The sequence below is a fragment of the Colius striatus genome, chromosome 1 (assembly GCF_028858725.1).
Source record: "Colius striatus isolate bColStr4 chromosome 1, bColStr4.1.hap1, whole genome shotgun sequence".
NCBI classification, from domain to species: Eukaryota; Metazoa; Chordata; class Aves; order Coliiformes; family Coliidae; genus Colius; species Colius striatus.
Genome location: NC_084759.1, coordinates 147,776,517 through 147,911,539, shown reverse-complemented (window position 1 = coordinate 147,911,539; position 135,023 = coordinate 147,776,517). Strand labels below are relative to the sequence as shown.

Genomic DNA, 135,023 nt, shown 5'->3' with positions numbered 1-135,023 from the left:
ATCATCCTTGTGTGATTTCTTGTAGTACAGTTTACACCATTTTTAAGGGGCATGGGAGATCCTTCCCCAGTGAGAGCTGAACTGTTCATAATGAACGCCTCAGAGTGTTGATTTCTCTATACAACTTCCTAACGGAGGTGTTCAAATTACTATTTGAAAAGAAATACTTTTGCTTGCTAAGAGGATCCTTTGATCTTCAGGATCCAGTTCACCTACTTTTAAAGTAGAGTAGAAGTAGGGAGGGGGACGGACAGAGAAATGAGGAGTGTCTTTTTCTCTGTTGTTTCGTCGTTTGTTTTTCTCCTCGGTGCAGTGCTTTTAGGGAACTACAAAGAGCAGAGATTTTTTTTCCAAGAAAACTTGAACAACATTGTCTTATTTGCTTAGCATGATGCCTGGCATCATCAAAAGCAAAGGGTGAAATGGATGGCAGCCAGTATTTTTGTAAAAATGGATTAGGTGAAAAGTGGTTCAAAATGCTTCATCAAGTGTTTGGTGTGGTTTAGGGAACTAATGTCAAAAGCTTGCCTGCCTGCACCAAAGCATATATCAAGAAGACAATTTCAAAGCAGCTGAATACAGTTAAAATATCACAGGCACGGGGTGATTATTAGTATTTTTCTTACTGTAACTTCTCTTTGCCTCTGACTTGGCTTTCCTATCTCCCTTCTCTTCTATTGTAAATGTTAGGCATTGTTATTGTTCTTCCAGCCTCCTGGCATCCTTGCTCTTCAAATATTGTTGAGTTGACCTATTACCATATCTTAAAACCATGCAAGTCATTCTTTTGAGCTCTTCCTTTTTATAAGATGACTCTATGATAGCTTCTGCATAGTGTTGTATTTGTGGAAAGTATTTCAGCCCATTTTACTGTGGAAACACCTTCACTTTGTACATATGTTTGCCTCACTTTTTCTTGACTTTCAGAACCTATTGGCTAGTTTAAGTTACATTTTGTTAGGGGAAAGAGGAAGCCATCTCAAAGATTGGAGTCCCTATGGGTTTGATGAAAATAAGTAACTGGGTAAAAAGAAAAGAAAAAGTAATAGCATTTAAACTGAGGAAAAGCTGCATCCCTGGCTGAAAACTTCTTAGATCCCAAGTGGTCAGTGCCAGAAAGAGCTGTTATAAAGTACTTGTGTATGTTTTTCCCCTAAATTTAGGCCCATTCAACATCCAGAAGCCTTTAGACCTCTCTAGTTGCAGCCCTAACTCAATTCTGGGGTTGTCTCCTGGATTTTCTTTATTCAAGAAACGTGTTAATCAGCAAAACAGCACAACACTGGTACGCTGCCAGTGAGATTGTAACCAATGGCAATTATAATCTGAGGTTCACCAAGCAGTATTTCCATTGTCTCCAACAGATTTTTATGAGTGTATGGCCATGGTCTGTGTCCTTGCTATAGGAAATGTGTATATAGGGCTTGCATCTTAGATACCAAAGCCGGTAAGGCGTGTGCTCCCTAGGAAATCGAGTTTGGTTCATTTCCCTGAACTTCTTGCTGTCAGTATACAGTTACCAGAAAACATTTCAAAACGTGACCAGCTTGGATGAAGAGATGCCATGCTTTTGTGGTGACTGAAGCATTGGCAGGGAAGGCAGGAACCATAGGACAACTCTCTTTGGGAATTATTTATAGTGTGTTTGCAAGAGGGCCATGCTGTGCTAGTGTTGTGTAAGGTAGTCCTCAGAAAATCAGGTGGCACTACAAACTTTCCTTTCTCTGTACAAACAGGGTGGGTTGCATAATCAAACTTGTCTTGCTCCTGGATGTTTTTTCCATTTCAATTATCATGACTATAGAATCATACATATCAGCACATACTGCACTAGCTGCTTTTTCCAGGACCTGGATCTCCTAGGCATCTATCCCTTTGCTTCATGACATGCTATTGCCCTCCATAGGATTTCCAGGCCTTAAAATGAGTCAGCCACTGGCAGCACAGACTACAGTTACCCACCATCAGGCCCCATCTGGCTGCTGCAGTTGCTAATTCACCTCTCCTGGAGACCGAATTGCTCAATCTTGCCCAAGTATTTGACACTGGATTATTTCATCAGATGCCTTCACTAGGGCAGTGTGATAAGTAATGGACATACTGTCAGTAGTGGGGGTTGCCAAAGTATATATAATGGGGCTCTGATGACCCAACAACCTCGCTTCAGGAATTATGAACCTTACCTTTTCTTGAGAGCGCTTCTTTTTCCCTTTATAGAAAGAGGTTATGCTATTTAGTATCAGCTTTGTCACTATTGGGCATCTTAACTACCATTTTATTTGCACATTGAGCACACAGTGCTTGTTAAACAGCCAGCTGAACATGAGCCAGCAGTGTGCCCAGGTGGCCAAGAAGGCCATTGGCATCCTGGCTTGGGTCAGAAATAACGTGAGCAGCAGGACCAGGGAAGTGACTGTCCCCCTGTACTCAGCGCTGGTGAGGCTGCACCTTGAATACTGTGTTCAGTTTTGAACCCTTCACTACAAGAAGGACATTGAGGTGCTGGACCATGTCCAGAGAGAGGCAATGAAGCTGGTGAAGGGTCTGGAGCACAAGTCTGATGAGGAGCAGCTGGGGGAACTGGGTATTTAGTCTGGAGAAGAGGAGGCTGAGGGGAGACCTTATCACTCTCTACAACTACCTGAAAGAAGATTGTGGTAAGGTGGGGCTTGATCTCCCAAGTAACAAGTTGATAGGACAAAAGGAAATAGCCTCAAGTTGCAGCAGGGAAGGTTTAGATTGGAGATTAGGAAGACTAATCTAGGTACTGGGTTGCTGAGGGACATGGTTTAGTGGTGGGCTTGGCAGTGTTATTGATTGGACTAAAGCTTAAAAGTGTTTTCCAACCAAAACAATTCTGTGATTCTATACAATCAAGCTATAGCCACAATTAACATCACATAATCAGTTCAGGTACTAGCCATGCAACTTTGCATGCAATACTTTGGCCGTTTTTCAGTATGCCTCCTTATTCTGTGAAATTCCTTATCACACAGGAATCGCCAACCAAGAGTCTCACCCTGCCATCACAGAGAAATTTATCAGCAGTCATTTTGTTCATCCCTTCAAGGTTTTGCATTTCTCAGTTGGAAGAAACTGCCCACTGATACAGTTTATGTCCTTTCTCCAATAACACCAGCACTTCATACTTAGCTAGAAGATAGACAGTATTTCTGGTTTTAGGTTTGCGTAGCAGGTTCACTTAATAGTTTTACTTGATCTCTTTTTCTCTAGCCTGCATATGAAAACACAGTGGACTGGGGAGAAAAAAACCATATTTGTTGATGGTTAACTTGATTATGGGCAGAGTTGTTTTCTTTAGATTTTGAAAGTTTTCAATATATAAACTCCACCAGTTCAACAAAATGCATCCACACATACACATTCTCAAATACACACTCCTAACATCCCAACATGTTCACATTTTTAGTTCCAATTTGCAACTGTCCCCGAGCAGTGCACAGTCTCTATTTATGTCCAAGACCCAAGCAAAGAAAATTCCTTCAAACATCTTTCTGAACTAGAAGAGAGATGACAGTGAAAAAAAAGCAAAACATTTAAATTATCTCCCACTTAAATGAAAATTGTACTGAGGCGTGTTTTGTTACATAGTGTTACAGTGAAAACAGATGATAGTTGAAACTTGGCTTTGACGCAAGCCTCCCTTCAGCCTCCACAGGCAACCAGACGTTCCTCCTCTGCACATCACTTCCAACAGCTCTTTAGTGCAAAATATTTCTGTGTTTATTCTCCAGACAAATTACAATTGCTGATCTTAAGTAATTTGTGTGTTAAGAAAATGACGTATTATCAATCCCAAATCCCACTCTTCTTTATAAATTCTTTCTTTTATAAAGAAGAAAATGAAGCAAAGAGAGAACTCATTGCATTTCTTTTCTTTTTTAAAAAATATTAGGATGGCTTCAGTGGAATCAAATCATCAGTGGAAAGTGCAGTGAGCAGCATATACAATTAACCTATAGAGCTTGACCGGAGAGTGCTCTGGTAGCTTGCATAATGCCTGGGCAGAGGGAGCTGAGGTTCAGCAGTACTGCTGACACTAGAACAGCAGATGTTGGATATACCTCCCCTAATCTGTGTTCTTTACAATGACTGTGAACCATTTATCAAAATGTTTAACTTGTTTTGATAGCTGGACTATATTGTAAACAAATGGTAACCACATGTTATTTATGACAGAATAATTTTGCTTTGTTTGGTTTTATGACAGCATTTACACAGTATTTTATGCAACCTTGGTGACCTACATAAGGTTTTAGTCCACAAGTTATACTCTTTTTCTTGAAAGAATCAACAAAATAGATGATGACAGGATTTCTTTTTAACTATAGCAGCTGGTAATTTGACGGAAAAAAATCCAGTAAAACTTCAGTGTTTTCAGAGATCAGAAATTTTCTTTTCAGCAGTCCCAAGCATCTTTAAATGATAAGCTTGTTGTTGAAGCTCATTAAGTCATGGAGTGAGAGCAATACACTTTACCATCCCTAATTTCAACTAAGTTCCCCTAATTCCTGCCATCACAAACCATTTCCTGGCTTCTCCTCACCTTGCTCTGAAGTGTTTTTGCTTTGGTTTATGGTTTTTTTGTTACTCAAGATTTGAGAAGAAGGGGAAACATTGTGATGAAACCTCCTGTAAAATCACTGAAACCATTACACCATAGTTGCAGCTCTGGTCTATTTGCCTTTAGGCACAAGCCAAGATCAGATGGTTCTAGATCAGTAAAGAAGAAATGAGGAAGGGAAAGCCACATAAAAGCTTTTCTTCTCCCTAGTACTTCCATTCAAGAGTCCTAGGGGGAAATCACAAACACATTAGGTCAGCCTCACAAAAATCATTCTTTAGCAAAACACAAATGAGAATAAAAAAACCATTTAAAACCCAAAATACTCGGGCATGTAATATCTGAATTATATCATAGTAATTTTGGGAAACCAGTAGCTGAATAATCTTTGTGGCTTGATTGTTGTTTTCAAGGCAGTTTTGCAAAGTTACATGAGAGGGAAAAGAAGCCTCTTGGTTAGGATTTGTAAACAGAAAACATCCTAAGTCTGCTGTCCCTGGATCATCACTCTCAGGAAGCCACCTGTAATTCACTTTGTAGATGGTTTGTGCTGCGTATGAAAGAAGGAAGGAAGAAAGGGGAAAAGAAACCAACAAAAACAAACAAAAAAAACCACCCCAATTTTTGCTGAACAGAGCATAGAAAAGTATTTCTGCAAAAGTTTCATTTTCCAGGAGGGATGTCTCCAGGTTTTGGTTCTCTGGTGCATGGAGAGGGGAATGTTACAGCTCCTTTAAGCACTATCAGCTCCATTTTACTGCCAAGATGGCATACATGTGAACTGAAAATAGAAGAAACACCAGAGTTAGTATTTCTCAGCATTGCTCTATGGTTTTTCTACATTATATGTACAAGATTTTTCTGTGGAAGGCAAAACATGAAACAATTAACAAAAACTTTCTTTTCCCCACAGTTATATCAATCACTAGACTTAAGCAAAGACTAAAACTTAAGCAGCCTAATTTAAAAATCCCCTTCACTTCTATTCAGTTTAGTGACTTGACTTACAGGCTGTCATATTTTTCATTCCTTTCGAACCCTTTTTCTATCACATTCATTTGCATAAACAATCTCATGCCAACAGCAGGAAGAATATTTTGTTCCTAGAGTGTTCATCCCTATTTCCCCAAAGTACATCAGCTCTGAGTGGCCATTTGAAACTTCTGCCTGCCTTCTCACACTGGGATGGTGAATCTGAGGTGGTTACAGCAGCTTGAGTCCAGTTTCTTTCATAGGAATGATTGGAGCTCCCTCAGATGAAAGGCTGACCTTCTGCTCCTTTTGCTTCCTCTAGCTCCTTCATGATGCCTTGCTGACTTGTCCAGGCACCTCTTTCTATGATTCTTCTCATTCCTTGCATCCATTCTTGCAAAATGGCATGGAAGTACTTAGAAAATTTTAGATTAGCTTAGGGCAGATTTTTAGACCTGCCACATCTCAACCAAAATCTTCCATGCTGACCATCCTTCTTGGCATGATTTGTTTCTGAAAAGTTTCATTCAAAATGTCTTCTTGTGAAAGATAGGAGGAAAAAATCAGTTGCTTTTTTCTGTATTTTTAGAAAATAACAGTTTTTATAAGCTTCAGTATCCTCATGTTTACATCAGAGGGCAGACCTTTGTCAGGGGCAGACTCCTTTCCCCTGAGGGAGGGCAAAATGGGAGCTGAGGCTTGTGGCAAGGCAGGAGCAGGGCACAAAGCTGGCCACCACAGGCAGAGTCCCAGAACTCCAGGGTGAGGTGAGCAGAGAGGGTCTGGTTATAAGACCCAAGTTTGACCAGGGCTCCAGATCATCAGGCAAGTCCATAGTGATAAGACAGGTTTGAGGTCAGGTTGAGTTTGCAACCTGATCAAGACCAGAGATGAACACCCTGGCCATTACACAGTCTGATGATCACCAAGCATGTTCATAGTGTGGAAGAAAGTCTGAAGTCAAACTAGAAAAATTAGATCTGAGGGTTTTCCCCAAACTGCTCCAAGACCAGTGATTGGCCAACTTGATCATCTCTCTCCTCCCAGTGTGGTCTATACCACCATAATTTTACAACCTTTATGCAAATCTTTGCTAGCTGATTTCTCCCTAGTGCTGAGTGGGGACAGAACCTGTGGTAGCATTCAGCCTGTTACCACACAACACACTGGAGCAGGAGGGATTCAAGATGTATGCAGCAGCCAGCAGCAGGGATTGCCCTGCCCAATTCTGCCAAGTTGTCTGTGGAGCTCCCCTCGACTTAAAAATACTAGGTGCAAAAATCATGAAAGTAATGGCTGCCTCACACTGCTGTCCAGGAAAGAGAATGAAATGGGAGGCACCTTACAGAGCAGAACTGCAAAATTAAAGCATACATGGCAGTAGACTTGCAGAGGAGTCTCAGATTGTACTGTTGCACAGGTAGCATTAAAAGTGGTAATTTACAGCTTGCATGTTTGTGGGGAAAAAAAAATGCATGATGGCTGCAAAGCTCAGTTTTGGCTTGAAACTTTAATACATACAAGGAGCAGAGACTAAGAGAAAAGGGTTGACTCATTCTTCGTGTGTGGAGAGGGATAGTGTGGAAAAGATACCAAATAACACCTAATAAAAAATAGGCAGTGATGCATATAAAATAGATGTTGGGAAGAGGTCTGGTAAAACTTTCTTTTTTTGGCACTAGTAGCACACACCAAAAGGATCTCTGAATATTGGAGGGCTTTCTTGAAAGAAAACTGAAAACTCACATTGTAATAAAAGGAAATAGTTTTCTGACAGAGTAGTAAAAAGGTGCAACAACAGATGCCCTGATAAACATACCCAGTTGCCACAGCCACCTATAAGCATCCTCTAAACACGCTTTTTTTGGCTGGTGATGTGGAAAAATGGGCAAATCTAGGATTAAAGAAAATTGCATCCCACTTCGAATGTCTGGAGAATGCCTGAATGGTATAAATTGTGTATCTTGGCCATTCCCAAATATATAGGCAGGCACTTGAGGAAATGAACTGCATCTCCTCAGAGTCAAAACTCAGTTGCAGCCTTCAGTAAGCTTGTATTTTTCCATCTAATATGGTTAGTGACTTGGATTCCTCATGAGAAAGAAAGATAGTAGCAAATAATAGGACACAGAAGTGGTGAAGTATGTCCCATACGATAGTAGATTTTCTCTAATTGGTTAGGTGGAACCACAGAGATGCTAAAAGTTAGTTTTTCCCTACAAACAAAACACACAAACAAGCAGTAAAACAACAACCAGTATGACTGCATCATTTATTTGAGCTCTAGAGGAGCCAGTAGCTTAAATTCCACAAATGCAAAAATGTGTATCGGTGTTTGGGTAGATATTTTGTGTTCAGTGAGTTCAATTTATCTGACAAAGTGAATGCTTGAAAGATTTAATGAAAAGATATGGAAAGAACATTTTTTAACTAGTTGTCTGATTTTTTAAAGACTTCAGAGTACTTGGAAGGAGGTGTAATTGATTTGTATGAAACTGTAAAACTTATTTTTGTCACATTCCCTTTGGAGTATTACAAATCTTTATGGTCAATCAGAAATATTTGTGCAAAACTGCTAAGATTGACTTATATATATATGAATATATAATGCTTTCTATTCTTTCTATGTTGCACTGTGAGATATTTTAGCTTTCTTTTTTGTCCCAATCCTGGTTTAAATTAAAAAATAGAATGGAGAGACTCTTATTTATTCTAAGCTTTATAGATTCATTCAGACTTAATGCAGTAGTGCTTTGTTACCAAAGAGGAACTGAATGATCAAGAGAGTCCACACTTTCTCTCACACTTAAAACACACAATGGGAAATGTCCCATTACATGATCTTGCCTATTTGAAAAGTCTTTCCAGTCTTTATTAACATCATCAGCATCAGATCTGTACCATCTATTTGTTAACTTCCCTAGAATTATTGCAATAAAAAGCCCTGTATTTGCAAGAGGATGGATCGGATCACAGGTTAGAAGTCATTTGTGATTGACAGAGTCCCACTGATCATTCCTTTTCTTGTCTATGTAAAAGATGATTTGTACATATGGGAGAGAAACCCCCCCCCCAAAAAAGCAGGACTATGTAACAACAGTGTGTTGCAGATATGAATTTTTAGGGCTTTGACATCTCTTACTCTGATCATATGCTTGTCATGGCAAGACAGAAAAGGGAGAGAGCAACTAAGACCAGCAAGATAAATGTTCTTTAAAGTCCCAAACATGTATGGGTAGAGCAGAAAGTATGAGCTGCTGGTAAGCAAACGTTTGTCCCACATCAGCATGTGTGAATGTGTGGCCAAAGGGTGCTCCAAATATTTGCTTGGCATCACCTGTCTCAAAATAGTAGGTACAATAATGTTCAAACTGTTGCAAAAGTGCAGAACATGCTATCTAAATGGAAATTATCACATCTGACTGCTTCAAGACAGTTAGACAAATATATGACAGAATGTGGAATTCTAAATATCACAAGAGGCAGGAGCTTTTCTGCCATCAGATCATTGTCAGGAACTCTGAAAAGATTTAAAGTTAAATTTTCAGTCTTGTTTTCCTTAGATGTCCTGTCTTGGCAGCATTCAGTTCCAAAACTGTCTGGTTTTGGTACAAATGACTCATAAATAAAAACTTACTGTAGAAGATTTTAAGCTGGCGCATAGTTTTCCACAAAGCAAAATCATAAGGAACTTATTCTCGAAGTGGTAATACAAATCCTAGAGTAAAAACACAGCAACTGGGGGGAACGGGATGGAAGAGAGTTAATCACCTTAGTGCAGAAAGCTACACTTAAAAGATGGGCTTTTGTTTCCCTTTGTTTTTTGATTCTTTATAGTTTCTTTTTAAAGGCAAACAGTCCAAAAGCGCTTGAAAAATCACATTCAATACAAGTTAATTCAATATTTAAAATATTTGCATTCCTTCACGACTGAATCACAGATACAAACCTTGGATCAAGGACACCTGTGGTGAGAGGTGGCAACAGAAATGTGGCAGATTGGTCAGTAAGAAAGCTTTAGTTATAGGAAGGGAACCAGATTTTGCTGCTTTATGATAATGAGGACTGAAAACAAGCCTTTGTGTAATTTCAGATTTTCCACATTTCAGACCTTTCCAGGCAGTTTATGGTTCCTGCACTGTGCTTTCTGCTAAAAATAACAATAATTGCCTCCCACTGATTTTGATTCACCAAAGGCAGGAAAAGTTGGAGTCCTCCTGCAGGAAGGCTGCAGGGAGTTGCCAGAGTTTTAGCTTCCATTTGGTCTAACTTGCAGAGAATAGAGCTGTACCTGAGATTTGTAGTGGAGTCCTGCTACTTAACCAAGCTAAGCGTTGCCAGCTAGACACCAAAAACTGAGCAAGAAGGAACAAGAATGGGAGGCTATAGGAGAAACAGTCTCTTGCATGCCGATATTACTGTAGTGATAAACTGAAGTTAAGATGAAGTTATGATGGCCCACATTTGGGATTTCACTCCCCTTGTGCTCAGCTTTCACAAACAGCACAAACTGACAGCTGGGATCCTGCAGGCATCCGTCCCTGTCACCATTTCATAGGAGCCCACTGGAGATAAACCCACATAGCAATCTGTCTCTATCACAATGGGCTGCCTTCTTCTCTAGTTCTCATCAGCCGTTGCTGCCGTCCACTCGTGTTCTCTGCTTCTTTAAAACCGCAGCTGAATCCTTGTTTTGATGAACTAAGATAAAGTAAATGTAGCGTGATTCCATCCTTCCTGCCACTGCTAGGCTGGCCAGACATGGAAACACCTGTCCTCCTTCATGTGCTGGCAGAAAATCCTCCCTCCAACTAGAGGAAAGCAAGTATTCAGAAAACAAATTCTCTTTCCAGTCAAATGAAGCGAATTACTCAAATCCTCATTTGATTTCAGCTTTTATATTTACTGATCTGTCAGCATATTAACATTTTAGAAATACACTTTGTAAACTTTCACCCATTTTTAAAAAGAAATTACCTAGATAGTGCAAAATAAAGCCTGGTTTCTCCAGGTAAAGCAGTAGTCACCTAAATTTCCCGCAGGTAATTTGCAACAGCAGATGATGTGGTAAGGACAAAAAAAAATTGACACTTCCTGAACTACATGCTGTAGGCCAAACTTGGTGTGACACCTCAATGACTGCTGAAAGAATTTGTTTTTCTGAAAAAGAATTGAGATGAAGATTGTTCCAAGTGAGTAATAATTTTAAAAGTTAAAACAATGAACTATTATTAACCTTCAGATTTTATCTGCCAGGATCACAGAGCATGGGTGGTTCTCAGAATTATTATGGATGACCAGTGGTCCACAAACTCTACTTGGGAGTCATTTTTATAAACAGCAACTGAAATTATCACAGTTTATAACTCCAATTTGGCTTCTATATGAAAAACAGATGCACAACATCACTGCGCAGTTATTCACATGTTGTTTGGTTTGTTTGCCTTTTTTTTTTGTGTCCAAGGACAACTGTTTTTTTCTCTGATGAAGGACTGTGAATGAGTGTAGTGTCTGCAGCTAAGGCTAGGTATCAGTTTACTTGGATATGGAAATACCGGTGGACTTGACTTTCCTTTGAAACTCGAAGAATGCGAAGTCAGCGTTGTGACAGCTGTGCCTCTGCTCACGTTTTGAACAAACTTTGTTTTGGATTCCGGGGCCTGACTGCTTCTTAAGTGCTATATTTGTTTTATGCTTTAAGGTTCATGTTACAAGATAGGTGCTCCTGCCTCCTCTTTCTCCATTTTGTTATAAATAAACAAAACTCAGCATCATGCAAAGTTCATGGAGTTTACAGTTTTATTTTCTTCATTTGGTGGGCCTGCCTCCAGAAAACAAATAAATACTTTTCTAAAGTACTTTGGTTTAGGTGAATCCTTTCAGAATGAATGGTCTTTCCTGCCCAGACTGTTGCCATTTGTCCTTCAAGTAAAGCTCAAAGTAATTCCTGTAAAGACGGCTTTCCTCTTTCATCTCATGAGGTGTTAGCCTGCTGTATGGATAGTTAAGGAGAACGGTATTGCCCCAAACTCCCTCATTCCCAGGAAAGAATTTCCTTGGCTTCAATGATTAGTAAGAATACTAATGCAGCACTTTTCTATTCTAGTCGAACTGAATTCTGGTGACTGAGGGTGCAGATTTTAATTTCAAAAGTTTGTCATTCATCTTTGCTTGCTTCTTTGTGAATTGCTGCAAGAACAAATGATTTAGTATTGAAAGGTATTAGGTTGTGTGCAACATAGCCAGGGAGAATTTCTTCATTGCTACTTCCACCTTTGTGCAGAAAGACCGGAAGATCTGTTTTTCTGAATGAAACTGTTAGTCACTCCTTTCACAGGTGATACCCTGTGCTTCATGAACCTGCAGAGCAAACGTGCTCCCTTCTGAGACAGCAAGAAAGCTTATGTACTGATTAAGAGAAAAATGCAGCTGTACTTTTTGGGATGCCCTCCTAAATAAAGGCAAGCTCTTTGCAGCCTACGTGCTTAGCAGCCTTCAAGGGCTTCAGGGAGGTTGGACTAGATGATCTTTTGAGGTCTCTTCCAACCCTTAAGGTTCTGTGATTCTGTGATCCACTTGAATATTGAAGCCTTGCTGCCTTGAATAGATACAGAGGACAGGATCTAGCAGCTTTGGTCCAGATTTTATAGTTTTAGGGAAAAAAAGATTTTCCCCTAATCTAATATAATCACAGCATAAACCTGGGGAGTTTGTTTTTGCCATCATATCTGATGAACGCTTGTTTTTTTAACTATCTGTTCTCTATTTTTCTGCCACCATTTAGCACAGAGTATTTTAAAATACAGGACCAAAGTAAAGCCCTCCCCCCCCCCAAAAAAAAAAAGAGAGAGAACAACCATTTGGAGACCACTTGATGGAAACCAAGACAAATATCTACTGGTAAGGCTACATCAGATGGAGGAGTATCAGACATTCAAAGGATATCCTTGAAAGGATACCTTTGAAACTTTCCATCCTGCAGTCCTTCCTGTTGGATCTGGATACACAATCCAGATCATATTTAGACAGTGCTGATTGCTACCTAATGAGGTAAGATATGTTTTTTTGACACTATCCCAACAGTCAGGTCAAAGATAAGGTCACATGTGCCTACTGGACTGATGAAGACAACTGTCCAAGACTTCTACGCCTGCAGCCTTATGAATACTAAAAATTAGCCTGCCAAGACTGCTGGGCATTTCAACACTGTTGCCATAAAGGCATCAGCAAGCTCTTTTTTGAAGCCTGTAGCTTTTGGCAGAGTGTAAATGAGTACAATACGTATGTTAGCTTTGGCCCTGGGTTCTCTTGCAAGTGAATATGTTTTTATCAGCCTTGCTTTACGTGAAGCACCATTTCTGTGTATGAGCTTGAAAATGGTGATACACGGAGTGCCAGTTGTGTCAAAGGTAGGTAGCCCAGGGCACATGGTACCATCCAGCCTGAGCTCTGTGATACACTTAATGTCATGTCACTTTAGAGTAACTATTTTCATATAGATTTTAAATTCTTTTCAGGAGAACCTAATTTTTATTTGCTTTTTCACAGGAGTGCACAGAATTCATGGCCAATCATTCAAACATACTTGGGCTCAACTGTATGCACGTATGTATTTGCAGAACTGAGGACAAAATTTGGTTCATTCACACAACTCCTGGATGGGTGACAACAGGAAAGAGCAACTATGCAGATGAGACCCACCAGTAACATGGGTACAGTGAGTATTTCCATAGTCAGTAGACAAAAGTGATATGGGTAACCACTCCTGTTAATCTGCCTCTTAAGTTATTGACAACCAAAAACAGTATGCAGGGTTGGGGTTTTTCTCTGCAAGTGGCTCTTGAAGGCCATTTCAAGGTTGTTGACATTGATCAGGTTAAGTGTGACAGCAGCAGAATGTTATGTAAATCTAATCAGAGTGAAAAGATTCTATGGATTTCGATGGCATTGAGTCCTCTTGTAAACAGCCTTCTTAACACTAGAGCTACCATGTAGTATGGTTAGATCTCTTTGCCTCCTGAGGCCAAATTTTAAGGACCCTCAGTCTCTTCTCTTCATCTCCAGAGATTCTGAAAAGAGTGACTGCTGCACAGGCCACTTCTCAGTCTGGTTCTCCATCTCTCATACTTGCACCATTACCACCCATAAGGAATCCATTAATATGGAAGAGGTTTTGAAACCAAAACCTCTCTTTTCAGAGCCCTAATCTAGGAATGCTTTAAGGGTATATGCCAGCTCAAGAATCAGACTCATTTTGGTTCTGGGAATCAAACCACAGCCTTTGAAAAACAATGGAATTCATGGCTCATTCCAGAAAGTTAAGCAACAACCTCAGCTTTTTGCTAAAAGAAGGTTACTAAGGTTTGATGTAACATCAGAAGAACTCATTCAGATCTAATAACAATACTTGTTTTCTGAACACTTTAGCCTCAACACAAGCAATTTCTCACTTCATAATTTTCCTTCCTAGGGCCTTCTTTTGGAATATCCTACAGGCAGATGTTTTACTTAACAGGAGACCCCCATTTTCTGCCAATTTCCAGACATATTTAAGTATTTACTGATTGAGAACACTTCACTCATTAGGCAAAGACTCCTCTCTTTCTGTGTGGCGTGCCAGATATTAGCTGGGGTATGATCTGCAGAAACACATGCTGTCTGAAAGCTACCTGGACAGCAGTTTGGTGGGCTCAATCATTCCTGCCTTATTAGAAACAGCACTGTCTCTATTTAGATGTTGGGAAATAATGAACTGCATACAAAGCAGCAAGGACTAGATAATCTCTAAAGATCCCCTCCAAACCCTACCATTCTATGATTCTATGTTATGTCCAGCGTTGAGTGGCGGAGGAAAGCTAGTACTTCTGCACCAGCAGAAGAGTTGCCATGAAAAACATGGAGAATCAAAAGCAGCAGCGAACACGAAATAAGCTCAAGGGAATAGACATTTCAGAATGTGAGTAGATTTGTATTTCAAGTTGAAAAGGATTCATTAAAAAAAAAACATTTGCTGCCATTGTTGTAAATGTAGATACAAGAAGCAGCCTGCTACACTGACCTTTATAAGCACTCAGAAAATAAGTCTAGGATCTTAAATAGCACTTCTGACAAGGGCTGGTAGATAAGCAGGTGGGGGAAAGAGAACACCAATTAGTATCCTTTAAAAAGAAGCAGGTTTAAAATAAACTAAAAATATACTGGGGGGGGGGAGGGGGGGGGGAGTGACAAAAAAGGCTAGATTTCCTGCAAGACACTTGCTTTAGAATTCATGTCCTGTTTACAATATTTACTGTAAACTTCAGCCTCTATAGCTTCCTGCAGAGTTCTGGTGTAGCTGTACATGGCTGAGAGAAAGATAGCTCTGCGTGCCTGTTCACGCATAGTGTTGGAAAGAACACTATGAATGAGTTTTGTGATTATACTTTAACTGCTATTGAATCAGATAGTCCCTGTTCAAACTTGTACAAATCTGAGAGGAACAAGTTGGTTAAAAAAATATTTTAAAATCCTAGAAATTTAAAGGCACTGAAGTGGCCATAAATAAATGTTAAAGAGTAAAACTAGATGTTGAAAAACAGACTCCCCAGATATGTTGGACAAGAGCCTATAAAAGCCTTCAAAAGAATTTTCTTCAAAACACTATGAAAGTTAACAGGAAACTCTCTATAGGAGGCTTCATGATAATTATAAAGATGTTGTTTGGCACTTTCTGAATAATGTGTTCCCTTGTCTAAAGAAAAAGATACTGACAGCTCACAATAACCCCAAAATAAATGATCAGGGCAGCCACAAATGTACGCTGAGGACTGAGTTCAGATTAACAATATTTCATATTAAGCAGTGGTTTATCAGTAGACTAACAGAACTACCCCCTGTGCAGGATATTTAGGAGATGAAAAATAATTCCATAGATTTGGTTGGATGAAGCATGAGAGCACATTGGATTGCTCCTAATGTAGCCCAGTATAAAGACAGATAAGAAAAGCCATTTCTGGCCTTTTCTGCTGGACTCTCTATCCTCCTTCTGATTGTCAACAGATGTTTTAAGACCTCATCACATATTATATAATGGGTGGTAATTTACCTTGTGGCTCTTCCAGTTGCATCAGCACAGTTCTCTTCCCTCTCATCCTCCCAGATTAGTACTAGTCCATTAGATTTACCAGAAGTTTGTAGCTCTCTGTTTTATTTCCAATGACACTGTTTTGGGTTTTTTTTTTAAAATTTTTTGTAAGTTTTTGGTTAGTTTGTTTTTTTATTTTTCAGTAATGAGCACAGGACTTGTGACAGGTTTCTGTTTTCCCATCTTGTGAAGGGTTCTTGGGCATTGACTGCTTGAGATGTATTTCAGCTGCCAGGAGTGGAGAACCCATCACAATCAAGAAAACCCTCTTTGCACCTGCAGTGACACCCTTTTCAGAGTCTCCCACATGGCACTGGAGACAGGAGATGAGCCTAAATACCTTTTCTGCGTAGCTCATTCCTCAAGTGCTTCATTTCAGAGTCTGTTCCTCTCGTTCTGGCATTTTGCTGGCAAAGAACTCTTCCGTGTTCCCTATGGCACTGCCAAACAAACTGGTGTCTTCCCATCAGAAGCTACATGAGGACCTTTACAATCAAGCATGATCTCCTGCAATCCTAAATTCTGTGCTGAAAATCCACAGATGGGAGAAATCCTCCTGGCTCTGCCAGATCCGCTTCAATCTGTGAGCAAGTGCCTCTTCTCCAGGTCCTGTGACTGAAGTTATAACAGAACTTTGCTCCAAAGAAACCTACCAAGGCATTGATCCTTAGTATCTGGAAAATGGAGAAAAAGTGCTTCCTGCTCCCTCCATATAATGTGCTGTCATTTAGTGTAACTGATTGTGTATAGGATAATAAAGAGTTCTTTGTCTCTTTCTTTATGTCCCCTGAGGTCAGAGACAAGTGTCATGTCCAATTCCATAGGCTTTGAGGCAAACTCCTGTAGTCCTACCTTTTCCTTTTCCCCATTTCGTATATGGGGACTCTCCTCTTTCTTCCCTGTTCTCTTAGCTTGTAAACTTTGGATCTGAGTCTTCATGTTTTAAGAGTAACTGACAAACTGAGACAAATGCTGGGGAGTTTCTGAGTCTCTCATAAGGTTACATCGTCCAGTGTTCCAGATGATGACCCATCTCCATCCTCCCTTGAAGAAAACTGAATCACTAATTCCCATTTCACCAAACCATTTAACTGCTACCATGATTTATGGGGTGCTTTCAATAACTCATCCATTATATTGTTACAATTTTTGGTTTTGAGATATTCTATTTACCAAAACCTAGAGGCATGTGCAAAGGCAATGTTTCTATACTTTCTAGAAAGCTAGGAGAGACTTCTGTATCTCCAGTCCTGAGCTGAATGCTTGATGCACAGTGCTTTCCACTCACAGAATTTAACTGGGCAATTTGAGAGTTAACTCCCTTTCATCCTCAAGAAAAAACAGTGATCTGAAGGGCTGCATTTTTACTCCAGAATTTGGGTTTTATTTGTCTGCTTGTGCATCTTTCCATATTGAATTTTTATCTGACGGTGCAATGAACAGTTTCCAACCCCGTCTTTCTTTAGTTTCCTCTCACTCCTCTTTAGTCCTAACATTGTTAAATATTTTTGCAACCAGAAGGCATTTTTGGAGTGAGTATACTTCCATGACTCGCTGTTTTCAATGGCAACGCTCAGTTCTGGCTGCCATGAGCAGACACAAGATGCCATGTAAAACTGCAAGTTGCTTTTAAAAAAAATCTGATTATATAATGTTTTACCATTCCTTTTGGTTGAAATTCCAGGAAAGTAGCAACAAGGATTTTGTGTTGCCTACACTAAACAGTAAGCATGTTTTAAATTCAGTTCAAGGCTAAAAAGCTGTGGTAACACAATAATAATATTCAAATTTTAAAGCTGTTTGGCACATAGGGGTACTGAAAAAAAATGTCACCCTTTGACAGCACTGGCAATCACCCTTTGAAATTTGCTCTAATACTATAATTACCCCAAATATTTTGTTTAAACACTTTTAAGCTAACCAGGAATGCCAACTGTAGGCAGGATCTCAGTTAAGAGTTGATTTTTCTGCTCAGATAGGTCAGAAAGCACCCATCACTTACTACCTGCATACATTTAAGTTCCCCAGAGGTCAGATCGATACCACAAAATGGAGCAAAGTAAGGCTCATTTGTTGACCGCCATGAAGAAAGATGACTTCTGGAACTGAATCATAGAAACCACATCCTAATACTAACATACTAGGAGAGCTGTTTGCCAACACAATTTGCGTGAATTGAGTATTAGGTAATGCAGAAGGACAGAGGGCAAAGGGAATAAGAAATGACACCAACTCCTCACCCCCAAAACCTAGAGGAACTCATGCCAACAGACAGCTTCCACATTCCTGAGAAAAGGAGTGCTTGCTGAGGCCTGGTTCCATGGTTGCTTCTAAGATTGTTATGGCTACTGGGGGACTTCTCAGGTCTTGCCGCAGTGCCATGATCTTTACACACAATAGCTTTTGCACCGAATTTAAAATGAAATCTCGTTAAAGGCTTAATCAAAACTACAGCCTCTTGTAATCCTTGGAATTGGTTCTGATACCTCAAATTTAAACACTTTGCTTTGAACACTCTATTTCTGTTTCTGAGTTGGGTTTCAGAAGAAAGAGCAGAACAAGCAGAGGGTCTTAGAGACTGATACCCTCTAACTGTGTACAGAGAAATAACTTATTTTCCAGATTCATCCTGGAGGTTTTTCTACTGATTCCAGAAGCTATCCAGGAAACATCCCCAGGCCCTATGAACAACATATGCACTTGCTGAGCAGAGCAAGAAATACTAAACTCAGTAAAAGGCTTACAATCTGATTTTAGTTGATTAAAGGTAAGATCACTTTTATTTCAAGTGAAGGTTCTTACTTCCTATTGAATTTGGATCTTAAAAAACAAATAGTTGTCTATAAGAACAGAGTGATATTTCATCAAAAGGAACTTTTGAACATTACATTTTTGCCTTAAGATCAAGAGTGAAAGGTCAAAATCATTTCCAAGCAGTAAAGACAAGATTTTACATGTAATCCTTGTGAAAGTCCAAATTGGTACAAATTTAAGGAAAAAAAGTCCACAAAATGTTTTACTACGAAAAACTGTCCTGGGGAAGAGACTAATAATCATATAAAACAGTATTTATGATAACCTCAAAATGATAGTTTTTTTTACTTTCCCAGGTCATCTATATGGATTAAGTCTCTCATAGATTACTAGAAAAAACAGTCTAGAAATGCTGGGATATGACAAAGCCTAGCTGCACAAGATTTTGTTTCAGATCATTTAACTGGAGCATAGTCAGCATTTTTTAACTACCCACGTGCTGGAGGTATAAAGGGGAAGCTGGTTGATTTGAACAACAAACAAATTTCCTTTGAATTGTAGTATTGCGCAAGAATTACATTACTGAGACACTCATAGGCAGACAGAAAAGAAATAGTTTCAGACTACTTAAAATGAACAAAGATTTTAAAAGAGCCCTTATGCACAAAGGTAAAAGCTAAAAGTGCTTACTGTGTCTCATTATCAGTATTATTTCCCTCTTTCCTGGTTAGAATTTCCCTAGTCCTCCATAAAATCTTTGAAATTAACTTTAAGCTATTGAATTTTTGCATGGATTCTACCTTTGCCACACGAAACAACACAAAACCTGTTACAGATGATCTCAAACTGACTTGTCTCTGAATGTGACTTGTACAATTGAGTGCTGTGATCTCCTTAATGAGCTGATGTTAACCTCTGCTGCTGCTACTCTCCTTCTTCCCATTGCCCCAGAAAAATACTCTTGAATAATTCAAACCAAAACAAAAAGTCCATGAAAACCATCTAATTTGTTTCAACCATTTGATGAAGAGGAAGGGAAGATACCTCTCTGCAGAGAGATCCATCAACTGCTAAGATCTCTAATAAAACTAGAGCTACAGAGAGACTAATCCTGCAGATCTCATGAAGAAAGTCTAGATGTCCATCAGAGAAACCTCTGAAACGTACCCTCCACTTACAATGACTCTTATGTGTCTGTTGGGAGAAGAGGCCTGTTGTGGAGTAAGAAGCTTCTTGCATGTTAAAGATGTCATAGAATCACAGAATCTTAGATTAGAAGGGACCTTGCTAGTTCAACCCCCCTGCAAGAGCACGATCACCTAGAGTAGGTCATATAGGAACTCGTCCAGGTGGGTTTTGAATGTCTCCAGAGAAGGAGACTCCACAACCCATCTGGGCAGCCAGTTCCAGTGCTCTGTCATCGTCCATCAAAAACAAAGTATTTATACTTTGTTAACACATCTTCTATATTTGTTTTTTAAAATGCATACAACTTCTGATGAGAGTTTTTAGAGGGTTTTTTACGCTTAGAGTGGCTCATTTGAAACTGAGAATGCTTAATGTGAATAATCCTGGATAAAATAATAGATGTTCAGAGGCCTGGATTATTGCTGCACTTCACAGAAGACATGAAAAAAAATGCTATCCAAGTGTTCAGCGAGGCAAGGAGATAACTGAAAATAGACTTATTACATGAAAACAAAAGTGGATTTTAAACAGATACAGCATCTGCCACTGATTTTTTTTTATAACCTGACATGTTACTGTTTCTGGCTGCACAATGGCTGCCATTTTGAAATGTTAAAATCTGGAGGGTGTGTGGGGGGTTGGGAGGTTGTATTGTTATCTCATGAAAATAAAATCTAGAGTGTCTTCTGATCCTCCACTGAAAACTGACAGAGGTCTGCTGAAGCTACTGAGCAAAATGTGCCTTCTTTGTAATAGCGTAGGAAAAACCTCCCAAAGGAAGTGGCTTCATAATGACCGCTGAATTGCGGCTTGCGCCAGTGCTAACTATGGCAAGTGGCTCCTTTGATTTAGACAAATTAATTTGAATATTGAAGTTGCTATGAAACATGTTGCAGTAGCAAAACATATTTAGTTAGATTAAGGCAGGATGTGATGGCAAGGAAACTTAGATCTGACTTGTTTTCCACAAAGGCGTAATAAAAAAATCATTTAAGTAGGTCTCTAGATGACTATTAAAACCAGTTAAAGCTACCTATTGTGCTTGCTAGCAGCAATAATAATTTTTCCCTGAATGTGGAAAATAAACTCTGGTCTACTAGTGCCATCTATTGTGTACAGGGAAAAATACACATATCAAAGGTAGAAGTTGCCTAGTTCCTCTTTAAAATGTGAGAAATGCTTTTTTGGCATCAACATACCAATTAAAAAACATAGACAAAATTCATTAAATCTATTTTTTAATCAAATACAGCAATTATTCTCATATGTATTACAGCCACATGCAGAACTCTAACCTGTCAAGCTATATGTGTGTACAGACCACATGGGCACATCCCCACAAATGCAGTGAAAGACGGACCCAGCTGTGAGAGTTTTAGCCAAAGAGACATTACTCTTATAAACTACAACCTACCACAACTCCTTTATGTGATATCTCTCCCAAATCCAAGAAAACAAACACTGGACCTTCTTAAAATCCAAGCAACATGCTGCCTTTGGCCATTTTTTGGAGAACAATTCTTCCAGCTCAGTGTCATGAGGACAGATTATTTGTAGTGGACATTGTAAACCCCTAGGAACAGCTAACCATCCCCAAACACTCTGAAGACTTTGAGAAGACCTTCCAAAATCTCAAGGCTTGTGAAAATGTGGTGTCAATATTGAGACAAAGAATCTGTATTTACAGAGCAGTTTAAAATACCAAGCTCTTAGACGTCTTTACAAACCTCATACTAGTATGTCCAACGCTTACTGACGTATGTTACTATAATCCCCCTAGATTGCTCGAAACTTTTACAACCAGTACTACTGCCAAATAATAAATCCCCTGCCATCAAACTTTGCTTAGCTACAAGCAAACATATGCTGCTGTCAGAGATAAGGCAGTACACAAACAGAGCAGATCAGAGAATCATAGAATGATAGGGGTTGGGAGGGACCTCTAAAGATCATCTAGTCCAATCCCTCCACTCAGGCAGGTCCAGCTAGATCAAGTCACTCAGGAAGATGTCCAGGCAGGTTTTGAAGACCTCCAGAGAAAGAAACTCCACAACCTACCTGGGAAGCTTGTTTAAAAATTTATATTTAAAATACCTTTTGACAAAAAACAATGGTACAAAATATGGTTGTCACTGGCTGAGCACACATGAGAGAAAAGCAGAAAGAGTTACAGTGTCCAAAGACAAAGTGGGTTTTAAGGTTTTTGAGTTGGTTGAGTTTCACCCTTCCATGATTTGCAACTGTGGTAGAGACTGCCATGGTAGTATTTCATCAGTAGATCAAGCTGCACAACCTAGAAAAATGAGGCTTTGCACTTTCGGAAGGGGTGGAGGAATGATTTAGCATAATCACTAAAAATAATTGTCATGTGATTTACTCTAGTTATGCATACGAAGTTTCCCAATCACTCACGATGGGATGACAAATCGAAAACATCAAGCAAACAGAGTAGATGGAAAATATTTCCAGCCTAGCTCCCAAGAAAAAAATAGCTGCTTCTTGTTGCTAAGAAATATGAAAATATGGGAAAAAATGGCATATTGCAAAGCAACATTAAGTATACTGTGATATCATCTTTGCTAATCTGTGGAGATCAGTTGGTTGTAAAAAATTAAACAGCATTACTTCACAAAAGTCATTCACAACTAAAATGAAACACATTTCTAGAATGTTTTTTTTCTTCAATTGCTTTCAACTTGTCAAGTGAAAAACCATCCAGAGACAGAGAACAAGCAAAGTGTCTTCAATAGTTGTTCACTGCACAAATGAAAAGGTAATAATCTATTGTCTCCATCTACATGCTGATGGATGTCAGTGTTTCAGGGCCTGACAAATCAAATAAACTCCAAAGTGATGGTGATACATTCTTTTGGTCATGAATGTAACTCATATGAAATCGTATCATAATAAAGCTCAGAAAAATAAGAAGGATTTAATTCAGGCATTCTTCAGTACTTGAATTAACATGTTGATTTGAGCAAATAGATTATCTAGATTCAGACATTTTCTTTTTTTTTCTTTCTCTTTACGAGACTTTAAGCACTGTAAAGATTGGCAGGGTAGGTGTGATTCTTTTGACAAGTACAGAGTACTAAGAGATTAAATAAGTGTGAATTTGTTTCAGGAGCTTTGTATTGGGACATGATTTAGTGTTTACTAAGTGTTCTCTTGCCTTGAATCTGGTGAAATTTATTGTGGTGATTTACTGCCCATATCAGAACCGTACAAATAATTCTTTTATTGTTTGTGTACCTGAGTTCATTCTAAAAACACAGTAATATTAGTTAAGGCCAAACTTCAAACTTGCCAGTGAAAAAAAAAAGGTTAATATTTCTATTTGGAAGAAGAAAACGTGGACCTTTACGTTGTGAAACATCTGAATTTAATACAGTTTAAAATACATATTAAAGGAAATATCAACAGATAACTAGTTTTAAGACATCACTGTCCAAAACACACAGTTGTTTTATCTGGAAGAAAACTAGCAACTGAAAATCATCAATATTTCTGTATAAACTGTGATAGACCATGGCAAATGTAATTTTCAGAGAGCTTGATTAATATCCAAGTGATTAACATACTAAATGGAGGTAGTGAATCAGTCCACGAAAGACACTTTTGCCCCCAGATACTTCTGACATCTGACTTCTCAATTAGTTCCTTTCCAAGTCTTTCATTACAGAAGTAAGTTTATAGCAGCAAATATGCTGTATCTTCAGCACTCCCAACAACTTTTAGGAGGCCCTCTTTCATCCAGCACTATAGGTTAAAACACAGGCTGTAAAACTTCTGCTTTGCATTAACCAAATTGCTTTAAGTTTTCTCTTCAGTAGATCGTGCATAAATGTAAATTTACTTTTTATTTCCACTTCAGTTGAAAACGTCCTACGACCAGCAGTGCATAAAGCAGAAAAAGGGGTAGGCTTTTACAGCATACATTGCAGTGATGATTAAAAAACATTTTTCAAGCAATATGGTTTAAACTTCTCCTAGGAATTATATTTGTATATAGTGTCCACTGTCAGAAGCATGTAGCATAGTGTTGCCATCTACTAATGGCAAATTTCTGGTCTTGAAACATTTCAAGACACCCAATTCTGCTCATGCTTTTCTCCACAGCCCTTGCAACTTAATCTTGAGTTGGAATTCAGCCTTAGTGTTTTCCATTCCCTTTAGACTTTCCTAAATATTTGCAAAATTTTGTTTCTCAAGTTTAAAGTTGTTACTAAATGCAATATAACAAATGAAAAAATATGGATACCTCCAGAAGGAAGAACTGAGGAGATCAAAAGTCTTAGAATGACTTTCAAGTGCTCCTACGGATTGTTTCTATTACAGTATTTTTAATGTATCAACCAGTATAAAAAGTACAAAATACTGCAAAATGTTAGCAAGAACATTACTGTGAGTCATGGCATGGCTTCTTTATACAATTTTATAAGTCCTTGTCCATCTGCAACATTCTTTGTAAGTAGAAAGAAATCTAAAATACTCTAGAATATTAAAAAAAAAACTTTTTTCCCCCCACTATCAGGAGTCTTCATGTATTTCTGTTGATATCCTTAAAGAAACTCTCTAGAAGAAAAATAAAACAAGATCAGCTTCAAACAAATTAATTTTACAGTCCTGTGATATAAAGTACAAGGAGATAAAACAACACCAACAAAAAAATGTATTTAAGTGAAATACATACTGTGATTTTATTTTTAAAAGGATTATTTTTCTTAGGGTCTTGCAGTTGCTTTTTCTGAAGTAACAGTTTTTCTTTCTGTGAGCAGTGGTTAGGATAAAAAGAGGATAGAATCTAGAACTTTTTTCTGTCATTGTCAAACACTAACACTGAATTTCGTGCTGTTTCACAGTCTGTACTTTGAGATGTTTACACTTCTATTCATTTGAATTCTATCCCTTTCTCTTCCTTTTTATGTTCACAGTATTTATATATAGTACCAACTGGCTAATGTATGTGATCTCAATTATTACCTCTGCACTTACGCAAGTGCTTGGATCTGGATTTTTACTTTCTGGGACTTGTGTGAGGCAATGGTATATATAAAAGACTTACATATGGTATATGACATCTACAGCGATAAATACTGAGTTCATCTTTGTAACTTTGGCATAAAGCAGCAGTTCTCATTTTTTATTACCTTAGGCTCTCTACTCCAGTCTTGCAAATATCTGACTACTTTACAGGGAAAACAAACATCCAAAAGTCTGAGAAGGATAAGGAAGCCATGATCCTTCTAGCATCTATAATAACATCCAGGAGTTTTTGTCCTCAAATGTCCACAGGGAACTTATGAACAATGGGTTTTTTTAATTCTTTTTAAAAATTCTTTTACCAAAGTTAAGCCTCACACATTGGTATTTTCAGCATTTTGTAACACTGAAACACTGCAGCTAGAACATGCTGTGTAAACAATAAGAGTTGGTAAGACAAAGCTGGGGAAAGTAAGTTCAAGGCATGCCTTTCACAAATTGTTAAATGTTTTCTTTTTTTAAATAATCTGATATTTTCTCTACCTTAAAGTCAGGCTTGATACATAACCAGATACATTTATCCAGACCAGAAGGTTTTTATGTCAATGTTTTAAAGAAAGTATTTAATACTCTTTGCATTGTGAGGGAACATATATAAAAATTTTTAAAAAGCCAGGAAACATTTGCAATTGAGATACATTGGATTATTATATAAAATCCCTTAAGTACAAAAAGATGCAGTTTTAGTTGCATCATTTAGTTTGGTATTATGTCACCTTTAGAGGTCTTTCTTCTACAAATAAGTAAAAGATATTCATTTACTGAAAAATTGTCAAGACCAGTCACCTATTAAACTCATTTCTAAAAAAGATTTTTATGTTGTAAAACTCAGGGGAAAAATATTCATTAGGCAGACAAAATTAGTACTGTGACTGATTAAGTTTGTTTCTGTGTAGCTTTTGTATTTCTAGGTACACTAAAGGATGGTAATTTCCTATTGCAGTTGTTGTTATACAATTCATAGCATTTCTGAGTCACTGATAAAATATGTAGATACCAACCTGAAAATCTCTAATGAACGTCAAAAAGAAGAAGATAAAGCCAAAGGCCACTGTCCATTCACAGATTGCACTCACAAGATGGTAAGTGTAATCCTGATGGAATGAGACATAAAATAAATTTTCACATAAACCAGCTAAACAAAATAACTGTGGAATGCTATAAAAATAGACATTTCCTTCTGTAAATTCAACGAATATTATAAGACTTATGACTTCTTATCCCAATACTCTATTCAGATTTAGTTTTTACAGAATGGTAAGTGTATTTATCAAGGTTGTACATGTTCCATTAAGCAATGTCTTGTGCACTACTGTAAGAAATAATACTAAAAAACTACAATTAGCACAAGATCAAAACACAGATTGAATATAATTTGCAACTGAAAAAAAAAAATTGTTCTCATGCAAAGAATACCTAAACACCCATGTTCAGAACTTTTACTCAGAGACATTCAGATCAGTAGTACTCTCCCTTACAGTAAGTTCTCACAGTGTTTTCAAATGCAGATCTACCCTTGTATGACAGTTCCTAACAAGACCTCTATTTTTAAGTAGATCATCACAGAAAACCTATATAATATGACACAAGCAAAATGTAAAACGTTTTTTAACATGCTATCAGCAGATCTGCCAGCAAAAACATTTTCTCATCCTCGCATCTCAAATAAAAAAAATAACCCTGAAGAGGTACTTACTACTAAGAGTATCTGATTTGTGAAAATTTATCCCACAGGTGGCTTGCCACTCTTTGGTTAAAGTATGTTTGACAATCATAGAATCACAAAATGGTAGAAGTTGGAAAGAACCTCTAGAGATCATCTAGTCCAAACCCCCTGCTAAAGCAGGTCCATCTAGATCAGGTCATACAGGAGGTTTTCTTTTATTAAGCTCTTCAAGCAGGATACACTCTCTGTATTATTCAACCTGCTTTTCTAATACCCACTTGTAGCAAAGTTTGTCCAAAAAGAGAACTTATTTTTCACAGTTATCATTCTGAGAACACTGGAATTGGTTCAAATACCCAATACTGACTTTTGTGTGCTTCAGTTCAGGTCCCCAATAGTTATCATAATAGTAAAGACTATTTAATAAAGAATGATGAAAAAGATGAGAAAAACAATGTTGGGAAAAAACCCTCAAAAACCTCAGAATTATATTGGTTCACTTTTGTTCATGTGTGAAGTTCATTTTCCAGAAATGTGAATAAAAACGGAAGTAGAACAGCTCTTAACTTCTTTTTTTTTTCCCCAGTTTGTTCTACAGGCAAGTCTCAAATGCTTGGTTAAAATGAAAGTCTAACTCTCTAAAAATGGACCCATTTGTGACAAGTTTTCTTATCCAAGATGTAGACAGTTTTCTGCTGAAGAATAACTAGGAACCAGCACTGCACTAATCAGTGAGATTTCACAAATCTGTTAATGATAATGTACTATTTAAAGCCTCTGAAGTGCTATATGCTTTTAGATAAACATAAGAGCACCCGTTAATATGATAGAGGGTAGGCTGGCTATCTAATGAGACTTTACCTTTTCATCTGGAGTCCAATCAATTTTTGTCATGGAAATTTGTGAAGCAAACACAATCACTGGAAAAAACACAATGTAAAGGAAACTATAAAAGCAATGGTGAAAATGTCTGCTTGCAAGAAAAGACCCTATTTCCTCCTTTTGTAACACAAGATTTCCCGTACAAGCAGAATATCAAATCGAAGTGTTAATAGGTCAAATAAATGAAACGCATTATTGACAGGTTGGAAGCAATCAAAACAATTTTGCACAAATAAAGGTTTCTGCTGTTTTTTCCATGCTACAGAGGGTAAGGGGACACACTCCTGAACTTAGATCACGTTCGTGATTGAGAACTGTGTAGTAGAGTCCGGCATTGTTGGAAGGGGAACCATGTTGGTTTCCATTGGTCCACAAAAGGTGCACTGATATTTCTGTATAACTTTGAGGACTGGGGTCCCCTTTCATAGTTGCTGAAACCAAAAACAGGCTGTAGGGTAGCTGGCTGATGGGATGATCTCCTGTGACTACTTCTCAACACTGGCACATCACCTGAAGACCCATACAATCAACAGGAAGACTCTAATTTCAGCAGGCTGTGGGAAAGGCCAGTTAAGTGTGTGGAGTGTGTCTCTAGAAGGGCATCTAAAGGAAGACAAGCACCAATCAACATGATCAAAAGCATCTGCTTAGGCTTGAAGGAAATCTTGTGTATGAAAACTGTATTTTATATGTCTATGTTTTTTCAGCATCAGTGTCTCCCTTTTGCAGACCTTTCTCTGTACCCCCCTTCAAATGAAGGAGGCCGGAAAGTTATCTACGAGGAACACTGGGGCATTAGATTTACACTGAAACAAGATAGACATCTTTTTAGAAGCCACTGGAAGTCATTGTTATGCTATTAATGGTGTCACAACATGCTACATGCATTACTACAGCAGAAATATGAGGCCTAAGTAAAGACTGTAACTTAATTTTCATCCTTTATCAGTAACGGTTTAAGTTAAAAGGAAAATAGTTGAACGCATAAAGGGAAAACCATGGGATACAACACAAAGGATACTGGGAATGAAAGCAATGCATGATACTACAGATATGGCCATCCTTAGGTGACACACCAAGTAAGTGTTCCACTGTGGACAGGACTTGTAAGAGATTATAGACTGAAGTGTGATGTACACAACACCGGAGCCGAACGCCACCAAAGCTCCTATGTCATGAACACTGGGAACAGACAGCTCCTAGAAAGAGAATCAGTACAATGGTTAGCTGTTATTACTTAGACATTGGTAGGGATCAATGAGCCCTGAGAAGATGGTAACTGCATTATGCTGACCGTGTACAAGCAGTGGGAAACAAACAGACCCTTCTCCCAACAGTCTACTCAGAGAAGATAAAAGAAAATGGAAAAAGAGTAGATCTGAGAGGTAAACTAATCATGTCCAAAGCCACTAGGTCAAAGTCCTTTCCCATGTTCACATAGAAATGGAGATCAATTTTAATGCTGTTCTACATTTGGTCTATTATCAGTTAATGTTTCCACAAACAGGAGCTGGCTTGAGTTTTCCTAATGAGGTTCCTATACCTCCTTTTTCCCTTTCCCATGCCAAAGATTTTCATCCCTTTGTGCTGAAAGACTAGTCTACATTAATACAGCCATACTCTAATGGCAAAATTTAATGGGAGCTGTTCTAAGTAGCAACTGCAACAGCTTCATCCCCCACCCTCCAGTGGCCAGCCACAAAGCTCCAGGAAATAAGTCACCAGAAAACTAGTTATATATTTAAAAAAAAAGTGTTACCTAAAAGAAGCTCTTCATTTGAAGGTTCTACACTGTCAGTGTCTTGAATTCATCCACCCTCTTTACTTTTCCCCACATCATCGTCAACTTTTATTCAAGTTCTGCAACAGCTTGAAGTGTGCATAATATTCCACTATCACTATTTGTGGCCTATATTTTTTTAGCACTCTCGTTATGGTAGATTCTCTCCTTTAAAACAAAATCAAGTAGAATATCCAGTAACAAAACAGATGCAGATTCCAGAGAAATTATTGTATTTCAAATGTTTAAAAAAATTACAAAGCTATGCCATCTTGGAACCCAGTACCAGACTAGGTAAGTTAGCTTTAAAGCTCCTTTCTGTGACCAGAGCATAGCAAAATATGTGCCACGATCTGACCTATTTCAGTGATTCAAGAAAACACATCTATATAGTTTCATTACAAATGTTAACATCTTTCAAGCCCAGAGGCCATTGTTTTCTTTTTCTTGTAATGGTTATTACGTGTACAATCTTTTAAAAAAGAAAAATCCCCATGCTTTTCTTTCAACTGATTCCCTTCTATTTCTCTGCGACACATTAAGTTCTGTCAGATTTTAAAGCATCCTCCTCACAGAGGTATTTAAGTGGCATCTCATTTATACATTTTCTTCTCCCCTGTCTCACTTTCTGTTTTCATATATAAAGCATTAAGCAAGTGCAACTCTTAGCTTTTGCATTTACATACACAATCTACAGAGCTCTTCTAATGTGGCACTCATGATTGCTCTTATCAAATTGCCAAGGCTTCCCTAAAAAGCCCATCATTCGCAACCCCTACAGGACCTGGGAAACGTTGCTACACCTCCTGTGGAAGGGGGAGACACTGAGTGATGTCATTTGTCTTCCCAAGGTAACCATAACATGCCATAGAGCCCTGCTCTCCTGGAGATGGCTCACTGATGGGAAGGGGTGAATCAATTCCTTGTTTTGCTTTGCTTGCATGCACAGCTTCTGCTTTACCTATTACACTGTCTTTATCCCAACCTACAGGTTTTCTCAGTTTTACTCTTGTGATTTTCTCCCCCATCCCACCTGGGGTGAGTGAGTGAGCAGCTGTAGGGTGCTTGGTTGCTGTCTGGGGTTAAAAAATGACAGCCTTCTAAGCTTTCTAGTCAAAACCAGAAAAATCTCTCTTCTGTAACATCTAACAGTCAAAAGCAGACCTGCTAAGACCTGGGGTTTCACTTTGCCTTGCTCATGAAGGGTTACGTGAGTTTTCCTTCCATATTCAATGATCTTTTTAAAGCTAACCGTCCATCATCTTTCATTTCTGTATTTCAAGCACTATGTTATTTAAAACAGAAAACAAACATCTTATTCATGATCTTTACTTACTTTCCCAGAAACTCTTTTGCTTTTAGAGGTCACGCTCCTAGTTTTTTCTCTCATCTCTGAATGCTAAAGTAAAAACTTTTAATTACAGTTTTGCTTTCGTCTCCTTACTTGAAACAATCACCTGACCTTGAGCAAATCTCACAGCCTCTTGTCTCAGTTATTCTACCAGTAAATGGGGATAAGTGTACTGTTCACTGGTTCTACAGTATAGAGGTAAAAGACTGAAGATTTGCAAGCCACTGTTTCCATTTTCCCAGGGAATCGAGCCAGCTCAAAAATCTGCTTGATCAGATCCTTAGCTAGATTATATACTTGCTGTGTTCTGAACCCTCCCTACAAACTGTATTTAAGATGGAAAGTAAGGTCAAAGCAGAGGAAAGAAAAATTAGGTGAGGAGGGAGTTTATGAACAGGCAATAAAAGGCAATCAAGATTAGGTAAGAATCCATATTACAACTATCAAAGGGCCCCTTTGGAAACTTTCAGATCGAAGTTTCTGCTTTTCTGACTCTCCCAAATTGTTTTGCTTTCCTGATTTTTCTTCTCCTATTGATTCTGAGTTTTTCTATTTCACTCAAGCAGCACTGTGCCCACCATCTAATTTCTTTTGTTGTGTGTGTGTCACATATAACACTAACCAATAAGAACACAGATATTCAAAAGTAGAATAGCACACTTAGAACAGAGGTAAAAATACAAGTGCTTTTGCTATTCTGAATTATTCCACCTTACCTGACTGTAAGCAAATTAAACTGCAAATAACAAAGCTCTCTTGCAGTGAAATTTTCATAGAAAAATTTTACATCTATATCAAGTTTTCTAGTACAGATATATTATGAAACAAGTACACATAATCCCCCTTACTCATGTTAACTGTACAAGGAAAACGTCCAGGATACTAGGAGAAGGCAAATCTGTCTTTTTAAAGCTAATGAAAAAAGGCAGGAGCAAGAACATTATTACTCCATTTGCCAAGTATCCACAATATGATAAACTACTCTTATCTATTTGATTTGTTTACTTGTAAAACCACTTCAGTTTCATTTATGATACAAAATACACATCCATACCTGAAAAGTTGCAACTATGCCCATTCCAATACAGCCCATCAATCCAATACATAAGGAAAACATGTTGCACGAAGACCTAACAAAATGCGATGACTCATTTTGCTTCTCTATCAATAAATACCTGATGCACATTGTAATTATACCTGAAAAAAACACCCAAAATGTATTTTGTTCAATGATCATATATAGCTTACATTTTAACAGCTTAGTCCTGAAACATATTAGAAAACAGAAAGAAACTGTAAGCATAATACAATAAATAATACTGCCTTTAACTCTACTGGAGTGAAGATGAATGGTGGTTAATTTCAGATGTGTTTCTTTAAGATAGCACTGTCTTAACATTCTCTGAGCCTTAACATCATATATTAATGCCATCTAGAAATAACTGCACATCATTTTAAGAAAAGCATGAATTTAAATCCTGTTCTCCCATGTGTTTCAGGCACAGAGGCACTGGCATTCCACATAAGGAATAGGCATCGTGGGGGCATGAACCATAAACTGGAAGTGAGAGAACTTCTTTTGTTCTGATATTCAGTCTTGTCCCAGAACTACATCTCCTTATAATGGATGTCCTGAAGAATTAATACATTTTTGTAGAAAAACTGTGTATCCGGAAAATACTTTCAAAGCTTTTGGGACAATTCTATTTACTCTTTAGTATGACAACATCCTCAAACCACTACACACAGGTTTTATTTCAGTCTACAAGACCTCAATATGCAATTCACTCCAGAAAAACACCTCTACTGAACTAGAAGTTCATGGCTCATCAGGATATAATAAGCTGTAGACTGGATTCCACAGTTCAATAACACACAATACAGTTTCATCCTATCTACAGTCAGTAAAATAAATCAGGCAACTTTGTCCAGGCACTGTGAAGTTGCACAAAACACACCAAGACAGTGTGATTGAATAAGGGTCTTAGAAAAGATTTTTACTTTGCATGAAGGCCATCATGGACTACATGTATATAGAGGTACACAGGTCTTCATCCCTCACCCCCTAGAAGTGAATAAGAAATACCAAACAACCCCATGTACTGGCTAACAACTAGGGGCTGGCCTGCTGCAGAGCAGCTCTATGTAGAGAGATCTGGGATTTCTGGTGGACAGTAAACCAAACATGAGCCAGAAATGCGTCCTCGTGGCCAAGAAGGCCAATGGCATCCTCAGGTGCCAAGGGAAGTTATCTTCCCCTGCTCTGCCCTGATGAGGCCTTATCTGGAGTCCTGTGTCCAGTTCTGGGCTCCCCAGCTCAAGAGAGACAAAGAACTTCTGGAGAGTCCAGTGCAGGCCCCCAAGGTGATCAGAGAATTGGAACATGTCTCTTGTGAGAAGAGGTTGTGGTACCCGAGGCTGTTTAGCCTAGAGATGACTGAGGGGGGACCTTATCAATGCTTATACACACCTAAAGGGTGGGTGTCAAGAGGATGAGGTGAGGGTTTTTTTGCTGTAGTGCACAGTGATAGGACTAGAGGTAATGGCCACAAGCTGGAACTTCCATTTCACTTGAACACAAGGAGAAACCTCTTTCCTGTGAGGGTGAGGAGCCCTGGCACAGGCTGCCCAGAGTGTGCAGTCTCCTCTGGAGGTTTTCAAAATCCACCTGGATGCATTCCTGTGGAACGTGATCTAGGTGAAGCTGTTTTAGCAGAGGGGTTGGAGCAGATGATCTCTACAGGTCTCTTCCAACCCCTACCATTCTGGAATTTTGTTATTCAAGGCCAGTAGACATGTAGTAGACAAGCAGACATCTTGTAGAGGAAACCAGCTGTTGCTTCAATACTGTTCTTCCCCTTGCTATGGCATCCTAGAACCTAATGTCTCCCTATACTAAAGATGCAGTTTTTGCAAAGTAATGATGCCTTCTTCCATTTTTTATTTCTAGCTTCAGTGACTACTTTGCACTGATGAGGTGCTCTTGAGTCAAAAGTGCCTCTAAGCCTGCACTGAATGTGCCTTAGGACCTGGCCCTCTAGATATCACTTTCATCTATCTGATTTGGACTCCACCATTTGACAGTGGAGTACTTTTGTTCTGCAGAATATTGCATGGACTGCAATGGAAGCACACATCTTTCGCTAGTTTTCATATCTTTTCTGTGTTCAAACAAGGTACTTTATACATACCTAAAAGTGCTGAAATGTTAATCATAAACCCAAAGACACCACTCTCTGGAGGTTTAGTTCCAGTGTCACTAAAGCAGGAGGACAAAGAAAATAAAAGTTAATTAAGATCTGTGAAACATAACTGAGATGAAATCCCACGCATGAAATCTGGAGAGAAAGGTAACTTGTGTGAACTGCTATGTGCATAACACATTTCACCGTATAAACTGGAATGTGATCTGCGGCACACTTAAGCTCCAATTGTAGCACTGAACCTTTCTTTTTAGAAATAAATTTTTAGAGCATACTATTTGAATTGTATTTCTTCATTTTCTGTATGCAATATGCAGAGAAGTGACAGAGCAACACTTTGCTCATGAATAACATAAAGATATTTTAGAAATGACATTTATTTTATCTGCTACATTAACATCATAACACAGAAAAACACATCTAATGGCATTCAGTATCCTAAGATGTGGGAGAATTTGTCTTAATTTCCCCTTTACCCCACAAGAGCAATTGCTTACCAATGCCTGGGAATGCTGCTAGGCACTACTTACTAATGCTGATACAGCTTACGAGTACTCCGGGCCCAAAATGTTGGAAGTTGCTTCTGCTGAAGCAATTCAGCTTTATAAGGAATAATTAGAAGTGCACTGGGACAGATGGAGCATGAGTTTGAGAATATCAATAGAATTGATACATATGTACATAAAAAATGGAATAACTTCATCATAGAATCCTTTTCCCTTTTTTCCCTACATATGTGCAAATGCTCACTTCCAGAGAATGTGCTTTCCTCAAAGGAAGGAAGGACATATTCGTGGGAGTATACAGATTTAAGCTGAAAGAATACTGTGATGCTGTCACCTCTTTACATTATTTTTTCTTGTCTAATATACAACCAGTTGATATTTCTTTGGCCAGGATCTATTGGTCACGCCAACAGAAAACACGTAGCTCATAAATCTTTACGTAATTTGGATGTGAGTTTTGGCTGGCTGTTCAGTTACCGAGAAGTACTAGGAGGCACAATGGCGTATCAACAGAGGCACCCCAAGGAACTCTACTGTCAAAAAGGTAAACACGAAATGATTTCAGCTCATGTCAAAGTTCATTGAAAACTGAGCAAAGATGCTGAGAAAAAACTTTCTCTTAGGTGTATGATGGGACAAGTAGGTACTAGCTAGAGATGGTTTTTTTTTAATGTGATTCATCCTCACAGTGAGGTTGGATTAGTTTTCAGTGCTAAACTTCTGAACCTATGACCGAGCACAGCCAAAATGACAGGTGCTCAGCATGAATGCCTGTGCTCCTAACACCCAAAAAAGGAAGCACTCTCTACACAAGCAATTATTCTTAGAGATTTTGACAAAATTGTTAAGTTTTGGGCCAGACGAGTATCAATATATAAAAACATTTATATTTTAACAAATTAATATTTTCTGTCAAATCCCTTCTACATTACAGAAGCATCTATGTAATCAGTTCCTAAAATGATTTAACAAGAATGAGAGGAAACTTGGGATGAAGGGAGAATCCTTTTCTGTGAAGAGCTGATGCAAAACATAGATAAATATCTTGTATTTCTTTTGACCAAAATGGTTCCAAATTCTCAGACAGCAAAAGCTTGACCAGTCCTCTAGACAAGTTTTTACAATTTCTCAGGCATTAACAATCCCTATTAACTTCTATTTTCTTGCTGTAAATGCTTTCTGAAGACTTGCTCCAGCTTGTACTCTGTCTGGTTTCTCTTTGTGGAATTGATGAAAACTGACACAGTAGATCTTTTTTTTTTTGTTTTGTTTAACACTTCTGAAAACAATCTTAACCCTTCATTTAGCCTGTTTTTTAACCTTGAACTTCACATCTTTTCTTCATGTTTTTGGAATGTTTTCATTACTACGACAAAGGACTCCACTTAGAAAGTGGGGTACTTGTGACAATCTTGAAGGACTTTTGCAAATCAGAAACCGCTCTATGCTAAGTACAGGACTGTGATCACTTCAAAGTTTTGAAGGACTTCAGGTGAGAAGCGAATGGACTCTGCACATGCAAAGAAAGCCAACTGAAGTTCTTGGAACACTTCACATCATAAGAGCAATCCAAATAACCTCAAATTGCAATGAACTCCATTATTCTTTTAATGAAAGCTTTTCTTGAGCTAAAGCTTTATAGGCAAATTTTGCTATTGCTGATTTTTATACTCAGTAATCTTAGATGCGTGCTTTCAAGGAATTCCATGCTGAGAATAACACATATCTACAATGTATTTATGAAGTACTGCACTGGAGTTTCAAGGACACAATCTCTTTGATTAAATATTCTCTACTAAAAAATCCCTAAAGCTAAATGAAGACTTAGGTACATTTTTATGTATGTATGGTCTTCTGCTTTGAGGGGGGAGGGGAGGGAAAGGATTTGTGACAGAAACTTTCTTTTTGTAAAAAAGCAAAAAGCAAATAGCATTTGTGAAACAAAAACCCATGTGGTCATTTATTTGCAATGCTGAACAGGTGAGCACAACCACCATGGAAAAGATATGGAAAAGACAAGGAATCCTACATGACAATGACAGCACTTATGTCACCATCTCATGTAAAAGAATTCTACTAACAGTCTTCTAAAGAGTGGAAAGATAAGAAGATAAAGGAAGGCATGGAATAAATATTTCAGGGCCAAAAGACTCATCACTATCAAACTTCTTTCACAGTCATTGTAAACTGTATCTCTACAAACTAAAGTCCCAATTTTTTAAAATAGGAAGATTATATTCTGCCTACAATGATTGTGATTGATGCAGAGGTACTAACTGGCAGCAAATACCTTAAGACTCCCTTCACCCTTTCACTGAGAAGTCAAATCACAAAACAGCCACCCCAACACATCCAAATCAGTTTGAACTGAGTAGTATGAGCAAAAGAACTGATGTGTAGTGTGAGCAAAAATGCTCACAACCTGAGCATTTTTTTAGGCTCAGGTGAAGCCTAAACACAAAATTACACTCATTTTTATCTACCTAGAAATATATTTATATGGTTTACTTGATGAGCCATTAGTATAGCTTCAATTGTAACTTTAGATGTGGTCTTTCTCTCACTGTGATGGCTGTTCATGGTAAACAAAGAAAATTAACAAGTTGCCTCAAGACATATACAGGGTATTTGAGGAATGTAAATAAGAATTACAGAAATATTTAACTACAGTTTGTCAATATTATTCTCCTTCGTGTAACTGAAATTTCCCCATACAATCTCTACTTAATTTTTCTAGTTCAAGATATTGCACAACCTAAATGTTGCAACGTTCTTCCTCTTTCACTAAATCACATTCCTAATCCTATGATTCAGCCTCTTAGGCTAAAGCAATGACCTGCAAAATAAGAATATGAACTACAGCATGACTACTGGCCAGAGTACTTAGAAGGAATCACTGTATTACAGCCAAAGGCACCTTCTAAAAAGACCATGTGCTTAGACTATACACCCTTAGAGTTGTTAAGAGTGTTCACCAGCAGTCAGTGTGTACCCTTATACCAAATGTCATGTTGAAAGGCTGCAAAATAAAAAAGACATCTAAAATCTTTACTAGCAAATGAGAGGGCCTGAAATGTGTGTGGGTTCTTTTTTTTTTAAATTATTGACACAGCCTGGTGGGTCTTGGGTTTTTTTAGGGTATGTGGACATTTAATTGCAATTCCTCACTTAAAGGATAAGAATTACTTTTTTCAGTGAGATGTTCATTTAGATTGATGTAGCTATGGAGGCTGTGATATATTCATCAGTTATACAGTTTTGACTTGTAGGTTTGGTCTACCTCTTCAAAAAGAATGACACAATTGAGATATCTGGGCTGTCAAATACTTGACTGTGAACAAAATTACACAGAAAAAAAACAACCCAAAACACCTTGTTCTGTCATATATTTTATTCAAGGACATGGCTTCAACATAAGAAATGTAATTTTTCAAATTTCTTACTACAAGGCTTGAAAATCCTTCTGAGCACAAACCATGTACTGAACATCGGCTCAGTTACAGCAAATGGTTTATTTTTTGTTGATTAATAGTATGAGATCTGATCTAGGTGAACCTGCTTCTGCAGGGGGGTTGGACTAGATTATCTCTAAAGGTCTCTTCCAACCCCTAACATTTTATGATTCTATGATAAGTCGAACTAGTTATGAGCGCTTTTGTGTCAATAAAACTATACATGCAAACACAGAAGAACATGTCTATAACCACAATTGTTAAGGCAGTAGGTATTTGTGCATGCACAAGAACAAGGCTTTCCAAGAGCTGAATCCATATCTGGGCAGATAATCTTAAAAAGTTTGCTAACACAAGCCTGTAGCCCAACTTTCTTTGTATTTGAATGAAGCTCAACTTCCTTGTGGGCTGCGATGTCATTTGCACTGTCTCACTTGTTTATGGTGCTGGATCGTATTTTTCCATTAAATTTAGATGTATGTACAAATCAGGTTAGCAGTCTTGTGAAATTACCTACAGGACTTGTGAAAGTTCTTCAAGGAATTAGGTCTAGATGTGTCTTGAAAGATGCATTTGAAATTCTTTTTCAGGTCTTCTCTGTATCAGAGGCCATCCTTGGATTTCTGGTTTACCTTTAATCTAGTACTACCTTTACCTTTAATCTAATACTAGTAATTTCGCAGCACAGATTTAAATGTGAACACAAACAATATCTAAAGAATTATTTATACAGAATTGCACTAAAATGACTACGGTTATAGAGACGAGATGCTAGTCTCTCAGGGAGCCTTTTATACTCATGGTTATATGATGAAAGTTTAAAATGGTGTGTTTGTGGGTGTGCGTCCCACAAAAGCTATTGCAGGACTTCAAGTCCAGTCATCATTTGATGCGCTTTGGCCCAGATCTAGGGTTATATAAACAAAACTACGTTTCCATCACCCACGCTTTAAGCACGTTTTGACTCCAACGGAATCTTGTTTCAGGTCCTTTCTACCATGTCTCTCAGTATTCGGGTGCTGCGGCTCTCAGAGAGGCCTGGGTGCTAGAGGTGATAGGTGACTGGGTCCCCGCTCCGCCTGCCCTTCCGCTGCACATTCTCCTCCTCCGGGGAGCCCCACGTCTCCCGCCGCGGGGCCAGCACTGAGGGAGCCCGTCAGACCCTCACAGCCTGGCCGGCATCCCCAGCGCCCCGCTGGCATCCCAGCCGCTCCCTTCGCCTCCCCCGCCTCACCTGATGTAGGGGACGAGAGGCTCGACGTGTCCCGCCAGGACAGCGATCACGTAAGAGATGATGAAGGCAGCGGAGGACCAGACGACGAGCAAAGCGGGGACGAAAGCCACGCCGGGCATGCAGCACAGCATCGCCGGCGGCTGCCCTGCCCGGAGCATCAGCGGCTGGGGCGGGAGCGGCCGGCCACTTGGCCAGCTCCGCAGCGGCTCGCCAAAGTCAGGGTCCGTGCCCGCGGGCTTGCCGGCAGTACGCGCACCCACACGCTTGCTGGCGGGTTCTCTCCCTTCTGCTCGCCCGCCCGCCCCGCGCGTGTGCACCCCCGCCAGGCAGCGGCGCTGCCGCCTCCCGTAGCCCCGGGGAATCCCCCGCCGCCCGCCGCGCTCCTCTTCGCTTTCGATTTTCCTCAGCGCTCCCTCTGGGGGCCGGGGCCAGCGCCCGCCCCGCCTGCCGCGGCCAACGGCCGCTAACGGGCCGCGGCCCAGCCGGCCCGGCGGGCTGCCCAGGGCGGAGGGGAGCGAGGGGGCCAGCCGAGGGGGTGCCGTTCGCCTTTCACCCTTGGCGGCACCTCGAAGGGCTTCGGAGAGTCTCTGATCGACGACAGAGCGTCTCCCCACAGCCTCGGTCCCGGCTGCGGGCGGGCTGAGTTGCTGCCGGCCCTCGAGCCAAGGTCTGCGGGGAACGCATTCACTGTTATCTGTGAAAGGAAAAGGGCTAAAAATGTGGTCCAGCCTTTGCGCTTGTCTCTATGGGCTTTTCAGAGTGAGCTGTGCCACGCTGGTGATAAGACCTCAGAGATCTCAACGTGTTGCCAAGGCCACTTCTCCCGGGGGTCATGGCACACAAGGTAGAAACTGTTTCAGGAGCACAGGGAGTTGAAAGTCTCGCTGTGGAGCTTGCGTGGTACAAACCTCATCCCTCCTGGATCGTCATTTCAAGTACATCATGTAGACTTGGCTTGCAGCTTCTTGGGAGGATGAGCTTTTTCATTTGTGTAGAGGGAAACCACAGCTCAAAGCCGTGCTGTGTTCAACATTTTCACGTTGGTTTAACCTGAAGCCATGGTCAAGGTTGTTTCTATTTCCTTTGACTGTTCATATTTAGGTGGCTTTCAAACTAACATCCAAATGCATAGTCATTATTCTGAAATGAAGACATGAGTATTCCACCTCCTTTTTTTCATCTCCTTTAAAATTTTTTATGAGTCTTGTCTTGCCACCTTCAGTACACATTATTTGTGGGGAAAGTGTAGTCAGTTTGCAGGTGAGTACTTTGCATGCTTTGAAGATACTGGGAAGTGAGACATTCAATAAAGGAAGTTGGGACAGTGTGGTGAAAATACAGAAAAGAAATCACACAAATTATTCCACCACTAAGACTGGAGGTACTCTATGCCCTATGCGTTTTGGCAGTAGCACATTGCTCATGTTCCTAATGTGCAACTTGAGTCTCGTATTTCATGTGTATATTCAGTCACTTTAAAATAATAATTTAAAAGTCCATATATTTTTGTATTGGCTAATGCTTCTACACTAGTCTGAAAAACAGATATTTTAGGAGTAGAGAAAGAAAGGATTTGAGGGGAAAAAAACCCCACAAAACAAACCACAAGTTAATCTAGGTAATCTGTTTCCCAGTAATTTTGAGAGGCAGAATTTCTGGCTGAAAGAAAGTGTTTATTTCTTTGTAAGTTAGAGATGCAAAAATAATAGGATTACATTATATTTTAGCTATCTTAATATATACTGATTTAAAACTCTGGGGTTTCTGTTTAAACATAAAATGGAAAGAAATACTGTACAAGCACTATATCTAAGTCTCTTTGGACAATAAATGGAATGCAGAAATGTATTGAGGTTCACCAGATTTACTAAAGTAGGATTTGATATATTTGTGTGTCAATAATGTAGTATTCTGTTTTGATTCCTTGAAGAAAGATAATAGGATTCACTTTATTTTACTGTATCAACATTTAAGTCACATTGTTGAAAAAATGTTTCATCAACTGTTCTGAAAAATCTCATGACATTAACTATAGTTTTGGAAGTAGTAAATAACACACTCTTAAGTGAGAGTTGACTATTTAAATTCTTCACATGACTTTTTTGCAGTGCCTGGGTATTATTTGGCATGAAAGAAAGATACGTCTTTGGCTCAAGCAGCTGGTAGTTTGCTGTTTGGCAATCCCTAGCAAAGGCTCTTTGTTGCTATGTAAACATTTTTTACAGCTCACGTGATGTTTCTTTATACTTTTACTGGAGGAAGTAGTCAGTAACAACATATAATTTAAGCAGTGATCCTTAATTTGTCCTTGTAAGCAGCATTAGTACATTGTTCTTCAGAAGATCATTAGGAGGCACAAGGAGTAGCAAATCCAGGTCATTGACAAACTTTAGTGGAGTAATTTTATTTACTGGTCTTGAGAACAGTGTGATATTTCAAAGAAGGTCTATGTGTCTTGATTTATTGTGTAAAGCAAGGTTAAGGGAGGTAAATTTTGCACCTTTGCTTCACTTTGGTGAGACCCCCACCTGCAGTGCTGCGTCCAGCTCTGGGGTCCCCTGTAAAACACAGACATGGACCTGCTAGAGCAGGTCCAGAGGAGGACCATGAAAATGGTCAGGGCTGAAAGGTCTCTCTTGTAAAGAAAGGCTGAAAGGGTTGCGATTGTTCAGCCTGGAGAAAGAGGAGGGTCCAGAGAGACCATATTGGATTTTCCAATATTTAAAAAGACAAAGAGAAAAATTATATATATTATTATTTAGTTAGTTAAATAACTATTGAATTATATCTATTTGTTTATTTATATTATTTCTTTTATTTTAGTCAAAAAAAGAGGAGACTGAGGGGAGATCTTATTAATATTTACAAATATCTAAATGATAGGTGTCAGCAGGTTGGGGCATCCCTTTTTTGGTGGTATTTAGCAACAGGACAAGGGGTAATAGGATGAAGCTGGAACACAAAAAGTTTCATTTAAATGTAAGAAAAGCTATTTTACTGTGAGGGTGACAGAGCACTTGGCCAGGCTACCCAGGGAGGGTGTGGAGTGTCCTTCCTTGGAGGTCTTCAAGACCTGCCTGGACATGTTCCTCTGCAACCTGATCTAGGTGGACCTGCTTCTGCAGGGGGGTTGGACTAGATGATCTCTATAAAGATCCCTTCCAACCCCTACCATTCCATGATTCTATGATTATATATATTATAAGAAAGACTAAGAGGGACTTTTTTTTTTTTTTTTACCAAGATCTGTAGTGACAGGACAAGGAATAACGGTTTTAAACTGAAAGAGGGTAGATTTAGATTAAATATAAGGAAGAGATTTTTCACTGTGATGTCGGTGAAACATTGAAACAGGTTGTTCAGAGAAGTTGTGGATGCCCCATTCCTGGCGGTGTTGAAGGCTAGGTTGGATGGGGCTTTAAGCAGCCTGAGCTAGTGGAAGATTCCCCTGCCTGTGGCAGAAGGGTTGGAATCATCTTTAATGGTCCCTTCAAACCCAAAGTGATTATGTGTTTTAACAAAGTGATCAGAACACTTCCTATATGTTTAAAACATAGGTAGAATTTTGGGGCTGGCAATTCAATATAATTAAAATTATTAGAAAAATAGCTATGCCAAGATGTGCAAATAATAACATCCATGCCAGTGATTTGAAAACGTATGAAGATAAACAAAATAGTCATGGAAGAGACCTGAAATAGGCTATGATTGTGTTACTTGTATCACCACTTCTATTTCATCTATTTTCTTTATCACATTACATACTGAGGAAAAGCACATCATTTCAGTTAGCTGAGATGCATGAAGAGACTTCTGTGCCAAATCTCTGGTAAGAAACTCATTGTTTTGTTATGTCACCTACACAGCAGTCTTCAGTTTTTAAATACTATGTTCTAAAATAAATTTTGCTTTGGCATTTCCCATTTGAGAATGGTTATATACTGATTTTTAAACCCACGTTTTCCCCATTCCGCTTTTCATACTGTCTATAACTGTATTTTGATCCCAAAAAATGTACTCATTACTTGAGTGCACTCTTGCTGCCTTGTGAGTGTGCACTCCATGGACTTTTTAAACTACTCTGTGAGAAGTTTGTCATTGACAGACATTATGTTTCCAGCAGAAAACATTAGTAGCTAAAAACAATTTTGGAGGAAGGGGTGGTTTGAAGGCTCAGGGACTGAAGCAATGGTGGAGCAACCACATTTTCTAGACATTTAGACAGATCACTTGCACAATTCTCTGGTATTTTTATATGTTACATCTAGACTATTTTTCTGGTTAAACCATTCTATTTAAAAAATGATTGGGGATTTCTGGATTGGCTTGTGAATAGTCCTGGTTTCCTCTAATAGAAGCAGATGGGCACTGAAATGGTTTATCTTCTTAACAGCATGATCCTGATAGTTGTTTGCTTCAGACCTTCCCCTGTTATACTTCATGCCCTTATATTATTTATACTGCTCCGTGCCTGAGAAGTCCACAAACACAGCTTTTCTGCTCTTGCAGACAGTTCTTGAGAAAGGAGAGTCTTTTGGCAAGAAGTAGACTTCAGAATCATCTCTGGCTAGAAAGGTTTAGGTTGTGGTAGTCAGATGAGTCAAGGTAGATGGAGGTTCAGAATATATCCCATCCACCTGTTTTTCTATTGCTTATAAACAGCAATAAATTGTAAAAAAATGTGTTTACAAGAAAGCTATTAAAAAATAAGAGTATGGAGAAAGAGTATAACTTAATTTAGGCAGATTTGAGAGAGATCTAGATAAAATAAGAAAGTGCTGTCTGCAATGCATGATTCCAAACTCATTTGTTATTAAGTGATCTGAACATGTAAGACCTACTTAAAAGACTCCTCCTCCCCAAACATGTTGGTCTTTAATATCTGCATGGTGTTCAGGCAGATTTATGGTAGCTCCTACTTCTCTCTTTGATAAAGAACTTGATGGAAGATGAGAAAATGACAGTAAAATGAGCAAGAGAGAGGTTATTTAGTTCAGTTCTTGAAATCTTATATTTTGCTACACACAAGCATTAAGAAAAAAGCAGCCTTAATCTGTTTAGTTTTTGGTTTTTGATTAACATCTGCCATCCTTCAGCAAACCCTATGCAAAGCCAAGTGATTTTTGTCTTACATCATGTGTATTTTTTAATGATGAGTAAAGGGTACCTCCCAAGCTCGCTTTGACTCTCATGTTCAGGCATTCAAAACCCTAGACAAAACTGAAAAAAGTTTTATTCTAGCTGTTACTTCACTGTTGTTTTAGCACTTTTACCCATTGTTGAAACTTGAAAGTGTTTTCAGGGTAGAACAAAACTCCTAAAAGTCTGTAGGATTACATTTAGAACACAAAAACATAAAGTCTGCAGATTTTGCACTCCAAGAGTACTTGTTGGATTTATATATTTCTAAGTAGACCTAGATATGCAGGGAGTTCCACTATAATGACATATCCTTTGGAATTCACAGATTTAAGACTGCTCAGAAGTAGAACTAGATCTTCTCAGGGAATTAAGGGAGAGAGAAGAGGAAGAATGCATTGCTTGTAAAGAGAAAAGGAATGTATGGTGAAATAAGGGAAGAAGGATGTGACAGACTGGGTAAAGCTGAGGAGTGCTGTGGTAGAGATGATATTGGCTGGAACAAAAGCAGCAGTTTTCAGACATAGGTTATGCCAGAAGGACATTTACAGGAGGAATCCAAAACACTAACTTCTGGAGATTACTGTGTGAAGAGTTCAAGATGGTTTGTGGTGTCTCTTCCCTTCCTCTTTGGTCACATGCCAAACGTCTGTAATCTTGTTTCAGTAACAAAAGCAAGTATAGACAATTCTCACTTCTCATATGAAGTTCAGAATGGCAATAACAACAACTTACATTTGTGAAGTCTTGTGTTGTGAAGCATTTATGGCCTTACAGTAATATTTTTGACAAATAATGTAATTCAGTTGTAAAACAGTTGTCAGGTGTTACTGTTGAACAGAAAATATGTTTTACTTTTGCTCAGTTTGGTTTTGTTCCCTCTATAGTTAGCTAGTGTACAATATCTAACCAAATGTCTCACTAAAATATAATGTCTCAGCTGTCAAAAAAAGTGAGCAAGTAAAAAATATTGGCAAGTCCCTTAAGAATGAAGAGAGGTAACTACTGGGTTGAAAATGTGCAGTTTCCCCCCATTTTCACTTTCCAGTGATGTTTTTCAAAAGAAAGAGTTTAATGAGAGAAATCTTTGTTTCCATAATGCATGAGCTATAGACCAATGTGGACTACAAAGGGCAAGAGAGAGACTGCTTAGCTGCAGCTAAACCATTCTACAGTGGTTTTATTCTCCCTCACTCTACATGCTGAATCAGGTAGTGCGAGAGTTTGGCTCTGTCATTTTAATAATTTTGTCAGTGCATTTTTAGGGAAAAGGCAATCATTCAGTGCAAAATGTCGCCTTATCATCTAGGAAAAACTATCAAAAATATTTTTTTCTCAACATCAGCAGAGGCTAATGATGCACTATGTCCAATATAAAACCTCCAGTAAATGGAGAGTACCCAATGCTAAAAAAATCAGATCCTATTTTCATATCTTACATAGATTTCTCAGAACAATTTAGGCATGTTGGTTTGTCTGCCTTTACCACAGCACCACAATGGCCTATATTGCTAAATACGGGTAATTTGACTATTTCTTCCTGTTTATACCATGCTTTGCACATTGCTGGATACATCACTGTGTGCTCATTTCATAAACTTTCTTCTTTTGTGTCTAGTAACAGCTGACACCAAGGTCTCACAATGCCACAGAGAGCAGCTACATGTGCTTCAGGGTAATATTACCAAATTTCTTTATATTGGAACTGCTTGTTTCAAGCTGATATAAATGTAATTTTACAAATCCTAAATATTTTGTCCAATTTTGTTTCCTCAATTTTAATAAATTGTGCTTTCCATCCCTTCTTGGCCTTTAACAATGTCCTTCATAGTTCTTCTATATCAAATACTTGTGATGTGTAGCAACTCTGAGAAGACCACAAATTATATGGAATAAAGGCAGAAGATTTGTTCTTGCTCAGTACAAGGGCAGTGAAATCAGTATCATGAGCCATAAGCAAATGCTCAACTTTGTACCCTGACCGTGAGCATTGCATTAATCTGTGACAGCAGAGTATCACTGCTTCTCATTTGTGGACTTTGGATTGAGGAAAAGCTGATGCAGCTCTGGGAGTCCCAGAGAAAAGATTGTGAGCTGTATCTAGGTCTTGCCTGTACTAGGCTATTCCACACTTGTGAATGGCAGTGGCAGACAGGTGTCAGGTTTTACAGTAGTATGACTTGTGGACTGTTGCAGCTCATTATCAGAATTCAATAGGAGATGGGAAGTGGTGCTGTAGGCAGCAGCATCCAGAATCTGGCCATTAGAGTCCACTTGTGAGGGCTGTTACGTCTCATAGGGCCATTTGCCACCACCCTGCTGGATAAAATCTTTTTGGTCCTTCTCCCTGCATAGGTGCTAAGGAGGATTCAAGGTTTAGGTTTTCTGAGGACAACAGAGTAATTCTCTGTGAGTGTAGGGTACATGAAAATAAAGGACTCATGATGAATTCTTATCATCACATTCTGCAATAAAATATAATTGATAAACAACAGGTAACAGAGATCTTGTAGTAATTATTTCCACTCTGCTCTCTTTGTAGTGTCTTTTTAGCATTTTTAGAAATAGAAAGTATATTTCCAAGCAACAAAGGAAATTGTGCATCCTAAAAAGGTACTTTTATCAATTTCATCCCTCTATCTTATGCTGTAATCCATATGAGGTGACTGAGAGCTAACTAACCACAACTAAATACTCTTCTAATGTTCTGAGTTTCTATCCTACTACTGTCATGTAAAAAGCACGTGCCACTTCATACAGCCACAAAATCATCTTGACCACTGTTTGTCACTAAAGGCAGCTCCATTTTTTTCTGCTAAGTGTTCTGCTAACTGAAGAGCACTAACTACTCTGCCCGTTCTAATCATCCAATCCATACAGTCTGTCTATGTGCTATTACAGCTTGGTAGGATCAACAAAAGAAACACATATTCCAGCCCTATTTAACAATGACATTGATGTACTAAAGGCCCTGTGTTTTCAATGTTAAAATACAAAATAATACCTTTTTACCCTTTAGAATAATCAAACATTTCAGAGAACTAAACTTTATTACAGAAAATTCTATTCTATTCTATTCTATTCTATTCTATTCTATTCTATTCTATTCTATTCTATTCTGATAGCTGGATATCAAGAATAATGAATTCTAACTGTAAATTTTCCAAAAGTATGATGAAATTTAATCTTAACAAACAAGATTATATTTTTATAATCATTTTTGGTTTGCATGGCAAGGTTTTGGTAGTGAGGGGGCTTTAAGAGCAACTTCTGTGAGAATCTGCAAAAAGGTTCCTCTATGTCCAATAAAGCCAATACCATCTTGCTCCAAGATGGTCTCACCACTGGCTAAGGCTGGGTCAGTTATCAAAGGTGGTAGCACCTCTGCAGTAACATATTTGAGAAGGGGGGAAAAAGTTACTGCCCAAGTGCAAACTACAGGTAGAAGGGAGTGGTGGGGAGAAAATGTTTTAAGATTTAGTTTTGTTTCTCATTGCCTTTCTATGTTCTGATTGGCAATAAATTAGACTAATTTTACCCAGGTCGAGTCTATTTTGCCTGTGATGGTAATTGCTGAGTGATCTTCCTGTCCTTACCTTGACCTGTGATCATTTCATTGTATTTTTTCTCCCCTGTTCAGTTTAGGAGGGAGACTGATAGAGTGGCTTTGGTAGGCACCTGGCACCTAGTCAGGGTCAAACCACCACAATAATGGATCATCTTTATATACATTATATATATATATACTAAATCATGACTTGGAGAGACTTTACAGACTCTTTCATCCACTCCATTAGGGATTTTGGAAACAGACCTACAAATATGATTTCAAGGCCACAATCTATTTAAAATATCACTGCCTGTTGCTAGGATAATTTCTTTTTAAGAAGCAATGACTTGCCATAAAACAAACAACAAGCAAAACCTAAGAACAAATGTCAGATTCTGTACCTGGGACAGTATAACACTGGGCACAAGTATAAACTGAGAAAGGACTGGCTGGAGAGCAGCCCTCAAAAAGGGATCCAGGGCTGCTGGCTGACAGTAGGCTTTGTATGAGTCAGCAGTGGCCCCTGGTAGCCAAGAGGGCAAACTGGGTTGCATCAAACACAGTGTAACCAGCCAGTCAAAGAGGTGACTATCCTGCTGTATTCAGGATTGGTGCAGCCTCACCTTGAGTACTGTGTGCAGTTCTACACCTCACAATTTAAGAAGGATGTGAAGGTACTGAAATGGGTCCAGAGAAGGAGAACAAAGCTGGTGAAAGGGCTGGAAGGCATATCCTGGGAGGAGCAGCTGAGGACTCGATGCTTGTCTAGTTTGGAGAGAAGGAGGCTGAGGGGCAACCTCCTGGCTCTGTACAGCTTCCAGAGAAGGCAAAGCGGACAGAAAGGAGCTGAGCTCTCCTCATAGGTACCCAGTGACAGGATGTTTGGGAATGGCTCAAAGCTCTACCAGGAGAGATTCAGACTTTATATTAGCATCTGCTGCAAAACTCTTCTATGATAATAGTCACTTAAAACTTGTCACAGGTAAGTCACTAGCTCTGTTTACTCTTGCTTGCCTGATTTGAGACACCTCTGAATGCTCTAAAGTTCTGAGCCGTTAGAGTACTACCAGTTAGCTCCTGTACTGTGAAAAATCCATTCTAAAGTGGAAGCAGGCATCAAATGTGCTCAATTTTGTCTTTGCCTTTGTGCTTAGTAGTATTTGCTTCATAGAGGTGCCACAAGATTAATTCCTATTTGTGAAACCGGCCATACAGTGATGAACACTGCAAGCCTATGAGGGTGTTAATTCTCTCAGCACAAGATTCATTGAGTGAGCAGTGAATAGGATTTTGGCTATCAGAGAAGCTGAAGATTCTAAGTTGATAATTTCTGGTCTTTTGCCTCAACAAAAGATAATTACAGTATTACCTCAGATATTTATCTCCTGCTCTTCTCCCTTCCCATTAAATTAGACTGCAAAAGATTTGGAAAGAGTATTACAGAATACTATAGCTGTTCTAAGGAAGCAACAGTGTGAGTGAGTGCCGTTTTCCCAGGGTATACATGAAGAAGAGTAGCAGCAACTCCTGCCTTCCTCAAGCCTTCGAACATTACAGGATCTCCGGTCCCATTTTAAAAATTAGTTATTATTAGTTACTCCTTTTAAAAGTAGCTTCTACCCCCTATTAGAAAGAAGGTCTAACTGTAGTAAGAAAAAACATCTCAAATTTAGACAGGTTTATGAGATCATGATCAGGTATGTTTATAACGACTTGACTGCTTATTTAGATTACTTCATATTCCACAGAAGGCGTGCCTTTGTTTTAAGTGTGGCTACGTGCATCTTCAAGTTAGTACAAATACAAGTACAGTTAAGTAGATTATTCCAAAAGCCCGGTGATTTACATGGTTGGTGATTTGGCAAGGCCCTTATGTATATGTGTTTGATTAGGACAGCATCTAATTTGTAGATACTCTGACACCTAGTGGAATTTATTGCTCCAAGCAGGATATCTAGGTTCATTTGCTGTACAGTGACTGGGGAGAATGAAGAAACTATTCCATTCTTGGAACAAGAAGAAGATGCTTACCTGGATAGCTACTTAAGCAATGCATTAGATCAAATGGGAATGGAGAGGGGAGAGGAGAGGAGAGGAGAGGAGAGGAGAGGAGAGGAGAGGAGAGGAGAGGAGAGGAGAGGAGAGGAGAGGAGAGGAGAGGAGAGGAGAGGAATTTGGCCCAAACCCTGCCCTTTCACAGACATGCTCACAAAGGTGGCTGCAAAGTCATGCAAAGTAGCTGATCTATTCTGGTTTTGAGCTTGGAAAGACTTTACAGTGACAATGTTTACATGGTAGCTTGGATTCTGGATTTACTGTGTGTGTACTCTGTCACTTGCAATTACTTAGTAAGTTGAGGGTAGCCTTGTTTTCATCCACTTTCATTCATGGTTTTGATGGAGTGAAAATGGCAACAGTGTATGAACTCATAGCAAAATAGTAATATAGAGGAACATATGGAGTATAGAGTCCTGTCTCTTGTCATAAGGTGGCTAAGCTGTCTCTCAAGGCTTGATGGGTATTCCTGTTTTTTTATGTATTCCACAAACTGCTTTCCTGATTTTCTCTTTTTTTTTTTCCTTTGCTTTGTTTTAACCTGGCGATAGTATTGCATTTAGTTCAAATAAACTTCTGATCTTCATTCTTATGAAGTGAATACACCAAAATTTTTCAGTATCTTCTAAGAAGGCGGGATCTGATTGTTCCTTTTCATGCAGTTTCAGTTAAAAAATATATTTCTTGAACATGAGTATTCTACAAGCAAGGATGGATATAGTCTTGTCATTATTTTTACAGTAGCTTTTTACATCTCTATATCTATTGGAATATTTTGTCTGGTACTGTATGCAACTACCTGAAAGGAGCTTGTAGTGAGGTGGGAGTCAGTCTTTTGTCCCAAGAAACAAATGATAAGACAAGAAGAAATGACCTCAAGTTGTGCTGAGAGGGGTTTAAATTGGTTATTAGGCAAAAATTCTTCACTGAGAGGTTTGTTAGACACTGGAATAGGCTGCCCAGGAATGTGGTGGAGTCACCATCCCTGGAGATTTTTTTAAAGCTATGTAGATTAGGTGCTTATGGAAAAGGTTTAGTGGTGGGCTTGGCAGTATTGAGTTAAAGGTTGGACTTGATGATCTTAAAGGTCTTTTCCAACCAAAATGATTCTGCAGTTTTATGAAAATCTTAGAAAGAGTATATGAATTTTAATAGCTTTATAAGATTGGTATTATATGGAAGTATTTATTAGTCTGTGTAGACGTATCATACCACACTTTGCACTAATGACTATTTTAGGCCTTGAAGTCATTCAGTTTTCCCTGTCTGATTTTCTGCATGTATTAGTAGAAAGCACTGGCTATGCAGAGCAGGTGATAAATGCTTTGCGGCTTCTGTGTACTGAGGTTGGAGGGCTGGGTTACTGCAAAGGGCCAAAGTAGTATAATCATGCTGATAATACACGATAAGGAGGTGAAACACAGCACTGTGTGCTAGGCTCTGAAACTCCGAAGGTAGCCCATGAAGGAAGGAAAAAGACGAAAAAGACTCTAACACCTCAAAAGTAAATAGGAGTAGGGCTGTACCAAAGAGCCACGCACTCTTGGACACTTCTTAAAGTAAGTACAGCCAGGTGTGGTCCTCTCACATCACAAATGTGTAAATATACTAGGACAAATGCCTGGAGATGGTCAGGTTTTGTTACTTTACACGGGGGAAATAAGAACATGAGGGTCATGTTTGTTACTCAGAAAAATCACTGCAGTGACTTTCAAGAAATACTGGAAAGACCTTTCAATGCAGGGATGAAGGTGACACTGTCCTTGGTCTCATAAGGGCCCATGACACCACATTATTTTGCTCTGGTAAGCAAAAGTGTCTCTGCCTGATTAAACTTTTGACAGTAGCGCTACTGCACTGACAGTAGCAGTGCCCTGTGGAAATCCCTGAACTTCACTGTGGAAAACAGACTGATGCAGATTAAGGATTTACCGAAGTCTGCTGTCAGCTAGTGACCTCTAGTTTCTTGATGTCATTAACTGTTGTGGAAGGACTCCATGAATAACCATCTTCTAGATGGGTGGCTCCACTTCAATTCTATGTGGAAATACACATAGAATGCTCAAATTAAATCTTGGCATATAGCTCTCCTGTATCCTTTTAATATCCAAGAATCATCCTAATCTCTCTTAGATAAGGAAAACGAATTTTCTTTGGAGCCTATCTGGAAGGATGAAAGTGCCGCTCTACTAGCCACACCTGAAGAGGTGATTACACGTGCAGAAAAAAATGTCTGGCAGGTCAGTAATTTTAAGATCACCTAGGACATTACACACCAGAGCTTCAGATTTTAAATTTTATGCTACAGATCACAAGAGATGAGGCCCAAGTACGATCGTGACAATGAAGTGAAATTGGCGTGGTTTTCCATTCCCGCGTACACATTCCACGTGCATCGACTCGCTGTTCCCCATGTCTGGGAAAGCGCCATCAGCGAAGCCCGGCAGACGCATAGGGCGCGGTGTATTTTGTGTCCCATCTGCTGCAAACACAGAACCTGATCCACGGTTCTTTAAAAAAGCTGCAGGGGCCGTTTGCCACCTCCGGCATGCCCCCGGACACTTGCACCAAGCGCTTAACGCCGTGAGCGACGAGCCAAAGAAGTAAAAGACCGTATCGGCCTGACCCCTTACTCCCTCCTGGTGTTGAGCCCTTCGGGGAGGCGGAGCGCCGCGGTGCCCAGCGGCATCCCGCACCAACCTGGCACCCGCAGCGCCGTGAGCGGCAGCAGCTTCCCACCCGCAGGACGCCGCGCGCACCCACCACACGGCGGCGCGGGCGCGGCGCATCCAGCGCCGTCCCGCCCCCTCCCTCTCTGTCGCTCGCTGCCGCCAGGCGGCGCCGCGGTGCTGCCGGAAGCGGGACGGGCGCTGAGGGCGGCGGGACGCGCCCGGCCGCCCGCCCCGGCGCACGGAGAGGCGGGCTGGGCGGAGACGGGCCGGGCCGCGCCGCCCCGCGCCGGGCCAGGCGGCGGGAGCGGTGGCCGCCGGCGGGCCATGCTGCTAAAGCTTCTGCAGCGACAGACCTATACCTGCCTGTCACACAGGTATGGGCCCTGCCTCTGCCTCGGGGGCCTCGTCCTCATGATCGTCTCCGCCCTGCAGTTCGGGGAGGTCAGTACGGCGGCGCGCCGGCGCGGCGTGGCTGTTCCCTTCTCTTTTCCTCCCTTCCTCTGGGGAGCCCCGGCCGTGCCGTGCCGTGCCGTGCCGTGCCGGCGGGGAAGGGCACTCGGCGCAGAACCACGCCTGCGGAGCAGGGAGGGCAAGGGTGCGCATTGGTGTGGGGATGTTTTCCTTTCGGGAGCCGGGTGCTGTCATGTGCAGCGAGCAGTCGGTTCCTTCGGCAGGCAGCTTGGACGTGCATGCTGACTCTGTGTATAGAGATACATATTTAGTGCGTAAGGGAGACAAACGTGCTTTACGATGGCAGCGCTCCCTTTTTGTTCTGGGTTGTTAACGGCCGCGGCTGCGAAACGACCCGGGGCACCGCGGGGCGCGGTGCTGGCTATAGGCCTGCGGAGCGGAATGGGCTTTGTGTCCCGCACGCTGGAAAGCGGCTGCGGGGCAGCTCCCTGTCGTCTAACTACCTTCCTTCCAATGCGCCCGCGGGCGGTGACGCGACTGTTAAAGTGTCCCCAGGGGCTTGTTCGGTGGTTCCTGACAGTCTTGCCGAGCCCTGGCTCAGGAGAGCTGCGAAAAACCTCCATGCTCCAGGAGCTCCTGTTTTCTTGTCTTATCCATTTGTTTGTTTCCACTTTCCGGGTGTTTCATTAGTGCTGTATTTTTATTTGGCTCTTTTAAAGCCTGTGCTGGATGTAATCTTCAAATGGCACCCGGGAGTGACAGAATCTCCCTTCCGGAGCTTAAGGAGTTAAATGTGGCCTCTCTCCAAGCTGCCTGTAGCTCAGCAGTCTGTTACATTGCTTGTTGCTTCTTACTCAGTTTGTCTGCTATTTTGTAAATGATGCAATATAACCTCCTCTCTCTCTCTATATATATATATATGATTTTATACAAATGTACATTTTTAAGTCTTCATTTCATATTACTCTGTTTTGGAAGTCATCAATAAAAGAATCTGGAAGGGAAAAAAAACCCCAATCTTACTTCAGTGTAGTCCTTGAGAATATAGTAAGTATTCAGGGAGTTAATGTATTTTTGTCAAAGGACAGCAGTGCTAGATGCAAACAGACTGGAATTTCCTGATTCCTAAGTTGTTCTCTTCCCCCCCCCCCCCTTTTTTTTTTCTTCTCTATTTCGTCTTGATGGTCTCTTTCAGATACAGAAAGAAGAGCCATAAAGAGTATTATCTGAAACTCTTTGAGTGTAGCAAAATCAGAACTTTATTTTGTGTATCTGTACATTTCCTTTGCATGAAGTAGTTCGTTCCTGCTGTCTTCCAGGGTTATTAAGCTCCTAAAACACTTGAGTGTCATCAGTGAATTAATTAGCTGTGTAGCACTCTCAGGCACCTGTTTGTACATGACTGTCCACTTGCATTGGTGATACCTTTTGGTGTTTTGAGTACAGTTTTTTTCAGAATGGGATCTTAAATCCAACTTTAGTATTTCTGAGAACTTTGAAAGTTTTTAAAAACATTTCAGTAGTCATACAAGCTTTTTCTGATTTTGCTGAGAACCAGTCGAAATCACTGCTCAGGAATATTTTCCTACCAAACCCTAGTTTGCTCCTTGCAACCCTTTTAGAGCAGTTTGGAAAGCTTAAATGCTGTTCAGGCAGTGAGCAAAGAACTGGCAGTATGATGTAGGAGTAAATTTTTGAAATTATATGTTAAGAAGAAGAAAAGTGACCAGTAATTTTTTTAAAGCTACAAACCAACCAAAACACCAACAAAACCACCCACCCTTTATGGAATATACAGAAATATAGATTTCTATGGATTTTTTTTATTTTAACAGTGATGGTAAATGAGCTTGGAAAGAGATATTTGGATGCGTTTTGCTTTTTACTTTTATGAAGTGCTGTGTTTTGGTAAAAAAATGGTAGTTTAAGGGTTTAGGAAAGACTAGGCTTTGGCAAACAAATACTGGAAGACCTGTTCTGACAACTAGTGGGAACAGAAAACACATTTCTTCTGCAGTACAGAGTCCACAATGCAGCAGCTGATAAAAATACATATAAGACTGTTTTGAAAATGAAATCAAGAAATCTTTTCTAGTAATTATCAGCTCAAACATTTTTAACACTGTGGGAAACTGCCAAGCAATAAAAAGCAGCATGAGGCAACTCTTATCAGACCCTAATGTCTGAGCAGAGTTTGCGGTTCTGCTTTTCCCCCCACCCACAGCGCCAGTAGGCAAAATTAGATCTGCTTGCTTAGATTCATGCTAATACCAATATTAATGCTGATGTAAAAATTAATGGCTAGGGGTAATAATTTGAGATTGGTAATGATGTCGTCACAGCCTCACACCGAAAATGAGCTGATTTGAAGAAAAAACTTGAGCTCAATGAATGAATGCATTAAGCATAATTCAGGAACATTTCTGCAGAAACCTGTAGGGTAGCCAGGTCTAAGCCAGTGCTTTAACCTAGTCATAAGATGAGCTTTTGCGTTTTAGGGCTGTTTGGTTGCAAACCCCTTTTGACTGCCCTTCCGTGGGTCACTTAGCTTTGTAAAATGTTTTATAATAGGAACATGCTAGAGCCACTGTTATTACCTGTCTGATACAATATCTCCTAATAGAGAGTGTCTCTTGCCTTTTTCTTAATGTTCCCTTAGTGGTTTTATAACATCAGTATGTAAAGTTGAAGCAAAGTGGCCTTGAGGCATTACTGCAACAAAAATAATGGGCCAGGAGGAAATTGTTACAGGAAAAAAGAAAAGTCAGGTGGAGAGCTTAACTTTTTTCCTGAATTTTTCTAAAGAGAACTGTCCTCGGTCTTTTTAACCATAAATATTTGCACAAAAGCAAAAAGTGAAGGCTTGAATGGTTAGAGTTTTTCTTCTGAAAACCTGTGTTATTAATATAGTAAATTATGTTCTTACTCAAATTCTTCTGTATTTCTTCTAGAAGCAAATCTCTGTGTGTCAGTTCATTGTTAGCAGTAGTAGCCATGTTTCTGTATGGATATCTTTCAATGTGTGCTGTATTCAACTAGTGTATTTGGCAGAAGGATATAATGAGTTGGACATGAAAAAGTGTAACTGTGTGTTTTAAAGACACTTGTGACTTAGTTATTTTAGAGGAGATTTTGTGTTCACCTGTGAAATCATGTGCCCTTTGTGGAAGGGGAATGTACAGATGTGATATTGGTTCCAAAGAGACTGCAGCATTGGCAGGAATTGTATATATGTGTCACCCAGCCACAGGATGGGTCTTCCCTGATCTTTATGCAGCTTTAATTTGCTGTAGTGGGCATAAGGGTACAGGTGTATCTTCTTAAAAAGCAGGAAAGAAGTCTTTATGTTACTGTTTTGAATGCCATCTTGGAGAGACGGTATATTTCATAGATACCATAAAGAAGAAATAAACAATAGTAAAATTTAGATCTAGGAAGAGTGGTGTAAAATAATACTTATCCTTTGTTGGTATTTTTTTCCTCTCCAGTACATATAAATACATACTTATCTAGGTAAAATACAGCACTATGCCTTCATCTCTACAACAGCACAAGATGCCACTGTAGTTTTTAAGACTGGGTTTTCACTGTAAAGGATATCATAGAAAATTTATCTCTGAGTAGAACTTAAATGTTTTATATTTTTATCTCAAATTACTTGTGCTTTTTTGCTATACTGAAGCATATTAAGCATTTTTAGTGCTGAAAAGTGTCATTTTTTTCCTGTTTAGCTACATTTAAGAACATAACATAAATTTGCAGCTTTCCAAAGTAATAATTGGCTTGTGATTGTTTTCCCATTATAGCTCATTTAGGAAAGTGCCAGGGGGAATGGGGGTGGCTAGCACAGGGCAGTAAGTGGGGTGCAGCTTGAAGTTTTTGCTAAGCAATGTTGATGACTGGATGAAGCTGGGGAAGACAACCCTACCTTAAACTGTGCGTTCCCACCATTTCTTATCTGCTTCAGCAATCGCATAGAGGAAGATTAAGTGCTCTGTTTTTGAAGGTTCATCTTTCTGTTGGTTTAGCTCTGTGACTTAGCTCACTGCAGGGTTGAGTGAACTTTTGTCAAGCTAAAAGGGGGTGTCAGAAATGCAAAGGGATGGAAGAGAGGCTACAGCCTGCAGAAACACTTTGCTGTTAGGTTAGTCTGACCGCATGGTAAGACGTCACCTCTATTGGGAAAGAGTTATTGTGTTTTAAGTTTGTGGCTAGGTCATTTTGCATAATTTGATATGCCCTGGCCTGGCTGCTTCTTTGCAAAGCTCAAATTTCAAAGGTGTGTATACTTCAATATGTCTTATATGAGAATAGAAAGGAAGACAAGCAAAATTAGGTGAGGTAGGATTCTCTTGCTTGGATTGAAGTATATTTAGTCTAGGTCTTAGTTTTAGGAAAATAGTCCTGAATTTTTAAGGACTAAGAGGCAAGGGAGAGCCAACCTAAACGAATAGCAGCTTAAAAAGTGTATGCAAAACATGAACTCTCTGCAAGAGAGCAGAGAAAACCCAAAGTTTCTTAAAATCAAGTGTGCTCTGAAGTGCTAGGTCTGATTGCTGGCTCAGTGTAATAACTTAACTTGGGTTATGGTCTAATCAGTTGTGCGTTAATGCATAGATTAATTTGAATGTAATGGATTGTGATTAAACATTTAAAGGAGAAAATTAAGTGTCTAATTTTAGAAGTTGGTAACATCAAGTGGGTTTTGTTTGGTTTTTTTTTTTTTCCTTTGCAGGTTGTCTTGGAGTGGAGCAGAGACCAGTATCATGTTATGTTTGACTCGTACAGAGACAATGTTGCTGGCAAGTCCTTTCAGAACCGGTGAGCTTTATTTGTAGTTGACAGTATTGCACATTTTACTGTTCAGTGAAATTTCAAATATTTAAATAAAATACTTCAGATGAAGTAAGATACTGTTGAGTAGGGCCTTATTATGTGGGCTCTAAATCTGCAGCAAATTTTAAACTTGGAGGTTTTTAAATTTTGAGTTAGTGCTTAATATTCTAGCTTAGAAGATGTTTGTCATTTGGAAGCTCTAACCATAGAACAGAGTTAAATGCATTTAATTAATCCAGTCTCTAACAAAACATCAGAATGGTGATAATGTTAATAAAGGGAGGATATGGCATTTTTCCATATTAAGATAGGAAAATATGACTACTGTTCCTGTGCACTTGAACTTTCAACTCTCACTGTTCTGAAAATTTATTTTTCATTTACCTTAGATTTTCTGTGACATCTCAGTAGGGATATTATTTAGTACAGAAGTTGCAAAGCTCATAAAAAAAAGTCTTCTGAATCAGAGTGCAAGGGAGGAGTCACAGCAAGTTGGAAACTGAGTCACATGGGTCATTTGTTTCAGCTGTGTTAACTGCTATAGGACTTCTTGTGGTTTCATCGTTTTTGTCTGAATAGTTGTGGGCTCTAGTTGCTCAGAAAGTCGGTGGACTGTAAATTGGTATGTGGAAGAAACTACTAAGGAGATGTCATCTGACTCTAAAGTGTTGGTAGTATTGACTGGAAACAAACCCCTGAAAGCAGATGCTTAATCTGCCTTGAGGTTTGTTGAATCACGGGACAGTTGAAAAGATCAGATTAGTTTATCAGACTTCAGCGAGATAAAAAGCACATCACGTTGTCAGTGAGTCCTGTGCACTTCTATAGTCTCATCTTACCTCCCTCCCTCATTTTCCGAAAGATGACAGATAAAAGCAGAGTGATATAGCTCATGTGGATGATTAGCTAATGTTTACATGTTTCTGCAGTACTGAAGTCAAAAGCATGGTCGTTTGTTCCTGTCAGTACTAAAATGCGTGACTTTGTGTTAAGTAGGGTGCTTTTATAAAATGTTTGGGTTTGTCCAAAACAAAATCACAGATCTAACTGTAGCGACGTACATATAGTCAATTTCTATTTCTGCAGTGTTTTCTTAGTTAATTTTGATTGTGTAAAGCACAACACCTTGGCTAGTATTAATTTCTGCGGGTTGTGAGCGAACCATCCAATGCCTGTAGAGGAGCTGTTGGCTGCCTGAGCAAAAGCTTCAAGTTATCGTGATCGATGCTTAACTTATTCCAGTTCACCCACATGCCTTTAATACTGTTAAGAGACAGTATGACAGAGGTTTGTTGTGATATTTGTGTGCAGGTACCAGCTTCCTGTAAAAATTAATACCAACAGAAAGTCTTTACGAAGACATGTTTTTAAAGCATCCAATAACTTTTAGAAGTTCCTTGTCATTGTTTCAATTTGGTTTTATTATCAAACTTGATGTATGCTATTAATGAACTCTGTCTTGCGGTATGCACTAAATCAGGAGTGATTTGATTGTGTTTTTAGTACTGATATCACTGCAACATGTAGGCTTCACATGATTTTTACATCAACTGATAATTGTGGGCTTCTAGTTTTGATCCTGTCTTGTCTGTTGATTTGAATTGGTTCTTATTTGGAGAAAAATAATCAGAATTGGAGAACAGGAAGCTCAATGGTTTGGAAATGAAGCAGATCCACTGCTTAGTGGAAAATAAAAACTGCATAACCTTTAGGGAATATTAAAGGACCTTCGACTGAATTGAAGTAGTGTTATCTTCTAGGAGCTTTGCAGGAAAACATCTCCGTTCTTGTCAAACAATGGGGTTATAAATGTTCATAAAGAAAACCTCAGTAGAAAATGTAGACAAATCTGTGCATGTGGACAAGCTCCTTATAATTATAAACTTAAAAAGCTCTTCTTTCTGAGTAACATAAAACCAGTGATGTTGCTAGCACTGTTAGCTAGACTTACTGAATGTTGTTCTCTGCCATAGCACGGAAAACTTCTTGTTTTGCCTTGAAAAGAACTAAATTTCCCTCCTGTCTTTTGTCCTTTGGCATCTTAGCCGTTGTACTTTCCAGGAAGTCACATCAGCTGCTAAACGTCCTGTTTGCATTGCCCAGGCTCTCACACAGTTTGAGACAGAGGAGTAGAAATTCCAATGCTTTTTACCAAGACACTTCATCCAAACGCATTTTTGCAGACTTAGTTTTGATAGAAAAATAAAAGAGAGAGAAGGAAACTTAAATAATGATATTGCATGCATGAGTGTTTTGGGTGAGAACTGTATTTTCTTACTCTTCACCAGAAAATTCTGTATTTTGGTGAATGCTGAACTGCAATTTTGCTATTCCAGGACATGGCAAAATCATATTCTAAACTCCAGTGTATGTATGTAAACAAAACATGAAGGAACAATCATCACCTTTTTAAATGTATAGACTGATTTCAGTATACTACAGCATGTGAGAGCCATCAGTGGTTGGGAAGACATTAATTGTTGAGCACAGTAAGGCTGATGAGAGGAAAAGACATGCAATTTAGAGACAGTGGAGCAGGAGTAGCAATGAAAGAGCTCAGTTGCCATTGGTGGGTAATTACAGAGATGTAACAGGCAGGTGGGCTGGGATGTTTAGAGTGGGGAGCTTAAGGTGATAATAGACTTATACTCTTCCGAAAGAGGCTGAGCAAGGTGTGGAAGTCACTGTGTGGTAGCTTGGGAGAGGTCCAGAGGCTGCTGTACTCCTTCAGCATCTGTGGATGTTGAGACAATGAGGCTTTGTCTTCTAGCTGCAGTCTGAGCTGTGAGGGAGTCTATGTAAACAAATATCACTGGTATGGAAAATGCTTCTTGACAGGTGCCTAGAAGAGGCAGCATCTGACAGGTCTGTCCTGCTCTGGCTTTATTTTCAAGCAGGATCCTATTGATGTTTTTAGGTTTGCAAGTAAAAAAATAGGTACATTTCTGAAAACTTAAAAAGAGTATCCAAAACAAGCCTCCAGTTAATTAATTGTCTTGGAATATCCAAAGAAGTTCCCAAGGTCCTTGTTTGCTGATACTAGAATCAGTAGCAAATGGGAACAATTACGATGTTTTGTTGAAATGTGTTACATAATTCCCATTTACTCAGCTCATCTTGAGCTTGATCTGTTTGCCAGGCTGGTGGTATTTGTGAAGATAACCAAATGTATGAATCCACATGAGGGAAAAACACAGCTACAAAATTTGAGGGAGAAAATTTTTATTCTTTTTCTGACCTTGAACATTTTGCAAAGGACTCTGCATATTAAAAATAGGAGAAGGATAATAAGTAAGTGCCTCTCCTGTTCTCTTTTAATTTTAAAGCAAAATGCCACTACATGCTTTTCAAAATATAAACTCTTAGTACTTTTTAAGAAGCTCTAAAGCCAACTGGAAAGCTTTGGCAAAGACTAAAAGGTGAAATACTAACAGTTACTGATTCTGATTGGAAGCAACAAATTAATTTGTGTATGACATCTGTTTTTTATTATGTTTGATAATCCCTACTTTCTCAATGAATGCTGTAAAACTGCATTAAGAAAATTTTATCTATTGGGACAAATTTTAAGCAATTAGAGTAGTGGATCTGCAAACAGTTCTCTTGCTTTAATAGCATTGCCACTGGTAATGAAGAATGAGCTTGCCATGCCAAGGTTAATTCAGAGTTGATATACCTGCATTTGACCACAAATGCCTTTCCTCTATGGAGTTTATTAGCACTTGGCTGTATATGACATCATTTCAGTGCTAAAAGATTCAGTGTAGCAAGTGACAGAATTATGTGCCCTGTTGCATAGAAACCCACTTTTAGGAAATGATAAATTGAGGAGAGGCCTCACGGAAGTAAAAATTGCCCTACAAAGAGGTGGAGTTGAGCCTTTTGGGTTTTTTTTTTTTTGACATTGTATGTTCTCCAGTGAAGCCTGGGTAAATAAACTCTGCACTTTGCCTGGAAGAGACTGATGGTTGGGCATTTTTGAAATCAGCTGACTTGAGTCAGATGCTTCCACCCACAGCATTTGTTCTAGCTGTAGCATTCAAGAGACTGTCAATCCAATAATTAAACTGATCATAATAAACGTAGAAAAGCTGGAAGAGCTCCCGTTGCTGAATTTTTACTCCTGCGGAAGACTTTTGAGTTCAAAACATGCCTTAAGTTGCACCTGTTAATGAAAGAGAAGCTTGTGTTGTCTCTTAAGAGATTAAATTACTGATTAGAAGGGTAGTTATAGTCAGTAAATTGGCTTTTTTTGCCAATTGAACGGGTAGCCACCTGCACAGTGTTGTATGTCAGAGGTTAGAGAGACTTTCTGGGTGATGCTGCTACAGAGGACAGTGCTTCTGAGACTTTCAAACTGTCTCAGTATGACCCTCTGTTATCCTCTAAGGGTTGTAGCTTACTTAAGAACACTAATGAATTGAGTATGAATTGTTATTGTCTTTTGTGCTGTGAGCAGCCCCATGCTGTCCTCTTACCAAATTTTGTTCCTTTGGTTTTTGAATCTCTGCCAACAGAAAATTAAGCTGGATAGAACTTGTCTGCCTGGTGTAGTTTTCAAGGGAAGGTGGAGGAGACACTTGCCTATAAGCTCTGTCTCTTTTTGAAGGATGCAATGGATGAGGAGGGAACATCTTTCCTTGGAAACCTCATAGTGTGACCCCATGGATTTTAGCATTACAGAAGTGCTCAGTGTTTTCTGGGCCACCTACAGTTTAGGAAGTTATGTAATATCTTGACACTGGAACTTTTGAAAATAATAGTTGTGGCATCCACCTTCTGTCTGGTTCTGAGAGGTTCACTTATGTCAGCAGCCTCAAGTGACTGCTGAAAAAAAGCTGTGGCCCTTGGAGGGAAGATTATAATAGAAAAGTAAAGGTACCCAAAATCCTTTTATTTCTCTTCCCTCTTAGATATGCCATAAAGTCTGTAACAACTCTAGAATGCACTTGACTGCTGTATTTCGAGTCTGAATTCATGTACACGACGTAGGTTGTTGTTTTATGAAATGTCCAGTTATTACTATCTTAAAGGCATACCAAGGATAGAGACTTGGTCCTGCTGAGATCGTATTGTCTCTTTGCAATTAAATAACAGCAAGTATGATTTAAATCTTTATACTTTGTGCTATCCTGTCTAATGTAGTTGGTAAATTGATACTGATCTGTGAAATATTTTATGGGTTCAAAGGAGCTGGGATATAGATTAATGTAAGTGAAATTCAGAGCATAAAGTTCAGATTTCCTTTAGTTACTGAACTGTTACATCTACTTTATGTCCTTTTTAATTTTATGTCTGTATTGTTTTGTCAAAGGTTTGTGTATAATTAAGGGATGAAATATATAGCTGAAGAGAAGCTTTTTGCTCTGTCTTGTTTGCATCCCAGCCAGCAAGTATTTTTGTTGTTAGACAGAAATTGCTATTGTAAGATGTCACAAACACTTGTAATATTAAATGGCTCATGTAGCTTTCATTTGAATTATGTAGACTTTGTTTACCCATGCCAATTGATGTGGTATACACCTGGGTGAATGGCACAGATGTTGAACTGATCAAAGAATTGCAACAGGTCAGAGAACAGATGGAAGAAGAACAGAAAATAATGAGGTAATAATCTAAAGTATTTTTTTCCCTTTAACTGACAGCAGTGTAATCTAGTGCAGTATTAGCCCTCTTTGTTTTCTCCCATGTTACTCAACATGAACATTCAAAGCACATTTTCTCACTTCTTCATTTGATTATTCTCAAGGTCTTGTTTCAGTTCTGTATTTAGCTGTGAAGTACTGTATAATCAGAAAGCTCTTTAAGATACAAAGCATAATAATTTCAAGTAATTAAGGCTGTTCTGTCTTGAATTTCTAAAATGCCACACAGAAAAACTCTGCTTTGTGTATGTCATTTTGTATTGATTTCTGTAACTCAGTTTGTCAATTATAATAATAAAACTATATCTCAAATGTATAACGTATTTTCATCCACTTCCTCCTTCTCACCCTTCCGTGTCAGTATTTCTTCTTATAATGAAAATCTCAATGATTATAATGAAATCTTATAATGAAATCTTAAATCTTAAGTGTATGTGTCTTAAAGGCTCTTTTATAATGTTATATTTGTAGTCTTCCAAGCACTGAAATGGAGAAAGAAGAAAATAACGTGTCCGTGTTAGAAAGGCATGAGTCAGCCTTCTAAGAAGCGAAAGACATGTATTGCTGCATTTGGTGTTACAGACTGTTACACAGTTCTGTAAAATTACTGATGGAAGGCTTCAGATACAGGCTTCTGCAGATACTGTGAGCTGTGTCTTATAACCATTGATTTAGTTCTTAATAAGCAACTCTGTTCACGTGATCTGTTTCGGATACAAAATACCTTAAACGGAAGAATGAGACTGTATTTTAAGGGTTGTAATAGTTTTAGTTCAGAATCATCTGAAATCCACAAGTGAGGTGATTGATCTGATTTTTGTGCATGTTAGATTGCACTGACAATGCAATCACGAGTGAAATGTGGGATTTTTGTTTTCCTGTCTAAACAATGACAGTATTAGTAGAACTTTAAATCCATTAAGTTTTTAAACATGTTAAACACAGAAAGTCTCCTCTGAAAAGCTTTTTAATTAATATTTTTCTTTTCCTAACACTTTGTATAGCAAATCTTAGTGGTTTTAGTTTTGTCATCACTCACACTTTGATTCCCATTTTACAAAGGGAAAAATGTGTGTTATTCTTTTCCATAACACTGATATGGAAAACTGGTGTCAAGCTATGAGTAAGACTCATGGCCATGCCACATTTCTTATCTACAGGGGCACCTGGTTCCCTCCCTTGTAGATAACATTTTTTTCATGTACTTAGAAATCAGTTAGCACTGTTATAAAAACAGCTGTTTTGTCTTCTGCAGTTATCTTGATCCCACAAAGGTGAGGATGCTATAACTCTCCTAATGTGGATATATTTTGTATTGTGTAGCAAAACTTACTAAGTTGTAACTTTCTTGTCATTATGCCTGAATTGAGCTCATTATGATCCAGGTGCTTTATTCTTAGTGGGAGAGAATGGAGAGAGATGGATAGTGGTTCTCTTTTCTTCTGGTGTGTGTAAAAGGATGCCCTTCTGACATTACAGTTGCTATTTAGCATCAACATTGCACTGCCTTTACATTCCATCCTCATTAGCTTCAATGTGTGCATGGCAAATGTGCATGATAGACTTTATCAGAATATGTCTGTTAGCCAAAACAATCAAGTCAGATGAGTTTCAGGTTGCTTCATCCTGGTTTCTTACCCTTGTTTTTCATACCAACATCAGTTTCATGAAGTAATCTAATAATAACCCCTGAAAATCCTGTTAGTGGAAAGAGTCCTGCTGCTACTGCTGTCAGCACAAGAAAGAATTTTTGAGCTCCACTGCAAGAGGGTGAGCAGTGAGGGGCACGTGGGTCAGCCTGTGCTCTTCTTGGCAAGGCCAGTGGCAAGGCCTTGACAGTTTTACAACTGAGTTGTCAACGCTTTCATAACTGACCCAGCAATCTGAATGTAGACTAAATTCCTTAGTGTTAATTCAGTGTTATTTAATGTAGTTGTTTTAACTTTATAATAGGGAAATCCTTGGAAAGAATGCAACAGAGCCAACAAAGAAAAGGTGAGTGTTTGTGATTTTGGGCATAAATTTGAATAAATGATATCTAACTCATTGTTAGCTGGAAGCTGATGACGGTTGGGGAGATTGTTTGGCTTTCTGTGGCCTATGTATGCTTGCTTTCTATGTCACTTCAAGAAGAGCTGACAGCATGATGATATATATATTGAATAAAAGTCATGTTATTGTGACTTATATTAATCACTTTCTTAAAATGTGACAATTTCTGAAGTTCAGAAAGTGTATCTTTGTCACTGGTTGTATGTACCTAGAGTTTTATAATTCAAATGCATGGAGATTTAACTTGGTCGTTCTGCTATTTAGAGATCTTTATATGATCTCCTTTGTGGGCAAACTTTGAAAATTGGGAAGCTTGAAAAAAGTTATGGGAATGAACAAAACTGTAACAGTTGGATATTTGCCTTCTGTGGCAAAATAAGCATGCTCTTCGTAATTTCCCCCCACCCTAGCAGGTGTTAGAAATAACTGATCAGATTTTACAAAAACATCTCTCATTGCATCTAACATTGATATTTTTTTTTTTGGTCTTAAATTTTCTACTGCTGGTAAATATACCTTTGGTATTTTGCTGTAGTGAGAAGCAACTGGAGTGTTTGCTGACACACTGCATCAAAGTGCCAATGCTTGTCCTGGATCCTGCGCTGCCTACCAATATCACACTGAAAGACCTGCTGTCCGTTCATCCTGCTTTACAAGCTGCTAACAATATGTTCTTTGTAGCAAAACCAAAAAATCCTTCTACCAACGTCACAGTAATTGTTTTTGATAGCCCTAAAGATGGTAAGAACTTTTTTAGTAAGCTGCTGTAAGTTGTTTGGGTTTTTTTTTTACCTTCAATACTGACTTTGTCACTGATTTTCTATTTGACTTTAGCAAGTCATTTAGTGTCTCTTGTCTTCAGTCTATTCCTCTAAGTGATGACATTAGTGATACTGTTTGCTCACCTCCCAGACAACTGATTACAAATGATTAGAGTTCCATGCTTTAAAAGGCTATTGCAAAATAGATTTGATATCTGAATATCTATGTTGCACTGATAATCTCTGAAGACTGTGGTTTAGACTGAGGAAGATTAGTTTTAGAAATCCTCTTTTAATTGCTGTCAAGTCTAGTTTGAATATTATGCAAGAAGTTTTGCCTTGCTCAAAGGATCACATACCTTTAAACCAAAATGATCCATGTGTTCAGCCTCTATAAGTAGGATCTTAGTGGGTAGTGACTTAATATTTCATTTAATGGTAGTGCTCAATGACTGTCATTCACTAGCCCAAGCAATCATGTTTATTTTGCCACTGAGAATTATTTACTCCTTATAAAGGCAACCATTTGCACCATAAATATAAAATATTTTTAATTTTCAAAAGTATATGTGAGTCACTGGAATGTACAAAAGAAATTACTTTGATCTGTATTTGTATTGTGCTTTATGTATTCTAGTTGAAGCTGCCCATTCTGGAATGTTAAAAGACAACAGCAAACAGATAGTATGGAGGGGATACTTGGTATGTACTTTTAGAATCTGTTGATTAGCTTTTATATGTGTTAAAATTTTTGCACATTTTTAGAAAGTGTTTCTGTGCTATTCTCTTTCCAGAATTCACATGTAGTAAGAAGTGAAAGCTTTTAAAAGAACCCTTACTTTAATTCTCAAGTTTGGATTAAATGACAAAATATACACTATTAAATCTGCCACCTGATGGAAGACTGACAGATAAATGTGAATTGTTCTGAGTTTTAAAAATGGCTTTATACCTTGTTTTCTGATTTTTAGACTACAGACAAAGAAGTTCCAGGTCTGGTATTAATGCAAGACTTGGCCTTCCTTAGTGGATTTCCAGCTACGTTTAAAGAAACAAACCAGCTACGAACAAAACTACCAGAGAGCCTGGCCTCTAAAGTAAAACTGGTAAGACTCTGTAGGAGAGAGTAACTTAGTTCTGTTGTTTTTTTTGAGTAGTTCACATACTTTTTTTTTCTATATGACTTGTCTTGAGTTGTGACGAGTAATTAAACAGTGACTCGAATGGTTTCCTTCAAAAGACCAATTGTCCATTCTGTGACTACAAGTTATTAGGCATTGCATTTGCTAGCTTGCAACTGATTAAAAAGTACCAGCCTTCTCAGTTCTTCTCAGATATTTGCTATAGGCTCTTGTCTTGCTAAAGTATAGTATATCACTGGCTTATTTAATGAGACAGGTTTTTTTTATGTAGCTTCTTGGCTTTTTGTTTTTCCCTCTTTGCTTTTAGAAGAATTATTTTAATAGTAACAACACTGGATTGTTTCACAGCTGAAGGCTGTATTTCTCTCTGCCAAGTACACTGTATGATCTTGAGCAAGCTGCACTTCGATTTACCCACCTGCAAGGCAATAGTAGGTCACAACTTGTGTGATTTTCCTATCCATTGGCATTTCCTGCCTTCTCTTCTCCCTTGCCATTCAGACACCTTTTCCAGTTACAGACAGGTTTAACAGATCATTAAAGTTCCAAAATTTCATGAAAATCGTTGGCTTTATTAGAGAGAGATGTAATTGGTGGTATGAAAGGCGCTGAGGCCAAGGAGTTTGTGGAGGAGAAGTGGTTAAGAAGCATAAAAAGATGTCAATCCATAAGTAATCCGTCTTTGTTAGTCTGATATCCACCTGTAGGATATGCTAATTGACTTTGTGGTTCCTTCTTGGTGCTTGAATGAGCATGATTTCCTTTCCTTGTCTGTTTTTTAAATGATGGATTAACAAATCATATGTTCTGCTATTGCAGAAACAAAATTGTGTAACGTCTTTCATAGGCTGGTCACACTTAAACCAAGCTGAATTTCTTCCTTCTTGTCTCAGCTTGTTAGAAGTCATCTTAGAGTCTTGCTAATGGTGGCATATTCTTGAACAGCTTAATAGAGAGAACTCTTAAAGTAGGCATCACCAGAACTTCTTACACAATGAAAAACACACAGTACACAGGTAACCAAGGCTGGCAGACTGTCGGAGACTTGCTGCGTGCTAGATAATGCTCGTTGCAAGGACTACTGACAACGTTTCTGTGTAACCTTGCATACTTCCACTGCTGTGTATTAGTGCTGTTCATAAAAATTGTCTCTCTAGAGGTCTGTTGTGAATCCATCGCTAGTTTGGGTGAGTGACAGCAGATGTATGTGCTCTGGTGTGGTCAAGACATCCTTCCTTCTCTTTCTTAGGGGCACATTGGTTAAATAGCAGTGGATATTAATATAGCAGTGGATATTCATATGGCCAAGCTGCCAGTCTCTGCTTGTTTTATATACTATGGGTATTTTTTTAAATCATTTTAAAGAAATGTTTCCTGTAGAGAAGTGAGACTGTTATACAACAGGAGGTGATACTTAAATTTTGCTGTCTGAGATGCTATGTTGTTCATTTCAAATTTGCATGAGGAACTTGGTTAATTAAATACTTGCTGACTTTAAGCCATGTGAAGTATCTTCTTTGAGTGCAGGTTCATCTGTTTGGGTTTGGAGCCTTTTCTAGTTCCTCAATACAGCTTAAGTTACAGATTCCTGCTAGCTTTAAAACATTTGACTTAATGGAGCTAAAGAAATCAGAATACTTTTGACTTCAATTACCAGCTCTTTTCATTTGTTAAACTCGCCCTTTAGCATACAAGAAATTTAGTAACAAGATGTTCCTTAATTACTTTTTTTCTTTTTCAGTTTAAAATTAATTAGCTTATGTTTTCTTGACGTAGGGTTATTTTCTAGGAGCAGTTCATCTGTAATGTTCTCATTAATTACCAAATTGGTATCTGAAATAATACTGCCTCTGTCACTTTAGAGGTTATTTTGTGGAAAAGAAATCTGTCTGCTTCCACCTCTGTGAATTAATTGAAGCACCGGCTTAGGCAATGTTTGTTCTCTGGTCGAACATCATAGATATAAACTCTCATAGTAGCATAATTCTGAGGAATGTTACCCCCTCAAACAATATTTGAAATTTAATTATCTGTCTATTAGCAGATGTTTCTTTATGTTCTTTCATTTTTTTCCTTTCCAGCTCTGATTCCCTATTTTGTTTATTAACACGTGGTGTTCCTTTTGTCAGTGTAACTTTCATGTGTCTTTCTTGGACCCTTCAGTAGTTTTCTGTCTTTATTCTTCTACTACTTTCTCTTCTTCCCTCTGATGTTAGATGTCATGGCTTGTACTAATATTTTTATTGATAATACATAATGTCTTTTGGTATAAGAGTACCTGTTATTATGGGAGGGCTTTTCCTGTTTTTTTTTTCCCTTCTTTCCCAGTTCTCCCCAAGTACCACTTTCTAGCTTCAATAATTGAGGTTTTTTCTCTATTTGCATTATTTGCCTGTTGTCAAATCAGTGTAAATGCTTTTTCTCCTTAATACTCCCATGTGGAATTTTACTTTTAGCACTGAGAAGTTCACAGTTCTTTCTGGGATTTCTCCTGTAAATTTGTCAAGTACAGAACTTATTCTTAGACTATCCCATTTCTCTTGTGCTATAATAGAGACTTTCTGTCTTTTATGGATACCTTGGAAGAATGACATACCCAGATTTCTCCAAATTTTGAACTATGTCTCTATTATCTTTTTGGTTTTCAGACTTTTGGAGTGATTCTGCTTGGACTTTAATTTTTTTATTGCAGTGATTATTTTTTTTCTCCATTCTATTAGATATGATCCCTTACATCTTCTTTTTTCCATTCTGGTATGGTCTCCAAGCAGTATTAGTCAAACCAAACTCATGATAAAACTCATTTCAGTTCTGCTTCTCATGTCCAAGCAGTCGGCTAATTTGTTATCTGTATTCAAGCTGATCACTTGCTCAACTCTTTAGCAAACCTTAAAAATGCTATAGTTTCTCCGTGTTTTTGTATTGCTGTCCAGATGAACATAAAGGCTGCATCTTGGTGGTGTCTTAGACGTGTCTCCCATTTCCATGTCTTTTTTTTTTTTTTAAATGAAAGTGACATCCCATGCCTATTATCTATCTTCAGCATTTTTCCTTATCCTGTCTTGGTTGTGTTTTTTCTCCTTGTCATCAGTCATGTGTTGTCCAAGTGATCACAAATCTTTCTATTTGTGCTGATTCTCTTTTCCTTTGTGTGTTTTTATCTTTGTGTAAATCTTACTGTTGTGATCAGCTGTTCATGAGTGTTCTTCTGCAATTTGGTTAGGTATATTTCTGTATAAACACAAATTTTTATCAGATATCCACAGGATTCTGCAGTTTCTCCATCCACTCATCATCACTGTAACTTTCTTTTCCTGATGGATGCTTTAGAAAATTAAATTGGGATTATTGTACCCTGCATGGTCATGGCAGTGGATTCTTCCCCAACCAGTTCTCTAGCAGCAATTTATTTATGGTATAGCCACAATGGAATATATGTATATAAATGCAAGAAATATTTTATTGGCAAGGATACCTTTTTTTTTTTTTTTACATTGTAGGTATGGATTAAATTGTTTCCATAGAAGCCTTTACCATCATCCTAGCTCAGAATCAGTTTTTCACTCAGTGAATGTTGTAGGTAGGCAGTTACGGTAAACATAACCAACTGTGGTTTTCTCCTTATCAAAGAGAGAGATGCTAGGTTAATGCTAGCATCTAGGAGAAGACAGCTGGTTATTTACAAACTGCACTGAAATTTGCAGCAATTCTGCTGTTATCACTTCTGAAATGTAAGGTCTGTGAAGTGGGATGAGATGTCTGGTGGGAAGGAAAAAAGGTGCACCTGAATTTAGGCTAGACTTGTGTCTCATGGCTTCCTCCTGATGCTTAATGAATTTCTGCATGCAGCAAGTGGCTGTTTCTTTTTTTTTAGTGCAATGCTGGAAGCAAAAAAATAATTAAAAAACCTTTCAACAAAACTGCTATTTGAAAAAAAGAAAGGTGACAAAGGAAGGAGTGTAGCTATTGGTGCATTCATGTTGAATGTTGGTACTTCTTTATTTGGATTGATTTATTTTGCTTGATTGCTTGGGCATCTGAGCCAGGTGATTTTTCTTCAAGAAAATCTCTAAGAAAACAGCTGAGTTCAACTAGAGGAAGTTAAATTGTGAAGATTTGAGATATAATGAATACATTTCTAAGGTACCTATGTTACAGTCCACTGATTTTTTTTTTTTCTGTTCTTGTGGTCTGCACCGTTATGTAATGATACGGGAGTTTTTGAGATGAAAGGTAAACAGCAGTGTGTCTGCCGATCACGTTTGTTGTTCTACCTTGTGCATGTTTTGAGAGATGTGGTTGAAAAAGATACGTGGATACTTTTTATTTCCTGTGCTTTGTATATGTAATGTACATTGTGAAGCCACTAGATGGAGGTGTGACTCTGGCCGTGATTATTTCTGTAAAGGCTGTAAAGATGTTATGCTGTACCTACACGTCAGGAACAACTGAAATTTTTGTTTTCACTTTTCCTTTCTTCCCTTACCTAAGTTTCTAAAGAAAACCCTTACTGTTCTGCCTAGAACAGACGTATGACTTGAAAACTAGGTTGTGATGTAAAGACTGACAAGACAAGGATTGAAAGGACAAAAGGATTTGATTTGCATGATGTTTTTTGAGGCTGTCATGCTAACATTTTTTTCACTGAAATAGTACACAGCAATGAAAATTCTTTTGAGAAAGGAGACATTCCTTTCTGATTTCATATCCTAATTGCTTCAGTGAAAATGGAGAGCTTGTAGATTCCTTTGGAAATTGTAGTTTCTTCTTTAATCTACCTGTGCACACATATATGGATAAGTTACATTGGAAACTGAGGTCTATAGTGTGTCTTTTTAATGACTTTATTTTACTAACAAAAGAAAAACCCATATTGGAACCTGCAAGTGCAGTGATGTTGGGTGCTTGCTGTACTCAGTGACTTGAGAGTGGAGGCTCTGGGATTCTCCCTGCTGCTTTTTTCAGTATTGATGGAGCAGACAGGTGGATGCAGGAGTTGGAGTTTTAAGTTCACACAGTTGCAATAAATAAACTTTTTAATAAAAACAGACAAAAAACCCCAAACAAGACTTTTGGCTCTAAGATGACCCTCTTACTTTACGAAGGGGACTTGGTAAAACTTGTCAAGACAACAGTATATTGTACTTGTGTTAAAGCATCACAAAAACTTTACAACCCATGCCTCACTCCTTGCCATGTGGATGCTATTTAATTTTCCAAATATCCATACTGGGGTGTGGAAAAAAGGAGCATCTCATTTTATTAACAATCAACTTTGGCCACTAAGAAGATAAAGCATAATAATTTAAAGACTAGTTAAGGGTCCAAGGTGGGGAGAATAGAGTTTTCCTGTCTTGTTTTCAAGTGCAGGATATAAATGTGCATGGGTGGTGATATGTGTGTGTGCCTGCACGATGTCTTTTCAGCCTGCTTGTGTTAGAAGCTGAGGTTAGCCTGATCGTGCTGACTCTTGTGCATCTACCTGCTGGTTTTTCTATGTTCACAATACTTTTGAATCTGATGAGCTGTTAGGATGAAGATGGTCTCTAGAAGATCATATTTCAAGGGAATGGACAATTGCATGCATCACCACTGAGAGGAGGATAATACCTGTGAAACATAAGGACATTTGCCCGGGAAGAATTTCATTTTGAATATACTAGCAAGAAAATGCTCTGAGCAGAGCTTGCAGTAGATTAGAATCTGGTTAATTATGTCACCAGATAATTAAAATCTAAGTAGCTCGGCTTATGAAGAGACTTGTTTCTCAAGAAAGGTATTGATGGAAAAAAATACTGATGTGATAAAAATAATCTCTTCAGTGGAGGGATTATCTTAATGCCCATGCTGAGTACTGGAGCACATACTTCCCCTACTTGTTTGTGCTTGAACTGGTGGATATTTTAAACACTATTATATATATGCTGGGCTAGTGGGGGAAAGGGGAAGTGTTTGTAATAAGTCTAGTTAGGAATCTGTAGTATGGATACCTGTTTTGTTGACTTTGGTGGAAAAAAAGAGAAACTAAACATTCTTAAATGCCTTCAAAGCTCTAGAATGGTAATATTTTTGGTTTGTTTTATGTGTGATGTGAGTGACAGATTCTAAGGGACTATGTGACACTGTTGTATTCCTAAATAAAGCACTTACCCACTGATGGCAGCTTTGCAATCTGTAGCATTTGGATACCGATATTTTTGGAGGTTGCTAGCTGCAGTCCGTAACTATACCTCAGCCATTTAGCTACTGGAGCCATCCTTTCCACCCATAGGTTCAGATGATTCTCTGGAAGGTCTGAGATTTATCAGATTTTTCTAATGGCAGGCCTCATAAGTCAGATTGAAAGATCTCAAATAGCATATGAGTCAAAGCATCAACAGCTTTGAAATGTCACAAGTGGGACAGCTGGTCTTGAGAAGGGAAAGGGTGGTAACTCTGGGACAAGTGTTGTTTTAAAATGAACAGAATAGGTCATATTTAATAAAAAATGAAGAAAAAAATACCACTTAAGAGAGTCATGACACTGTGATCATTTTGTTGTGTTTGAACCTGAAAGTGTTCACATTTTATTAACTTATGAACTGCTTTTATAGACCTTACACAACTGAAAATCTGGTAGATGTGCTTATTTGTGTTACGTTACATGAAGGAACAAAAATTAAGCATAGCATCTATTAAATATTGTTAACTATTAGCTGCATTTATTCTCAACCTTGAACACAAGTACTTGGAGAAACAAAGTGCAGTTCTTATTTTAGCTTGTTTGTGTGTGCTCAGGCTAATTTATATGATCAACAGAACATTTTATTGGATTATGCGATAATTCTAGTGAAATGGTTTGATGCTATACAATTTGTAAGCTATACTGTCTTTTAGAGGAAGCATGTTGTGCAAGACCCTTCTTATCCTGTGCATTATTAAATCTGATATACAGACTTACTAGTGGCAAGAGATAAAAACAGCAAACAGATCAAACAGTCCCCAACTAAGAAATGACCTTAACAGCATATTGGCAACCATCATTAAGGACTTGGAGACCACGTGGATTAGTTCTGGAGCCCTTTGTATCTCAAATTTCTGAGCTGTAGGTTGATCTCTTAACCATTCTGAAAATGTCATGCTTCTCACAGCAATGATGAATTGGTGGCTTTACTTTTCTGAGAAAAGCATTGCTTGATTAAGATGGGAAAAAAGTATTATTGTTTTAGTCATATAATAAAGTTGTCATAAAATATGAATTTTGTTATGGATGGGGGAACAAATGGTGACTTAACGTTCACATACTCAGAAATATTAATAACATGGACAGCTTTACTGTTACTGGATCATCATGTAAAGAGGAATTTTCCTCTAAAAGTGAAAATTTAAGCACCTAGAAATGTTCTGTATCTTTAAATGTTTTTAATTTCTCATTTTACTACTGATTTTTGTCTTCTTACAAAATTGCATTTCTTTAAAAACAGTGTTTACCAATTGTTCTTATTAGTAACCCTAGTAAGAAAAATACACCGAAAAGCTGGAACTGGCAAAGGCAGAGTGCTGCTGTAGGTGCATGTCAGAAATTATTTTATCTGCTTGTGTAGTTACAGCTCTATTCAGAAGCCAGCGTGGCTCTCTTGCAACTGAATAACCCGAAGGGTTTCCAGGAATTGAGCAAGCAAGCAAAGAAGAACATGACTATAGATGGAAAAGAACTGACACTTAATCCTGCCTATTTACTGTGGGATCTCAGCTCTGTCAGTCAGGTAGGTAAATTCTGTTACAGCACGTAAAGGTGGGAGTATTTAAAAACTGCAAGTAGAGGCTACCTAGTCAGTGACAAAGAACATGGGATTTCTTCTAGAAGATTAGAGGTGTTAAGAATCCACTATTTAGGATGTTGTAAGAAATCATCACAAGAACACTATCAAATTCTGAGGTGAAGGTGGAAAAAGAATCAGAGTGTCATTTAACTGAAATTTTCATATCCTCTACTAAGTGACAAATTTTGCATTCTGCATGTACTCTCATAAGTTGTGTGCAGTGAAGTCCTGGTAACACTTACCTGATACTGACTGGCAGATAGGAAGGTGTCTTGTGTGGGGGAGACAGAGGGCTTTGTTAACAAACAGGATTATCTCCTTTCCAGTGTTTTTCTTAGACATTTTTTGCTTTACAGCATCACAAATGCTGAGCAAATTCTATTGCTGGTCTTCTGAAAAACTTGAAGACCTGAAATGCAGATGTCTGTAAGGGAAGGAGGTTTACTTCTAGTGCTCTTGATACAAGCAAGGATGTTTGGTTTAGCAAAAGGAAATGAAATAAGATGTCTATTTCAAGATTAGATCTTCTAAAATATTGTCGGTTTTTTTTGTCCTGCTAGAATTTGATTTTATACTAAATGTCAAGTGGTGTGGGTAAAGTAAATGTGCCCTTTCCAGTAAAGCTTGCAGTCTGGCTTTGTATCCCGTGAATCTGGCATTCAGAGAACATTTCCTTGTTAATATAAACCCTGAACTCAAACTTTATACTTTCTCATATTAAAATTAAGCATTATTTTGTAAATGTGTACCTAGACAATGGATGTTGGTGCTAGAATGTTTTCAGCTGTTATATTTTTGAGACTGTGTAAACTGTGTACATATTACAAAAGGACACTTATTTACAGTATGTAAAATCTACAGTGAAAAGGTAATTGTTAAACATTTGAGTGTTTCTTGAGTTTCTTGTTTCAGTTGGGCATACTTCTTTTCACAGAATCACAGAATGGTAGGGGTTGGAAGGGACCTTTAGAGATCATCTAGTCCAACCCCGCTGCAGAAGCAGGTTCACCTAGATCAGGTTGCACAGGAACATGTTCTTAGGCAGAGTTAATTGTTAGTTTTATAAGAAGTCCTTAGGTTCTAATAAATGGGAAAAGAAACATGTTACATAGAATGTGTGTCATGTAACCTAGTTTGATTTACCTGAAGAGCTTCTAATTAAGCGTTCTTTTCAAGAGACATACGGAAACTTTTACCTACTTGATAGTGAATATTAGGCTTCAGTTTTGTTAAATTTCTTCTGTTTAAGTTCTTCCAAATTAAAGAGGAGAGAATAATTGAAGAGCTGCTACAACATCATGACACTTCCAGTATATCTATATTAGGTGACATGTATATATGGCATATCATAGAATCATATGATGCAATCTACATGGAAGGCCCCAACCTCTTAAAACTATATTGAAATGCAGTTTGGCTTTTCATCAACATCTAATATCCAGGAAATAATTGAGACTAATAATCCAGGAAAATAGGAGGATGTGGGTTTTTTTCTGAGTATCTTTCTTCAAGATATGGTATCAAACAAAGCACTGTCATCTTGCAGTGTGGTCAGTAGACATGCTAATGATACCAGAAGGTCAGCCTTTGATGTCAGAACATTGTATTGTTCACTTTGATAATTCAGAAGAATATAATTCTTTAGAAGAATAACGGTACTTGATCAATTACTTTTTGAATATCTAAGTCCTCAAATGCTTATGCACCCAATATGGTAAAGCACATTGTCGTAACCTTGCTGGATCAGAGCCTGAACTCTTTAAAATCTAAGAAAGGACCTTTTTTTTTTTGTTTCTATAGTCTAAACAGGATGAAGATATTTCTGCCAGCCGTTTTGAAGATAATGAAGAGCTGAGATACTCATTACGATCGATAGAGAGGCATGCTCCTTGGGTACGACATATCTTCATCGTCACTAATGGACAGATTCCTTCCTGGCTTAACCTGGATAATCCACGGATAACTATAGTGACACATCAGGTAAAACCAAAAGAAACAAAAGTTCCCCCCCCCCCCCCCCCCCAACCTATCAAACAAAAAATACCAGTGTGAAAGTGACACTAGTAGAAAATCTGCGGTTTTTGTTTTGGAATGCAGTTATCCCATTTCAGCTAAAGACTGCATTTATTTGGAGAGTAGAAGAGGCTACCTCATCCCCATCTCAGCCGTGGTTTCATGAAACATACCTATGTCTAACTTCTTTCTAAAGCTTACTTACCAAAAACCTGTGGAGAAGAAAATGCAATCTGAATCCATACACATTATTTTCTTAGGACCAATAATAACCTTGTGTTGAAACAGGATGGATTGCAATTAGTGGAACTAAGGAGACAGCTGCAAAAAAGTAAATGCGTTCTAAAACTCTTACTTAAAAAGAGAAAAGGAATCCTTCAAGCTTCCTGAACAAATGAAACAAAAATACTCTAGGGGTAATTTTTGATACCTGGAGCCCTGAGCAACCTAAGGGGTAACAAGATACTGATTCAACTTCTCTTGCTGTCTGCTCGTGAAGTTACTTGAAAGAGATAAAAGATTCCTGACTTTTTGAATGCTGGAGCAGGTTGAAATCTCGTGGAGCTTTTACTGCTTGAGAATTATAAATATGTGTACGCTGGGCCTCATACAGTACCCAGTGAAAGAGGAGTTAGTTTCTGAGTTAAGCAGCAGACTTGAAAATGGTTTTGTGTGGGGAAAATGAGATAGAATCTAAGTTTTTCTTTTTAGCCAAAATATTTTCACTTTTATTTGTCTTTCATATCTCTCCATGTTCTTGATAACTTTGGTTTTTTAGTAGATAAATATCAAATATATCTGATGTGCCTTATATGGTTTTGGGGGTTTTTGTTTGTTTTTGCCTTATGAAACTGTTTTGAGTTCTTGGGGCTTTTTTTTGTTGTAGGAAATATTTCAGAATGTGAGTCACTTGCCTACCTTCAGTTCACCAGCTATTGAAAGTCACATTCATCATATCAGTGGCCTCTCTCAGAAGTTTATCTATCTCAATGATGATGTTATGTTTGGAAAGGATGTTTGGCCTGATGATTTTTACAGTCACTCTAAAGGTCAAAAGGTAAGCTATTTTGAAATTATTTGAACTCTGGTAAAAAGCCATCAGTAGATCTACAACTTTTTTGTACTAATATACTAAAAATCAAAGAACTAGTACTTTGAAAGGGAGAGCAAATACAAAATGATTTTCTTTCACTTTTTATCTTTAAAGATTCATTACTCTTAACTAGACAACTATTGGCAAATGTGCAGAGTGGGAGGGCTCTATCTTTTTTAATATGTATGCTGTGTTGATGATTGGGATGCAGAGTTACATTTTTTTGTGTGTGTGTTCACCCTTACATTTCTGGTGGTATAATGGTTTGTCTGTCAGGCTTCCTGCGTTGGTGTCCATATTCTCTAATTCTCCCACTTTTCTGTTGAAGCACTGATAAGGTTGATGTGGTGTTTGACAGCTGTCAGTCTTCTCTTCCTTGTGAATTCCTTTTGTTTTGTGAGAAATAATCAAAACAGAATCAGTTCTTCCATGGAAACACCGCAGTCAGATGACATTCAAATTGGTCTAATATTTCAATTTAGTATTAAATACCTTTGTTCCATACACCTGTAATAACTTTGTCCAATTTATATATCATCATATATCTTTTAGTAAATAAATACATGTTTTGTGGCATATTTGTGAACATGAAGTAGTTTGATTTAGCCTTTCAACAGGCATATTATTAGCGATAGTGATTGCTAAGGACTCTTGTTGCCAGCAGTTTTCATGCATGAGCTTGATCTGCAAGAGCAATATGGAAGAAAAAACCCAAGATTTATATTTATTGTCTATATTAAAGCAGTGAGTGCACAAGACAGTAAAGACTACTGAGTTAAAAAATTCATGCAGGCAGATATGCATACACACAGAGGGGTTGTACAGGATTAGTTTAAGTTACTCTTAAATTACTGTTTCAGTACTTGAGGATATTAGGAGTCTTTTAGTTATTTTAAATCTTTAAGGACACGAGCCTAAAATTGCAAAATCATGTACTTAGTGTGTTTGTATTGTTCTTCAGTTATTTTTCCCAGTTAAGATCATAAAGGCATCTTAGGTGCCGTGTTTTTCGTGGTAACTCTAATGTTTCAGTAGGAAATGTGCTTGCTAAAATCTTGAGACAGTAAGGCCTAAAGGAAAACGTTTGTGGTTTTTAGTGCCTCCCCAGCTGAAAATACACACACACTCGGGCTTCTTTTTATCTTGGCAGTTCTTAGAATTAAGTCTTAGAGGATCAGATGCTTCAGGGATTATGTTCGACATGTGCTCCTTATCTCATGACTGGTTAGTAATGAAGAAACATTTTGAGTCAAAAGAACAAGTGAACTGCAAAGCTATTTCAGACTTTCAGTTCCCCCTTCTTATCTGATAAAAGATTTTTTTTTTTTTTTTTTTATTGGGATATGGTTTCTGGAAGTAGATTTGAGAAGTCCTGCTTTCTATTTCTGGCCATTGTTGCCTTACTGTATAGCACTGGGAATTCTTCAGTTTCAAAAGCATAACATTTACTGCACAAGTGATAAGGTTTAATTGCTTTTTGTAAAGCTTTGGAAATACTTAAGGCACTATAAGCAGGGAGGCATTATTTTAAGTCTTTGTCTTCCAAGAAACAATCTTGGTTAGTTGTCTGCTGTTTGCCAGTCCTTGCTAGTCTTTGTCTCAGACTGTAATATGATTCCAGGTTTACTTGACTTGGCCTGTGCCAAACTGTGCCGAGGGATGTCCTGGCTCATGGATTAAAGATGGTTACTGTGATAAAGCCTGTAATAACTCAGCATGTGACTGGGATGGAGGCGATTGCATTGGTAAGACAGCAGTGTTAAATTTAGAAAAAGCGAACTGTTTGCTTTTTTCTATTGTAGTTTGTAATTTTCCTCTGCAACAAAATTTGCCTTCTTTAATAATAATTTAAAAGCTAGCTTACAAATGAAAACCTTATCTCTTACAAACCGTAAATTTCAATTGGAAAATGACAGCAAATAGTAGGGCATAGGAAAATCTTTCTTTGAGTACCAAATTTGACGGGCTGAAAGCAAGGGTTTTGAGAGTCAAGTTGTTATTACACATTATGGTATAATATTTACACAAAATTTATATGTTATTTGGATTCTGAGTCCAAATAATAACAGGATTGTGATCTGTAAAGACAGATGAAATTTTCAGGAAAATGATGTGGAACTTCTGGATTGAGGAAGTGATACCTCTCCAGGGAATTGTCAAGGGTTGCAAGTCAAGACTGCAAGAATGAGAAGCAGCAAATCAGTTTTCTACTTGTCTTTTTGAAGTTAAGACAAAATATGTGTTGAAATTATTTTGATTGCAATTTTAAATTTGTTTCTAAACTTCTTCAGTGAGGTTGTGCACACACTGTGGATTTTACACTAACTCACAGAGGTCTAGTTAGCATTTGCTCCATTTTAATTTTGCTGGTGGTAAATAAAATTGTCAATTCTTTAGTCTAGATGTAACACTGTGGCTTCAAATGTGCCTTTCCTCAGAAATAACGGTGTCAAATGTCTGGGATTTTTTTCTATCTTTTCTCTCTCTGTAGGTAACAGTGGGGGCAGTCGCTTTGTTGCTGGTGGAGGTGCAGTTGGAGGTATTGGGAATGGACCACCATGGCAATTTGGTGCAGGAATAAGTGGTGTTTCATACTGTAACCAAGGCTGTGCTAATTCCTGGCTAGCAGACAAATTCTGTGATCAGGCCTGCAATGTCCTCTCCTGTGGATTTGATGCTGGTGACTGTGGACAGGGTAGGTGAAATACATCACTGATAAACTTTCTTTAGGGGTTCTCTTAAATTGCCTGACCTTTTTGGTTCATCATTTTTCTCAGATTGGATTAAAATGCCTTGTACAGACTTGTGGAAAAGAGCTGCTAGCAGCTGAAGAAAAAATGTTGGCTGCTTCTTGTAATCATTAATCCAAATCTGAATCAATATTACATGCTGCTTTATTTAACAAAATTATTTTTTACCAATCTTGAGGCAAATATCAAACTTCTTGCAAGTATCAAACTCCTTGCCCCAAGAGGCTTAATGGAGAAATTACATTTCAGCTATGCAAAGAGACTTGACACAAATGAGGACAGCTGACTGAATGATGCCTGTAGTGGTTAAGAAAGCTAAAGACTCTCTGATGCTGACAATGTGAGTTCAAGCTTGACTCTGGGCTCTTGCCAAAGGTTGTTCAGTTACCTGTGAAGTTGTCTGAGACTAGCAGGAGTGAATAAAGTGATTGAGAGTGCTGTTTGGTATAGGCAGGGGAACAGAAATGACTTAAGAATTCAGCCTGCTTGGAAGAGTACAGGTTGCCCTGCATCTCAGCTCAGACAAACAGGTTACTATCAATTCTGTTGCTGGCCACAAAGTTTTGTTCATGTGAGAGCTGATATAATCTGTCTTCTGCTCTGGGAGGGAGAAGTTTGATTCAGCCTATCTGATTTTGAAAGTCTCAAATCAAGATGCAGTATAGTGGTGAAATCCAACCGTTGTAACATTAATCTACTAAAATGTGGCAAAACACATAGCATGGGCATGTTTTCTTATGACTAATACATGATTTTAAGTGATGTGTGATAATGAGTCACTTGGATTTTTCAGGGAGAGCTGCAAAGAGTGATAAATTAGACTGGCTTTTGGAATTACCACTGGAATAACTGTCAGCTTTATGTATCTGAGTATGTTCTAGTCATTCATTATTAAAGGCAGATGAACAAGAACTCAACCTCAGTTCTTTCACACAGGTGTCTCCCTGCTAATATGGTGAATCTGTCTGGGCATATTGCAATTAAAAGAGACTGTCAAGCACCATGCTGCAAATTGAAACAAAGCTATTTTGTTTCATGGGTTTGTTTTTTTGTTTTCCAGATCACTTTGACGAGATGTACAAGGTGACACTTCAGCTTAATCAGACCTACTATGTTATTCCCAAAGGAGAATGTCTGGCCTACTTCAGTTTCAGTGAAATAGCCAAGAAAGGAATTGAAGGTTCATATAACGATAATCCAATTATCCGACATGCTTCAGTTGCTAACAAATGGAAGACAATCCACCTTATAATGCATAGTGGCATGAATGCAACTGTGTTCTATCTTAACCTTACATTTCTAAATAAAAATGATGAAGAGTTTAAAATGCAGGTAGCTGTTGAAGCCGATACAAGAGAAGAACCAAAACTGAACACAACTTCCATGCAAAAATCCAACTCTGATTTTAAACCTGTAACTTCAATACCAGAAGCTGAAATGATATTTGAGGATGTTCCTGAAGAAAAACGTTTTCCAAGAGTCAGGAGACGTCGAAATGGCACAAAAGAGAGTCTACACGAAGAGGTGATAATACCATCATTAAATGTGTCTCTCCTTCCTGAAGATGTTCAGCAAGCACTGCAGAACTTGGACTTAAAACTACTAAATGGTGATATCACTCAGAAAGGATTTAACCTATCCAAGGCTGCTCTCCTGAGACCTTTCCAGTTCTCAACTACAGTAAGGAGTATTATAGGCCTGGAAAAGAAAGGTGTGCATAATCTTTCAGAAGATCAGAAGAATCCTCCCAGCTGGCAGAAACCTTATAAAGATGTAAATGATGAAAAACTAAAAATGACAAAAACAAATGAAGAAGCTCCTTCGAGGCTTCCAGGAACAAAGGGAACTGTAGTGATGATGAGCACAAATAAACCTAGTTACAAAGTAAAGCCTAAATCCACGCATCCTTCCCAGGGTGTGGGAAATAAAAATGAAACTCGAGAAAAAGTATTGAATGCCCTCATATTGAGGGAAACCCAGAAATCAAAACGTACTGGGAATTTGGATACTGGAGAAGACACAAAGGGGTTGGAAGGAGGAAAAGGGCCTATGCAGGTGGATACAAATGTACGGGACGGGCTAGTGGGAAGGAAATTACAGTCTTACGCTGGAAGTTACCAAGGCTTTTTGCCATGGGAGAAAAAGAAATATTTCCAGGATCTTCTTGATGTGAGTATTGTAAAGTCACTACTTTATTAGAACAGCTGTATCTTTCTATATTTAGTTCAATATGGTGAATATGACTTACAGATTTGCACTATGTCTTGCCTTTGAGCAGGATATTTTTGATACGATACTGATATGTTTGAATGCTCTTTCTGACTTTTCACATAAAATCTAATTTGTTTATGATCTGTGCCTCTCAGCTAGGTGATGAAAGCTGCATAGGCATTTCTGTTCCGTTCTATTTTTCGTGTCAGATTCTATTAATACTAATATTGCTATTGTTCAGACATATATAGTACTAGAAGAAAGCTGTTTTGATTGCATTTATATAAACATGGATCCAGTTTACTAAAAGAAACTGTTAAAAAATATGCATAATGGTGTAAATACTTGGGTCCTAAAAGTTAAATTGAAAGTCTGACAACAAAACTGACTATCCAGACAGTGTCAAGAAAATATGGAGGAAGTTTCCTGTGTTTCCAGACAAAACCATTTGTCAGTAAAGAAGATAGTGGCTGTGCTTCAGCTGATAGCAGCTGCTTTGCACTACACCAGATAGTGAAGAGGCTTTGTTTTAGGAAGACTACCTCTTTCTGTACATCCAATATTGGATTTTGCATGAGGAATCTTTTCTCTTCATAGAACTTTAGCAAATACAGATGAATAATCTGCAAAAGAAGGCAGTATTACAGATAAATCTGAGAGCAACAGGGACACTGTGTGTGTATGTGAGGTGTCAGAGCACAAATATTAAGGAAGTTTTTGCTAGACTCCTTTTCGTCAAAGCGTGAACATTGTAAGGAAAAGGTTGTTTGTTTTGGTTTTTTGAAAGGGAGCTAAGGAAAATGAGGAGAAATATTCAAAACTTCTATTCCCATTTTCAGTATTAGAAACAGTTGATCCCTAGCTGAAATGTCATTCTTCCTTTGTGTTTAATATTTTCCACCTTTTTCAGTAACCAGGTGGATAGATAGTGGTAGTGCAGTGGATGTGGTTTATCTTGATTTCAGTAAAGCATTTGACACCGTCTCTCACAGCAAACCTGAGTAAGTTTGGGCTGGAAAATCAGGTAGTGAGGTAGATTGTCAACTGGTTGAAGGGAAGAAGGCAGAGAGTTGTGATCAATGGGGCAGGGTCTAGTTGGAGGCCTATATCTAGTGGAGTCCCTCAGGGATTGGTGCTGGGATCAATACTATTCAATATATTCAATAATGACCTTGCTGAGGGAACAGAGGGCGCTGTCAGCAAGTTTGCTGATGAGACTAAACTGAGGGGAGTGGCTGACACACCAGAAGGCTGTGCTGCCATTCAATGAGACCTGGACAGGCTGGAGAGTTGGGCGGGGAGAAATCTAATGAAATTCAACAAAGGCAAGTGTAGAGTGTTGCATCTGGGAAAGAATCACCCCATGTACCAGTACAGGTTGGGGAATGAACTGTTAGAGAGTAGTACAGGGGAAAGGGACCTGGGGGTCCCGGGGTGTATTGCAAGGGCTGTGGTTAGTAGGTCAAGAGAAGTTCTCCTCCTCCTCTACTTTGCCCTCATGAGACTGGAATATTGTGTCCAATTCTGGGCCTCTCAGTTCACGGACAGGGAGCTGCTGGAGAGAGTTCAGCACAGGGCCGCAAAAATGATGGAGTGGAGCAGCTCCCTTAGGATGAAAGGCTGAGGGAGCTGGGGCCCTGTAGCTTGGCGGAGACTGAGGGGTGACCTCATTAATGTTGACCTCATATGTGAAGGGTGGAACTCAGGAGGATGGAGCCAGGCTGTTCTCAGTGATAGCCAACGATAGGACAAGGGGCAATGGGTATAAACTGAAACACAAGAGATTCCAAAGAAATACAAGGGAGAATTTCTTCACTGTGAGAGTGATGGGGTACTGGAACAGGCTGCCCAGATGGGTTGTTGAGTCTCCTTCCCTGGAGACATTAAAAAACTCACCTGGACGAGTTCCTGTGTGACCTACTCTAGGAGGTCCTGCTCTGGCAGGGGGTTGGACTAGATGATTTTTTGAGGTCCCTTCCAACCCTTAAAATTCTGTGATTCGGTAACGTAACCTTGATCTATGCCTGTCCTGCTGTTTAGGAAGAGGAGTCATTACTAAAACAAATGTCATACTTGACCAACGGTAAACATTTTGGAAGACAGCTGAAAGATACATTCGCTGATTCCCTTCGATATGTAAATAAGCTTTTAAACAGCAAATTTGGATTTACATCTCGGAAAGTCCCTGCTCACATGCCTCATATGATTGACCGCACTGTTATGCAAGAGCTACAGGACATGTAAGTGTGTCTTTGTTGGGAGTAACATAAAATGGTATGTTGATGCTTTGCTATAGCTATTTCCAGTGTGTTGATGGCTATTGATAAAAATCATGTTTTGAAAAAAGAAACAGGGAATTAAGTTCTGCTAAAATATGGAGACTTTTGAAGACCTCGAAATATTCTAGGTAAGACTTTGTTTTTAAGTAAGGAATATTTTACTTCAACAAACTGGAGTACTAGATTACGTTCTTCCATAGGTTTCCTGAGGAGTTTGACAAGACATCGTTTCACAAAGTGCGTCACTCGGAAGATATGCAGTTTGCTTTTTCATATTTCTACTACCTTATGAGTGCAGTCCAGCCACTGAACATTTCTCAGATCTTCGAAGAGGTTGATACAGACCAGTCGGGCATTTTGTCTGACCGAGAGATTCGCACGTTGGCCACGAGAATCCATGAACTGCCATTGAGTTTGCAGGTACTTTTTCTTTAACCCATAACTTTTAGAGTAACTTTAAATTCCAGAACTGTTAAACTGAGTCAAATCTTTTTCATGCTTAAAACATCTGTAACGTAGCAATTCGGAAATTTTACTTGTAGAATATAACATTATGTCTATTTCATCCTTGTTCGATGGAGTCAACAAGTAAATGAGCTTCTAGCAGCATCAGAATAAAAGGATCATTGGTATGCAAGTTTAAGAAAGCAGTTAACATTGAGTTTGTCAGGTAAAAGCCACTGTGAAGAGTGGGATCCTGCTGTGCTGACTCTTTTTTCTTGCACATAATGAAATGACAGTTCTTGCCTTGAGGAACCTGCGACCTAAAGAAAGAACAGTGAAAAAGGGTAGCAAGGAAGTCATACTAATAAATACTATGAACATACACAAAGACTCGTATTTCTGGTTTTCTGTCTCTAATAAAATGGTCTTGTTCTAACATCACACAAAATCATTGGCATAGCTGGAGCACAATCATGCCTTTAGCGTATTCCTAACCTGAACTTAATCAGAAAAATCTTCTTCCTATCCTTACAGTTCACTTTTCTGTTTGTTTGCCTGATTTGATATTTAATAGGCCACTACTGGTTTGGGAATTCTGTTCTGTCCTGACGTCATCAGCAAAGGCGTGATTTTCATTTTAGATGAAAAGGCATCGTGATGCTTTTCCTGTTCTCAATTCAACTATGCATGAAGGATTTCCTTTACTCTAGACATATGGGTAGTCTTACTGATTTCAGTTGTTGCATTGAGGTCTTCTGAATGTTAAGCCATCTTTTTCCAATAGTAGCACAGAAATTTGTTGTATAGTTACGACTAAATATGTCTGTGCACTGTGGATCATTAGAACTACGTCATTGAGAAAGGAGGATTATAATCTTTTTTTTTTCCCTCTCTTTCTGTTAGGATTTGACAGGTCTGGAACAAATGTTAATAAATTGCTCTAAAGCTCTTCCTGCCAACATCACTCAGATCCACATCATCCCACCAACACAAGAAGCATATTATGATCCCAATTTGGTAAGAAACGTTGATGTTAAAAGATGTTAGCCTTCTTTCCTGAGCACGAATTTGCTGTGCTTGAAAAGCTGGTTTGATTTCTTGAAGGGAAGTATTTGCTACTTCCTAAATTATAAAGCCATTCATTTCCTTCAAAAAGTTGAGCTTTAGAAAGTTATTATGTATGGGATTTTAAAAGTTATCCTTGTTAGGAGAATTCACTGCTGTGAAGCAAAAAGACAGTAAGCCTCTTACTTCTGATAAGTCTTTATCGGAGTTATAACCGTGTCCTTAAAAATAACCAAGCCCTCTGATGACCATCTTCCAGATAATTCTTCATAACTTGACTTCTGACTAAGTCTTTTAGCATTCAAAATGCTGTCAGGAGCCTTGTGAAGTTCAGCAAGTAGAGGTCCAACAATGAAGAGGAGCAAGCCCATGCATCAGTGTTACGCTAGGGGCTACCCAGCTGGAAAGTAGCTTGGTAGACAAGGACTTGGGGATCCTTCTGGACACCAAGTTGAATGTGAGGCAACAGTATGCACTTGCCACAAATAAGCTAATGGTATATTTGGCTGCATGAGACAAACTGGTGCCAGCAGGTTGAGGAAGGTGATCCTTCCCCTCTACTCAGAACTGGTGAGGTCACACCTGGGGTACTGGGTCCCGTTCCAGGCTCCTCAGTACAAGAGGCACATGGACATACTGGATGGAGTCCAGCAAAAGGTCACCAAGGTGTTTAAGAGGCTGGAGTGTTTCTTTTGTGAGGAATGGCTGAGAGAGCTGTGACTGTTTAGTCTGAAGAAGGGGAATCTCATGGGGGCATCTCATCAATGTATTTCAATATCTGAAGGGAGGGCACAAGGAGATCAAGCCAGGTTCTTCTCAGTGGTGCCCAGTGACAGAACAAGAGGAAGTAAGCACAAATTAAAAACATAGGAGGTTACCTCTGAACATCAGTGAACACATTTTTACTGTGGACATGACCAAACACTTATCCAGACTGCCCATTTTTGGGCATTCTCCATCCATGGAGATATTCAAAAGCCATCTAGACATAAGTCCTGGGCAACTGTCACCAGGTGGTCCTGAATGAGATGAGCTCCTGAGTTCCCTTACAACCCAAGCCATTCTGTGAAAATTGAGATTTTTCAGACTAGATGTTTCTTAAGTCCCTCATTTCTATTTTAGCGCTAAAATTAAAACTTGTTGTAATTCAGGAATGTAGAATCTTTAAATCTGATACTAATACCCAAATTTCTCTTAAAATGATAATTTCTTCATCAAACTATCCATTTGAAAAAAAGTGTGCATGTACTTTGCCAAATTGATGACCTAGTGTTTTATAACTTCAATACAGTATTAAAGGACAAATAATTTTGATGAGTACAGGTTGTGAATTTGTGGGTAGTAGAAGAACATTATTGATCCCAAACACATGTAAATCATAGTAAAGATGTAAAATGTTTATGCAAATAAATATATATGGATATTTACTTTTTTTTCCCATTGGACATAAGTCCTGTCTTGTATTCTTGACAGGTTTTGTTACAAGCTTTTAAAAATATTTTCCCCTGAGTCTGAATTCCAGCAAAGTTATATATAAAGCCATTCTGTCAGCCTGATTTGAAGGAATGGAAGGGTGGATTTGAGAACCTTGCACATTCTGAGGACATTACATCCAGTATAGCCTTACTTCATTTTGCTCCTTTATGACTGTGAATTCAGTCTGCAAAATTCTGTGAAGTACAAACTTCAGTAGTAGTAAAGAATAGCTGCCATGATTATGTTTGAAGATGGGGTTAAAAATAAGTCTCAGTGTTTGGGAACAATGTCAAATTAATCTTTTTGAAGACTTAGGGAAAAAAAATGCTAATCTTGGCAGTAATGCCTAGTGTACCGATGTTATCAGTCAGTTCAAATACTTACAAAATAATGTTTGTGTTAACAGAGGCCTGAATTTTCCACTTCTGTTGTCTACAACAGCTATATCCCTTGATGACAGGGATTTTATTTACCCTAATTGTTTCAACATAGCTTGTGTATCAGCCTCAAAAGTATCAGCTGTTCTGCAGAGTTTGCCTTTACCAGAGGAAAGTCAAAGACAGCTATCAAATAAGCTACACTTTCTGAAGATTTTATTCATGATTAAATATAGAAATTGCAGAATTTTAGCCCAAACCAATCTGTATTTTTCACACAGTATTTGTGTGCACAGGAAATCATGATGTTATGCACCAGTATTTGGTTTGGTTTTTTTTTTCCCTCCCTCAAGAGCTGATCAAGAAGTTATTGGTTTTCATTTCAGGAGAGTAAGTGTACATAGACCTGACTAGCTATAAGACAAGTTTTCTATGGAGTTTGTCTTTATAACAGATTCTGTAATTTTCAGTAACCTGTAATCTAAATAATGCTTTCTTCCAGCCTCCAGTAACAAAAAACCTGGTGACTAATTGCAAACCTGTAACTGACAGGATTCGTAAGGCATATAAGGACAAAAACAAATACAGGTAGGTTGTTACAGTCTGGTCAAAACCCTTGCTATGTTTTGTAAAGCAATAAGAAGAGGTATAAGTACATACATGACCAAAGATTTTATATGTATGTTAACAAATCTTGACTCAATTGGAAATCAAGAAACATATGAATATCTACTTATATATCTCTCATTGTCCACAATGATATATCTTTTACATAGTTTCTTCTTTGGTAGACCAAATTATTTCCATGCTGCTTTTGTCATCTGGAGTCAGATCCTAATTTGTATTGTACAATAGTAAGCCAGAGTACCTTTAGATGACTATATAGACTGACTACATGTATTGAATGAGGGCAGTTTAAGTAACATAAAAAGGAGGAAAAAGCCTGTCCTGTAACTGGAAGCTTTAAATCTGCTTCATCCTTTTTTTCTAGTGAAAATTTTTAAAAAGAACAGACAAAGTCTGTAGTTTTCCTGCAAGGAGGAAGAGTGACAGGAAGAAGGACAAAGAAAAGGGTTTCCATCCCTATTTGGGAAGGGCCAGACAAACCATGATTATGGCCATGGGTTTGTTTGAATAATCGTATTTGCATAGATCTGCCTGAGATCAGGTTCTCTCAGATGTTTCTTTCCTGAAATCTGCAAACCAATTGCATGCATGAGGCCATTTGCTGGCTTGGAGCTCATAGTCTTGTCTCTTGTCCATTACCTTACCTGTGATGTTGAGCATGGGAGGATGATGGGGAGTTTCTGAACAATGCATGAAGCCACAAAGTCAAATAAAACTGTAGAATGAAAGAAGGTTACAGATGCTGTATAGAGCAGCTTTTGGATATGACATTAATTCATAGTACCTCAAGTTGTGCTGTAAGCTTTCTAAATAATTTCCCTCCCAGGAGAGTTTGTGCTGAAACTGAAAAGCTGAAACAGCAGATGAGACTCTAACATTGTAGTGGGGGCAAGGATTGCTGTACTTAAACTAATTTAGGGTAATATATTTATATCATTAGAATACATGCTGCTGTGTTGCACTTTAATACAATCATTTAATATGGGAGTAGGTTCTCAGGTGAGACTTCAAGAATGGAGGTTCAGAGTGTTTTCTTATATCCAGATAAGAAAGGTGAAAAAATGTTGTGTGATATCTCTAGTGAGACTGTTAAACTGGAGTCAAATGCTCTTTCAAACTCAAGATATCCTTCAGAGGTGATACGAAAATTTGCATGTCATATGTTTGTTTTGTTTGCAAGTTATTGATTAGATGAGTGAAGGATTTTTTTTGTATTAAGGCTGTAGTTTAATATACTCTTCTGTAATTTCATTTTAAGATTTTTCTGGGGTTGGTGATTGTAAAATAAAAACATGTTTTCTTATGTCTGAAGTGTAATTATACATGATAATTGTAAATTTCATGTAATTTAACAAACAAAACCAATCAAAAAACCTCAAACCAATCAAAAAAAGTAAGTAACATAGCAAATGTTATGTCTGCTCTCAGGTCAATTGTTAGTTCTGTGCCAAAACTCATAGTTTATATACTTAGTATTCATTTTTTCAGTTTATGACTGGCTACTAATAAATTTGTAGGAAGGTGGTTCTGTGGAAGAGTATTAGTTGAAAACTGTAAATACACAGATGGAAAGCAAATGGTAAATTCTAATGAAGGATGGCCAGTCAGATTAGAAGTGTTATTAAATAAAATATTAATATTTATTGAACCTGCTTTTAGGTTGTTTTATCAATGTATAAATATTTTTTTTTAACATTCAGATTTGAAATCATGGGAGAAGAGGAAATTGCCTTCAAAATGATTCGCACAAATGTTTCTCATGTAGTTGGTCAGCTGGATGACATACGAAAAAATCCCAGGTATCCTGTTTCTTGATTTGTATGAAGTTTTGAGGTGGTTTTCATTTTCTGCTTCAACTGTTTAAAATGTATGTTGAAAAAATAATGTATTGCTGTGAATCTCTACGTGGTGTGTTACAGAATGCGACCAATTTTAGCCAAAAGTATTTCTAATTTTTTCTGTTTAACTGGAGCTGAGTGACTGCTCTCTCTGTTATGTTAGGTGTTACCTCGTTAATTTCTGTTATTTTTTTATACATAAAAAACTTTAAAAAGTTATAGATAAACCTCAACTATTTCTGAGGCTTTAATTTTTGCCATTCTAAAGGGCATACAGTTTATATTGCAGGCAATTTTGTTTTAAAGGAAGAGCAATTTGATATGCATTATGTAGCAATTTTATTGTAAAACTTGGGTGTGGATTATTTTGTAATGAAATCAGTTTTGCCTATCCATTATGTTTTCATGGCAAGAAGCATTAGTTCATTTATTTTTTAAAAAAGTATTTGGTGAGAAAGAATCCAAGGCTAGAAGATAGTCCTTTGTTTCTCCACTCTGCACTGGTGAAAGGTTTTAGCTACCTAAATCTGAGAGTAGGCTCTGTAGTGTTGAATTAAGCTCCTGAAATGACTGAGAGATAAATGGGAATACATTTAGCAGCACCCACTTTGCAGAGCCAAGGGTGCTGTATTTGAGATGCTAGTCTGAATCAACTTTGCAGAAGCATTTAACTGGGGTCCTGAGCCCACTGCATAAGACTGGGGTTTGACAAGACATGGTGTGATAGCTTAATAGCTAGCTGTCTTAGAAGTGACAGTGCCTCCGCCTGTCTCCTCTCTCTCTCTGCTCTTGGTTGCACACTTTTGTCTTCAGAAATGTTGAGACTTCTCTGCCAATTTAATGAGTTTGGCCTCAAGAAGTAGTCTGATAAGTGTCAAAAACCAGCAAGGAGGACAGACAGTAGGACCAGGAACCATTGGCCGGGGAAAGTGAAACCTCTTCTTGCATGTCACAGCAAGCTATTGGGTAATCTCAGCTGCCTGTAAAGCTACACCATTATTTGCATTTGTAGATAAAGAACAGGTTTGCACTTGTATCTGACACTGTACTGGCCATTCAGTGAGAAGGATGAATGCCAGTCTTTTGACATTTTGCAGCTGAAGGTGTTTTGTATGTATTGCTCCTCCTTACAAGAATGCCTTCTGGCCACATAACTCCTGCATTCCAGTTCTCACAGTGACCCAGTTCAAAAGAAAAGTAGGCAGTGTCGTAACTCATCCTGCCATGTCCTCTTTCTTCTTTGTATCTGCCGGCTAGGACTCTCATTTGAAATGTAAGTGTGTGATTTCAGCCTTCATAGACCCAAGGAGGGCACAAAATGGGAGGTTCTTACCTTTAATGTTCAAGTTCATGCTTGCAATCACCAGCTCCTTATTTTGAAGGATGATTGCTGATGTCAGACATGATCCTGATGCTGTGTTGGTTGTAGTATAAATATGCCTAATGGACTGAGGCATTCTAGCAACTTCCGGGGGATTTGCTTATTCTGTGGAGTGATTGCATCCTCAGATGAGGATGTGTTTGAGTAAGGACGTCTAGTCTGTTGTCTTGGGAACCTCAGCAGGCAAGATGGGGCAGGTGAGCTGACCTGTCTTGGATTTTCCGTCTTTTTCAGATGCTGTGCTAGCATGCTATAATGGACTCAGCTTCAACTCCATATATGCATCCTTAAGGAAAAGAGAACCTTAATTGTCTAGGCAATAATTCTGGAATATTCAAAGGAATGTCAGATTTTATTTATTTTGGTTGGATTAAAACAGCCTTTCCATTTGAAACCAGTTAATATCCTCATTGCACCCACCTAACTGCGCTTTGGTTTGCTTTGTGTAGCAACCTCTCAGCTTGTAAACTGCATTTCCTTCAGATGAAGCTAAATGGGGAAATACACTCCAGGAGTGCAGCTACTGCATTCCTGGGGCTAATGAGGTGCCAGTCCAAGGGACAAGGTCAAGGATAGTCCAGAGCAAACTCCCAAAATGCTTATAGTCTAGACATAGCATTGCTGCAACTATCTGCTTTTTGTAGTTATTATTTGGTAGTATAGACACAGCCTGCTTGTCCTTGGAGAGGCATATTTTGTTCTCAGATGTAGCAATCTGAATGACTGTTTATCATCTTCATGTAGCTGTCTCCAGTAAGATTACCAATTATGCCAGATCCAGTATAGACTAAGGAAATGTGGTAATGTCCTGTGTGGGCCAATTCAGTGCTCTACAGAGTTCTGCTTATTTCCACTTTTGTGTATTTAACTTTGCTCTTTGAAAGAGCATACCATTCTATAGAGAATGCAGCTGTTTTGAACTACTTATTTACAGAGGTTTGCAATTAGAGGGCATATGTCACCAGATACAATTTCTCCCTCTGGGGAAAATCTAAGTGTCTTGTATCTCACAATATAAATAAAGCACATAACCTTGCCTATATATATGGGAAAGGGAATTTTTGTTGTCAAGCACCGGGTTAGAGTGGCCAAGGATACAGAGCAGTCTAGCACACTAGCTGCTGCTTTAGTATCAATAATTTTCAGTAACCTAGGTAATTGTGTGTTTCTCACAAGAGAAATAACGTCTCTTTGCCAGGAGTTATTGGGAGCATGCTTATTTGGTCACAGTGATTTCCATCTAAATTCTATCTGGGTGGTGGTTGTTTGTATTTTGGCTGATTATGCAAGTTCAACTTTGGGTCTGTAATTCGTATCATGTCCTGCTCAATTTATGCAGTGTTTTTTCAGTAACTCAAAGCCTGGGTGACAAGCTTTGCCTTCCTGTACTGTAGTTTTTATGTGGACGTTCTCTGATGAGTGCAGAATATACAGTAAAATATTAATATTTTAATATGTTTACCTAATACAGTGGAGCTCAGTGCTATTTTAAGATATTTTACTCATGATCATTTATTTCAAATTAAAAAAACCCTTACCCAAATTATAGTGCTGGCCGCCTAAACCGGCTGTCTGTATCCAGTGGTGGAGAAGATACATCCTAGTGCCCACGAGATGGCAGCATTAGATAAACGAGAAAGGCAGAAACGTGGGTTCCTCAGAGCTTTTGACTCACTACTGGCCTTGGTGCTCTTACAATTAGAATCTTTAAATTAAAACTAATTTAAAATAATGCAACAATAAGGACATTGATTACCAATATAAAAAAAATATCAATTTGGGTACTGTATCAATTTTGTTTAAAGGATTCTGTTTTGTGTTCTTGGTTTACCAATACCTTTGTCATATTATTAAATGAATATTCTAATGACAACTTCTTGTTTTCTAGAAAATTTGTTTGCCTAAATGACAACATTGATCACAATCACAAAGATGCTCAGACAGTGAAAGCGGTGCTGAGGGATTTTTATGAATCAATGTTTCCCATACCTTCCCAATTTGAACTGCCAAGAGAATATCGGAATCGTTTCCTTCACATGCACGAACTCCAGGAATGGTATGTTACTGACATTCACTTCAAGTTACTGTAGGGCAATAGAGTGTAACTTCTTAGAACATACTTGTACAAGCCATTTTTATACCCCCTCTCCCCACACCCCCAAGTGTTGTAATGAACGAGTTAACAGTGAAAATAGTGTGAAAAGATTTGAATGGACTAAAACTTGAGGTTTGTAGGATGCAGGTCTTCCTAGTGTTCTTAAGTCATTAGCATTTCATTGATTGGCCCAAACTTACTTCTAAGAACAAGCTGTTGTTTGGGTTTTGTTTGTTTGTTTTTAAAAAAGTAATTCAGGGCTTATGCCTTTCTTTAAAAGTAAAAAACCAAACAAAAACCAACTGATTGTTTGGAATGCCGGTTACACAGGGGTAATATACACTGTTGTGTTTCTCACTATTTAATTCAGTGTTTCTTGCTAATTTTGTTTTTAACCTGTCGCATAGCAATACTCATCTGGAAAATCATCAGAAAAGATACCCGTGTGTCTCATTTTTACATAATGTGTGGAACCTTTATGTATTTATCTCTTGTCATTTTATAAATAATGACTTCAAATTGTGGCAGTTGATATGAGAACAGACGCAAAAGGTTGGCAGGTACAGTGATAAAAATGAGACAAGAAGACTAGTAGAGGAATTTTGTTGCTGATCAGCAAATTGTGAGAAGTAGCTGTTAGTAAGGAATGATAAAATCTTAGAGAAACTGTAGAAGGAATACAAAGGGTTATACGTGACATGAATATATGGGGATCATGGTGCCACAAACCCTGTGATAGCAGTGACAGAGAGAGTATGAGGCAAATCTATTTCAGCACTTATTTGTATAAATTTATTCTTGGAGGAGCAGAACTATTGTCGGATTCTTTTTTGAGGATGACCATTGAAGACTGTGTTAGCTTCAAAACAACACTTCTTTTTGACTTGTTTGTAGCCCAAACAGATCTCTACTAGGGTGAGTTAAAGGATACTGAAGTGCTGGTGGAAATCCCACATTTCTCAGAGTCATAGGTTGGAAAGAATTTCAAAAGATCACGTAGGCCAATATTTTGTGGGAAAGGCAGCCTAAATGTGATTATCTACGACACTGTCTAGTTGAATCTTGAAAACTTCCAGTGGTGGGGACTCCCATGTCCCTGTGGAGGTTGTTCCAGGGAATGATTGTTCTCACTGTAAAAAAAATAAAAATTCTTGTATTGGGATGAAACCTCTCCCAGTCCAACTTGTACCCCTTGTCCTCTCTCCATGTGACTCTGTAAAAAGTGAGCCTCCATCCTCTTTCTAGCCACCCTTTAAGTACTGGAAAAAAGCTTTTAGCTTGTTTCATGGAAACTATAAAGTTCATATATTTGCATTTATAATGTATGAAGCTGGTTTCCTGTTTCCTTTCTTTATGCAGGAGGGCATATAGAGACAAGCTCAAATTCTGGACCCATTGTGTTCTTGTAACACTTATTGTATTTACAGTCATCTCATTTTTTGCTGAACAGGTAAAGTGAATATTATAAATCTGTAACACTCACTAGATTAATATTTCTTCAGGATAACATAAGATAGTTTGGGTTTCTTTTTTAATAGGTTTTGAAGAGTAAGATTTTTCCTTTGTAAAGGAAGTGAAGATGTTAGATGACTAATGATTGGGATGTTTCAATTTTTAAGTTGTCAGTTGAGGTTCATTGAAAAGAGTCCTACGGGTAGAAGAAGAGTGGTATTCCCTTTTCAGGTGCTTTGTGACTGATTTGTCAGGGTGCTACATTTGCATGCCCAAACTCAGTAACTGTTTTCTAAATACTTGGTCTGTTGACACACATACTGGTGACAGTGAAAAGTAAGGTAACAGGAATGAAAATTAAGCAATAGCAATACTCTAATCCTGAAGAGAATCTTAAGGTATTGAGAGGCCTTAACTAAATCTCATCCCCAAGTAATTGCAAAGACTCCTGTTGAATGCAAAAGATTTTGAATCTGACTTGAGTTGAAAAAACCCCTCCATTTCTTCAAGCATAGAATGGCTTTCTTGAACATGATTAATCCTGCTAAACCTAGAGGGAGTCCATGGAACAAATCATATGGGTAATTCTTTGCAGGTTGGGGCCTTAAGTAACACTTTCCGTGGTCTGATGAAGAGGGTGTAATTCTTGAAAGGTTGGCTTTTGATTATTATTTTTTTCCCACCTGTAACTTTTGCATGAATCTTCCCTTTGATTTTCAGCCTTTTGTATGTATTGGAAAACTCACCCTCCATTAGTAACTTCATTTTGGAAAGGAGTACTCAACTCAGTAGTACAGCTAGGTATAGAAATACTGTTTTAAGATGCCAGCTTTGTGTTGATCTTTTAGTAACTGAACGTTGCCTGATGTTAATACACGGATTGACTTTAAAATAATCAGAATATAGACATACTGTTTCTTCACTCTTCTTGTATGCTGGTTATTGAGAAGTCCAATGAAAATGTACCCACCTAATAGATGAATTTGAGTAAATAACTTTCTTCCTGTGCAGTGACAAAAAAAATCCCCCAACATTATTGACTTAACTATTGTGGATGGCACAGACGCTATAGTTTCTAGGATGAAAGCCTGACCACCTGTACACCTCTAGCCCAGCAGAGAAGTGTATTTACTATGTTGGGTTCTTTTTCTTTCTCTCCTCAGCTAATTGCACTTAAACGAAAGATTTTTCCAAGGAGAAGGATCCAGAAGGAAGGTGGTCATGAACGAATCAAAGTGTAGAAGACCTTTATTTTGGAGATCAGTCTACCTCAAGATGTGACAAGCATTTAAAATGCTCTTTACCTTTTTCATAAGTGTCTCTTATCGTTTGACATTTAACTATGTTGATATGAAGAAAAAAAAATTGTGCATCTACTATTAGAATCTCCTTGGTACTCTTCATGATATAAAAGCTGCTGGAGCTGTGACAATGCAAAAAAACAACAAAGAAGTGATTGCAGGAAACCTGTACATAGGCAGTTTTCAGCAGATCTTACTTTACAACTGTTAGTTCATGGCCATGTTATCCTTTTTTATAAAAAGGGTTACCTAAAGAAATGTAACTGCATTTATTGCAGTGGGTGTTGCCAACTAGATAAAATGTTGGAAGGCAAAGTTATTTGGAGTCAGCTTAAGTCCTTGATCTTGCATACCAAAACATTTTGCAAATTTATGTCATTGCTGCTTCTTTTTCAGCCCTACAGGAAAATTGAGCTTTATGTAACTCGTCATTTAGATTTAGTATACATTTGTTGAGGTTGACATTCTTTAAAGCACGGTGACAATTCATCCCCCTGTTTGTGCTATTTAATTGGAATTTGGAAGAAATGTATGTTAATAAAAAAATACACAGTAACAGAACAACTAATGATTATTTATAAATTACTTTGTACCTGGTGTATTATATTCCAAAGAATACAGTGGTGGTGTTTCTTGCCTTGATTACAAGGAGAAGGTTGTAATCAAATGAAAATGATCAAGGTATAGTATTTTACAAGCATTGTAAATATAAAAGCAAAAGTGCCTCTCTACATGAATGACAAACTGTTCTAATGTAGCAATGTATGGGAGCAGTATTTCACTTAAAAAACCCAACATTTGGATTGACAGATGAAGCTTTGGTGTTTTCAAATTCAGCTGGGTTTGGCCCTGTATTTTGACGAGACATTCAGAATAGTCTGGTTTTATGTGGGAAAGGATACTGAATCTTTTCAAACATAAATTTTTGGTGGTGTATCTTCAGTTGATTGTATTAGCAGTATTCAAAAAAGCATTAATTTTTGTAATCAAATGATGTACAAAATGTATGTGCATATATGTATTGTATGATACTTGGTTTGCTTTGAAAATAACTAAAATGTGATAAAAGTTTTCCATTGTTTCTGTTTTAAAGTAAGGCAGAACTCACCTGTTTTGAAAAATTAGCCATAAATGCACATGAATCTTTATGTTAGAAGTTTTATTTTTCCCTTAAATTTCCTAAAATAATAACCTTATATTATTTGAAGCATGAATGGATTCTCAAAGTAAAATCAAACTTTTGAGTGCTGTAAAAATGCAAGCACTTTTAATTAAAGTTATATTTTATCCTAGCAATATATATTATGCTGAAATGAAGAACAGAAATAAGTAGTTTAAATCTACACCACTGCAGACCTCCAGAAAATCAGGCATTTCTGGAAATAAAACTTTTGATAGCTTTTTACTCTTCAAAGTGTTCTTAAGTAGATTCAAATTTGTAAAACCTTGGTTGAAATTTTAGGGCAGTTTTTCTGATGAAGTTATTTATACATAAATGGAGTCCCTAGGCAGCTTAGCTGTCACTGCACTTCCTTTTTGTTTAAGCAAAGTTTTGAAGGTGGGTTCATGAAGCATTCATTGAAAATCAGTGCTAAAGTCTTGGTGTACAGAACCTGGCAAAAAAGCAAGGACAGCAGGATAAGTTGTGAAGGATATGGAACTAGAAACTAAGTACCCACCTACCCAGACAATCACTCCTGCCACTATGATGGAGGAGGGAACTAGAAAAGTAAAAGTGAGAACAACTTTTGTGGGTCAAGACAAAGAGAGTTTAGTTAGAGAAAGAAGAACCAATACAGCAAGGGTTGCAAAGGAAGATACTGAGATACTCTTCCTTCCACCAGCAGACCATTCCCCATCCAGTCTGTGGGCACTGGCTGTCTTGGAAAGCCCAAACCTCCAGCTTTTCTCGGACAGCCTGATGTGGGTTATGAATTATCTGCATGGGTAGAGCAAGGCCTGAATGCTGTGCAGGCTTTGCCCTGTGTACCCAGCATTGATTTGGTCACCATTAGAAAATGTAGCACCATGTGGAATGCTGTGAGGAAAGTTAACTCCAAACCAGCCAGACCTAGTGAAAACGTACAACTTAGTTAAGGAAATACTCAGTAAAATTTCTCTAATGATGGAGGTTTAAGAGAACATTGAAAACTGAAATACTGTTAAGAGGTTTTTTTTTTTTTAAATTTGGGGGGTTTTTTTAAATTTTTTGTTTGGGCTTCATGAGTAAAGAGGAAAGTATTTTACCTGGCAGAAGACAGAAACTTCTGTAACAAGTACTTGTGAAAGTTACCTAGCTGGAGAAATGCTGCTGTTTTTGTATTTACTTAGGGTAAAGTCCTCCCTTGGCATTATACCCTAGCCTACGTTTACCAGAACAACCTATTTCCCAGACGTTTTGTTGTCTGAGTAGTTAAAGCCATTTTTATAGAAAAGAATGAAAATAGGTAAAGGTGCTTAAAGATGCTTAAACAGGTGCCATTCCGAAGCTGCGCGCTGTATGCGCGGCTCCTGAGGGCCCCGGGCGCGTGCTCGCGCGCATGCGCGCCCTCCCGTGTGTGAGGGCTGCGCGGCTTCCCGCCTTGTGCGGGGGCGGGGTTGCGTGCGTCCGCCCGGCCCTCGTTCCCGCCGCGCGGGAGAGGTGCTGCCGAGCCGGAGGAAGCGTGAGGGCTGAGGGAGAGTCCGGTGCGAGGGACGCTGAGGGGTTTGGGGCAGAGCATTTGTGTCCCCTCTGCCTGTGGGAGGATGTGAGGTGCCCTGTGGCCCAGCCGCGGGTGGACTTCCTCCTTTTGCGAGGTGGCCGTCCGCAGTAGTGAGGGGGTGGGGGGTCAGAAGAGAGCCTCACGAGGCAGAGGAATTAAAGGTGTTTTGGTGGCGAATAAGGAATGATGTTAGGGACTACAGTGGCCTTCAGCGTTTAACCCCGCCAAAACCTTTTGTGGCGATGGCATGATGCAGACTCATGCTGCCTTGGGGTGAAACAGGTCGGCCCTCGTGGTGGAAAGCCCCACATAGGAAATTCACACAAATACTGATTTATTCATATCTTTCGAGGCAGGTCAAAAAAAGAAGGTGAGTTTCTCTGAAAAGTCCTTGTTAAACGACACAGCTGTGGATTGAAGATACTTGAATACTAAAACAGGTAGCTGTACAGTATGGGTAAAGTTGTATGGGGTTGTGAGGTGGCGTGATTGTTTTACAGTGTATGGAGGGGCTGAGGAGTTGTGCTTTCTATGGTTATTTTCACTACAAAGGAAGATGCCTCTGTGGGATAAAATGTATGCTGGCAGTCAAAATTTGAGTTTTGGCGGCATAATTGGAGATGTGCCACCCAGATGCTGTGCCAGTACTTCCCTCCTTGTATTGTGTCTTCAACAGCTGTGGTAGTCAAAAAGCAGGAATATTGAAAACTTTCTCTCATTTGAGGATAGTTCTCATGCAAGAGGTTTTGATTTTCCAATTAATAATTTAAAGAAGTTTTAATTTTCAAGAAACTTATAAAAAATACATACTCTATAGAGAAGCATCAGCCACAGGAGGAGCTGGGTATTAAAAAGCAGTGTTGCGTAGTAGCTAGGTGTGGTCACGTATATATGCATGTAATATGTAGTTAAAAATCCCATATTTTTATAGCTATGGACAAATAAACACTGAAATGGAAAGCTCAGATGTGTGAGAGAGCTCTTAGGGGAACTTCACAGCCCTGGTAATTCAAAAGATCTTTACTGGAGTTCTCAATTTCAGGGCATGAACTTAATTTTCAGATCTATCTTTGCTCCAGCCTGTGAAAAACGTTTTGATTTTTCTAGCTGTGTTGAATTGCATCTAGAATGAGTAGTTTATCTACTTCTGAGTTACATCTTTTCTCAGTTTGGAAAACAGGACATGTGCAGCTGGTATTATTTTTCTGTATTCTTTCCATGTTCCAAGTAATACTGTTATTTTTTAAGTATTTTTAGAAGTATCTGTCATATGGCACAATTGAAAATGCTTCATGCCTTTTGCCATCAAAGATAACGAGAAGTACTACGTTGGCAAGGATTCAGTAGTTCGTGTATATTATTTCCATTGTTGATAAAGTGCTAAGGAAAAAAAAGACTTTGTCCCTCATGCCTTTAATGATTACAGCTTTCTTCTCTCTAAATAAGATACTTTTACTGCTTAAATGTTTATAAAAATACACAATATAAAAAAATTACTAAATCAATTTTTTCAGAGGACAGTATATTTGTGTGTATTTTGCTCTCTAGAGTGGGATGGCTTGTAGATTCAGATTATTCTTTCTGATTTACAATTTATGTATTTTGTAAAATAGAACATTGGCATTATTTCTTGGGGAATGCAGTACTGGATATGACAGAGTACATAATAGTCATCACAGAAGACAAGCAGGCAGGCACCTTAAGAAAGTGCATAATGTACTTACTTGTTTTTCAGCAGAACCAAGTATCGTCCTACTAGTCCTGATATTTTTTTTATCCTGTTCTTAAAAACACCACCAATGGGTAACCTTGTGAATTACCTCAAAACTAAACCAGTTTGACTATCCTTACAGGTGGAGACTGTTACAGGGGTGTCCATAAGAGGTCAATGTAAGTATGAAAACATATTTCTCTTCAAAGTATTGTGGGGAAAGTTACATCACAGATACACCATACTGTTTCAGTAGGAAGCAAATCTCATTATGGCACCATCGGGAAGAAAGCATGGAGGAAAAGCTGCTAAGGCAGCACAGGAAGATCAAGCCATACCTGCCTATGACTTTAAGGATGAAAGAAAAGAGCTGAGTGGATCAGAGGAAGATATTAGAGAAGGTGCTTATGTGGGTTTTTTTGTGGTTGGTTTTGGTGGTGGTTTTTTTAAAGTGAAGGTTACTGTATTTCTGACTATGAATAGAAATTAAGATATTTTGTGCTAGCAAAGTGTCTGAGTAAGCATTGCTCATAATGTTTGTGACAGCTAGCCTCCTATAGTGTAATTTTGATTGGTAAGAAAATAGAACACAATAGAATTGCTCTGTACAATGTACTTTTACGTCTTAAAATTATAGGTAGGATCTTTAAGATTTTGTTAAATGATTTTGTTACCTTTATTTTAATGCCATATCCATCTGTCATCTGGCTGCATGTAACATGAGATTAGGATAGAACTGAAGAAAAGCAGCTTGCTTGTATGAAGCACTGTGTCCGATAGGGTAGTTGGAGTCTTAATGCTGGCAGGGTTAAGAATACTTCAGGAAGAATCTGAACTGAAGAAAGACGAAGAAGCAGAGATAGCTGAGGAAAAAAAAAAAAAGAAGTCAACGGGGGGATACTTGTTTATTTTGAGGGAATGTCATTAAAAGATTGGACTTTGCTTAATAATGCAGCTCTCATTCATCACAATAGGTTTTTTGTAAAGTTAGGTGTAACTTTGTCTGGATTTCTATCTTTCAACAGTTATCTCTGGGTATGTTTCTTAATTTTTCTCCTTCATTTGTTCAGACTAAATTCTGCCCTACCCACTTCCCCCAATAAAACGAAATCTGACAGTCAAGGATTTTAAGTTTTTTTTAAAGAATATAAATGTTTGTGATTTTACTTTTTTAAAGGCATACAATTTCAGCAGTTATTTCAGAGTAAAATGAAATTCTTACAGATTGGGCTTATTTAGTCTTTAGATTATTTTTACCTTTCTGCTGATTGTTATTTTGTGAGCTGGGAGTAACTGTGTAGTAGAGGACAGAAACTAAAGCCAGTTGACATCATTCTAGAGGCTCTCGGGGCAGTGCCAGTTTAAATCTAGACTTGCAGAGCAATTCACCACCATCTGTTAACTCCAGATTCAAAGTTTTAGGAGCTGCATGTGTTTTGGATGGGAACTGAGACCTGTGAGACATGTTCAAAGAAGTGACATTCCACTTCTAGTAACTCAATTGCACTTTTAATAACTAAAATGATCCCCTGCCCCCAAATGTATGATGTTTTTGTAAATCTTTTAAAAATTTGTATGAAGGTGAAACACCAGTAATGGACAAACATGGGAAGAAAAGACCTTTGGCAACTACTCACGTGGTTCCAGATGATGTGGGGTAAGGTTGGGATTCTTCTCTTTTTTTAAATAAGCAGGTGTTAGATACTAATTTCAGTTATTCACAGTGCTTGCTTGGCCCTTTTAGTATTTGATTAAAAAAAACAAGTGACAGATGAAACAGTAGTTGTGATAAAAAAGTAACATTTTAAGATGAGTAATTCTGCAGTTTCTTTGTAGATACTTTTGAACATGCACAAAAAAAATATATATTTGTGTGAATTCTTAATTTTTTTTTTAAAAGATAATTTAAGTTCTGTCCTAGATTGTTGATAATGTCATTCATTTTTTTTCCCTTTGATCTTAGTTGCTTGAAGATATTGATGGCAATTTAAATGATCCAACTATTTTAGAAGGAATAAATTCTTGTAACAGATAAATCTGATGAAATTCAATATTCTTGGGCAGTGTAAATGTCATTAAAAAGTGTATGCTGAAATAGTTTTTAGCAAGATTATAGCTGATTTTACTCTCCAAACAAGAAAGTTATATCCTGTGAAGAATATGATATAAACCCAAGATGTTTAACCTGCTTCTGCAGGGGGGTTGGACTAGATGATCTCTAAAGGTCCCTTCCAACCCCTACCATTCTATGATTCTATGTTTCCTTTAACTCACCATGTTCCTTTTTGGACTTATCAGCTATTGTACCACATCTTAAACACTAGTGTTATTCTCTTAAAGTTGTTCTAAAAACAATCCTAATGATACTTGTCTTGGATTTTGTGCCAGTCATGGTAACTGTAATGGATTTGTTTTCATTTGATGTTCCAAGTACCTTTTTTGCTGTTCTTTTTGTGTGAGGAATGATCAATTTTTTTCTGTTGCTCTCCCTGACTCAAGACCCTTTAAATACCTAATACTGCCTTTTTACTGGGGAGAAGCTTAATAGATTCTATTATTTTTTTAAAAAAGCAAATTAATCTAAAAAAAGACTTCTTCCAGGAGGAAGAGTGTAAATTTTATCTGTCACTGCTTTCAAATAATAGGCATGTGAATAAAATTAGTTTTGTGCATACACAACAGGTCTTATTAAAAAGTTAGAAAACAGGCAAATGAAAATTTTCAACACTGTTTTGTAGGGGTGAAGTACAGAATATGTTGGAAAGATTTGGAGGTATGTACATTTACATTCTAATAAATTAAAAAAAACAAGTTGCAGAATTGGCAGTAATTCCATACTAGAAAGTAACTTTGAAGGTTGACATAAAATGACCAATTTTAGCATTTTACAACATTTCTGACAAGCCAGTTTTCAGAAAAAAAATGTATCTAAGTAGAGCAAATGGAAAGAAAAGAATGGAATAACTGTATGTGAACTGAGATGTACGTATTAGTGAAGGTAGTTACAAAGGGGAAGATGGAGTGCTTTTGATTATTATTCCAATTTTAAGTGGCAGTGATTATATTGTAGAGAAAAGGGACAATGTGAATCATGTGGAAGAGACTGGGGATTGCAAGACCCAAGTGAGAAATTATGGGCATGTAAATGTTAATATATGCAGCTAAATAGAATAACTAGTTTTACACAAGTAGTTTTGAAATAGATTGTAGGTGTGATACAGAATGAGTTAGGAGTAATCTGTACTGTGCACCTTCAGAAATCTAGAGAACAGACAATCAGTAGAAAAGACCATTTCATCAGTCAGGAAGAAAGGTATGAGTTTCTAGAAGAGCAAAAAATAAGGGTAAGCAATGCCAGTCATCTAGTGATGAGAGATTCATGCACGTTACCCTGCTGGAGTTAGTTTGGTCATGATCAGACCCTGAGATAACTTTCCTTATAGTTTTATATCCAGCATAATTCTCAGTAGCTGATAGAGAAAAAACACTTTTTGCTTGAATTTATAGTGTACATCACAGTGTAACAAAGCATCAAAAAGCTGTAGTAGGAAGGGAAGCTGTCTTAATGCCAGTGTTACATACTCAATAGCTGAGTAATACTTTCAGTGTATGTATAAGTAAATGCTGTACACAGTCATTACTTGCATGGAAATCTCGAGGTTGAAGAAGAGTTCAAGGAATTCCTTAATCCACTAATTAAACCTTTTTGCTGTTAAGGTACATACTAGAATGCTACCGTACATCTCAGTGTTAAGAAGCTAGAATTGCTTGTTATTAAAAGCTCAAAAATAGGATGGAAGGAAAATGAATGGAGATGCTGTGTGCTCCAGAGTAATAGATTTGTCATTAGTAGGGACAGATGCCTTAGCAAATTAGAGAGAGAGGTTTGACAGATGTTTCCTGAAATCAACAATGAGAAGGAAAACAAATTGCAGTATTAACCTTAAGCAGTGACTTGTTTGTTCCATCTCCAAATGTAAATTGAGGTGAAACAAACACACTAACTTGTATAACTTAAGTACTTCTTAAAAAGTACTGTCTCTACAAAGTACCAAAACCAGTTTGTCATTCATTATGTTCCTAGTTATAGTAACCATAATACTACCTTTCATTTAGTTCTGAAGTGTAAGCAATTTAAGTATTAGTCTGAAACATGTAAGGTTTTCCTAGAAAAAATAAAGAATTGTTAGTGTAACTAAATGCCTTGCCCATCTGGAAACTGTGTGGGCACTGCAGACATGCAGACATGCAATGAGGATTTTGATGGTGTGACTAAACCATCTTTATATAGTAGAGGAAAGTGCAAAATGCGTGTACTTGGTCAGGTTTGTGCAAGGTGTCACTGAATGGAAGAGTTACAGCCTGTGAGATGTCCAAATAGAACGTTAGAAGATAGGCACTGTGAACTGCGTGGGTAAGCTGCTAGTGTTTTAAGCATACACGTGCTTATTGTGTGGAGATTATGTTAGAAGTGCCTGTTGGACCATAGGGGAACACATGATGGCAGTGTGCAAGGAACCGATTTAACCGTACCTACCGGTGGCACTGCAGCTTCCCCGAGTTCAAACAGCTGGGCAGTTTTAGCTCACTTCGTATTTATGTTCAAGTCTGAACATAAGGAAAGTCAAAGGAAAGAAACTAAAGCTGAGTCATGCCATGGTAGGTCCTATTTGGTGTGGCCACAGAGAAGAGGTGGGACTGGAAGCAGATGCTAGAGCAGATGTATGGGGGGCTTGGGGAAGCAGCACTCTCACCAGCAACAGCAGCAGTGTAAAAGACACTCCAGGAGCCCCAAGACATGTGCTTCTTTCCATTAGAACACACCTTGTTCACTTCTCCAAAGTGTAACTCATCAGCCTTTTTAATACAAGGCACGATGCATCTCTTAACTTCTGAATACCCTTTGATTTTTAGCTGACATTAACAAGGCTCTCTTAGCTAAGAGGAAAAGATTAGAAATGTATACGAAAGCCTCACTCAAAACCAGTAACCAGAAGATTGAACATGTTTGGAAAACACAGCAGGAGCAGAGGTAACATTTACCTTTGTTTTTCAAACCTGTGAAGTCAGATTCCTTTTAATGTCACAGTATGGATAGCTGGTCCATCTTGCAATTACAAAGCAGGTAGCTTATCTACTGCTTCAGTATCTGCTCAGGTCCTTTGTTTCTCCTGCCTCCAGTTGTGACCACTTGGTTACATTGACAGTAATAGTTCAGCATAGTGCTTTCTCTTTTGAATGGAGAACTTTCAGAGAAAGGTACTTTAAAGAGCTGGTTTTACTTTTGTTTTATCTTTATGGAAAATGACCTTTGATGTTATTTTTGTCTTTTAAGCCAATGTTTTTAGTTTTTCAATTTCAATTGGAATTTTCTGGTTTTGCTCAAAACCTGAAAAATGTTCAGTAAAACTTTTATGCTATTCTGGTCAAGAAAGAAAATAATTTTCATTGTCATTGTAAATAATTTTCACTCCATATAATATTCCTCTTGCCTCTTAAGAAATTTCATTACTACATCTGGCACTTCAGGTAGAGCAAACCGAGACAGCTAAAACTTGAAAGTCAGCAATACGTGTAACTCTCTTGGTGTTTTTATAGATATGTATTTGAAACTTGCATTGACAAAATGTAAGTTTGCATAGAGAAATAACAGCATAATGAGCTAATCAGTTTTTCATTACAAAACCCTTGTGTTAAAGCCAAGATCTGTAGTTGCACGAGAAGAACACAGTAAATCTCAGAAAACTGATCACCATTAGAAAGAAAAGTTCCCATTTTTTCTAACCTGAGTTTCGTATATAAGTGCCATCTCCTTTCCTTCACCCAGAAAGTGTTTGTGTCTTCATATATGTGTGTTTAGTTTTTCAAAACATGCAGTGTTCAACTAGGGACAGATGGCAAAACAGCCTTTTTATCTGTGCCAGCTCCTTTTATTCTACTCCACGCTTGTATTTTACTCCAGGTCTCCTTGTAATCCTTCATAGCATTTGTCATACTTAAAGTTAGTGTCTGTTTCTAGGCAGAAGCTCAACCATGAGTTCTCCCAGCAGTTCATGACTTTATTTCAGCAATGGGATGTAGATGTGCAGAAAGCAGAGGAGCAGGAAGAAAAACTATCGGTGGGTTTCCAGCCTACAGTGAGTTTCATGGTATATTTGCCAGGAGGGAATGTTGTTGTTTAGACACTCAAGAAATGTAAAAACATTTTGCGTGGTTTAAACAAACACATGATTGTTTGCCTCTTGATTAAAAACAAAATCATTCAAGTTTGGTGGCTCTCAAAATGTAAATGTTTGAGCTTTGGGATTTAAGTTGAAGAGAGGTGTATTTATAAACTTTATTGCACGTTTATAAATGGCAGTAAGTGATGCCCAGGGCCAGTGTATGGCTTGAGAAAAGCCAAGACAATTTACGGAGATGTGTCGAGTTTCTTTGCAGCCATAGCCTTGGGTTCAGGGAATAAAGGAGTAAAGGGAAGTAGCTGACTTTTAGCATGCATTGCTTATAAATATGTCTGTATATAAGAAATGTATGAGTTTGAGGACTGGGACAGGAGCTGTACAACAGGATGCAATGTCATGATATTGCTGTATTTGTACCCCCAACACATTTGCAAGTTTTGCTTTTCCTAGGCAGCACGTTTCTCTGAGACACCTTCAAGAACTGTGTTAGATAGCAAACCTCATGGGATCTCGTAGGCATAATTCAGGTTGGAACGGACCTCAGGGGGTGACCCAGGGCTTAATCTAATCTTCAGTCTTTCATTCATTAATAAGACTAAGGATAAATCTCGAGGCAGAGATGTATATTGTGTGATGCAGATTTCCAGTGAAGGCAGAATTTCTGACTGAGATAAATGACCCTAGTGTTACTGTCCAAGCTCTTTTGGTTAACTAATGTGATGATTTTTTTTTTCCTTTACTTCTGCTTCAGAATATATTTCGTCAGCAACAAAAAGTTTTTCAGCAGGCAAGAATCGTTCAAAGTCAGAGACTGAAAACCATTAAGCAGCTCTACGAGCAATTCTTAAAGGTACAGTATTTTTTTTTCTTAGAAGACAGCTGATCCTTGTCATATCACTTAACAAGGCTGCATTAACTCAGCCTTTATGAAATAATGAAGTTTTAGAGTTCGTTTAAGGAAAACAACAGGCTTGTATGAATACTCATGTTAGTGTGTTTCCATTATTTGTAAGAACAAGACTTGTTCTCTCTATACATGCATACACATCGCATCTCTTTAAGAAAGTGATTCATTATTCAAGCTAAGCATTCACTGAAATGTCAACAGGAAGAATCTGATGGAGTAATGATTTACAGTGACAACAGGCCCAGCTGGATGCTTATGTAATCAAACCCCTTTAAGTTCCCTGTTGCTTTATGTGTAATTTTTATATCTGCTGGGAGTCCCTACAAGCACCATGTTTTTGGACAGTCCTTACTTACCGAGCTAATGTGTGGTAAACACATGATTCATACTGGGCAGCTGTGGTGTGTTTTGGTTTTTTTTTCTTTATGCAAAGTAGTTAACATACTAGACAGCAAACAAAAACTATTGCAACTACTCAAAATTTCCTGTCATTTGATGCAAAGAACAAAACGCTTTGTTCCCCCTTTCCTTCCCCCTTATTTTGTAAGATATTAGAAATCTAAACTGTGACAAAAATGAAAGTACCTTAAATGACTGGTTTTGTACTGAATGCAGACGCACGGTACCATCCAATGAGTGAAGGAGGGAGGTTGTAAGGGAATCTGGTCCAGCCAGCAGGTGGTACAGCAGGGCTACCTAGCATCAGTTGCCCAAGACTTATGTCAATACAGATTATAAATATCTCCAAGGATTTGAGACAGCACAGCCTCTCTGGGCAGCCTGCACCAGATTTGTCTCACGCAGCCAAAGATACCATTAGGACACTGTTTCCTCATGTTTGACTTGGCGTCCACCAGGTCTTTTGCAGCTGTGTGGCCACCAGTATATACTGGTACATGGTGGTCGATAACATGAGATAACATCTCAGCTTCTGACAAATCTTAATTTCTGATCAAGTCATTTCTTCACAGGTCCCTTTTTAAAATTTCAGTTAGTTACATTTGGTGTTTTTTGAAGTCTGGTAGCTTTGAAAAATCAATCTGAAGTAGAGCACCTCTTAGTTTAAAATAGTAAAAATTTACAGAGGTTATTATGGAAGCATTAATAAATAGCAGCTGTTGCAAAATGTCAGAACTTTCTTCATCAACGACGAAAAACTGAACAGAAGGTCAAGTGTGATTTTGATTCTCTCTTCTGAGGAGATCAAAAGGTAGAAATGAAGCCTCAAGAAGCTTAAATAAGTACAAAGTTGAGGAAAAATGCAACTACACATGTACATAAAATTAGGCATGGTTGTACCCACAAATGGAAAACTAACCAGCACACTTTACTTGGCTTAGTGTGCAAAGACAAGGAAATTAAAGGGGTTTTAGAGTTCCTACTTCCAAGTCTCCTAGGTTATTGTAACATTAAATCCTTATAATTCCTGACAGGTGTCTTTTTAGTCTTTTCTTGTAGAACTCTTTATTGAAATGCAGGATAACTAGCTGAGACCTCACAGATGCTGAGTGCAAGGGACCATTTCTTTCACAGGGTCTGTAGTTTACACAGGAATGTAGACCAAGGTACAAAGTCTTCTGTGATGTGTCTGTCAAGTTTGTGACAAAACTAATAATTTATCAGTGAACACTGCTGCTGTAAAAACTAAACTGTAGTCTGGATGATGGCTTCTCTTAAATGGACCCTTTGACACTGGACAATTCTGATTTAAGATTATCCTTAACTTCAGAGCATGGAAGAACTGGAGAAGAGCAATCAAAATCTTCTAGCTGGTGCGCAAAATGAACTTCGCAAAGAAATGGCTATGTTGCAGAAGAAGATTATGATGGACACTGTAAGTATCAGATCTACGAAGAAGTTATTTAAATGCAAAAATAAGACATTCTATAAAGTCATTTGACATTCATTTAATTAGCTCAAAGGAATCATATTGATATGGCATTTGTTCAGTATTATCCCCTTTCCTTGTCACAGCAACAGCAGGAGATGGCAACTGTTCGCAAGTCTCTTCAGTCCATGTTATTCTGATGGCTCAATGGAGAAACAACCTGTACCTAAGTAACACGATACAAGTATAGGCATTAGCCATAGAGAAGTATGTTAAGATTTAAGTGTTTTAAAGTTCCTATGAAATGCTTTCATGGATTGTTCTAATCTTGTGTCTGCTAATGTTTTACAAACGTCTGTTAATAAATATCTTACTTGACAGGGGAGGTATGGACCCCCAAAACATTTGCTGTCTGTCCAATCAATTGTTACCTGCTTAATGTTCATGTTCAATAACATTGTTGAATTTGGTTAATTATTTATAATGCCAGATTTTAACAATAGGCAGAAGTAATGAAAAATGCATTACCCAGATTTGACATAATAACCTTAGACCTTTAGGTTCATTGTGTAAGTAGAAGCATTTTTTACAAGCTGCAGGCTTTTAAGGTTTGCACAGTTTCAACATCTAGTCTGCTGACAGACGTATCGGTAGTTACAGAAGTGCACAGAGCATGACATAGCTCATGTAAGATTCTTTAATGATGTGCAAGATGGTCAATTAAATTTTGTTAACTGATGTGCTAGGCTGGACATTGTCACATCTTTGTACTGGTAGGAGATTTATGAACTGCTGTAATTTGTTCAAAAAAGGAGGTTTCTTTAGTTGAATGATAAGCTGAGATGCCACATGCTCAAGGAAGCACAATTAAACACTTTGCAATTGGGAGTCTATCGTTCTTGTAGAACCACTGCTAGAAGTAATCTAGCTCATGTATTGAGTACAAGTTATTATAGATCTTTGAGTTGGAATATTACTTTTTGCAATTACACGTGATGGGCTATTTAGGGAGGCCTAAGTTTTAAGGGTAAAGCATTTATCTTGCATGTATGTCATTACAGTACATCAGCAGGATAGTAAACAATTTGCTCAGCTTGCATGCAGTTTGTTTTTACAGGAAACCATTACACCTGAATATCCGCTTTTATGAATCAAGTAGTTTGTAACATGATGCTTAGATGTGATACAATAGGAGATAAAACAAAAAACATCCACACACCCACACGCACAAATGTGATGTTTTCATCATGTAACAATGTATTTCAAAACCAGTCCATACAGATTCTTCTCTTTAGCTTACTACCCTTTTTTTTTCGTTCAGAAACAAGTCATTTGCTAATGGTGACCTTAAAGGAACTTCAGCTGTTAGGTTGCAACTAAAGCTGAACAAGTAACTGGGAGAGAGCTCTTTTTGTTCCGCATCCGCTAGGACTCCGGCAGGGCGCGCATACAGACGTTGCCTTGCTAGAACCACGTATGAGGTGATCTGGGCCTCCAGTGGGCAACAGGTAACTAAAGGCTAATTTGTAACTCCTCCTTTGGCTCAGCCCTCTAATGGGGATTAGATGATGCTATGAAATACAGGCAACAACTTTTGCTTCCTACCTTCAATTCTAGGTTGTTAGTATTGCCTCATGTTTCTCCTTTTGTTAATATTGCCTCATGTTGCTGGTTTTATTCCACATAACTCAAGCATATCCTTAAAACTACTTCTACCTCCCTAGTATGTGGTGCATTTCGGACCATTCTTGGGAACCAAGCCTTCTCACTCTAAAAATGTTGCTTAGGTATCTTCATCAGGTGCTTAATTTGTTCACAGTATTCAGACAAACTGAAATGATCTTTTACTATCTTCTATTTGCCTGTGGCCTGTGTTCAGGCTGAGTTCATGTGAAGGTGCTGTGTTCTTCCCAGTCTCAAAGAGGAGAAGTGGGATTCATTTGTAATTGGTATCAGACCCTTAGAGTGTCAGTCCTTTGGCAGTCCTGTTATGGTTATCCCTCAAGTGCATCTGTCCTGCTTTGGCAAGCGGGTGGCAGGTAGTATTTTACTCCTTCCAATCTTAGCAGATAATATGCTACTTTAAGTTCCTTGTGCACCTCAGGAAGTCTCTTTGAATTAATCATGCAGCAGGGAAGCTGCAGCGGTAATATTTTTAAAAACAACCCATAGCATTCTTTATTGTACAGTTCAGGAAGGACTTTTATAAACTCGCAGCTCAGCTACATATGGAAAACTGAAAGTAGTAACCGACACTTGCATTCAACAGCTTGGTACAAAAATCATATTCCAGTAGGAGCTCTTTAAAGGAGCTGAAGCTTACAGGGTTTGTGTACACGTCACAATCTGCTTGTACAGATAAGCTACTTTTATACAGATTTTCTTTAATGACAACAGCGGCCCTTTATCTAGGCACGTTAGGTCAGCCTGGTGGGTCTGCTCTTAAAGGCTGACAGTAGGCCTGATGTTTTGTTTCTGAGAGTTTTACTATACATTAGGGTTTAATTCTGTGCAACTTTGCTTGGATGAAAGTACAGCGACAGTTACAAGACAAATTAGGCAGATTATAAGATAGATGAACACAGCAACAGCAAACACATTTCAGAGGGAATTACATATGGGTGAGTTGCATTGTCAAAGTCAAACAGTCACAGTCATTTCAGTTTATCAGTGAACCCTGTCGTTCACTTGTGCAATTTCACAGATACAAGTAAGAGTAGGTAAAGTTGGTGTCCTCAAGGTACACAGCTACCTAGAGTCCAGATAATGGAGTACAATGAGGCCAACTTTACTATGACCACAAAACTAGCAACTGGCCTTGAAAAAAAATGCAAGCTACAACTGTATTTAGTAACAGTAGGTTGTGTACTTAAGATACTAGAGGAATGCATGAATCCTAAAGGCACTCGTAACAGAATTTTGAAGTGGAAGATTTTCCTGAGCTATACTTCCTTCATCCTACTGATTCAGTAGCTTGTTGTTTAGAAACACCGGATTAATGAATAGTTTTACCTCATGGATGCCTCATTTTACCAGTCTTGATAATGCTATATTCATTGACACCTGCGCCTACCACTTCACGACGGTTCCAAGAAGACTTTAGAGACTAACACTAATTAGTCACTTGGAAGAGGAATTTCCCTTTTCCCTAGACCAATTCTGGTTGGTACCACCTTGGTTTGCAGTCTACACTCACCAGACCAGAAGTACAGAATTAAGGTTACCTAACAGGAAATGGCAAAAGTTTCAACTCGGGTATTCATGAAACGAAATAACAGCTGCAATGTCTAGAACACAGGGAAGTGCATCCAGGTTTAAAAATACTGATCACAATAGAATCTGCAGGACTTTATACTTTGTAATTCTAACATCTGGTAATATCTGAGATAGAGTGAGCTTTGCCATAAAACTATTTTCTCGAAAAGCTTAATCTTGTCTTCCCCCAAAAAAAAGAGTGGCCGCTTGATTCCACATTCCCCTAACTGCTTTTCCGCTTGTCCTCGACCTATTTAATCAGTCATTATGGTTTTGAACCTGTTCAGGCGCTTGATGAGATGAAATTCTGAAGACATGTATATGAAGATGAGCAGCAATCTGAAGGCATACACCAGTGGCATATCTCAGCATATCAAACAAGGATATGAACTTCAAAAGAACAAAACACAACAGGTTAAAAAAAAAAAAACCAAACCAACAAATACTTTTAAAAATCATCTGTACTATAACTTCATCTCTACTTTCAATCAAACCATCCAAGTGACAAGTGCACCAACCATTTTAATATACATTCTATTTTAGAAATAACTCCAAACCAACAAAGCTTGTTAGTCTGCACTCAGCAGAATAATTTTAAACAATCACTTGAACAAATCACCTCTCTTTACAAAAGAGACCTGGAAGGTTACTTTGACATCTCTGCTCCAAAGAAAGCAAGCCAGTCAGGTCCCAGAACACACGTTTACATGGTATCCTGGCACTCTCTTTGCAGTGACAGCTGAAATCTCAGTAAGTCAGAAATTACAGAGTGGAATGACAGGGACAGTTCTCAATCCATTCCTTTAAATATGCTTTAAATGTAAAGAAGATGACAAAATGCTTACCAATGCTATCCACAGAACAATATATTCATCAATGAAACTGTTGAAGTACTGGTCCAAAAACAGAAGTCCTGGCCCAATAAATGCAGTGTCCTGAAGGGAGATTTCGCTTTTTGTCATGTGAGCCACCTATGTTTAAAAAAAGAAGAGACAAAAAAGGACCACTGCAAGATCAATATAATTACCTGAAAACCTCCACCTTAATTATGAAAGGGCACGAAATCCTTACCCAGCACCAGCCTGCTGTCCCTGGTTCTCAGGAAGCACAGTACAGGCCAACAGCTTCCTAAATGCTTCAGGGCCTGCTGCTCTCTGATAGGTTCTTTTGCAAGGACCAAGTCACCTTTTCTCCAGTTTATTCAACCAATTTATAGCACTTTAATCAGTGATAACAGCTATTTGAGTTGTCAGTTGTTTGGTTTTTTTTTTTTTACATAAAGTAAGAAATGTGTACGTGTCATTCAGTGTTCTTTTGTAACACGTTACATCTACACTGGCGCATTTTAGCAAGTAATGATCCCAGCAGTCTCCTCCAGACTAAACAGCCTCAGTTCCCACAGCCTTTCCTCATAAGGAAGATGTTCCAGTCCTCTGATCATGTTGGTGGCTCTGTGCTGGACTCTCCCCAGCAGTTCCCTGTCCCTCTTGAGCTGGGGAGCTCAGAACTGCACACAAGACTCCAGATGAGGCCTCACCAGGGCAGAGTAGGGGGAAGGAGAACCTCCCTTGACCTGTTGGCCACACTCATTTCATTGAAATGTTGTTTACAAGCTTAACTGGAAAATTTTGGCTTTACTTAGCCAAAAGCCAACTCAAAACTAGGCTTTTCCTTAGGTGTCAAGGCTTGTTTTGACTGTTTAGTAGAGATAGAGACTCTTTACGGAATGACTCAGAGATAGATTAGTGGGGGAGGGAATCTCTCCCTGCCTGCCCCTTGATCCTTCCATATTTAGCATTCTTAGAGACAAGCTCACCTTTCATTGAGAGGCAGAAGAGGTTTTTGTAAGAAGCTGGAGACCTAATAAAGGACATATAAAGAGTCCCACTAGGCAGCCAAAAAATGGCAGAAGGAAAGCAGTCTAGGTGCCAAGTCTGCTGTAAGAAATCACCCTGTCATTCCTTGTTTCCGTGCATTGCAACCACATCTGGAATATTGTGTCGAGTTACAGGCCCTTCAGTTCAAGAAGGACTGGGAGGTGCTGGATAGAGTTCAGCACAGGGCCACAGAGACGATGGAGTGGAGCAAAGCTGAGGGAGCTGGGGCACTTTAGCTTGGAGGAGACTGAGGGGTGATCTCATTAATGTTTACAAATACATAAAGGGCAGGTGTCAGGAGGATGGAGCCAGGCTCTTCTCAGTGATGTCCAATGACAGGACAAGGGGCAACGGGTACAAGCTGGAACATAAGAGGTTCCAAAGAAATACAGAAAAAATTTCTTCCCTGTTCAGGTGAAGGAGCACTGGAACAGGCTGTCCACATGGGTTGTGGAGTCTCCTCTGGAGACATTCAAAACCCACCTGGACAAGTTTCTGTGTGACCTACACAGGGAGTTGGACTAGATGATCTTTCGAGGTCCCTTCGTACCCTTAAGATTCTTTGATTTGCAAATATGATTAAAGTAATGAGAGGTTCCTCTGAACGAGGTGGTCTCTTAGTGTAATACAAATCATGATGAACTCTATGCTGAAGAGCAAAATTCAGAGAAAAGCCTGTGTGTGTCCCAGTCGAAAGACAGAACAAACCACAACAGCTTACATCCAGAGGGGAGCTTCCACTCTAAGCCAGCTAAGGATGTCCTGCTAAAGGGCCTGCTGCAGGGAGCAGTTCCTGGCTCACACATGGCAGGCAAGAGCTCTGCAGGGTTACTGCCCATGGAGCAGCTCTGCAGCATCCACACAAACTGCGCACAGCTTGGCTCATGTCTCCACTGGGCTTCCCACCTGGTCATGCTTCAAGACTTTACTGCAGTTTGCTCACTCTGTAGTCTAGTTCAGCATCTTGGACACAGTGAAACTGGTAATACAGTGTCAGAGTAGCATGAGAAAACTTGCACAGACCCACTGGCCCAGCAAGAGTCAAGGCAGTTTCTTTTTAGGAGGTTTAGGATTGAAACAAGGCTCCTTACCACCAACTTCTGAGAGATTTTAGCATTCACAAATCCAAACATCAAGACGTAGAGACAAGAGTGTTTTTCAAACAGCTGAGTTGTAGACTTTTTATAGATCACAATGGCCAGTGTGATAAGTAGTCCAATGTGCAGGCCTGGTGAAAGAACACTTGTTCCCTGAAATACAAATGGACAGAACATTTTTCTTAAGCTTCAATCATATGGTAAGGTCCAGGTTTTACAGGTAGAGCAAATCTCATGAAACGAAACTAAGAGTTGTCAGAACTCAGGGAAAGTCCATTCCCATTATGCCAATGTTATTAGTATAGTTGCTGTGACAGAACAAATCTAGTAACAGCTAGAGAGAAGGGAGATTTATAAAGCCTTTGCTTTAGCAATCCAACACTCATATGCTCCTCTGCTTAAAGGCTTAAGCAGATAAAACCTTTGTGATCATCTGAAATGCAATAAAGGTGTAAATTATTCAAACCTCATTCAGGTTTTTAAAGCAACTTACTGCTATTGTAGATCCATTCTTTCCAACCCCTCCACCAAAGATGACACGGAAGTAATTGAAAAAAGACAGTGCTGTTCCACACAGGATGCCAAAAACTGCAAAGAACTTCAGTTCTAAACCCACCAAAGCGACCTTAGCAAGAAAAACAAGAGAAGGATTTTAAAGGTTAAGGATAACACTTTCTTTAAAAAGTGATTAAAAAAGCTACTGATAACTTACTAAGCATGTGTTTTATTTGAACTCTCACTTTCCTCAGGACAAGCTGAAGAGGACAGCAGGTGGAATTTGTTTCCTTACTAAGGAGATGACAAATTTCTTTCATAATGTTTAAACTCAAGTTTAACCTGGGTACTTAAGTTATGGTCTTGAACTTCAGCTAGATCTTACCATGTCTGTCCTTAATGATGTTCCTCAAATATTTTTACTACCTAAGCAAAAACTTGACACAGACACAGATTGCTACATCACCAAAGCGTGGGAGGGGGCAGAAGTACAGTTCCTTCTGTTTCACTGAGTAACACAACACTGAACCACAGGAAACACAAACACCATCTGCCTGCTTTGTGTTTTGGTACGTGTTATTTGTATGCTGTATCTTGGCATTTAAAATAGTCTCCAGATAGGAATTGTAATTAAACAGTTACCTTTCAGAATCAACTGCAGTTTCAAGGAAACTTCCAAGGGCAGCAGAGGATTTAAAAAAAAAAAAAAGAAGTAGTAATAAATTGAAACCATTGACTATATTTTGGAATATAGATTGCTTTGAGATACAGCATAACTACCACAGATTGTAATACTGAAGAAAAAATGATAATAAGTAAAGTCTAATGCACCCACTTTGTTTTCCAACATGAAAATCACAGAATCGTAGGGTTGGAAGGGACCTTTAGACATCAGCTAGTCCAACCCCCCTGCAGAATACTCTGAAAATAGAAGAAGAGCATTTTGCAGGACAGGGAAAGTTTAGCTAAACGGTTCCTAATTGCTGAGTAAACTTGTGAGTTCATTTGAATTACTTGGTGGTTTAGATTATTCTGCAGTGGTTATCAATAGCATGGCACAGTCTCAGCTCCTCCATGCACCGTAACCAAGCACACCTGTATGCTTCTGAGTGAAGACCCTGGAGTGCTATGTGCTTTTGATACCATCCCTTACAGGGCATTTTTAAAGATCAGAAGAAAAGCCAGAGGTGGAGAAATGCTTTTGGACAGAAAACATTCCTTTAAATATAGATCTTTAAATTTCTGTCGTCTGTGACATAACTGTTAAAAATCAGTGTATCTCCCTCAGCAGGTAAAAGTGTGGATTACTTAGCCAAAAATCCCCCAACTTCATCCCACGGCTTTGTCACATTAAAGCATTTTATCTTCAAATTTTAAAATAAAGCATCCTATGAATCACTCAACAGAAACGTATGTCTTACAATAAACTATACAAAAGAAATAAAACTAGAACAAAATGTATTTGTTAAAGCTTGAGTATCTGCAGAACATCTGTTATTTCTGGCTCAGAAGTTTATTCATGGCAGATGGGGTCTTTTTTCCTCTATGTAGCTCTGAATTTGTGTATAGGGAGTTACCTACAACATAAAAATAACCTAGGCATGTACAATAAGCTAAAGCAGAGCATCAGCCAGCCAGCAGGTGTTGGTGGTGCTTGGACAGGACAGCTTCACATACCACAGGGGCTGCAGACATCTCACAGGAACTGAGCAGCCGTCAGGAACGCCAAATACTTGATACACTCACCTTATAGTCCCACACCGCTGTGCCACCGCACGCAGATATCAGGAGCAGCATTGTTATGGCTATCTGAACTTCAGTTACATCTACTCTGGGAAACAAAAACAGGGAGATTTAGTTAAAGGAAAGGTCCTTTTGCTGTAAGTATAAGGCAGTAGAGTGGGACATAAAAAGGAAACAGTGACTTTATTTCCATAAAGCACCAAATTGCATTGATGTATATAGAATGTGATTTTCCTTGACTGACAAAGATACTCTATATGGAGTCACACATCTTTCCCTAAAAGACAGCAAGCTACATTCAGTTTTAATAGGGGGATATCATGGGTTTGTGTGGAAACACTATTTGCCTGGTAACAGGGGGAGGGAGCTGTAGTGCTGGTCCCTGTAAGCAATTCTCAAAACATACGCCCCCAGACCCACCTCCAGCCTGGCCAGGCCAATCTGGTGCCTCTGTGATCAGTATTTAAGGATAGAAATCTGCAGAGAAGAGGAGGTGGAGGAGTGGTACAAGATGGAGGTGACCATGGGGACCTCACAGTCAGAGAATCACAGAATGTCAAGTGTTGGAAGGGACCTCAAAAGATCATCTAGTCCACCTCCACTGGAGGAGCACCAAACTGGAGACCCCTCTGCAACCCGTGGTGAGCACACAGGCTGTGCCCCTGCAACCCATGGAGGGCAATGGCAGGACTGAAAGCCACCAGCAGCTCTGGGTGAGTGTGCCCAGATGGGCAAGAGACTGTGTGAGGAGGTGGCCATGATGCAGGCCGTGCTGGAGAGTCTGCGGGCCGCAGAGAGGAGCTGCAGCCCTCGGGATGAACGCACATCAGAGCAGCCCATACAGGGCTGCCTGGCCTGTGAGGGACCCCATGGAGGAACAGGGAGGGCCAGAGAGGAGCCTACCCACCTGAGGAGAGACAAGTGGCAGGAGCCATCAGGAAAAGATCAACTGAAACCCGCATTCCCTGCCCCCTGAGCTGTTCAGGGGATAAGGAGGTAAAGACATCAGGATCAGGGCTCAGATCCCCGGAAGAGGGGAGGGGTGGGGGAAGGTGGTCTGAAAGGGCTGGTTGTGCTCTTCATCATTGTATCACTCTATATCATTTTCTGTTTGTTGTTTTTGGTTAGTGGTGGATTTAATGAATTTCTGTTTCCTTCCCCAAATTGAGTAGTCTTGTCTGTTCTGCCCAGGATCATAAGTGGCCATTGAAACCTTCCTGTCCTTAGGGGGTTCCAAAGGCCCATGGTACTAATGGCTGATTATGGTGCTTTGTTCCTGGAGGGGCCTAAACCATGACAGCAGAAAAGCTTTGAGAACTTTGTATACATTTATAGACTACCTGTAGATGTGCAAGTATCAAATCAAAGTGTAAAGGCAAGCTCACAGTAGATGCAGACATTTTCATTTAATGTGTATCATATAGCAATATGGACCACAAAGAGTAGGCTGGGAGAGAAGGGATTTCTTTAAGCTATTGTATCATGAAAACTTGACAGATACAGCCTGCAAAACATGAAGGCAGCTAAGCATCTGTCCCCTTTCTGAGAACATACAACTGACATCTTGCTTTTTTCCATAAAAACATCTTTAAAATAGGTGGCCTTATATGCCTTCTGAAGTCTAGGCTCTGTATTCCACCTTTTTTGCTCTCAAACAAGATAGCAAACTCCCTCTTACTCTATTTGACTGATAAAAAAAGTTAAGCAGAGGCTCAGGAGAAAAAAAAGAAAAAAACAATACTTTTAATAAAACTTTAAAATTGAAAAAAAAGAGGCAAAAGCACATCTAAAGCACATTCCTTTTATGCTCCCAAAGGTTTTGAGACAGGTACCTTATCTTTGTACTGAAGTTATCAGCAAACAGTGACAATGGATGTTTAAAATGCAACATTTCTTTAAGCATTTTGGAATAAATTTGTTCTTTTAAGGTATTATGACCACAGTCAGCACGTATTGTTACTTGCTTAGCACATGAACTCTTTGCATAGGCAACTGTAATTTTTAAGGGAGACAGGTATCAGCTCTTGGCCAGTGGAAAATATTTATCTGATCTTAATGGCAGTAACATTAAACTCTCTTCTTTCATCAGAAAGACAGTGATAAAACATGCTTAGTTTCATGACAAACTTCAGACTCTCACTCTTAGAAGGGCCAAAGTTTAAGCTGCAACTAGATGATAAACTGAGCTGCTTGTCAGTGCTCAGAGCCACGGGGATGGGTCATCCTCTCCTCCTGTGCCACCACCACACGCCTCAGGCTGCGAGGTGAACCTGCTCAGTTCAGGAGGAAAACAGGGCAGTGGTGCTGGGAGTGGGCTTTTTCCCCCTCTACCAGGGATGAGTGTTACTTGATTCTGCCCAATGATTGCTGTAGCTGCACATTGTCACGCAAAAACCCCCATGTGCAAGCGCTCAGAGCTCGCACCCTGTACTGTTAAAACCTACATTTTGAAGCTGTACTGCACTTTTCTGTTCTTAGTGGCAGGAAGAGGCTTGAACTCGAGTCGTTGCATGTCTAATGCTTAATTTTGCACAGACTCAGACTGTTGGCTACAACACAGCCCAATTGTAGTCCAATTATTTTAGCCAGATGCTGTGCAGTGTGCCACATAACCCAACAGTAGCACAGTACCCAGCTGCCCTGATCCTCCATGGCCATCAGTGCAAGAACTCTCTCATCCATCATTTGATTTCTAAAATCAAGTGCTGCTCACTCAGAAGCAGAATTGGTGAAAGCTTCCGTGTTATTGTGTATTATCATATTTAGAGCAAGATACTAATGCCTTCACTTAGACTATCTCACTTTTATGCTTCAAAGAAAGAAAACTGTGAGCCTTGAAAGGACTCTGCCCTGTTTTCACTAAACAGAAAGAAGTTACCTTGGAGACAGGTGGTGTCTGTCTAACTTCAAACAGTAAGTGTGGAATACCAAGCCATTCTGAACTGCTTGTACTATCCACTATCACTGTATTTACATAGAAGCCATTAGGTTTTCAAGGAAGAAATGTTTATGTGGTATAGGAGTCTTAGTGCCTTCCTGATGTAGAGAAATCATTCTCACACTTTATGTGAGAACAAAAGGCACGGAAAAGCAATCATGTATGCAAAATCCCAGAACTCACAGCACAGTCCATCTACCTGTAGTGTAGTCGACTGCCATGTTCAGAAATTATCCTGTTTCAGACATCACTATAAAGCATCTGTTTTTCTTTACAGCACAAGATGTCCTTTAAAAAAAACCCCATAGCTGGATATGCAGGTAGAGGAGTTACAGTTTGTGTGGTAAAATGCATTGTCAGCAAATGAAGAGCTCTTAACATTACCCACAGAGACAGCTTTCTTTTGATACAGAGAACAATACACACGGATCACTAGCCTGCCTGCCCAGTGATGCTCAGATTTGCTAAGGTGTTTCTTGCAGTAGGACTATAAACAGGTGGTTCAGTGAGTGACTACGATGAGCAGAAGGCTAGCCTTCACCTAGCACGTATTTCCAATTTTGCTGCTGCTACAGAAGTCTCTGATCTTTCCCTCTTTTCAGAAATCATTACTAAAGTGCAGCTCATAGTTTAAAAGAAGCAGGAGGCCATGGCTGGGCACCACCAGAGCTGCAGGAAGGTGCAGCAATCCCCACGCTATTAGGAGTTAATTGCCACCTTCTACCTGAATGTCACGACTCCTCCTCCTACACTGCAGGGAAGAAACATGAAATATCTACCAAGCCATAGGCAGCATCACAGTGACCTCTAGACCCAACCCCAAACCTAAAGGACATCAAAGCCAGTATGAACCACAGTAAAAGGAAAGCCCCTACATAAACCTGGGGCAGTTCTTCAAGAACTGTGGCACTGCCACAGCTCTGAGAAAAGAGCATCCTTGGCAAAATACGCAATGGAAGCAGAGAGTTTGTTTGAAGGAAGACTGAAGGTGTCTGTGGAAACTCGTTAGCAGGGGAATTGCTCTAAAAATGCACATGGTTCAGAGTCCCCCGAGCTGAAACTTCTCTGTGTCTGGGAGATTACAAAGGGAGGTACTGTAGATGCTTGCTCTATCCTTACTCCTACACAGAGCACTTGTTTACATTGCAGGCAAGCGTAAAAAAGACCCCTCTGGCCTGAGCCTATGGTGCTCCTATGGGTTCTCAGAACAAACCTGCAGACAAAAGAGCCAAATGCTTATAAACAAAACATACACAGCTAAAATCATCTGCTAAAAGAACAAATTCTCTACTCGGTATCATGTGGAGTTTTAAAGTTTTTGACAGGTAAAGCAGAAGTTGCTAGGGTGGAAAGGAGATGAGGAAGAAGGTGAGAGGAAGAGAGAGCAGAGGAATAAGCAAGAAGAAAGGGAAATCAAGTAGCCAACAGTCTCAGACAATAACGTACTTCTAAAGGTACCTACTTACTTTCCAAATCTTAGTATTCCTGACACGTATGTCTGCCAGTGAGCAGAATAGAACATGAACAGTCCCACAAAACAACAGAAAAACAACCAGTCGGGATTTGTTCCTAGTCGGATTGCTATGCAGGATCCAAGGACAACAAACACTGAAAAGCAGAAATGAACAGGTTAGTGACATGCCTTCTTTGTTGGCAGTTAAGAGAGAAATTAAAAAAAAATACTAAATCACAAGGCATTTTACATCATAACAAAGTCATGATATGACTGATACTTTACTGAGTAGCTAAATTCAGGGACAGTCACAGAATCATACAGAATCTTAAGAATTGGAAGGGACCTCGAAAGATATCTAGTCCAACACCCCTGCCAGAGCAGGGCCACCTAGAGTAGCCCTGGATGGTAACCCAACTCATCCAGGTGGGTTTTGAATGTCTCCAAAGAAGGAGACTCAACAACCCATCTGGGCAGCCTGTTCCAGTGCTCTGTCACCCTCAAGTGAAGAAATTTTTCCTTGTATTTCTTTGGAACCTCTTATGTTCCAGCTTGTACCCACTGTCCCTTGTCCCATCATTGGACATCACTGAGAAGAGCCCTGGCACGAGAGACCAAAACACAGAACTCCCTTTGTTTCAAGAGAGGGCCTGCCTTCTAGCCTACAGTGGTCCTTCTCCCTTCTTATGGCCTTGTCATTTCACATTCTTTGCAACACTAAGAGCTGTCACTGAAGGGCCCAGCTCAGAGAGACTGACAGTTGTGCTTCTCTGGGGAGGGAGGCATAAAGAATGTACCAACTCTTGGGGCAAATATGTCAGCCATTAAGCTTTTATAGAAGTATTTTTATAGAAGTACAGGCATTACCACCAACAGCACCTAAGTTATGGAAATAAAACTGAGCAAGGCTTACTTTTTAAGGACTCAAATCAACTAGAACTCCTAAAGAATATAAACGATCCTTCTCATAAGTGCCAGGCTGGGTGCCCAATTGCCAAAGTGATATTTTTGTACCTCACTCTTAAAGCAGAATCTCTGGTTTCACATGCCAGCGTCTTTTAGACCCTTGATATCCTTTATTAGGCATCACCTGTACCCTCCTGCAAAACACAAGCTACATATATAGCAAAGAATCTCTAAGAATGCTTTTACGGAATTCTTTCATCACCATCTAGCTCATTCAAAGAACACTGAATGTGAAGATGCACAGTAAGTGCAGACCCAACATCTACCAAAGGTACTTCTGAGATAAGGGAAAGCCTTGGCTGCAGTGACCAGGAGGTGGTGAAGATATCCTAAAAGAAGAGCATATGATGACCCTGCTCTGAGCAAGGGATTGGACTGAATAATTTCCAGAGGTCCTTTCCAACTTCAACAAATCTGTGATTCATCACACTCTTTTAAACAGGTAACTTTTTCAAAGCTAGGATGGATAAGAGTAGGTTAAGGCTACCTGTGGAAATAGAGTCACAACCATGATCAAAGAGTTCTCCCAGGGGAGAACTACTGTTTGTTCTTCTGGCTTGCTTCCCATCAATGGCATCCAAAGACTGGTAGATAAAAAGTCCTAATGCACTCAGGAAGTATGCCCAAAAAGGTGCCTGAAAGAGATGCACAGAAGAGGTCACTAAGCAGTTCCCAGTTTCTTAGCTAATAATCTAGTTCATTAAAAGTAAAATATTGTTCAGCACAAAAGTATACTACATTGTGCTATTTGTTACTTAGTTAATGGACAAGGCAAATTGCTTGTGTTAGTCTACATGTGGAGTTATAACGAACTATTCCAGACACACCAGTGAAACACAGGTCTTTCTATTTAAAACTAGAAACAAAAACCACCAAAAAAACCTCCCTTTCATCTCTTTTCTGCATCACCAACTTATTTTTCCACCTTAAAAACTGCAGAATTTCTATAATTCATTGTATTCATTGTGCTGAAAAATGTTATGAAAATGAATCTTTAAAAAAGCAAGTAGCAGCAGGGAACTTACTAAAGTTCTCAGCAGTTTATGTGACAGAAGCTTAGATGATTGTCTCAGATTTACAACATACAGATACAAAAAAAACATTACTAAAGTTTTCAGCTTTTAGGGAAAGAGATATTTTTTTTCCCAACATATAAAAATTGGTCACACGGGCACTTTGGACAACGGTTTGAAGAAATTAAGTCATTCACTAAATATGAAGGAACAACTGTCCACTTAATATAGGCTATCGATGTCTCAAAACAAGCTGTAGTACCATGCAAAAGCATCATTTTCATATGCACAACCAGTGCACAGTTTTTATTTTAAAATATTTATAAGTCCTTTAGAACACAGCACAGGCAGCTTTTTTCTCTTAAGCAGTTTTCAGCAGTACTCTTTTAACATTTAGGAACGCTGTTCACAAAGAGTCAAAGTTAGGTATAAATGCCTGGCAACGCAGCTGGTGGGTTCAACAAGCCAAAAGCCACAGGCAGTCACGGTACTGTACAATACAGAAAGTATGTGTTTCGAAGACATTTCCAATTTTAATCACTGCTATTGCTGTGAAGTGCCACAAAGGTAATCTGCAGTGTTTCATGAGGCATCCTGTGACATACTTCTACTAGTTACGAAAAGATAGCTTGAGATCAATCGAAACTTCTTGTGCTAATCCCTGGATTTTGGCAAGCACACAAGGCCACACCTGGCAATTCTACCCAGGATACCACTGGGGTTTTTCGGTTGCATTAGGCTGTCCTCCTTTTGCAACCATCTACCTGTAACTGAAATAGACCTTAACTTGCTTTACATTCATCAAGTTCTTCACATGATGGACAAAAGCTGGCTGCATCCGGTGCTAAATCCGCTAACTAAATCCCTTACCCACTCCGCATTCACACACACCCCCTCCCCAACGCGAGAGGCACATCACCAATTCAGTCCAATGCCAGAGCGTGGGCAGTTTCTCATTTAACTGGATCACTTCCATCACAGAAACACCAGTCAGGAACAGAAACTTGTTACGGCACACCTTTTTTATCTGAAGCTGTAGTGCTGTAATGCCTTGTGCTTGGTATTATCCCAGCCTTCTGAAATGCAGGCTCCATGAAATACCGCCTCCATTCTTCTTCCAAAACAGAAGGCTTGCCTGCTGGCTGCTGTGGTCTGCTATGGAAGTTCTAATAACCCATGGACCACAATGAAAGAATTCTTGTTCAAGGTAACACTGTATACATTTGCCTTACCTCAAAACCAGTGTCATGTATTAAATGTTAAAAATAAACAAATAAGTCGGATTCAGCTCAAACTTCTCTTACTAGGCCTTTTTGACAAAGCAATGGCTTTTTTTGAGTTGCAAGTTACAGTACAGGTATCATCATTAAAAACGCTGATCCAAGTCTGTTTGCATCAGCTCCTGCTGGGACAGATCAAAGCAACGGTGTCCTCAAACTCCAAAACTAAAACACCCTGCTCCCTGACAATCTGGAAAGTGAGGGAGAGTTTTCATCCTCTTCTTTGAAAGGATCACCTGTGTCCATTAATACCTGCAGTGGATACGTCTGTACCCTCGCAGATGTGGAGAAGGGAAGAAGATCCTGATAAGAACAGGGAGGGGAACAGGTGTCTGAGAAAGCTTAGGAACACAATCTGGAGCTTTTCATCCCTCCACTGTCCATTCAAATTTAACCCAAAGAAGTAACAACCAAAGGTCATTTCTGACGAACCACACATTTAAGCAGATTAAACAAAAGCTCTCATGTTTTAATTGGTAAAATACAGTTTTCCAAATCACCGAAGGTTCATGGAGGTTTCCAAACTTCCTCATAACCATGGATTCTCTTTGCTCTCCGCTCTCTCAATCCAGCCACAGCTGCCATCTCCTCTGCCTTCTTGCACGCCTGGCTCTCCATCCAGGGATGTCCCCTGCTGGCTTCCCACGCCGGACCCAAGTAGTTTGCAAATTACAGAAGTGGGAGCATTTGAGAATGCCGTCAGGGCTGGCAGACTCTGCAGAAAGGTCAGGAGGCTCCCAATAATCACCAGCTTTTCACTGATGAGGTGTTTATTATCTCTTCCCAAATTTACATCCTGTCCAGGCAAATGTATTATTAGGCCAGAGCTAGATGCTATTTTCACGGAACTAGAAGAGAACACAAACCTGGGGGAAGAGCCAGGAGGGAAGCTACTCTGCTTCAATTAAAAAGGATGTCTGAAAGATGATACAGCCCCAGAATCTTCTCACACACAGATTTGGTACAGCAGGTCTGGTCATCTACTGAACCAGTGGGCGTCAAAACAAAACCATGTGTGTATAGTGTTTCACAGGTCTATGTGGCATGCCCCTCCTTCAGGAGGAAGTGTAGGCTGAACAGCAGTCCTTATTCTTCTGCTCCTGTGATTCCACCCCACGAAAGAGCACTGACAGCTGCAAAAGGCTGTATGGGCCAAGGAGATCCCTTACTATTTATTTCTAGCAAAACCCTCAAGCTCAGAGGGTTCAACAGCCCAAACTTTTGCAATATTTAAAGATTCGGCCCTCCTTAATTGCTCATCACCATTTAGCCATAATCCTTGCTTCGTCTGTCCACAACTACTAGTTTTGCTCTAAGTCTACAAAAATCTACACACATGGATTTTAAGTTACAAGAGCACTTGAGGGGTAGAATCTGCTACTGACTTAGCCACAAATAAGGTGGCTTGTGTCAAAATTTGCATTTACAGGATACAGCAATACAATCCATGTACCTACCAGACCAGGAGACATTACTGAAGTGGGCAGTGTTTTATACAGCCAAAACATATTGTGCTAGTCAGTAACATACTGCCTTTTGGTGGCTACTGATGCTGATGAAGATAAACAGAATAGTGTATAAAGAAACAACGGCTATACGAGGAAGGGAACAAGGGAGCATTGTATGGTCTTAGATATGAATTGTACTGTGTGCAGGGGGAGAGAAAGTATTATTAAACTGTAGAATTCCCTGCAATAGGACATAATGGAAGCTGAAAATACAAACAGGTTGAAAGTAAGTAGTTCAAAAGGCAAAATCATGAAGTGGAAGGTGTCTGTGGGGAAACAGAGCCATCAGTTGCTGTTCTAGCAAGTAATCTGAGGAGAATAACCAGTCTTTTGGCAGATGGAAGTGTATAATGGGGAAAGATCTCTTTTTCTAGAGCACCTGCTAGCAGCTATTCTCTGAGGCATTTCAGCTACTTTGGATGGTTTGTACAAACATCAAGATTTCGGTCTTTTCAATATAGGGCTAATAGAAATGACCCACTTAAGACCAGTCATAGAAAAAAACCCCAAACCAAGTCATAAAAATAAACCTGCTTCTTCTTTTATGAGCCTCCTGTGCAGTGCCTCTACACTTCTGCCTAGAGAATATAACAAGTGTCTTGTTAGTCCAGCACATAATCAAAACTTGTTCATAAATGGAAGAGGTGTCTTAACAGCACAGAGAGTTGATGTCAAACTGTACTATGCTGTTAGTTCAGTCTGTGATTCAATACCCTTTGACATCATTTTCAGTTTCACCTTTCCACTGCCCTTCCAGTCTACATTTCCAAGTCAAAAGTACAAAGCAGATTTTACAATGGTACATATAGCACCTATTAGTGTTGCAACAATTTAAGCTTTTTAAATAAGCCATCCGGGCATATAACATCTTACGTGGAAGACAAGCTGACTCATTAAACAAGCAGAAAAGAGATAAAAATGCCTAAGTGATGCAGCAAGAGAAAGAAAGGGCTATATTCTCACAGCACACAGCCAACAAAAACTCAATAGGATTAGCAGTTTGGCTTTAATATTGAGAAAGGAATCTGAACAAGGAAGTTTAGTCCAGTCTGTAGGTTCTTACAAAATTCAGCTTCTGCAATTAAAAAAAATAACAGTAAAGTTCCTAAAACTCAACCTAAACTTTCCAGACACGTAGCTGGCACATGACATATATCTATGTTACAAAAGTAAGCTAAAGGTAGCAGTTCCATGAGCATTTTAGTTCTGAAAGTGCCACTGGAAGAAAATCTGTGGTTTCCAACCAATCACTCTCATCTCTAACATCCCTCCTCCTGCTGCCTGCAGCATTACTAAGTGCCTCTGCCTCGCATTGTGTATCAGGGAACTGATTAGACTGAGACCAAAGCAAAGGTAATTTTGACCTGGAACAGCTTCCTGGTATGTCTGCCTCAAATACCTCTGCAAACACCTCTGCTAACGCAAAGGGCAAAGCAACTAGAGAAAAAGAAGGGTTCTGTAGATAAGAACACTCAACAAAGTATATCTAAGTTATCAAAAAAAAAAACCCAACCAACTTGCTACCTCTGCCATTAGGATTTAAGTACATGAGAATGTAAGAAAAACAACCAACCTGCAAGATATTTTACCTACAGAAAGCAATTTCGCCCTGATACTTCCCACCCCCTAACTACCATGAAGGCTCTGCACTGGGAAACTTGTAACAGGGTGGGAAGCACTGATAGAGTCAGTGAAACTGTGGGCAACTCCCGCAGCAGCAACAGCCCACATCAATAAGCCTGTTTTCCCTCCACGAGCTAAAGCAATTAAGCGATTCCCACATAGGGACTGGAAGCGTTTGAGCTGTCAGCCAATACACAATACATCTGCAACACCACTGAGCCTGGATTCTGAACTAAGCGATGCTGAGGTGGCTCAGCCGTGCCCCGTGGCCGGCTCTGCCCTGCTCCTAAGCACATCCCCGCACACACTCTCCTGGTTGGCAGCCCTTTCTACCTCCAGAGCCCCTCTGTCACAGCCTTCCACTTGAGAAGGGAGCTGGCACAGCTTATGCCTCCTTGCTAGTGAGCTGCCCGAGCAGAGGCACACGCAAGGGTCAAGGGATGGTCGCTGGAGTAGGCTGGGGTCCCGCGCTCCAGGGTGAGCCCGGCTGTACCCTCGCTCTGCATCGTGTGGCACAGGCCATGTGCCCAATCAACGCCCTGGTCCCACGGGAACGTCGGTCAGCACTGGGCCGGGAAGGAGACCAGAGCACACCGGCACTCCCCCTTTCGCTTGATTCCCCCGCAGTTCGACATTCAAACCTTAACACCCAAGTCTCCAGCTTGACTCCCGCTACGCTGAAGCGTGACCTCGGCACCGCCGCTCTCCTGACTTCTCGAGGCGAACTCGCAACGAGCACTGGCTCGCGTACTGCCAGAAGGCACTGGGGCGGCCATCCCACAGCGGGCCGAGCTGGGCACCCGCTCCCAGCGCCTGGAGGGCGGCTGGGCCGAGGCGAGGCCGCGGTGGCAGGCTGCGGGAAGGGGCCAAGCCGCAAGGGAAAGGCGGCGGCGGGCTGTGGCGGGCGGTACCTGCTCGGTGGCGCTGGGGCAGCAGGCGATGAGCGGCAGCGCCGTCAGGCAGTTCAGCAGGAGGCCGCCCAGGGTGATGGCGTTGGGGGCCAGCCCCAGCGGGACCTGCTCCACGAGCCAGCACCAGTAGGGCTGCAGCCACGGCTCCAGCAGCGAGCACCCGGCCGCGCTGTAGCGGTGCTGCTCCAGGCGCTTCAGCTGCGCCGGGCCGAGGGGCGCAGGCAGAGCCCAAGGCACGGCCATACCGCGGCCGCCGCCCCGCTGCGGGGGCCGCCACTCGCCGCGCTCCGGGCGTGACCAGGGTCAGGACGCCGCCGCCGCTCGGGGCGGGGCTGAGCCGAGGGCCGCGGCGCGGCGGCGGGAGGCGGAAGAGGCCGACGCCCAGCAGCGGGAGACAGCGGCAGCGGAGCCGCCGCTGCCACCGTCCTCCTCCTCGTGCAGAGCTGAGCGGCCCCGACGCCGGCCTGCCGTGGGGCCCTTCCCCGTTGAGGGCACGGCGCCCTCCCTCTGTCACCCGCGGCAGCAGCCCGGTTCTGGACGGGTTGCCCAGATCCTGGCTGCCCTGCCGGCCCCGCCTTGCCGTGAGGACACGAGGATCCCCTTGGCAGCGGGAGGAGCCCCAGGTCGTTCGACGGGGTGTGCCCCGGGAGGGCCCGTCCCGCTTCCTTCCCGCTGGCTGCCGTTTCCGCAGCCCCGTGGGCAGCTGCGGGCCGTAGTGGGGCGTGATGTGGTGCCCGTGTGCGTTATAAAATGCAATTTTCCTTTAACCAAGGACGAGGAGTCAAGTGTCTTGAGAAACAGCCTCTAACGGTTAGAAGAAGGGGCCAATGATGGAGTAACACGGGTTGGGATGATGATAAATCTATAGCTTCATTGTGTGAACCTGAGTGCTCAGTATTCTTGAAGAGGGACTAGACTGATAAGGTGGGAATCTCCAGCCTCAGAAAGCCCAAGGGCTGGATGCTTGCCTAATGAGCATGAAGGCATCAAACATCTGCAGCAACTGGGGAAAGGTAAAGGTGGCAGTGGAAGACTGCAACTAACTCATCCTTCCTGCGCAAAAGAAGAGAGTGGAGAACACACTGTGTGTGTGTACTCATGTACATGCCAGGCAAAGGACTACTAACCAATCACTAAATAGACTAACAATACATATGTATTAGGTATAGAATATGTTAATGTTCAGTGTATAAATACAGCCTGGGATGTACAGTTGGGGGTGTGGCAGCTTTGCAGATTACCACCTAGCACCTGTACCTGCACAAATGTGCTGTAAAATACCTCTGCTCTCTGTGTATGCATTGGCATCTCACACACCAGGTAAATGACCCCACTTTTGGGACAACATTGTCACTGATGGAAGCAGATGAGGTGGATTGAGTCCCCTTCTCCCCTGTGATCTTCCCTTACTATCTTATTTTCCTTTTGCATGTTTTATACTACAGCTGACAGCTGCAGCGGGGAGGCTTTTTTTGCCATAGCAAGGTATGAAGAAGGGTCTTAGGCAGCAGGCAACTTGCGAGCAGTCAGTAAGATGCCACAGCCATGTCTGCGGAGAGGTGGTCCCTGCCCTACCAGCCAAAGGGCCTTCCACCACCTGGTAGAGACCTACTTGCATGTAATGGGGCACCCAGATACTGTGTTATGCAGGACTGCCTTCACCTCTTTGACCTGCCTAAGATGTGTCAGAACAAACACACCTCTTCAGAAGCTGTGGGATGTCAAATCACTTGACTTGGTTGTGTGAAGGATTTCAGGTATATCCTTGGCTCTCTAGGAGGGTACATGGGTTTTGAATGTGGCCAAGGAAAGGTGGGAACTGTATAACTATGAAAAAAAGTGTGTAAAAATGAGGGCTACATTAGTAGAGGAAGTAATAGATTCACTACTGAACTTATCACTGAGCATGAGGAAGAGTGTGTTTTAATTTAAAAAGTATTCATTAACAAGGTAGAGAACAAGAAAATGTAAAAGTTAAAGTCCAGTATGTTTAGGCTTTCAGTGCTTCCTCAGTAGTCAGAATACAATTTTGCTTCCAAATGCTCTCTGCTTCAGCAGTGCAGCAGCTTCACTTGTCAGTCAGGAGAGCAGGCCAGGAAAACCAAACGACAGTAAGTGCACTGTGCTTAAAATAGAATGCCTTTTGCTCCAGAATCTCAAAAAGCAACAAAAGACATTCATAAAGTAATTCCCCTTCACAGTAATCTGTAAAAGGTAGCAATAGGACTTTTTTTTTCCTCTAAAAAGGAAACATATTTTTTTTAAAGGAAGATTCTTTTAAATTTCTGACTTTCAGTAAAGATCTCCTTATAAACATTGTATCCTGATTTAAGCATTCTTTCAAACATTTGCATGTAGTTTTCTCCTTCCCTTTTAATATTTGTGAGATTGTTTTTAGTGAGGGGAAAAATGAGCTGACATCAGGCCATGATCTTTCAATGTGAGTGGGTAGCTATGCCTGTATCAAGCTCCACATACAGGAGTTTGAGAATGGACCTATATTTATACAACAGTAACATCTATATTTCAAATGTCCTTTCAATGGGCAAGGAGAACAAGCCAAAAGAAGACAAAATATTTTCCTGTGGCTTCTTTCAAAATAACCTTCTTTTTCTGTATTATTATCTTTGATTTTTCTTTATGTGTATCTGTATGCATAAACATGTTTGGGTCTGCCTTCTTATTCCAAGTAATAACTTTCCTTGACCTGTGTAAGTCAAACTGAACAGCAAGGTGTATCTTTCAAGAGTACTAAATTCCTCTCAAGTATGTGGAAGTGGGCAGAAAAGAACATCCTTATTAAAAGTACTATTGAACTATAATGTCAGCACATACTAGTTGATAAGAAGTGTAGCTAGCAAGCAGAAAACATGAAGAATGCAACTAGCTGGAGATTTAAACTGGTTTCACATACTATGTGGCATTGGGGAACACAACCATAAGCCATAAAAGCCCTACTAGTTCCACTTCTTGTGGAGCTTTTGTGTTTTGCTGTTACTTTATCTCCTATGACCCAGTTTTATTTGCTACCCTTTGATAGTCCTAGGTCTCTTTCTGGTTCACTCATTTCCTATAAATTCCATTTGACCTGACTTTAGAGAAGTTTCTTCTTGGGAGCATTGGGCCATGTCTTCTATAGCATGATAAGATTGTTTTGTCTGCAGTTTTTGTTGGATTTGGTATGTCTTTATTCTCCCAAGCTTATATTAACTGTGGATTTCCTTAGTGTTTTCTTAATTCTTTGGGTTTGGTCACTTTATTTTATCTATCAAACACTGTCCCTGGAGAATCCCATTGAGAATCGTAAATCAAAACTTTATCTTTTGTTATTCTCTGTTTAAGGTTCTGCAGCCTATTTTACAGAATGCCAGAATGGTAGGGGTTGGAAGAGATCTCTAGAAATCATATAGTCCAACCCCCTGCTAAAGCAGGTTCACCTCGTGCAGGTCACACAGGAACATGTACAGGCGAGTTTGAAAACCTCCAGAGAAAGAGACTCCACACCCTCCCTGGGCAGCCTGTGCCAGAGCTCCCTCACCTGAACAGCAAAGAAGTTTTACCTCTTGTTCAAGTGGAACATTTGTGTTCCAGATTGTGCCCGTTATGCCTTGTCCTGTCACTGGGCACTACAGAAAAACAGACCAGCTTTGTTTTTCCTTCCTTTATTGTTAACTATGGAATGTCACGGGTTCATGAATTGTGTTTGAAATTAGATTATCCCATGTAGAGTACAACCTTGTAACTGTTGCCGTGCTGTATATGACAGCAATAAACCCGTGCCTCTCAGTGTTAAAAACATGCTTTATATAACAGTGAGTTTTCAGTTTACTAAACTACATTCTTGGATTATTGTTTTTTTCAGTTCTTTGCGTGTAGAATCAGCCATTTGAAATAGGCAAGACACTGCCTGTTTATAAGTTATTCATAAATCTTAGATGAAAGGGTTTAGATCTACTAGAAATCCCTTTCCTATCCCACCCCATGCTATCATTTCTCTCCAAGTCCTTTTCAATTAATTTTTCACCCAGAGGCTCAGCATAGTTAGTGAGAGTGTGAGTTTACAGTATTCTAATGCCCAGTCGTCTCCACTCTACTCAGGGCCGATAGTGCTGCCTGTTGGCGTGGGGCACCTTGAGCCCAGGCGACGGCCAATGACAAACACAACTGGGGAAGGATTAAGTGTGTCCGAATGTAACGCTTACCATTCACACAGTGAAAAGCAGCTTAGTTTGGCTTGTCTTTTAACACTGCTGGTGTCTGCTAGAAATTAGAGTAGCTAATTCCATCGACAGAGTGCCTGCAAGAAGATGAGGTTTATGCTGGTTTCC

The 135,023-nt window shown here is 39.2% G+C and overlaps 4 protein-coding genes across 9 annotated transcripts; 2 read left to right on the top strand and 2 right to left on the bottom strand.

Moving 5' to 3' along the window:
- Positions 1-3,745: 3,745 nt before the first annotated feature.
- Positions 3,746-39,056, bottom strand: DRAM1 (DNA damage regulated autophagy modulator 1). 2 transcript variants are annotated; one of them, XM_062011226.1, is made up of 7 exons: positions 38,740-39,056; positions 33,536-33,603; positions 31,399-31,541; positions 28,235-28,412; positions 27,193-27,251; positions 25,667-25,759; positions 3,746-5,366 (listed from the first exon to the last, which is right to left on the bottom strand). In XM_062011226.1, exons 1-7 carry the CDS (start codon positions 38,895-38,897, stop codon positions 5,340-5,342), a joined length of 726 nt encoding a protein of 241 aa, XP_061867210.1. In that variant the 5' UTR covers positions 38,898-39,056; the 3' UTR covers positions 3,746-5,339. The 2 variants fall into 2 exon arrangements, with proteins under 2 accessions (XP_061867210.1, XP_061867201.1); XM_062011217.1 differs by lacking the exon at positions 3,746-5,366 and adding an exon at positions 23,051-24,197.
- Positions 39,057-52,429: 13,373 nt separating this feature from the next.
- On the top strand, positions 52,430-98,334 carry GNPTAB (N-acetylglucosamine-1-phosphate transferase subunits alpha and beta). Of its 4 annotated transcripts, XM_062011176.1 has the most exons (22): positions 52,430-52,596; positions 57,302-57,387; positions 62,890-63,009; positions 65,001-65,042; positions 65,635-65,840; positions 66,498-66,562; positions 66,832-66,966; positions 74,586-74,747; positions 76,605-76,784; positions 77,704-77,874; positions 79,532-79,655; positions 80,402-80,605; positions 81,721-82,829; positions 84,912-85,111; positions 85,351-85,570; positions 86,498-86,611; positions 89,015-89,100; positions 90,840-90,938; positions 94,247-94,414; positions 95,813-95,903; positions 96,501-96,558; positions 97,069-97,152. In XM_062011176.1, exons 1-21 carry the CDS (start codon positions 52,480-52,482, stop codon positions 96,546-96,548), a joined length of 3,747 nt encoding a protein of 1,248 aa, XP_061867160.1. In that variant the 5' UTR covers positions 52,430-52,479; the 3' UTR covers positions 96,549-96,558; positions 97,069-97,152. The 4 variants fall into 4 exon arrangements, with proteins under 4 accessions (XP_061867160.1, XP_061867153.1, XP_061867167.1 ...); XM_062011169.1 differs by lacking the exon at positions 96,501-96,558 and having other exon boundaries at positions 97,069-98,334; XM_062011183.1 differs by lacking the exons at positions 95,813-95,903; positions 96,501-96,558 and having other exon boundaries at positions 97,069-97,146.
- A 3,033-nt stretch (positions 98,335-101,367) lies between these two features.
- SYCP3 (synaptonemal complex protein 3) lies at positions 101,368-110,938 on the top strand. The gene is made up of 9 exons (XM_010208294.2): positions 101,368-101,798; positions 101,873-102,020; positions 103,201-103,276; positions 104,358-104,392; positions 106,534-106,651; positions 107,639-107,738; positions 108,553-108,651; positions 110,438-110,542; positions 110,683-110,938. The coding sequence occupies exons 2-9, from the start codon at positions 101,891-101,893 to the stop codon at positions 110,734-110,736; spliced, it is 717 nt and encodes a 238-aa protein (XP_010206596.1). The 5' UTR covers positions 101,368-101,798; positions 101,873-101,890; the 3' UTR covers positions 110,737-110,938.
- CHPT1 (choline phosphotransferase 1) lies at positions 108,983-131,250 on the bottom strand. Of its 2 annotated transcripts, XM_062011198.1 has the most exons (9): positions 130,696-131,250; positions 124,848-124,995; positions 123,408-123,549; positions 119,007-119,091; positions 117,259-117,390; positions 116,760-116,918; positions 114,637-114,762; positions 114,071-114,181; positions 108,983-110,762 (listed from the first exon to the last, which is right to left on the bottom strand). In XM_062011198.1, the coding sequence occupies exons 1-9, from the start codon at positions 130,936-130,938 to the stop codon at positions 110,718-110,720; spliced, it is 1,191 nt and encodes a 396-aa protein (XP_061867182.1). In that variant the 5' UTR covers positions 130,939-131,250; the 3' UTR covers positions 108,983-110,717. The 2 variants fall into 2 exon arrangements, with proteins under 2 accessions (XP_061867182.1, XP_061867192.1); XM_062011208.1 differs by lacking the exon at positions 114,071-114,181 and having other exon boundaries at positions 109,294-110,762.
- Between the last annotated feature and the right edge of the window lie 3,773 nt (positions 131,251-135,023).

What these genes read in the sequence shown, in the direction of transcription:
- DRAM1 (XM_062011217.1), bottom strand. Translation starts at nt 38,897, where the DNA reads ATGCTCCGGGCAGGGCAGCCGCCGGCGATGCTGTGCTGCATGCCCGGC. An exon ending in CCTCTCGTCCCCTACATCAG is followed by an intron (nt 33,604 to 38,739) that starts GTGAGGCGGGGG and finishes CTCCTGCTTTAG; the next exon opens with TGACACTGGAACTAAACCTC. An exon ending in ATGCATTGCTTTCATTCCCA is followed by an intron (nt 27,252 to 28,234) that starts GTATCCTTTGTG and finishes TGTTTTTTCCAG; the next exon opens with TGATTGTGTTTGCTTCACAA.
- GNPTAB (XM_062011169.1), top strand. Translation starts at nt 52,480, where the DNA reads ATGCTGCTAAAGCTTCTGCAGCGACAGACCTATACCTGCCTGTCACAC. An exon ending in GAAGAACAGAAAATAATGAG is followed by an intron (nt 63,010 to 65,000) that starts GTAATAATCTAA and finishes ACTTTATAATAG; the next exon opens with GGAAATCCTTGGAAAGAATG. An exon ending in ATGCAAGAGCTACAGGACAT is followed by an intron (nt 85,112 to 85,350) that starts GTAAGTGTGTCT and finishes GTTCTTCCATAG; the next exon opens with GTTTCCTGAGGAGTTTGACA.
- SYCP3 (XM_010208294.2), top strand. Translation starts at nt 101,891, where the DNA reads ATGGCACCATCGGGAAGAAAGCATGGAGGAAAAGCTGCTAAGGCAGCA. An exon ending in TCTACGAGCAATTCTTAAAG is followed by an intron (nt 108,652 to 110,437) that starts GTACAGTATTTT and finishes CCTTAACTTCAG; the next exon opens with AGCATGGAAGAACTGGAGAA. An exon ending in AGAAGATTATGATGGACACT is followed by an intron (nt 110,543 to 110,682) that starts GTAAGTATCAGA and finishes TCCTTGTCACAG; the next exon opens with CAACAGCAGGAGATGGCAAC.
- CHPT1 (XM_062011198.1), bottom strand. Translation starts at nt 130,938, where the DNA reads ATGGCCGTGCCTTGGGCTCTGCCTGCGCCCCTCGGCCCGGCGCAGCTG. An exon ending in GCCCCAGCGCCACCGAGCAG is followed by an intron (nt 124,996 to 130,695) that starts GTACCGCCCGCC and finishes CATCTCTTTCAG; the next exon opens with GCACCTTTTTGGGCATACTT. An exon ending in GGAATACTAAGATTTGGAAA is followed by an intron (nt 119,092 to 123,407) that starts GTAAGTAGGTAC and finishes TTTGTTTCCCAG; the next exon opens with AGTAGATGTAACTGAAGTTC.